The sequence below is a fragment of the Triturus cristatus genome, chromosome 3_2 (assembly GCF_964204655.1).
Source record: "Triturus cristatus chromosome 3_2, aTriCri1.1, whole genome shotgun sequence".
Lineage (NCBI taxonomy): Eukaryota > Metazoa > Chordata > Amphibia > Caudata > Salamandridae > Triturus > Triturus cristatus.
The window spans coordinates 361,675,637-361,819,815 of NC_140584.1; positions in this window are offsets into that span (position 1 = coordinate 361,675,637).

The following is a 144,179-nucleotide window of genomic DNA, read 5'->3' on the forward strand; positions in this document are numbered from 1 at the left end:
TAAGGGACCCCCAGACAGAGAGTCAGGGATCAAAGATTCAAGGATCAGAACAAAGATAAGTCTTGTACATTTAGGCCTCTCTGCAACCCGACAATCAGCAGCGCACCCTCTCTCTCTGCACTCAAGATTCGTCTCGGCGATTCTCTCCAGACCCCACCCCTAAATCACCTATTCTTTATACCCTTTCTAAACGTGTCCATCCCACTAAAGTTGGTAAATTCACTCATTCAAGCTGCAGGATTGGTTTAAATTGTGGGGTGGATGGTCACCCTACCATTAAGTCATGTTTCTTTGTCTAACCCATTCTAAAAAATTATTTCCCACATATTCAGTATACATCCCTGTTCTCTACATAATCAACAAAAGAACACAGGGTATAGGGCAATAATCACTGCACCTATCAAAATCAGGTATAAAATAATAATCCTAATCTCAGGGTGCCACGGACCTGAGGCTCAATATCCCTATGCCTCCAAGGGAAATTCCCACAATTTAGAATACAACACAATGGTCCAGCACCCCACTCAAAGTAAACAATAATCAAGCTCAACAAAATTGAGATCCATTCAGCAGGTCTTTGTATAGAGGTTCTTTATTCTGAAAAGCTTCTTAAAAAGCACATGACCGTAGCCAACGCGTTTCGTCCCTAAGGACTTCTTCAGGGCAGATATAGTATCAGTACATTTTTCTAAAAGTTCCTCAGGATAGTGCTGGCGATCAATTACTCTCTCTTCTAACAACCACCTAGTACCTAAGTAATTTCAAATATCGTTCTCCCTACAAGTAGGGGATCCAATTCAAGTCAATGCTCACCACGAGTGTTAGCGGCGTAAGCCAGTCACAATTATTAGTACGGAATCTGTCTGTTCCCGTCACTGCACATCCGTTTATAAGGATAGTATTGCAGAGTCGGTCAGCACTCGTCCTGCAGTTCTTCCCTGTGCTATCGTGAGGGCAAAGTTTCAAATCGAGGACAAATGTTATACAATTAACATCTCGTGGTTTCTTTCTCACGACAACACCGGAATTGGCCGTACGTGAAGCGTCATGTCCTTCACCGAGCCATGCTCTTTCAGCTTACTCAGCACTCTGGCCATCCAGTCACATGATTTGTACTTGCTGCAAGTTTTTTTCATTACATTTCGGCTAACTTAACACAAAATAGTGACTCGTCCATTTACTAAAAGAACAGAAAGCAGACATTTATTAATAATGTGATAATGAAATCTTCACTGTTAACCACCCACCTTTCTTCTAACCCATGTTGGCAGTTATCCTAGCATAACAAAAGCAGAAAAGCAGAGTTAATTATTAGGACAAAGCAACACATCTCATGCTTTTTATTATGTATCCAGGCCGTATGTCATGCAATACATTCGTAACACGTTCTACACACAATATTATTACAATCTCAGTTATTTACGTACTGATAAAATTATTTTCATGCATATTTTAAAGCAACTTCCCCATTGTGTGGTGTGTAAATGTACATTTATCTTACTTACTACATAAAATTAGTACCTGTTATAGGGGTACACAATACGAACCGGTTTCTTTTTGCCAATCCCCGCTCCATCACTAACATGGACCCAAAATGGCAAATGTTATTCACAAAGATGCAGTACCCGTCCGCTATGACGTTAAAGCTTTTCCAGAGTGCATTGTGCTCTAAATGACATTATGGAACAGATCCAGAAGTCTAGCTGTTTTTCGGTTCTTAACTTCTCCTACTAATTAGCTAACTGTACTCATTTCAAAGAGATTAAATCACTCCCTGTTAATGCGGTCCCAGAAATTCAAGCTGGCATTTTTCAGGGTCTGCACTGAACCCATTCTTAAAAAATAAGGACCTCATTTATGGAGAATTGGCGTAGGGCAGCGCCATAAGTCTTCTTCCTGCGCTGCCCTGCGCCAATGTGAAATTGCAGGAATGCACTGTATTTCTCAAATGCGGTGCATTCCTGTCTTTTCTCTCTGCGCTGGTGCAGAATTTGCTGCCTAGCACCAATGTAGGCACCCTTGCACCATGGTGTAAGGGTGCCTCCGTTGCAGGCAGGATTGTTTATGTGCAGGCAGGAACACCTTCCTGCGCAAAAACAATCCTGAGAGGCATTTTCCTCTTACTATTGCTCCTCCTTAACGTCTACTCTGGGGAAGCATAAGATTTAGGCGCTTCCCCAGGTTTACGTTATTAAGTAAATCTAGGGCAGTATCAAAATCCATGGGTGTTGTGTGGGAAAGCCCACCAAAAGGCCCATTTAAGGCCTTCTTGACACAGAGTAAGGCAAGGCAGAACTTGCACTGCTTTGTTTTAGTCAATATCTATGAGGCCATGCAAAGCCATGCAGAGTGGCTTTGCATCGCCTCATAGATATTATTGAGAGGCTTGTGATGCTGGAGGATCATAAATAGTGACACTCTGGCAATGCAAGCCTCTCATAAATAAGCCCTTTGGTCCTCTCTTTAGATGTTGTGCAAATTCCTTTTGAGGCAGAGCAGCAGATGTACCTGCAGTGATACAGTCCATGTTGATGAACTGTATCTAGTTCTCTGGAACTAAAGCATGCATTTAATAGACCGTTGTAGTTGCAAAAGACACACAATGTCCCATTGTCAGAATGTCACTAAATGAAAATTTAGATTACAGATTTGGGTTTGGCAGGTTATAATCATTCGAAATTTGCTTATGATTTTTTTTCTCCAAACCTTCGATCAGTACTAAGAGTACTGTAATGTTTTTTCATGTGTAAGAACAATGGCTCTCCAACCAACAGGCAGCATGTGGCCATCAGGCTACCTTGAGCAGAATGATAAGGTTGGAACTGGAGTAAGCATCCCGCCTTCAATAACTGTCCTTCAGCAGCAAAAATACTGGAGCTTTATATTCAGCTAGGAATTAATATCTTAACAGGCTTGATTGACAGCCTAGGTGCACAGTGGTGTGAGCTGGTTTTTTTCCAAGGCACATGCTCCTCTAGTCAGTTTAGCAGATTCCAGGACACCAACATGCCTCAATAAAAATTTATGGACACATTCCAAGGTTTTTTAACGCACAGACAGAAAGAAAAGTGCCTCGATGCATCTCAACAGCACTATGAAATTCTGTGTTCGACTGCATCGGAGTATTGAACAGCCTATGATTAAAAGCGTGAAGTACTTTTCAAAGGCGGAGATGTCACATCCCTATTGACTGAGGCCTCTATTCACCTGGAACCCTTCTCCAGAGTTTTCCATTCAAAACACTGCTTGCACCATCTGTTTACCAGCATACCCCAGGGCCCGCTCTCTGTCCCGGCCGCCTGAGTATAGGAGCACTGGACATAGCCACAACAACAAAATGCTCCCATTTGTTAGGAAGAGGGGAAATAAAGGATAAACAGGGATGGTGTAGGCATCACTTACTCTCAACGCACCTAAAAACAAAAAGATTAACCTGACCTCGTGAAATATAACTGGTGCTTTTGTAAAGTGCTCTAATACCTGAGGGTCAGTCAAGTTCACACTCTAAAGAATGCCCCTAAAAAATAATCTGACCTTGTGTAATGTAACTGAAGCTCATGTAAAGTGTTCCAACACCTTCGGGTCGCTTGAGTTCAAATTACATAAACAAGCATCAGAGAAAATGTGTTGTGAGTTGCCCAAGCCTTGCCTTTAACTGTGCTGTAAGTTTGGGCTGCTGAAGGTCCGGTGACCAAGGCTCGGTAAAGCAACAAGCAGCGAAGCGGGATGGTTTGTAGGAGAGACTCACACTTTGAAGACAAAGAAAATTAAGGAGTCGATTTTGAAAAAAGCGTCTGGCATTTCATCTCGGTATTTGAACGGGACGAGGAGATTAAGTAATGGGCATTGAAGCTGAACCACCAAAGACGGGTAAAAGTGACACAAGTAGGAATCAAAGGAAAAAATAGTCCCCCACATGAAAACATAAGCACAGAAGCATAATGTTAACAGTAATTGGGCAATGCTTTTTATGAAGAAACCAAACACAAAAAAGAGGCACAAAGTGGAAGGATTAAACACTAGCAAGCAAGCATTTTTGAATGACAATCGAAGGGATGAATAAAAAGGCAATGGGTGGGCTGCATGCCCACAGAGTAAATGCAGCATGTCTCAGGCTCTACATACACATTAGGGTTTTGAATCAAAGAATTGAGGGAGCAGGCAGAGCAGTTATTCTTTATCTATCCCTCAATAAATACTGTGTGAATCATGTGCATAAGGCTTCAGATATCACAAATGTAAGTTCAGTGCAAGTTGAAACTTCAACCAAGCTCTGTGCAGTTTTATTGATCTGTGCATTCAATCATGCACTTATTTGAGACACTGCTTCACCACTATTTAGGCAACTGCTTTACTTTTTAAGTTCAGAGAAGTTTTATTAGCAAAAGTAAAACTGCCAACATACAATATACAATTTTAAACTCTTGTCATTCCAATTGAAAAATGCAAAGACACAGTTATCGGAAATGGACTCATAAGAAAAAGGAGACAATATTATAGGTCATACGAAGTGCGGGATTTCAAAGTTTGAAGAAGTGAATAGAGTAGAGAAAGAAAAGCCTAGAAATGTTAAGGGGAGTTAAGGGGGTTTTAGAACTTCTTGATGGGAAGGTTGCAACTGAAGAGATCGCTTGGCATTCATATCAAGATATAATGTGACAGGTGCCCATAAATTCAAACGTTTCGTTACCATATGTAAAGGGTATACAAAAGCTGTGTCCAACCTATGATTATGGCAAACATTGTACCACCATGCCCAATAAGAAATTTTTGTAAAATCTTTCCAATTTGCAGTGGTTTGTTGAAATGCAACCGCTAATAACAGATCAATAATCTTAACATCAAGCACAATATTCTCCCAACAGGGTGCAAGGCTTCCTAAAAATACATTAGTAAAAGAAAAAGGAAATTTAGTACCATAGAACAAATTAATTTGAGACCAAACGTGTTTCCAAAAATAATGCACAGTTGGACAAGAGAAGATCATGTGAAATAAGTCAGCATTTGGAGAAGTACTTGTCCAGCAAACATCAGGTACATTCGTAATACGCTTATGTAAAACATTAGGTGTCAATAAAAGCCTGTTATTAACAAAAAATAGCGTTTGTGTGATATTGGCTGCTCTAGACGATTTGCAAATTTTAGTCCATATCTTATTCCATAAGGTTACTGGCCAGGATAACATAAAATCTTTTTCCCAAATCTCTTCTACTTTAGATTTCTGCCTAATGGTATCCATACCTTGTAAATACCTATATATCACGGAAGCATGAGGAGAGGTTTTTAATAATGTGAGCAGTTGCGGGGAAGAACTTGAATTGGTGGAGTGGAGAGGAACATCAGAAGCTTGATTATATGTATCCATCACAGCTTTTTTAAGTAGGTTATATTTATAAATAAACGAGGCAGGCAATTTGAATGTCTGACTGAGTAAGTCAAAGGGCAAAAAATTGGAATGTGCAAATAGCTGGTGGACCCAAATTAAACCTTTGTTTCTCCAAGATTTCCAATAAAATGGTTTATTGCGAATCAACAAGTTCTTGTTGTGCCAGATTGAGGAGTTAAGGAAAGAATCTATAGCATTACGAGTGGGGAGAGAAACCGACTCCAAGAGTTTAGAAGTAAATTTAAGTATGGGAGTAGATAGGGTCTGTGGCTTCCGTGAAAAGGAGAGGTATTCAGCAAAATAATAGGGGGATAAGAAAAGACGCTCAATTTTAGTCCAGAGAGGACAATCCTCTATAGACTCTGACAGCCAAAGAGAGGCCTGGCGTAAAAGGAAAGCTTTCTGATATGCCTGAAAATCAGGAAAATTAACTCCACCTTCTATTTTAGGACGGGTTAATTTGAATAGAGACATGCGAGATTTCTTATTATTCCATAAGATAGAAGAGAGAATAGAATTGATCTTCTTAAAGAATTTGACAGGAATAGGGACTGGAATATTGGAAATAGTATACAAGCTTATAGGGGACAGCATCATCTTTACAATATCCAAACGGCCCCACCAGGATAAGTATAAAGGATGCCATTTAGTGGATAAATCTGAAATTTTTTGGATGCATTTAGTCATACAGAGTGCTACTGTATCCGAAATAGTGGGGGCAATATGCAATCCCTGGTATTTAATGTGTTTAGGTTGCCATTGAAAAGAAGAGGCACTGAAATCTGCCTTAAAAGTAAACTTGGTTAAGGGAAGAATCTCACATTTATCATTATTCAACTTGTAACCGGAAATAAGGGAAAAAACTCGCACTTCTTCTAAAAAGGCAGGGATGGAGTCAGTCGGTTGCGACATAAAAAGCAAAATATCATCCGCATAAGCTGCGAGTTTAATGTGGGAGTTGGGTGTCTGAAAACCATAAAGATTTGGATTTTGACGCAATTTAGAGAGAAAGGGTTCCAAGGCCAAATTAAAGAGGAAAGGGGAAAGAGGACAACCTTGGCGAACCCCTCTACCCAAATCAAAGAAGGAAGAAATTAAGCCATTGGCGCATACCGCTGCACGAGGGTTAGAATAGAGAAGGGAAATCAAGAAAATAAATTTAGGACCAAAACCAAACCACTTGAGGGTATGAAATAGGTAGGCCCATTCAACCCTATCAAATGCTTTCTCAGCATCCAACGCTATTGCCGCAAGTGGTTGTTTTAAATGGGAGGATTTAGACAAGACATTAAAGAGAAGACGTGTATTATCATTTATAAATCGACCCTTAACGAACCCAGATTGTTCCTTTTCTAACAGGTCTGGTAAGTGGGAATCTAGTCGTATACCTAAAGCTTTGGAGAAAATGTTATAGTCAATATTAACCAAGGATATCGGCCTATAATTATTACAGTGTTTAGAATCTTTGCCTTCCTTAGGAATAAGGCATATGTGTGCTTCTGAGAAGGAACCTGAGGAATTACCCACTGAGCTAAAAGAATGTATTAAGGAATGAACTTTGGGCATGAGGTGTTTAGAAAAGTGGAGGTAAAATTCAACAGTGAAGCCATCAGGGCCAGGCGCTTTGTCTTGAAGTGCCTTTAATATTCTTGTTGTGATAAATCTAACTCCAGAGAGGATAAGTCCGAAAGAGTCTTTTTATGGTTTTGGATGGTAGAGAAAAATTGTGACAAGGAGTGGTCCGTGGGTTGTGTTTCAGAAGTATATAGTGACTTATAAAAAAAGGAGAATTTGTCTAGAATTTCTACATCTTTAGATTTTAAGTTCAATTATGCATCATAAATTGTTTTTCCCCCCCATAATATTTTGCACTGGATTTAAATAAATACAAGGAGGCATCTTCAGTGGACTTCCTATTAAATTGTATTTTAGCATTGACGAGAGCTGTCAAACATTCCTTCGAATGCGAAGTGTAAAAAGAGTGCTCCAGTCTCTTAATATCCTGAAGAAGATCTTTAGAGAATTTACAAGCCTTTTTCCGCTTCTTAGCAAAAAACCAATAACAAAATCTCTTGCAGAAGCTTTAAAAGCGTCCCATATAGTTGAAAAAGGCATGGAAGGGGTCTGGTTTATCCCCAAAAACTCGTCAAAAAAATTAATAAAGGAGGCAGTAAAATTGGGATCCAAAAGGAGAGCATTGTTAAAACGCCACCTCCTAGGGCCCGTAAACTTAGGTAAAATATCCAGACCCAATGAGACCGGTGCATGATCAGAGAGCAAGATGGGGCCAATTTCTGCATGCGTGAGAGTTTGTGAAATGGAATGAGAAACAAAAATGTAATCAATTCGTGATTGGGTATGATGAGAGGGAGAATAAAAAGTATACTCTCTAGTGTCCGGGTTGCACAGACGCCAGGCATCTATGAGTTTATACTGAGTAATAGTGTGGACCAAGGACTTATGAGGTTTGTTGGGAACAAAAGAGACTTTGGAATTCCTATCAATGAATGGATCAAAAGGTTGATTGCATTCCCCGGCTAGAATGAAATTATCTTCCATGCAATGAGAGATTTGTTGAGCCAAGTTAGACCAAAAGAGGGGTTCGCCACACGTGGAGGCATAAACGTTAAAAAGAGAGACTGGAACACCCTTCAATGACAGTTTAACATTCAACCATCTACCAACATCATCTGATTCTTGGGATATAAGTGTAAATGAGAGAGATTTACGGCATAATACCATGACACCATTACGTTTGCCATCACCTGGAGAATAAAAAACTTCACCCACCCAACCTTTTTTTAATTTCAGGGATTCAACATCAGAGAGATGTGTCTCTTGTAAAAATGCGATATCAGCCCCTAACTTAGCCAAGTGTGCTAAAACTCTTTGTCTCTTGATGGGAGAATTTAATCCCCTAACATTCCAGGTAACCAATTTCAATGACATGGATTATCAGACACAAAATGAGCATGTCCAGAAAAACAAGAGTCCAAGTTGTTATAACAGTAATAAGGAAAGTACGTAAAAATGAGAAGGGAGAGAGTAATGGAAGCAAAGAGAAAGGAACGAGAAATACAGAAGTCAAGAAACAAAAGCTCAAAGTGAAGGTGTGAGATAACTGTATTATGATAAGATACAAACAAATAAGTAGGAATGAGAAGAACAGAAGGAAGCAAAGGGAAAGACGACAAGAGGAGTAGAAAAGAAAAATGATAACACCCATGAATGTTGACAAAAGAATACCAAGAAAGGGAAGAAGAAGAGAAGCTGAGGAAGATGAGAGCGAAGAAAAGGGGGGTATAAGGGTAACATACCTACACAAAAGGGAATCAGGGAAACAACACGGAAGGAGGGATAGAGCCACATGGAGCAAACGGAACATCCGGGTGCAGCTAACGGGGGACCAAGAGGGAGACCACGCCGGAATGGTGACAGACCTGTGAAGGCGAAGGACAGTAAAAGTTAAGACAACCAAAGGGAGCGCACTGTGAACATATGAAACCAGGATAACGTATGCAACGAGCAAGCTCAACTCGCAATATAAAAATGCAAACAACAAGAATAACTAAATTATCAAACACCATAAATCACAGAAAGAGAAGAATAGAGACTAGAAGGTATGCAAATGGTGCAATTAAGGAAGAAAAACATAGTACACATAGTACACAGAAAGAAAAAGAAAACTTGAGCGGTTATGCATCCAAAAAGCAAGACAATATGCAACTACAACACTTAAAAAGAGTCAAGTGAATTGCGAAGAAGAGGATCCCGCAGAATCCATGGCGCTGGGTCCGCAGGAATTGATGAAGCTCTGTAATCGCATTGGATCTTCATACGATGTTGTTCTGTTGTTGTAAGTGACCTTGAAGAGACAGGGATGAAAGAGACCATAACGAGCCCCCATCGACCTCAGAGCTGGTCTCATATCAAGGAAGGCCTTACGTCTAGTGGCGGTGGCTTTAGCATAATCCTGAGCGAAGAATAAGGTAGGACCAGACCAAGTGATCCTTTGAGCGGATCTGGCCGCTGATATGACCTTTAACAGATCTGTATACTCCAAAAAATAAAGAATGACTCCTCTAGGCCGCTGCGTCGATGAAGAGTTGGAAGGAGGCCTGCCCAATCTATGAGCTCTTTGTATGTTGAGAGATGTGTCCTCTGCTAGATGTAACAACTTGGGAAGGAAAGATTTAAAAAAGGTAAGAGGATCTGACCCTTCAATTCCTTCCGCCAAAATGCGCAGATTATTCCTCCTATTGCGATTTTCAAGGTCCTCAACCTGGCGTTGAAGCATAGATTCTTGTGACTGAAGCTGAGAAACATTCGCATCTGTAGCTCTGAAAGACGACACACTCTGCTCAACTGCCGTGACTCTTATGTCAAGTTGAGGCCAATTATCTGCAAGAGTTTGTAGCTTGGTATTCGTTTCCTCCACAAAGGGTCGGAGGGCCCTAATTTCTTCCAACAATAACTCCAGAGAGACAGGTGAAGAAGATTTAGGAGGAGAGGGCGGATTTTGTTTCAGCCGCTTAGTGATGGATTTGCCAGGAGGTGCCGTAGAGGGATCCATAGCAATCTCAGAAGCGTGAGACAACAAAGAGTCCTCCAACTTTGAAAACGTGGAGAAAATCTTGGAGTTTTTAATGAAAGTTTGCTTTGGATGTTGAAATTTAGACAAAGTACCTTTCAGTCTGCCCATAAATCAGAGCCTTGCCTCAAGCGTCCAACAAGAGGTGGAAAAGGTCAAAACTGTAGGTGAGATAGGAAGAAAAAGTCGTAGGAAAAATCAATCAACAACCGAGGCATTGTCTGTAAAAAATAAACACCCAACCACTGCATGGTAGTAATGAAACTTCAGGAGTAAAACACAAGAACTTTCGAAAATGAGAAAGAAAGTATGTCAACAAATCAACGGAAGCTCCATTGCTGAGGGGGGGCCTGCTCATTATCTCTGTGAGGAGTTCGTGAGGAGAGACAAAATGGCCACCGTAGAAAAAAGAACTTTCTATTCAGAAAGAAAAGCCAGCAAGAACTTGTGAGCAGGCAGCACTTCCTGCGGTCATGGGCACCAGCAGGAGGGATTCCAAGATGAAGTCAATGCGTGGGAGAAAGTTGAAATGATTATAAGCAGAAAACGTTGCACATTTCTAAAGCGCCGCTAAAAACAAAAAAAAACACAAAATGGCGGCCGCTACCGCAACAGCGTGTCTCAACAGAAGGAGACCGCATCTTCAAATAATATTTGATACCGCGTTGCATGCGGAGCCAGAGGGGGCACAAAACGCTCACCAGGACATCAGACGCCCTCCATGCCCCATAAATTCCATGAACGACGGCAAGAAAGCGTGGAATCGCCCAGTCGCACCACGGAGCCTCAGCCGGACGCCACCGTGCTCGTCGGGCTCCAAGCCACGCCCCCCGCAACTGCTTCACTTGGATTCCAATTTCACCATGTCACCATTCAGGACATATTCCCCACAATCAGCTCTGAAGCTCAATCTACTGCCACACAACCTTAAGTGCCTGAAAGAACTTTGCAATGGGTGATTATGACTGGCTGCCACCATTTGCTGTTTACTGGTTTGGCGAGTTTGCCATCCCTTCTAGTTGGTCTGACAATAAATCATCTATGAGAATTTCTATGCAGCCTTCTCCCAAGGAGTTTCCAAATGGAGTAACCTGTTAAATGACTTGCTAATTATTCAGATTTAACTAAGTTCTATTATGAAATATGACAATCCTTTGCTGCTTTTTGAGTGTCAACCTCTTTCTTCGCTAGCTGTAACATCTATGGCACCACGATTACTCCTCTGAAGTCAAACTTAAATGTCAAATGTTTTATTATAACTACCAAATATTCTTTAAGGTCCAGGAAGGTCTGGGGTATACAATAAGTGCCATTCTTATCCTATCTAGTAGCCAGTGACTGAAGAATGTCCTGTAGCCAATCTTGGCAAAGTTCTCACTAAAACTCAATCTCCTCTAGAAGCACTTCCTTTCCCAACATACTGAAGACCTTCCCTTACTAACTAGCTCGAGCCAAGATTTCCCCAGTCTTATTCCATCTTTTGCTGCCTGGTAGCCTATATCTGAAACACCATATTGAAATGAGGGTATCCCTCCACTCCCTATGTTGGAACTAGTTTATCCTCCTGCAGAGGCACAGATAATGTCTGAGGAGGTTCTGAGAATCAATGGGACCCCTCATGTGGTATCTCCTCTTCAGGGAATAGCTGTTGTAGCAGCCCTTTGATTTGCCATCAGATGCTGCCCCCCGCAGATGACGCACAGCTGCTAAGTAGTCACTGCTAACATCACCTCAGCCTCCCTGCTTGCATCGCAGCTGTATAGTCTTCCAATGGGCATGTAATTTGGCCCTCTTCTAGGATGTTGATTACACACTCTATAAAGTGGAACTACCAGGCAAATCTGTTTTTATAAATGTTCTATTTCAACTGCTAAATCAATCTAGTTTGTTCGGAAAATCTCCTCAGCCCCAAATGTTATGCCTGCTATTTTTGCTTCTTTAATGATTTTTAAGGATTCTGTTCTGTCGGTTTCGACCTTGCGCTCAGCTTATGGTTGCAGTCAACGTGTTGACTATTTTAATTTGAAGACAATCGTCACTATGACTCATCTGGAGGAGCAGAAAGCAGGCTGTGATCAATCTGCCACCAAAATCATCACAATTCGTTATTCACTTCTGTAGTTTGGAGGTTGGTGATTTAATTTCCTTTGTGAAGAACAGCAAGCCATCTGTTTCAACAGCTGATATTCTTCCAGGTAGACTGCATGAGGACATTGTAATGCTAGAACATACGCTTGTGACATCCCTGATAAGTGCACCCTTATCCTCCAGCATTTAAGAAGTCATGTGTAAAAAATCATTCTTTGTAGCTAGATCATTTTTCTTACTATAGACTGATTTCATTTTAGTTCACCCTCCACTTGTAGTGTAACCACATGTTCTACTTTTAGGGGAAATTAGACTTTCTGAGTGGCCGCCTTTTATTGCTGTCTGCAACCTCAGTAAGTAACCCACACTGCTTCCCACTTCCCTATTTAGAGCTACAATGTGGAAAAGGAATATTCACTGCTCGATTAGCCAAGATGGCAGAAATGCAACAAGGACAGACACTTCAGAATGGCAAGGCAAGGGTGGAGTGAGACAACATAGTTTCTGCAGGACTAGGGTGGTGGTGGTGGGTGGAGTATAAGTACCATTGAACACATGCACTAAAGGTGGCATCCATTTTTTTGGGGGTTGTTTTGTAAACTGTATAGCACTTTCCTGCCACTTCAGTGCACTAGCCCAATAGACTTACTTTGAACAGGTGAAACCAGGAGCGGCTGGTATTGAGAAAAAGAGGCGGGCCGGGGGCCGGGGAGGGAAGTAACGGGGGACAACAGAAATAAAGAAATTGTACAAAAGAGGAGGGGGACAATGGATACGAAAAAATAAAACTTCCCTTCTGCCCTCCAGCATGGTGTCTTGCTTTTCTGCTCCTCTCCGCAGCTGCAGGCAGGCCCAGGCTCCCAGCCTGCCCTGCGGCCAATCTGCAGCTGCTCCCACATGAGAGCAACTTCAGGATTGGCCTGAACACCAATGATGTGCGCTCCAGGACAGACTGGGAGTTTGTGGCTGTTCTCTCCAACCCCAGCAATGCAGCTGGAGTTGGAGAGGGTCACTGCGCATGTGGGTTTTGGCCGGCCTAAGACTGCCTGCCAAGAGCCACATGCTTAGTGTAGGTAGATCCACCACTCCCCTCCAGCCGATCGTAACCCTGGCCCTGCCCTGCGCCCTGCCCTGCGCCCTACCCCAAGCTAAATAAAACAATAATAAAACAGGTTATTGACCCGTTTTATTATCGTTTTATTATTTGTGCATTTAAAGAGCTGGCGGGGGGGGGGTTGACGCTCCTCCACCATAGTGGAGGAGGCGCTGCTCGGTGAAACACTGAAGCATTGGACTGAACGGTTCAGCATTCTGTGATTGATATGGTAGTGAGCTGTTTTGTATATAAGACTCCACAAAACTGCACAGCATGCAGGTGCTCTGATGATTAACTGGGTTAATGCCCAAAACACTGTTCATTGTTTTTTTTTTTATGGCTCAGAAAGACAAAAGGCTGGTTTGAATTTGCGTGGATTTTATCCAATCACGCAGCATACACTTGTCTCACTGAGTTAACCTACTCGTAGCTATTTGTCATGACCTTACCCTGGGTATCTCTTGACACATATATTGGCAACCCGTACCTAATGGAAGATTGTGTTCAAGAACCAGGTAGAGCTGTAAGCGCAAATGCTATTATTCAAGCATAGCCACCGCATCAACAGCACAGAGCAGAGTGTCTTACTCCAGCAGCTGTAGATTCCCTCTACAAATATATGCTCCATCTAATGGCAGAACACATGATTGTTATTAGTATTATTATTATTATAATATTTATTATTATAATTTATGTTATTGTTATGCTGTTGTTGTTATTAGCATTATTAGTAGTAATGATTTTATTACGATTTTGATCATTATCTGTTATTATGGCTATGTTACACAAAAGTGTTGCAACATCTACCAAGGAGTATATATTTGCACACAAAAAAACCTAGGTGTATTACTAGGTGACTTGGTGACATACATTGTACCTGTTCTCAATTAAATTGTAATTGCCACGCAAACCATTATTAATGGCGTTTTCTCATTACTGAAATCTGTTATGGGTGGTTATATTTTGAGGAAAAAAATGTCTTTTTTTTGTTTGTGGTTGTAAATGTTTCCCTTTGAAGTCCCCAGGCATTCTGCATTCCCTGTCCAGGCTCCAGACTAACTTCAGGGGGTATGCAGTCCTTTGTGTGGAGGAAGGATACAGCCTAATTAAGTGTACGAAGGCCTGTGCTCAGCTCTGCCCTCCCATCCTGCCAGTGATGGCCCATCCAGGCACATATATTGTCTCTATTGTATATGGTTGTCTAGGAGGAATAAACAAAGCCCAACTGTCAGCTACACCCAGACAATATTACCCAGAGACAGGCAACATGTACTAAATGGATAAGTCAGTAAAAAATTGATCTGTGCTCTGAAATAAAATGCAGAACAACTACTCACAATTCTTTGTGTCATCTTCTACACTTATTTGTGTGAAGGTAGTGATGCAAACACAATCACATACATCTCAATCACCGGCAATGCCGATCCATCGTTATTCCAACTGTTAGAAATTGGGTTACTGGTTGAGGCTGGTGAAACCCTTCTGAAGCATCAACCACACTTCTTCTCAAGTTGAAGTCACAAGCAAATGCTAAATTAACCTGTGCTCAACCCTCAGGTAGCTTGGCACAGAGCAGCCAGGCTTAACTCAGAGGCATGTGCAACACTTCAAACAGTACCATAGTGAAAACACACCATAAAAGGATCCCAAAACATATTTAGAAAAATAGATAATTGTTAATAAACAGAATGACCAAAGCAAAAAAACCCAATCAGTAGAACAGGAGATGTTACATTTTAAAGATTTCAGTAAAAATAGTGCCAAAAAGCACAAAGCACCAACCGTAGATATCTGTTCGCAACAGACAGGGAAAAAGTCATAAGTGCAGGCCGACCACAATGGAATCCGGGCCAGCTGCATGGACCCAATTAGGCCCCCTGAGTACCTTACATCTTGATTTTGCGGAGTGTTGCAAGGATTTGCGTTAAACATGCACCACGCAGATGGGGCACAGCATCGGTCCTAAGGAGCTGTGAGGCTACGATGCACAGTCTGACGTTGTTGTCAAGGCTAGCGTCGATGAGAGAGGCTAGGCCCGGCACTGAGGATGCATTGTGCAGTGGCAGCTTGGATGAGGTGACGAGCTGCGATGCAGGTCTTTGCGATTGTTCCAATTCACGCATCAGCGGGGATGTGTTGGTTCTGCTCAGGGTTTCAATGCACTGCCAAGGAGATGCATCAGGTCAGCTGAATCCCCTTAGGCAGACAAGCATTTTTGCCCACTTCCAAGGGTCCAGGACTGGGGTGGTGCTGGAGCGGGTAGTACAAAATTTTGAATACCTCCCCCATCCTGCATGAAAATACTAATTGAATAATCTATTAATTATAATATTAATAAATGATTTTGCATGAATATTAAACCAACATTACTAATATCCAAAATTACACGTGGGATTGCACATTGCATGGCGAAATAACCTTATGACTAAAATCCGTACGCATACTAACAGTAGTATATGTAATAAATGGAATATTGCATGATATATGTTGCTTTTGTAATGTCTTTGTGATGTTGCCGAGAGGAGGACCAAAAGGGTGAATATAAATGCTTTAAATGTTGCTATACACTAGATAAATACAAGCACATAGAGGGATTAGTAAGGGGTTAACATTAGATTTATTATTTCCATCCATTAATTACTCTTTTGTGTTTGTTTTGCTTAAGTTGGCGTTTGGGCCTAAATCCCAAAATGGCCGCTGACGTGACACGACGAAGTGACCACTGTCCCACGAGGCATGGAGCGAAGTGCGCAGAAGCGACAAAGTCTTCTAGACCTCGACATGAACCCTAAACGTGGTGTACCCAAACAAGGTCACTGTGGGATGACGGCCAAGACGAAAGACAATGGACTTCCACAACAAACTAGTATGGACTGACTTTAGACGAACCCATGACATCACCCCGTGAACTGTAAAAAATTTGCTAACTTCAGCATCGGACGATCTCAACCGACCAATCATGACTGTATTAAAATAACGAAATGTATCTTCTTGCTTCCATTTTCTTATAAAAATGCGCGGTAGAATAGAGAGGGTCTCATGCTGACAATTATTCTACTTGACCGAATGCGACCGCTCTTTCTGATGACAACAACAACGGCGACTTAGGGTGACTGCTGTGTTCCCTGAATCCTAGATGGTCCGGACGCTGCCCAAATTCCTGAAGACTGCGAACTTTTCCTAAATTCTATTGGCACTGACAGATGCTTGCACGTCTCTGGTCTTTACCGATCTTTTGAGACTGTAGCATGCTGAGCAAAGAGCTTTGAACTTTTAGACGAATGACGACAGATCTGAGTATGCAGACTTAATGACTTAGAGGACTTCGGATAGCCATATTAGGTAAATATGATGTTCTGCGATTTGCTTTCCAAATGCAAACATAACTTTTCATGAGATTTTTGATAAATAGATATTGATTAACAAGAATTGAGTTTGTGGTTTATTAAGAAGGAGCAGATCTGAATCTTGAAATGTGTTTTAGCTGGTTCTAGATCACCATCAACCAATCCAACTATTTGGTCCATTGACCACTTGGATGGAGTGCCTTGATGTTCAGGATTGAGATCTGTAGGTGGAAGGGTATTGATGTATATTTTGTAAATTAACTTTTCTTTCCCTATAGGCTATAAGGTGTTCCCCCACATGTCGAGCGCCTGAACCGCTCCTTCCTCCAACTGTGTGCAGACCGGTGAATGGTTAGTGTGAGTGTTGGTGTTATGGACCCCAGCAGTGACTGCATGTGTGAATGAGTTAGTGTGACATCTGGTCTGCTGAAGGGAGGATATCGGTACGGGTTTGCTTTCCCCATTACCAGGGTTTCCGCGCTCCATCAGTGCCACCACTTGACATGGTAGACTCAAATATGGCAGAGTCCTGGTGTAGGTACAGGGTTGTAGGAAACCTATTGTGTCTCTGAGACATCAGATCAAGAGGCCATCCAACTATCCCTTGGAGTCACTCTGGAGCTTTGGGTTCCGGGATGCAGGTCTAGTCTTTCTCACTCAGGCAAGAGGGCGGCAGGCAGTAGGTCAGCACAGCAGCGCAGTAGTATTTCAGAGCAGAAGTGCAGCAGAGTGGCAGTCCTTTTGGCAGCACAGTAGTCTTTCTTCTTGGCAGAGTATCCACAGGACCAGAAGTGTACTGAAGGGTTTGGTGTCTGAGGTCCAGTATTTATACCCAGTTGTGCCTTTGAAGTGAGGGCAAAGCTTCTTGAGGTTTCGCTTTGAAGTCCCCAGGCATCCTGCCACCCCTGACCTGGCTCTAGACTAACAACAGGGGGTATGCAGGCTTTTGTTTGGAGGCAGGATACAGCCTATTCAAGTCTAAGTATGGCTTTCCTCAGATTTGCCCTCCCATCCGGCCAGTGATGGCTCATTCAGGCCCACCTAAGCTCTCTATTGTGTGCAGCTAACTAGGAAGAATAAACAAAGCCCACATGTCAGCTACACCTAGTCATGTGACCCAGAGACAGACTAAAGGCACTAATGGCAAAGGCAGGAAAATGTCTACTTTCTAAAAGTTAGATATGTAAGGGGTGGGCCCTTAACAAAGCTAGAATGGGCCGATAAATACTAAACACACATAAACTTCTAACTGCCACTAGTTTAAGCAGACTAAGACCAAACTACCTAATAGGATGATCAACATCATTTATTAATTCATATTTGTTCATTATTCTTCAATAATAAAACATACCAGAATGCCGGTGATGTATTTTCTACCAAACATTCATAAGCAATTAATGGACCCTCCAGGAAAACCCATAGTTTCTGGCTGTGACTCATTACTTGAGCCCATTTCCAAATATATGGATATTTTCCTGAAACCGTTTCTCCAACAAGTGCCTTCGTACTTGCGAGACACAATGGATTTCATCAACAAGATTGAGGGGCTTCATTTTGAGTCTAGAGATCATTTGCTGGTCTCCTTTGACGTGGTATCCTTGTACACCCAAATTCCACAGGAAGAACCCCTTGAAGCCCTTGAAACATACCTGGAAACTCGGGAACATCCACAGCGGGTACCCACAGAGTTCATTCTCAAGCTTGCATCACTGGCACTAAAAAAGAACTACTTTAAGTTTGATGATAAATTCTGCATTCAAACCAAAGGGACTGCTATGGGTTGTCCCTTTGCTCCTGAGATGGCAGTTCTCTATATGGCCCGATTTGAAGAGAAATTTGTTATGACAACAATCCCTTCAAACAACATCTTTTGAAGTGGTACAGTTATATTGATGACATCTGGTGCCTGTGGGATGGCACGGAATCAGGTTTAATGGACTTTTTTGATTGGCTCAATACAAGACATTCTGACATCAAGTTCACTGTTACTAAGAGCAAGACTTCCCTCACATTCCTTTAGTAAGTAAGTAAGTACATTTTATTATGCTTGATTAATTAAAACCGTTGCATACATTAATACATTTTAAAATAAAATATCTAGCTCTCATACAATAAAAACTCTATGAGTAAAAAGTCTTTAAAAGAAGGACTCAAGTTATTATTTGCTTCTGCTCCGTCCTCTTTTAATTCTGTTGATATTGTTCCAAACAGTGGCTATTCTAATGAAAGTTAATTCTTGGCCAATACTGGCAGGTTTTTTAATCTTTTTGCGGTTATATCAAGAAATTTAGTTAGCCGGCAGTTTAGCTGTGTTATCTCAGGATTAAAGCACATCATTACCGCTTGTCGGCAGGACCTAACTCCATACTGTCTGGATGTTGGTTTTAACAAGGTTATCCTTATGTCTCTTAGGCTGCTACAGATACATATAATGTGGATAACATCCTCAATTCCACAGCCACATAAACGGCAGAGCTGGTCTCCTCTACTTTTCGCCCAAGGAGGTAAGAATTGATTGAAGGGCCTGACCCCCAATCGAAGTTTTAGGAATTTTTCCTTGCTGGTGATTTTTATTCCCGTTGTCAAGTAGGATTGGGGTTTTAGTGCGTTATATCTATTCAATACTATCCAGCCATGAGCTTGTTTGGCTAGTGAATTTTTGTCCTCTATGATAGATAATAGTCGAGTTACCTTTGTTACCACTTGTTTGAAAACAAAATGATTCGTTGAGATGTTCCACAAGTCTGTTAGGCCTAAAAGTTTGATGGATTCCTGCAGGTATTCTCTTGCTGGAGATTTTTCGGGGCGTGACAATTCTTTCCAGAGTTGGTTGTTCAGGGATCCTTCTTCATCACTTTTAATTTTATGCTAGCATTTCACATATGCCCCTCTTCTTTCCATTGTCTGTTTTTGAAGCCCATATTCCAACCGTATTTGAGCTGAGGAAATATTTCTAGGAAGCTGGAAAAATCGCTCGGTAGGAGTTGGATATTATGTTATCTAGGATAGTTGTGTCTTTACCTTTCATCGATTCGCTCCCATAGGTTATTATGGGCTGAAGTTTAGATCGCAGGACCCTTAACATAGGTTCAGCGTCAGGTCTGGTAGAAACTTCTTGAATGGTTTTATAGCTAGATAGGTCATTACCCCCTTTCTCTGCAGAGATGCCATTTGTGGTTTAAATGAATTGTTTTGGTCTAATGTTACCCCCAGGCCTTTGTAATTTGTGGCTTGGTCTAAGTGGCGACCGTCCAGGAACCAATTAAGGCGTTTCTTCTTGTGGTAGTTTACTGCCATCATTTTTGTTTTATTGAAGTTTATTTTGTATTGAAATACTGTGAGTCGCATTCAAGAGATGCTGATGTCCAATAGGGGGCCGACTTATCAAAACTAGGTCATCGGCATATAACAAGTTTGACAATGTCAAGTTCCTTAGTTTTGGTGTTCAGCTCCCCCGGGAGATCCGCTAAAAAAAGGTTAAAAAGCAATAGGGTTAGGACACACCCTTGTTTTAGCCCTTTTGAGGTAGGTATTTTTTTTATATATGAGAACCAGCACCTGGCTTTATCCTGACCCAAGTGTTAGTGTGCAAGTTCCTGAGTTGGTATTCCTTGATGTAGAAGTAAGATCCATAAATGAGGAACTAAGAACAACTTTACATCGTAAACCCACTGACCGTAACACGATCCTTCTCTACATTAGCTCATAACCTCGGGCCTTACGAGACAATTTGCCGTATGGCCAGCTTCTAAGCATAAGAAGAAATTGTTCATGGATGGAGGATTTTGAGATACATGAGACAGCCTTGTGTGAACAACTAAGAGAAAGAGGCTACCCCAAAACACTGCTCAAGCATGCAAAACGGAGAGCTTGGTATACACCATGTGAATGCCTCTTCTCGAAGAAGTTCAAGGGGCCTATGACCAAAATGGTGTGTGTCCACTTTTAGCTCACACACGAACAAATTTCGACAGATTCTCTTGAAAAATTGGCATTTACTCCAAGATCTGGAATGCCCTTTTGAAAGACCTCTGTTCTCCATGCGGAAAGACACCAGCCTTGGACAACAGCAGGTGAGAGCTAAATCCACATTCTCGACAAAGAAACATGATTTACGTGCTCACTGCAATCTAAAACCAATTGAGGGCCACCACAAGTGTGGTAATTGCGCATCATGTGAAATCACGAGTGAAGGGTCTTTATTTGAGTACAATACAATTAAATGGACCCATAAATCTTTTTCAAATTGTAAAACAAAAAATGAAATCTATGGAATTACTTGTCCACTTTATATCGGAAAAACGAGCCAAGAGATCCTACTTCAAATAGTCCAGCATCGCTCCAGAATTCGTATGAAAGTACCTGACGCCCCTCTGGTTGGGCATTTTGTAAAACCCAACCACAGTTACAAAGACATTAAATGGACAGTTCTTTGGGTTGTGAAACAGTCCCAACGAGGTGAAGACTTAGAAAACGTCTTACTCCAAAAAGAAATGCCAAAAGGAGAAAGGACCAAATACACCTTGGTTTCAATTAATCCAAGTTACTTTTTTATATTTCTCAAATATATAAGGAAATAAATATAAACAATTGTGCGTAGACAAAGAAACTAAAGCGAATCATTAAACCAGCACATATCATTGTATATAGTCTCGGTCTACTCTGTATATATTTTCAAAACGGTCGACTTTAAAATGTTTGGAAACCAATTACAAATGTCACAAATTTGTCACCCATGTTTTATGTTCTAGTCTCACTGGGGACACCATGCACAATTGTTTATATTTATATTTATTTCTGTATATATGAGAAATATAAAAAAAGTAACTTGGATTAATTGATACCAAGGTGTATTTGGTCCTTTCTCCTTTTGGCATTACTCTAACCCTTCCCATTGCGATTGCGCACATTCTTACCAGGATAACGTTTATGCCACATTATTCCATGAGAAACACTGTTTCTGACAATAATTGAACTACCTTGGTTCCATGTGAGTAGGGTCCCCTTGTTCCTTTACTTTACTCCAAAAAGAAGCCTACCTCATTCTCAAGTTTAATAGCACAGTAACTGGCCTTAATGAAATGTCAGAGATTTCAAGGGCGTAATTTACAGAAATTCGCTGAACACCTGCAACATTTTGAATTTCTCTAGAACACACTGATTTTAATCCTCTGTGTTCAGAATCAAGCACGATTTGTCCATCGCTCTATTAAGGGACTACAAGACCCAAGATACCTTGTTGAACTTCTACTTGGAACACTAACATGGAATAGGAAGTCCATTCCAACTTGTTTAAGTATAGCCGTGCTTAAGGCGCCCTGTAATCTAATGGTGACCGAGATGTACACTCGCAGTAGGTGGCTGAAGCACAAGTGAGTCATCAGAATGAATACTGTTACAATAATTTGGTTCATGCTTAAACTTACAGATAATTCACGTGGAAGTGCCCGCCGCGCTTTGAAAACAACGAAGCGTTCTTTTTCGTCAATTGGGTTTCATGAATGCTCGTTGATTAACAACATATTCAGCAGCAAGTAAGTTTGACTCCGAACTTGTTAAATACTGAGAAAGCGTAAAGCCCGAAATCACGGTAAACTATTGAGTTTCCCTTCCCTTCTTAGAAACAACGCTTATTTGCTCAAGGCAATTGAACCTGTCTGTAAGATGAACTAAGAGAGCACTTCCAGAAGCAAGTTGATTTCACTTGAATTGCAACAATCACTAAACGAGTACACTATATAAGATTTGAGGATCGTTCGTAACTGAGTGTTTCTTTGACACTTTCAGGGAATCACGCTCACAACTTGCTGCACGAATTTCAAAACCTAGTAATCAGGCACATTCTATACTGATTGTCTTTAGTAGTGGTTATAGATAGATGAAAGGGAGGGCAAAATGTTTTCTAACGCAAGTATGCATTTTTCTTTTCTGTTCATTGATTTGCAGAATCCAGTCCCAGCCCTGAAGAGAATCCCGTGTAATAAAGTGGGATTTGAAACGCGTTGGCATAAATTAACATAAGGGGACAAAGTTTAATATAAAAATCTATAGCAACAGGGAAAATAATGTACCAAAAATGTATATCCTCTTTTGCTTGAAATGTTTATTCCCCTTTGGTTTGTAACCTGTGGTTGCTCCTTTGACATTGTTGGATCAGGTTACTTTCTGCACTGTTTTTTAGTTTTTTACTGACTGGAATCTCATCATAACTGGTTGCTAATTGTTTGTTGTCCCAAACTTGCTTTGATGTTATGCAATTTTCGAAGTGTATTGTTTTCTGTCTTTCCTGAATATATATAAAACAAATGAAGAATAATGAACAAATTTGAATTCATAAATGATGTTGACCATCTTATTAGGTAGTTTGGTCTTAGTCTGCTTAAACTAGTGGCAGCTTACTAAACAGCCAGCTAGAGGTTTCTGTTTGTTTAGTACTTTCTAAAAGTGGCATTTTCAAAATTGTAATTTAAAAGCCGACTTTATCATAAGTTATAATTTTTCATTACAATTCCAAAGACATCAAACATGAACTGGTTACTTGCTGCCATTTGGAAATTACAGCTTATTAAATGTAATAGGGTTACACCAATAATACCCTAAGGGAGAGATATGTCTGTCGGTATCTATCTATCTATCTATCTATCTATCTGACTGTCTGTCTGTCTGTCTGTCTGTCTGTCTGTCTGTCTATCTATCTATCTATCTATCTATCTATCTATCTATCTATCTATCATAATGCCTGTGCATTCATAGTTAGGTCAGCTTTTTCCATAGGAAAGATATATATTGTTTTCTTAATAAATTTGGCACAGTTCAGCAAATCGGCATGAAAGTTTCCAAAAGCAAAGTACATCCCATTCCACAAGAAAAAGGGGTATCTTAAAACATCAATTTCACATTTTAGTTCCCATAAGAAAGTTTGCTCTCTGACACAGGAAAAACAGCTGCACATAATTAAACCAAATTTGGAACAAATTTAGGGGCATATTCACAAGCCCATATCGCCTCCACAACGTCACTTTCAGCACACATGGAAAAAGCAAAATGTCATGGTATGTTTATGTACCGGAAGGTGTCCCTTCCTGCACATAAACAAACCATTTTTTTAAATTCCGTTTTGTACCTTGCATGTGTGCTACACACCTTCCTGTACATAAACAAACCTCCCTGCTTGCAGACACCCTTGCACTCTGGTTGCAAGGGTGCCTGCGTTAGCGCTAAATTATGAAACTTAGTGCCATCGCAGGGGGAAAAGCAAGGCTATACCATATTCTTGTGAATATGATGCAGGCTTGCGTTTCTGAAGTGGCGGAGAGAGGTGTTAAGCCAAGAAGGCTAACGCCTCTCTCCACCACTTCCTTGTGAATATCCCCCTTAGAGTTTTACTCCCTGCGTGTGCTTTTCATTATTTGCTGTAAATCAGTTCAGTAGTTAAGGAGAAATGTACATTTAAAGAGGTGATCGCGGTGGGCATGAAGAGGTTAACCTCCAACAACAAATGTTAGTGATATCTGCTGGAGAGTTGGTGTCCAGATTTGCTATGATGGTCAATTTAAAGAGGATTGGTCAACCTTGCTTGGCTGGCCACAACATGAACAATATGCTATTGCAGCCATTACAGAACTTTGGGGCATTGTCCCAGATGAAGTACATTTTAGTGAAAGCCTGTTCTAAGGGTTACAAAGGAAATCCCACCCCTTTAATTGGCTGGCCACAACGTTATGTGGTAACCATTTTAGGAGTTGGGGTCATTAGCGCCATTGACATACATTGTAGGGAAAATCTGCTTTTGAGGGTCACAAAAAAGAACACATGTGAAGGATAACAACAATTTTTGTCACAATATAAAGTGTTTATTGGTCAAAATAGATTTAGGAACGGTGGTGCTATCAAAGGTGATTTTACTATTTGAAGACTGCTAATCCTCTGCTAGGATCTGATGAACGAGAAAACAGTTTTCACTCAGGATATTCTTATGGAGGTTCTGAAAGGTGCTCTAGAAGCTAAAATGTGAAAATAATTTTTATAAGCTCACACTATCTTTCTCAGTCATGTGAGAATAAAGTATGACATTCTGAGTAAACATGTACTTCCAACACCAGCAGCAGCCTGTCAGTTGATTCCCAAGAGTTATGCTGCATTTTCACCAGTGTTACACTGAACAAGTTTGCTAAAATTCTGTGTTTATGACAAAGTAGATTACCAAGGTGACGGGTTTCCTTTTGTCATTGAAATTATGGTTAGTGCTCTCGAATCAAAATCAGTACATATTTTCTCTGAGTTCTCAATTACCTCCCTCATCCATGTCAGAGTGAAACTTTCTATTGACCAACTGCAGCTTCACCGCAGAGTTCTAATGGGAAACTATAGTACTTATATTTTGTATTCAAGACAAAAGTTAGCCACCATAAAATGTCATTTTGTTAGAATAAGAGTTGTTGAATTTAAAGCCCTTCCTCCTGAGAAGCGGGCTGAAATAAATAAGCATTGAGATGGGTCATTATTTGCAAAACCTTAGCTCAACCCTGGGTAGTTGTGGCTTCAATCAGTCAAGCTTCGTCAAATGGTAAAGTGCAAATCATTTAGAAGTACCACAACAGTTGAACAGGAAAGAAACACAACACAAAGAAAACTCTGTCACCAAGTCATAGAAATAGCTCTTATGTTTATGAATTTTAGACATAAAAATGAACACATCCCAAAAGAGGTTTCAGGAGATACAAATTATTAAGCAAATAATAAATCACTGCTTTTCATTCAAATCATAAATAAGCATTGGCAACTGCTTACGTTAAAAGCTTTTGAAAACTTTTGTAAAGGTATGTTCGAATTTTGTGGACCAGTTTGGGCAACCAACTCTGGCAGGGAGTGAGTCATAGGGGTCAATGAAAGTTGACAGAACCTTGCAGTCAAAGCTGTCTCCAGTACAGATCCCGGCTGTATGGGAAAACTGTCATAGGCATCAACGGCATGGTCCTGATGCAAGGGATACAGGGTGCTGAAGATGCTGATGTTGCTGAACTGGTGATGGAAGTCTTCTTGAGCCACCCTTTGGTCAACAAACACAGTGGGCTAATTTTGCCACAGAGGTCGAAGTCCCTTAAAGTTTGTTTGAAGTCCAGCCAAAAACCAGATGCCACTGGTCGACTGGTCTCTGGTTAGAGTGAAATCAGTAGTTCCCTTTAACTGAGGCTAGTGTCTGTCATGAGCAACCAAACTGCACTTCGACAAAACTGCACAACAAACTCAGGTGCAAATTTTGAGTATCAGGACTCTATCTCTCAGGATGTGCTCCGGCTGTCAGTGGCTGTCAAGCAAACATGGCTACAAACTTGCCAAGGCAGGCTTCTTCAGCTTTTGAGGCCCTGTAGCTGTAAAAGGAAGTCAGCCAACTGATTCTTGGGGTCAATTCTTCTGTCTAGGGCTTGGGGACAACTTTTAATCGAGCAGGGCACCATTGACACAGTCCTCTCTTTTTTAGTCCAAGGATCAACAGGTGCAGTCCTGTCTTTGGTGCAGTCTCTCTTTGACATGTCCAGGGAACAGCAGGGCAGTCCTCCGGTCCTCTGTGTAGTGCAGACATGATCTGAAGTCTGGGTGCCAAGGGTGCCACTTTTATGCCTAGAACGTGCCATCAGGGGATGCAGTGGCTACTTGACAATAGGTTACCAGGTCCCATTTCGCCCGATGACAACTTCATGCCAAGTGTGGCATCTAGCTGTCCCAAAATGCAATATTCTGCTCACTACAAAGATAGCAGAACCTCTCTTGGTTAAGTGAGTGGAGTTCTGTAGCCCACCTTAGAGATGTGGCTACATAAAAACTACACACTCAGGGGAAAACTAGTTTGGAACTTGTATCCCCCTCTCTGTCCCCAAAGCCACCCTTTCTACTGGAAAAAAGGAACAGCCCGTCTCGTGTCTCGTCTCGGGAGCCTCCAAAATGCTATATTCCAGGGGTGTCTCCTCAGTTGCATCTTGCAACTGGTCCTCATGTCCCTGCAGGATGTGTTTTATCTGTAGGTATCAAAGAAACTGATTCCCAGTTAAGTGATATTGTTCTTGCAATTTGGGGAATGGTATCATTTTGTTATCCCGCCAGAGCTCCCCCACCTTGGAAATGCCCAATAATTCCCATTTCATGTGTCCCTCAACCACCCTCAGCATTAAGTTATCTTTCCAACTTATTGCCCGGGTTGCTCTTTTCCATGTCCTAATGATTGTGGCTGTTGGATTAGGGAGGGGGTCTGTCTCCCCGCGTATAACATCCCAGGTCCTTGACCCTTCTGTCTGCTAGCAGGGAGGGCTCCTTTTGGGTTGCAAAGAGCCAGTCATTAATGACCAATAGTTGGAATGCCCAGTGATAAAGCCGTAAGTTCAATAAGGTTATACCATCTTCCCACAGCTTCCTGGACTCCATGGAAATGGAGATCTTGTGCATCTCTCTGTTCCATAACAGCAATGGAGTCACCTTGTAAACCATAAAAAAAATGAGCGGGAATCTCCAAGGCGGTATTTTGCAGGAAAAAAAAGGAATTTGGGAAAGTGAATCATTTCATGGAAGGTTGGCCTACCCAACAGAGGCAAATTTTGCTAGAGACTCACGTCTCTCCTTTATTCATCCAGCAACCTGTCAAGTCTTTTACTGAAAAACAGTGCTTTGTCAGTGGTTAAGTAAATCCCTAAGTATGTGAAACCAGTACTTTCCCACTGGATGGGATAGGGCCACTCGGCTGAAGGTCTCCAAACTGTCAATAGAAACACCAATGACTTGTTCCAGTTGATGCGAACACACAAATTGTAACTTAATTTTTCTTGAATATCTAGGATCCTTGGAATTGTCGGGACCAGATCAGCCAGGCATAGCAGAATGTCATCAGCATAAAAAGGCAAACTGTCCTCCCAATCCGGGTCCCATCTCAAACCTCAAACCAGTGTGTCTTCCTGAATCTACATTGCCAGTGGTTCAATTGCCAATGCAATTAGCAGGGGTGACACCTCTGTCTCATACCCTTACTCATGTGGAATTCATTCAAAATCAAGACATTTATTCGATCCTGGGTGATTGAGTCTTTATAGAGCAATTAAACCCATTTCAGGAATGATAATCCAAACCCCATTTTACTGAGGACAACTTCAATGAGTCAAACACTTTTTTAGGGTTTAGAGCCAGCAGAATGCCTGGTTTCTTAATGTGTTCTTTGCATGCCTGGCAGCCGAATAGGCGATGAAGATTGTGCCTCGTCACTCAGTAAAGCATAAAGCCAGATTAGTTGGGGGCCACAAGGGACTCAATTATCGGCAACATGCAATTCACTACTAACTCCACTAGCACTTTCGTTTCTGCATTGAGCAGCGAGATCAGTTTATACGATGCACAGTTCTCTGGTGGTTTTACTTTCTTCTGGAAAAGAACAATAGTGGCCTAACATAAATCCCCTGAGAAGACTCCCTTCTCTCTGGTGTAGCTGAACATGCCTTTTAAAGGCCAGACAAAAATACATGAGAGTACACATTTTAAAAAAGTAGGGTTCAGCCCACTTGGCCCTGGGGACTTTCACCCCTTCATCTGGGATAAGGCCTATGAGATCTCGCAGTCCTTAAAGTCGGCCTCTAGGGACCTCCGTGCATCCTCAATGAGTATTGGGACTGGGATGTCTCTAACAAAACTCTCCAGGTCACTGATGTCTGATTTGGTATGTAATCAGTATGGTCCTCCTAAATATCTAGCAAAGGTCTTCGGGATATCGTCTGACCTCTCAACTAGGACCCTGTCTTCCCTTAAAATGTTATTTATCCACCTCTGTCCCTAATCACAGCGTGTCAACCAGGCCAGTAGTTTCCCTGCCTTATTGCCCACCTCATAGAGCCTCTCATGCTGTATGTGATACTTCAACTTCTCCTGTTGGGCCATTGATCTTTACACCTCCCATGCAATTTCTATACAGTGAGCTTGATCCGATGTGGGGGAGGTCACATAATCCATCTCAAAGTGTATCCATCTCCAAGTGTAAAAGCCTAGATTACACTTCCTGGAATCCATTTTCATGCTCTTTAATTTTCCTGGTTACATGGGGGATCAAGTATCCACATATTACTGCCTTGTATGCCTTCCATAGGACCATCCCGATCTCAACTGGCCCCTTGCTATTGTTAAAGTAATGGTCAGTAGCTTTCTACAGCCAACTTCTTTGTGCTCCAGTCCATCAACTCTCAAGGATTTAGCCTCCATCTCACCTGCCTAAAACTGGAATAAAGAGTTGTGGCTAAGGCGGAGTGATCTGATATGCCTCCTGGCAGGTATCTGATCTCATGGAGTTAGAAGAATACAAGTATTGTCGCAACCCCATGTGCACCACCCTCCACAGGTCTGCCATCTGCATTGCCTCCAGGAATGCACACAGGCGCATATCGGATTTAGGCACTCTACCCGACCGGGGCGCTTACAGTCAAGTTGAGTTCTCCTCCCACTAATAATAGTGCATCTGGGGTTTTCCATATCACTTCCCCCAGCCTTTGTACGCCGATTGTCTGGTGGGAGATACCACAAGGCTATTGCCAAATTTACACTATTTGAACAACCACTGACTGCTGCATGGCACCCATCTGTTGTATCTCAGATTTTGGTGATCTTCAAGATAATGGATTTGGAGACTAGTATCTCTATACCACAGGAGCCTGCAGAAATTTCAGCATGAGCCAATAGCCGAAAGCTACATCAATGAGAAACCTGCATTTGCTGCCCACCAGGTGAGTTTCCTGGAACAAGATCATGTCTGAGTCATGTCGGGTCAAATGTTTCAGCACAATCTTCCATTTCACTCTATTTGTTGCCTAGGCCATTAACATTCCATGAAAGTATGCAGAGGGTCAAGTCATCAACCCCAAGGTGTGTGTTAGTGTCTGCCATTTGTATGTCAGATGTGTGCCCTCGTCCACTCTCTGTCACAGGTGCTGTCTCCAATGCCTGAAACTGTAAGCCTCAACCCCTCTTCCCCCCACCCTAGGCCCTCATGTGGCAAGTTTAAAACTAACCCGTCCCCAATGTCCGAGGTGTCTATCACTCATCCATGTAAAACATCTGTGTTGAAATGGCAAAAATGGAATTAACTTCATACTGTCAGTGGTGGGGCACGGCCTCACGGAGGGCCAATGTTACAAACTATATATGAACATTTAAATTCCCAGTGAATATTCTTAGCTGACTGAGGTAAGTGTCCAGCGAGACATCATGTTTGCATTAAATAATCACTTCTGATGTCATTGAGGTTACCACTGCAGGGGCCAGGTTGTCCCTCTCGCCACCAGAGCTCGACTTATCCCCTCTGATTTCTCAATGCCTCTTTCCAAGGCTACCTACCTATTGACCATAACCAGGGCCGGCAGGTATATCTCTGCCACCACCTTGGCTCTCTCAGAGTCTGCCTGATCTCTTGTGGGGACTGCTGCTGATTGTCAATGCTTCCTACATTTTGATCTCTGACCCCATCTAGTGATTTCTATTGTGACATGCAGGTGTTGACGGCCCACATTCTTCCAACCAGTCTCATACCTTAGGTGCAATGTGAAAAAGTGTTAGTCATTGTGGTCAATGATCCGTGATTTCACAGGGAAAAATGAAGCTGATTTCAATCTCAGCTGCCTCAGATGTTATTTAACTGGAATGAAAGTGGCTTGTTGTTGTTGAACTGTCATGGTGCAATCTGGGTAAATGTTCACAGATCCCCAGGTCCAGTTGCAGCAGGTTGTGGGTGTGCACCACCTGTAGGCTATGGTTCCTGTCTCAGAAGTTGAGCTGTCTTGCCACAATAACACCCTATGGACTCGCTCCACCTTGAGCAATTTGGAGGTCTTGCCTTCCAGGATCGTCGATACCAAACAGTCGTCGAGGAACAATTACATGCTCGGTCCCTCCATTAGAGTAGAGTTTTCTCTCTGTTGTATCATTTTCAACCCCTTGGATTGGAGAACTTTCAGGCTCAGGTTCGCAGAGAACAAGCCACCCACACCACTATCAGGCAGCCCCCCACCTAAGTCGGGGTGAGTCAGACGTCTTCTTCACCAGTCCTATGCGGTGCCATGGCCTTTCAAATACACAGTGGGCCTCACTGGGGAAGCCCCCATGGGTTCGGGCACAGCCTACCACCCAGAAGCCAGGCACACCTCCAGGAGGCCAGTCCCAGGCACAGAGGAAAGCCAGCCCGGGGCAGTCCACCATAGACTTCCCAGAGAGGGTCACAAGTGCCCCGGCTGCCTCCCCTCCTCCTGCATGCGCTGGCAAAGTGGGAGCTGTCAGGCTCTGAGCCAATGTTTATCAGGTGCCTCCCTGTTTCCGGGCACCTGTGCTACTTCCTTTATTACAGTGGGGTGCCCCCCTTTCACTCGACCATTCGGTTTCTCCCTCCTGTTGCCAGGGCAGCTCGTGGCAAGGCGTTTAGTGGCATTCAGTCTACCGTCACCAGTGCCTGTCCAGTCGCCCAGCCCTCAGACAGGCCGTGTCCCACCAGCCGATCGTTTTAGGCTCTGCTAGAGGCAGTAGCACCCAGTAGTCAGGCAGTCTCCAGGGGGAAGCCCTCCAAGCCTGACAGTTGAGGCTCCACTAGCACCCCTGGGGTAGTCACCTACCTGCAGCTGGAAGCCACGATAGTCACATGCCCGATGGGGGCTGCCATCTTGGGGGCACGCGGTCAAGCCCAAATCCTCTCACACAGGGCTTTAGCTGCTTCCACACCAATCACCTCCTCTGGGTGAGAACTGGGTTTAGGCAACCCTAGCCCTCACATAAGAATGATGGTCTGCCCTAGGATCGACAGGATAATCGCCTCAATAGGCCGCGATCGCTGGAGAACGGAATTACGCATCAGACTGCATGCGTCCCTGGCCACACCCCCGCGTTGTTTTGGTTTGATTGCATGTCAGCTGTTGAGTCAACTAATTTGCAACATGCTAAGTGCAAGATAGTGGTGAGATTGCTGAGGGAAATCGTGATAATTTGTCTGAAGAATAATGTAATATTTAAGGCTAAGCATGTAGCTGGTGGAATTATTAATGCTGCAGACACTTTGTCACATTTTCTGGTGCAGAATTTCAGACGCTGTCATCCGGGGAAGCGGAAGAAACTACTTCATTCCCCAATCATCTCTGGAAACTTGGTGCACTATACTACCAGACTTTGTTTCAGCCAGTCTAGACCCGAAACCAAGAAAACCTGTGAAGGTGTCTTCCAACTTCTATTTAGGGTTCTTAAATGGGTCCTGAGATGTTGATATGTTGATATATTCTCACTACTGTCAGGTCACTTTTCTGAAGCACCTGCAGGAGATGGGGAGGTTCTCAGCTGACACCAAGAGACATATTATTGCATTGGCTTTCATTGCAAAAGTTGCTGGTGCACAGGATTATGCCAACTTGTTTTACATCTAGAGGGAATTTAAGGGCTGTGAGAGGTTTGGAGGCAAAAGATGAAATGCTATAAGGCTCACAGACATTTACATGTCAGTCAAAAGTTTGAATCGTCTTCCAGCTGTCTGTACCTCTTCGTGGGAGGCTGTTCCTTTTACAGTAGCTTTCTGTCTGGCCCTTTTGTGATGCTAGGCAGTTCTAAATGTGACTTGGCTGGGGGCTGCACATTATCAATGGCACATTTGTAGGTGATTCCATATCTGTCTGCCTCCCTAACTCTAGAACCGCCTGAGGGTGGGTGACCACCAGTAGTGGCCGAAGAAACAATTGATGGACGGAATGCTGGACAATGCAAACATTCACCTCCATTCACAAGGATCTAGGTTAAATCCATCATTCTTTTTCTCACCACACCACACCAGTTTGAACCAGTGGCGGCCGCCTTAAAGAAAAAGGTGGGGGAGGGGGAGCATGGGGGGAGCATGGGATGGGAAGTGCGGGGGAGGGAGTTTAATAATAAGAATTTTAAAAAAAGGAAAATTTACCTGCAGCTGCCGGCCGCCTCCCACGTCTCGCCTCCGTCTTCTTGGTCCCAGCAGACCCTGGGACTATGTCACAGACTCCCTGTGCAATCCTCGCGCTGCTCTAATCCTATGAGAGTAGCATGGGGATTGGCCTGATCCTGCTTAAAAGATGCTCCGCTCAGATAGGGGGTCTGTGGGGTTTCTCCAGCTGTTCAATGCAGCCGGGTTGGAGAAACCTGAGTGCACATGTGCGTTTGGCCAGCCTGAGACGGGCGGCCAAACACACATGGGCACTTAGAAGTGTACATAGCACTCCTCCTACCCCCCTTTCATTCCTATGTTCAGTAGTTACTTTTAAAATTGATAACTTCAGGTGGTGAGCGCTCAAGGTTGGGCTCAAGGATGCAGTGTTTTGCAATCAGCGGCCTCCGTAGAGGACTTTTCCCGAAAGGTAATGGGTATGACTCTGGGCAGTAGGCTTTTGCAGCCTATCCCTGTAAGCTTGCATGTTAGGAAAATGCTCTGGCATAGCATAGCAGGAGGGATCTTCTTTGAAATTTGATAGTGCACATTTCTGAATTGGCCCGCAAGGTTCCTTTGGAAATGATCGCTTACTCCCATATTATTACTGAAAGAGTCTGGCGGTATGAGTCTTCTGTGAAAGGCCTTAATAGGTCTGCAAAACATCTGAGCAGCTGCTTGTCTAAGTTTATTAATATCAGCCATTTAAAGTCTATTCCCAATGGATGCTTGAGAGGTGAACAGTTCTTTCGTGGCGAGGGAGTTCATATTTCTCAACTGTGCAATGAGTTATTAGTGGATTCTTAAATTTTCTTTGCAGAACCGTAAATAACCACATGTGAGGGGAGAATGAATGTTCTGTGAACCATGGCCAGCCTGTGCTGGAGTAGACTCATGACTTGCATGGATACAAGTAGACACCTAGGCATCCTACATCAAGTTTCATCCTCGTTATTGGTTATATTTACTCCATGTGTCAGCTTTGGAGCCCTGTCAGTGCAACACTTATGTGGATGTTTCTAGCCCTTGCCTTGTGGTACTCTATTGTATTACCCAGGGAGAGGAGGGAGATGGACTTGAGCCAGGGAGACCAAGTTATGCCCTCGTTGTCCAAGAACAACTCTCAGAAGTGTGCTGGAGAGTACCAACAAGGATGGCTCTGACATAGTTCCATATCTGCATCAGAGTTGGCCTTGGTGCTCAGTAGGGGAGGTGAGAGATTACATAATTTTGTCAGGCCCCTTGCTTTGATCAAGGTGCTGGGCTATGCAGAGCAAGGAAGACCTTCTTCCGGGTAATCCATGACCCTACCCAACTAACTCAAATGAAGGTTATTATTTAACAGCAAGAAGGCCTACATTGTCTACATGAAATTGTACATACCTTATGCTCAATCTGTCTTTTCCTGAAGTATAATAACAAAATTTGGATAGCGATGTTCTTGCAATAAGTACGACCCAAGATATTTTCTCCAACCATAAATTTCAGTCGCAGGTCATATTATTATGTGGTCCTTGCCCCGCGGCACTCCCCACTGGATAGGTCTCCTTCTATGTTGATGCTGCAAGTGGAATGTAAAAGTCAGGAGTGTAGGAGAGGTGGAAGTTACAAAAAAGATCCGAGAGAGACAAAAATTATTTCGAGAGGAGGATGTCATAATTACGAAGCAACAAAGAAGAAATATTTATTCTAATCTGTGAGTGCTGCCTCTGTTGTGGGTCTAAAGTGCTATTGTAATGAGTTACATCATAAAGCACGCAACACTTTGCCTGGGGCTTTCAATGAACTAGAGCACTGATACTCATTGTACGGCCCGGGGGCCACATGCGGCCTTTCTTGAGGCCCTCCTTGTGAGCATTACATTGCAATGTGAAGCCTGAACCAGTGAAAGCAGCCACTTTCATGGCAAAGTGCTTCCCTGTTTTATGATCGAAATGTAAACATACAGTTCATTACATAGGAGTGGCACTTTAGAAATGTACAGAAGAGGAAATTAACAAATTTCTAAGGCAGTTTAGCATATCATATTGGCATTTAAAAAAATACATTATTTACCTATAGAAGAAGAGGAAATAACAAAATATACATAAATGCATGCGTTAAGTAGATTTCAGAAGAGGGCATACCTTTTCTGTTTTTGATCTTACTTTGCATCTATAACAGCTTTCCCACTCCTCTCCCCAACCAATGCGGCCCCTGGTCAAACTCTAAAACTTTACCTGTGGCCCCTCAGTACATATTTGTGAGTACCCCTGAACTAGAGGTACGAGGTCTGAGGGACGAGCACATTACTGTTGCTGTGCCTTGGAGAGAACCGTGGTCATTTGGTCTCTGCAAAATAGTGACTCAAGAAATGTGTTTATCCAGAAAGTGAGAGGGAACGGTGTGTGAAGGGGAAGAAGCAGCAGGCACTACATGATGTCCTCTCCCACTTATAAAAGAATTAAGCCGAACTTCTTTTAGCTACTGTGATGAGTTGAACCCCTGCTATTCCTAATCAGTGCATTGGCAATCTTGTGTGAGCTCTAACTTAATAGGCATTTAAGTAATTTATTTGTGTGTGTTGTTCTACATCAGCCCTATTTAACCCAAATAAAAGCCACAACGGTCCAACAGATGTGAAGGGGTAAAATGCACACACCTTGGTGCATCTGGCTCCTCAAAGACGGACAGAGGAAGCTCTAAAGACACGCTGCAGGATGCACAGTCCTCTGCTCACGAGATGGATGTGTTTCTCATTGCAGGCACCCTCAGTAAGAAGGGATGCTCCGCTCTCTGCCTCGGGCAATTCCCTTCTCCATTTCAGTCAGTGACCTCCTGTCTTTAAACAGTTTATGGGTATTGATCCAGCCCAGCTCCTGCCGCATCTCACACCTCTTTAAGGCCCCCCTCAGGGCTCGATTTTACTGTCACTTAACTGCCACGTAACTCACAGATTCACAGTTTGAAGAAGTAACTCATCAGCTGAGCGTCTCTTTTAAAATTTGTGGAGCAGGTATATTACTGTCTAATAAAACTCAGCTCATCAGCAGCTGCCTCTCCCTGCTGCCGGTGGTGGGGGCAGAGGGGGGCACTTAATATAGAGGACAAACAGGCCTGGGAGCCATGGTCCCAGGAGCTGGCTTGAACGAGCCCGTTGCATGAGCAGCTCTTGTAAAGCCACGGCGGCCTTTTCTTTGTGTATGCTCTTCATGTTTTTTATCCCGGCGTCGCTGTTACGGTTTGTTGCTTCTTGTAGTCTACGCCGATCTTCCAAAAGAAGATATTTGGGGCATATTTATCAATGTGTTGCATCGCCCTTGAAAGATGCAAGTGGGATGCAAGGGTGATGCAACACTAAAGTAAGATGTATCAAGCATCACAAGGGACCTTGTGAGACCCTGCATGGCTTGATAAATCTGAAGTAACACAATGCAGCGTAAATAACTTTGTTGCGTTACTCTGCCCCAGGGAAGCGTTCTGTGGGTTGAGCTTGGGGGGTCCCACGCATCCACCCATGGATTTTGGTGCATTCCCAGATTTACCAACACTGTTAAACCTGGAAATGTGTTAAAATGCTACGACTCCCCAGGTGAGGCCTAACGAGGAGAAATATCTTTATTTCTCCTCATTTCCTCTTTCTATGTGTGCTGCATTCTGCAGCACACATAGAAAGAGAAAAATGCCTCAGATGATTGTTTTTGTGCAGGAAGGTGTCCCTTTCAGCACAAAAACAATCCTGTTAACATTGCAGTTGATGCTAGGCAGCCAAGAGTACTCCAGCATATGGGAAAGACATGAATGTGCTGTATGATGTTAGATACTCCACATTCCTGCCCTTTCTCTTTCACGCAGCTAAGCAAGGTGGCTTGCTGGATTGCGCTGCATGAACATTTGCTTAATGTGCCCCATAGTATGTTATTTGAGTTTGAACGATTGTATAGCATTGAAGCAAAGACAAATTGCTATTGTTAAACCAACAGAAAATCTCTGTGTTTATAAATAGTATTTAACTCACAAATAGAAATGGCTGTTGTTCTTTGTAGCTGACAAATGGTCTGATTGAGCCAGTATTGACTTTAAAAAAAATCGTATGTTGATTTCTTGAAATATAATATATAACATGGCAAGAAGGGGCTCCAAAATTCCAGCACTCGAGTAGGACTTGAATGTTGTCAGTAGCTGCAATGAGGGGTCTTGTTGCTGTGGTTGCTGCAGAATTCAGATTGGGAGGAGTTGAGTAGGAGTTTTCATTACAGATGTGAGGAAGGTTTTTGGTTGATGGCTTTTTTTAATACTGTGACCAGGAACAGGAGCAGGGAGATCAGTCTGGAGTTGTTGAGTTTGCTGAGATCTGCTGATGGTTTCTTTAGTGGGGCATTGACTTCTGCATATTTCCAGTGCTCAGGAAGGTGACTGTGGCAACGAGGTGTTGAACAAGGTGGTGAGTACAGGGTTGATTCTAACTTCGCTTATGTCGAGGATGTGGTGAGGACATGGGTCAGTTGGAGACCCTGAGTGGACCAAGTTCATGATGGAGGTGGTGTCCTGTGGGGCAAGCTGGCTCCATTCAGTTAGTCGGATGTCTGTGGTAGTAGCAGGGTCATTGCTTGAAGATGTCAGTGCCCTTGGAGTGGGGTTTGGCATTTCTATAGATGTTGGCGATCTTGCCATGGAAGAAGTTTGCAAGGCTGTTGAGCTCAGTGATGGTGTACCTGCAGAGGGCAAGAGGGCCAATGGTCATAAAGCAGGGTGTGGTCCAGCTGTGGATGGGAAAGATGGCCTTACCTTTGGCAAACCTTTGGTGCAGCAGTGGTATGCCTGCTGCAAGTGTCCACTGCATGGCCATGCTACGGCCTGCATTAAGTAGGTTCTGTTGGTGGGAAGAATGGTGAGTAGGAAAACCCAGTCAGCGGTGGTGTTACTGGATCAGGCAGGAACAAGCAGGAACTGGAGGCCACAGGCAAGTGGCATGCTGGACTAGCACACCTAACACCAGTGGTTTGCAAAGGTGAGGTCTAGATTGCATGATGCAAAACTGGTATAGTGCAATTTTTCATCATCATTGCAAGTGCATCTGCAGCAACAGACTGTTGAAAAGAAACTGCAGTTTTTGTATCAGTGAGTCAATTGCATTGTAATGTTTGCACCAAACAAAACAAAGGTGGGTACGAAATTGCACTGCACCAATTTCCCACATATATTCTAGTGCCATTGGACACACTTCTTCAGATTTACTCAAATTTGTCCTGGTGAAGGGCAATTTTACATACAATCTAAACCTGCCATATAGACTATAAATGACATTTACACTGGCTGACGTGCAAATAATGCAACTGCAAGGTCAGTCAGAGCATATGTAAGTGCAAAACCACCTTGTGCTATTGTTTTGTTACCTGGCTCCCAGGTAAGACTACCATGAAACGATCCGGCAATTCTTATCACATGCCGGGCAAGATCTGCAAAGGACTGACTCTGCCTTACCTTAATCCCCTTCAGGAGTAATAGTTATTTGCACAATCTACAGATTTCCCTATAGGTCAGTGCAATGGGGTGTACTTCTAAACAAAGAATAATATAGACGCATGATTTACACATGATGGTAATACATTGGTGCCGCCATGTCAAGGCTTTTGAGAGGCAAAACAGTAAATCCCCATGTTGTCTGGATGAGCACAGACAGTGGTAGAGCAACAACATTAGCACTAAAGCTCAGAGGCTCCAATAGAAGCTCCCTACCTGTTACCTACTGTGTATGGAATTCTAGCCCCTACTTAGCAAGTAACTTGTTATTTATTCCACAACAAGGAAAGAGCCTCTCCTTTAAGATACCCCCTCCTTTCTGCAGGTTACATCAAGGTCATTTTCAAATGGGCCTGCTAATCTACTCTCTGATTCTTGGACAAGCAAGTGAGCTTTTAGGTGCCAATTAAACATTTAACCTGTCAGCGAGGGAAGGAGAGGGAAGGGGAGAGATGTCTCCAGTTTCTTTGCAGCCTGTCACACGCGTGGAGTGCTAATACAGGCTAATTTTCATCCACTGGGCTTTCACCCTTTACTCATCCACTGAATGCCTCTGACAGCATTATGAGAGAAGCTGAGATATGACCTCTTTGATGTTGCCTTAAATATTAAGGTATGCAATATAAAAGATGTTTATTGACAAGAGAAGCTTCTCGTTGTTTCTACTGTCCAGACAGTTTTGGTAGAAATAACCAGACAGCATGCAGACAAGGCGCAGCCTGTTCTGCAGGAAAATACCATGATATTCCGATAGTACATTAGGATTTGAACAGAGTCACTGACATGCCATGCAGTGTAACTGTTCCTGCCCTCTACTAACCTTTCTATGGCATTGGACTGTGAGATATACTTTTAGTTTTCCTATATGTATTTTCTTCCTATGGCTTATACCAGATATTGCAATTTAGCAAATGCACATTGTCGTGCTTATAGAGGAAATAATATAATGTCAAGTTTATTTGTAGGGTACTACTCCCGGCAGAGGGGTAGTTTCATAGCACTACAAAGAAGTACTTGAAGAATTGATCTATGGTGTTAGTAAGATGTGAGAGTAGCCATGTTTTGATGACGTTAGTCTGAGTCAGCTGATTTCAAGGTCTCTGGGGTTAGTTGGGAGCACCACACTCATGTCGTCATATTGGGCTAAGTATGTCTGCCTGTTTTAGCATAGCTTCTTCTTAAAACAGGGGTAATTCAATGCTCATGCATACCTGGAGTCATTGCAGACATTTCAGGGTGTTGGTGACATGATCTAGTATGCTTGTTGCGTGTGCCGTTTGGGCTTTGTTGTCGATTTGTTGTGTATCTGTGTGTGGCATCATCTAAAAGGCCTAGGCATAACCAGTATGATACTGAAATAGAAAACAGCTGAGCCTCAGTTGTTGTTTTGTGGTGATGGTTGGCAGAGACTTTGGGTGGAACCAAAACATCTGTACAACCTTCTTAATTTGAGGGATCTTTCAAAATGTGACCAACTTGTCCGACATGGACCTGAGGAAAGAGAGAGTGGAGTGGCACTTCTTCTGGGATCAAGCTGGCAGATCTGGCTTTGAATATCTTCACCCCAGGCTTGTTCACGGTTAGTTTAGGAAACTCTGGCACCTGTATGAATCAACTTCTTGTAGGCTAGTGATGTGTACAGTGGGAGAATTGATTGTCAGTTTGATGTGATGTCAAGGTAGATGTGGAACTTTGTCATGAGAGCAAATTGTTGTCATTAAAGATTAAGGATGCATTGTAAGCTGAAGTGAGGGAGATCACCAAACCCTGGGATATGGCATGGGAGATTTGTGGCAGGGAGATGTAAGCAGAGATATCCACAATCCAGGACCAATTGGCTAAGAATAATTATATCTACGCATGGGTAAGGTCTTTCACAACATGTAATGATTATTGCAGGAGAATGGCATGGCCAACTGGGTTAAAAGCAGCTGTCCGGTGTAATCGTATTAGCGCTCTCTCGCCTCCAGAATCTAGCAGCTGCATGAGACGATCCACTACAGGGAGAAACCAACATGAGCAGGTGAAAGTTTTTTTTATTGCAGTGCAGTCCCCCAGCTGGATGGCAAATCCATCTCTTCTCTAAATTTAGCTGGGAATCCGAAACTTCAAATTAGCATGAAATTACTTTGCTTCATTGGATCTACAGAGAGCATTTCTGAACATGGAAACTTCTGTGCAGGCTTGATACACATTCAAAGATAAAGAGAGGTTAAGGCCGCCCGGGAGCTTTCACTAACCTGTTTGTAGACTGCCAATTGTTTGTAGATGTCCTTAATCCCAACAGCAATATATAGTTCGTTTAAACTGTTTTTAGAATTGAAGGAATAGAATATTGCATTTAAATGTATTGGCTATCAATACTAATTTGAGAAATATCCATGCTAATTCTTTCAAAAGGTTTATGAGTAATCTAGGCCTGTAGATTACTTTTTATAACGCAGGTCTTTCCAGTGGGGCTGATCCAGTGGTTGAAATATGACAAAGACATATTTTTGGTAAACAAATTATTAACTGTTTTTATTTTTCTGCTTGTGGTGAAGGATTTGTGCCTGTTTTTCTAAAGAGAGTAACTGTTTTTTATTTTTTATTTTTTTTATTGAGCAGAGCATTGAGTACATGATATACATAAAAATTATTCTTAAAACCATTAATCCAATAACTTCTACATTTCATGACAACATTTTTTAAAAAAGAATGTGACTATAGCAGCTAGTAGCATCAACAATGATTCCATCAAAATGACAATGTGCAAAAACCTGCAATAAAGTGCAAAAAAAAAGTGCTAATGCATCTAAAGTGCGACAACAGAGAAAATTACTAGTGCTTCTAAAATAAAACAACAGTAAGTGCTGGTCTACCTAACCACGATAATCACAAGGTCATATCATCCATATTGAGTGTTAATTTCCCTCCTTCAGTTTTTCGAGATTATCAAAAAACTTCCAATTCTTTACAAAACTTTTTATAGCTCCCACCCGTCTGGTATAAGCTTCTTCAAAATTCCGTGTCCTTTTCATTTTACTAAACCATTTTAAATCAGAGGAAACATCACTAGATTTCCAATTCTGCAGTAACTTTTTATTCTTGATCACATTTTGGGCAAATTTCATAGGGATGTTCTGATGCAGAATGTGAATTGAAATTGAGTTTGGAGTTGTAGAATGAATGTTTTAACTGATCTACACACCCACCAGCTGTATATTGTTTAGATTTATATCCGGGAGGAATTTTTTCTTCTGACATTTTCATAAAGCCATATCCAGTGCCCTCAACTGGACCCATCATAGGCAAATGATGATGTGCATGTCCCACATTCAGTGCTCAAGAGTTTCTAAGGTAATCATGTTACGACTGGTTATCGAAACACCAAATTGTCAACTGTCATAGAGCTACAAACCTCTGTTGTGTATTCCCATTGCTCCCTTTTTTCTTGAATAGGCAACTTCTGAAAATATTTAAATCTACTGTCTCTAAATGCCCACCAAAATGTCTTATTTAGACTGCCACATGAGCTTACCCATTGTATATTGAACCAGTTCTTTTGGCTGTTGTGGAGGCTTCAAAGTCTAGGCTTATTGTTCCAATTGTAGCAAGTTGCTAAAGAGACAAAGAAAAGGGGGCTGGCTCAGAATCTAATGTGGACAAACAGGAGTTAAAGTCTCCATAGACTTGTTTGGCCCTTTTCTGGACACCAGGCTGAGTTCCAAATTTGTGAGGGAATGAGTCCATTGGTCCAGACAATGAAGAAAACAATTGTTGACATCAGTAGATTCATGGGTCATGCGAGATATCCTGGTCAGAGATCATTCCACACAGCTTTGCATGGGGCCACATCTGAAACTGCCGTTGAGCAGTAGCGGTCCGTGGAGGGAGTTCGGTGGAGCAGTGAGGCGGGGCGGGGGAGGGGCAGGGTGGGGAAATGTAAACACCGGAATATGGATGAACGGCGGTAAGTACACATTTAAATAAATAAAACGAATTCCTTTGTGCGCGCTGCATCGCAAAATGCGATGCAGCGTGCCCAACGAAATTCGTTTTATTTATTTATATGTGTACTTACCTCCATTCATCCATATTCCGGTGTTTACATTTGCCCCCCTGCCCCTCCCCCGCCCCGCCTCACTGCCCCACCGAACTCCCTCCACGGACCGCTACTGGCATTGAGTATGTTTACAGCACAGCGGGACTGTGGTTTCATAAGGCACAAAAGTCCGAGCCTACTGTGCCTGCCTCTGTGCCTTGTCGGACTTATGGAGTGATCCAAAGGATTTTGATGCGCAAAAACACAGGAAGGGGAGTAAATGGAGCGCTTCATGTGAGTTCCTGGGGAGTTCCTTACAGCAGGATGTCTGTAAGAAAGTGACGGTGCCCCGATTGTCCCACGGGCAGTTGTAAGCCTGAGATATTGGGGAATTATTCCTGGATGGTACGTTCCAGAGGTGGGGCGAACCAAATTGTTATAGCACCTGATAGCTTGTAATCCTGGTGCGCTAATGAGGTGGGTGGTCATTATAGACCCATGATCGCTGAGTGCCCTTGGAATGCATGTAACTGAACCCCATACCTTTACTACTTATAATAAACCTGGAGTGCTATTTATTTGGCTTATTTTATTTACTCCAGCATATTTTCTTTACTCCTATAAATACATTCATTCAACTTTTGGTCTGTGTTTATTAGCATTGGATATCTGCACTGGGTACATTTCTGTTGTTTTATTAGCGTCAATGTGGCTGCACTGACTGGTTTCTCGGCTCTGAGTAAATGGTGTAAAAACACCCATTTTAATACTAGCACTCGTGTTGAGCTTCAGAGCTTGACCCTCCATGCACAATATTTTTTTATGGGTTTAAAAATTCCTTTTCAAATCAAAAGTTTCTTAATTTTGTACTGTTAATTGTATTTCACAGTGAGTTTTGAAGACAAACTCATGAAGTATTACGATACTTCAGGGTCTAGCACTGCGCCCAGACCGATGATTAGTCACTTTTCACACCAGTAAATCCTAGAAGTATATATCGGACAATGGTGTGCTATTGCTTTGTGTCTGAGGAACTCTTTGCCTATTTCAATCTCGAAACCTTCCCCTCCCTTGAGCCTAGTAGGAGTTCTCCTGGTGTCGAATTAGCATTCATTGAACCATAGCCATTTCCTTGCAAACGTTGAGTTGGCTAATATTACAGTCTGAAAATGATCTGCATATGGCGGGCAGCTGCCTAGTCAGCCAAATGGAACACAGACACGTTATTTGGCCCGCCCATTCACGCACATATCACACCATACATATCTTTAGTTCTCTGAAACTCATTTAACTCCTCATTAATAAACACAAACCTTTACGAGGAAGTCATTACGCTCCTACTTGCTATACACAAACAATCACAAGTAATCATACACAACTGATATGGGGAAATCCCAGAAATGTATAAAAAAAAGGGCCGCCTGATTAAGAAAGTTCTCTGGCTGCATCCCCGGTGGTGGCTGGCATCAACAAGAAGGGTGGGGGAGGGGTGGAGAGGGGTGTGGTGTTTAACGGATATAACACTTAGCTTACTCAGCAGGATGCTTCGTTGACCAACGAGGGTTCTGCGCTCACAAGCATGAGAGCAGCACCCTGATTGGAGGGAGCAGTCTCACTCCGTGCCCCACAGCGCTCTGGAGGCATGCACCTCCTCTAAACCAACTGTCTTGAGACAGCTGGGTTAGAGATGTTTAAAGTGTGCATATGTGTCTGGCTGTCGCAAAATGGCCAGTCAAAAAGACATCTGCACTTTAAACAGTGCAGCCTCCTCCTTCCTGCTGTCACTCAGCAGCGGCCCCACCCCTGTCCTGATGCGCTTTTCAGGACGGGGGATAAAACATAAAATGGTAATATATCACCATTTTAATTTTCATCTCTGGGGTGTTTAAGTGGGGCATCGTTCTTCCACTCCAATGAAGGAGCCGCCCCTGGCATCCAAATGATGGAATGTGCTATACAAATTTTGTAAACTTAAAAAAACAATACCAGAGCAAAGAGTTTCAAAGAACACTGCTCAGTCAGTACTAAACTGCACCGCTGGACCATTGGCAGCAGAAAGCAGGGGCTGCCTGACGAATATGGGTAGCCTTTGAAGGCAATCCATTCATTTAAGTGATGGATGTAAAATGCACATGCTGTATGTAAAACACGCCAATGTCAAGGATAGGACACAAGGCCTTCATCGAGTTATTTGATCATGTCTCCCTCCTATTTTCTCAATCGAAGCTGCAGCCTGGCATAATGAAAGTAATTGGGAAATTATTGGAAGACGCGGGGACAGATGGATAAAGGTAAGCGCGCCTGCAGGTTTCAAACACTCAGCGGTGTCCCTCCACTTCCAGCTGCCTCTCCCACTGTCTCAGGCTGTATTATGTTTCACACCTCAACAGGGGATATCCCTGCACAGCCACTCTCTAATGATCCTCAGCCGTACATGTGCGGTTCTGAAAACTGTTTCATGAGAACATTTTTTTAAAACATTTTTCTTCGCCTTAGGCAGCTTGATTTTTCTGGTTCTCAACATATATACATTTTTTAAACAAAAAACAGATGAAATTGCTGCCCCTTTCCCAAGATCACTACTATTCAAACGCTTCTCTAGTTAAATTAAAATACATACATTAGCATCAGCAGAGGATTGCGGTCGCGTGAGTTATAGTTGCCTGCACTAACTATAACGGGGGAATTTCATTGGTTTTTTATTAGTAAAATTTCCGCTAACTATAACATGTGTGAAACCTATGGTTTTTTCAGTGAATATATATATATATATATATATATATATATATATATATATATATATATATATATATATATACAGTATATATATAATATGTATATATGTGTGTGTGTGTGTATATATATATATACTGTATTTAGACACTTATTTGCCCATGTCTTCTTCCATACATTTTTAGCTATACATATATTACAAATATTTTTTTTTCATAAAGACACATATGTCATCAGCAGAAGATTGCGGTCGCGTGAGTTATAGTTGCCTGCACTAACTATAACGGGGGAATTTCATTGGTTTTTTATCAGTAAAATTTCCGCTAACTATAACATGTGTGAAACCTATGGTTTTTTCAGTGAATTTGCAAGGTTTTTTAAATGCTAATTCCTAACTATAACGTGTGTGAAACCTATGGTTTTTTCAGTGAATTTGTACGGTTTTTTAAATGCTAAGTTACTTTACGCCATTCGTGGCGTGCGCGCCCACTTAACGCAGTTCGTTCCGTGCGCGCACGGTGCGCTTCGCGCACCGTACGCGCACAGTGAGCACGCGGTGCGCTTCGCGCACCGCGCGCCCACTTTACGCAGTTAGTGCCATGCACGCACGGTGGGCACGCGGTGCGATGACAAAGCAAGAAAGCACGTCAACAAATCTGTTTCTGCTTTCCTCCGTGACTATGGTATGGGTGCCATTTACCACAACAACTTGCGTTATGACATGCAAGACATTTATAGAGGAGATGGTGTGCACTTCAATGATGAAGGGAACAGAGTCTTCCTCTTGAACCTTAGACTCTGCATCGGTACTTACTTGTAGGTACCACTAAAAAATCATTTCATAAACACAACGGCTCTTTTTAGAGCCCCCTAATATCTAAACACTTAAATCTGATTTTCATTTTTTTTTTTTTTTTTTTTCTACCGTACGCTTACCGTAAGCTTACCGTACGCGTACCCCGTGATTTTTTTTAAAATCAATAAATGTTTTCTTTGTACTTTACAGTCCTTCTTTGACCCCCTCACAAATGTAAGGGGGTCTGTAACTCTCCTCATTGCCCCCTTTTCTTGTTTTCACTCTTTTTTTTCTGAGTGAAATACACAAAATGGCGGCCGCCGCTTCCTGGTTTCGGCCGATTCGAATGTTTACTAAGACCTAAGAGCCAATCAGAATCGCGCTCGCGCACGCCACCGTACGCTTACGGTAAGCGTACGGTAAGCGTACCGTAAGCGGGCTCAGATATATATATTGATTTAAAGGCTATTTTCTCAGAATCTACTGAACAGATTTACACCAAACCTACAAAAGGCACTTCCTTGACCTAGGGACTACCTCTCTGCCAAATTTCGAGTAATTCTGTTCAGCCGTTCGGGCTGTAGCTCGTTCTAAAGGTCCTATGGAAAAATGCATGGGGAAAACGCGTTTTGGGACCCCCCTTTTATCTCAGCCCCCGCTTGACGGATCCCCCCGAGACTTTCAGGGTAGGAGCGGAGCGTAGCGCCCCACCTATTTTGAGAAATTCGCGAGGATTCATCGACCGGCGCCAAAGTTATTCAAAATAGAATGTTGAGGTTTTCCTATGGAAAAGGGGTCCTAACTATAACTACCTACTGGCGACCGCCAGTAGGTAATATATATATATATATATATATAAGCGGAAGGTTTACAACGCTATATGTCCCTGCTGGCTTTTCAAAGCCATGCCCTCAGCTCATGAATGCAGCATATTGCATTCTCTGCCGTCTTTTAGAGCAGGCCGCACCCAATGCAAATGATATCCACCTATTTGTGAGCAAAAGCTTTGTGATTTTTAGGGGAAAGAAATTTGCTTTAACGTGGGAATGATATATCACTGTCCTTATGTTTGTTTTAGGGCAAATACCCCTAAATGAGACCCATCTTTGTTCCAGATGTCAATATATGCCTGTCCCAGAGCGCTTTTGTAGATATACTTGCCAGTATACCTAGAACCTTTTTGTATTGTGTTAGAGTCTATGGGCTTGATTTAGAGTTTGGTGGACAAACAAGAACTCAAGTACAAACCTCCTGGAGTATCCTCTTCGCCAAACTGATGGCCCACCCCTTCTATCTAGAGTCGAGAGTCGAACTGCCTCTCATGTTTCGAAACCAATGACCCTGCTGGCTCTGCCAAGGGGAATCCCATGCAAACGGGCTGACAGAGTTGGGGGCCTTAGGTATAGGTGTAAGGGTCTGTTCACAAAAGTTTTAGAGCTGCCATTTTTTCTGTTCAGGACGGTCAGTATTTCCTAAAGGTCCCGAACAGAAAAAAAATAAACACGACCCCACACCTTGGGAGAAAACTCCTAGGGTTGCTTTTTTTCAAAAGTAAACTCCCGCTTTGGAAGTTAATTTTGGAAAAATAAAAAGATTGCTGAGCAGCACTCTGAAACATGGTGGCTTGTCAGCAAGCTTTCAGTGCCTTCAGAAGGGTCTCTAAGAGCCCCAAAAATATCTGCAGAGCTGGTAGAGATCTCTAAATATGGTGGGAGGTTGTCCAGCCTCAGTGGTAATTACCTCTGCCATCTGGATAGACAGGGGCCGTCCTCCAAACTCTAAGTGAGGCTCTTTAATCTTTAGAAACATAAACTGGACTCTGCATTGAAAATCTACATAATAAATAGAACAGGAAAGTCTAATGTAGGTCCACGAAGGCTGGATTCATTCTAGATTTTCAAGGTAGACACATAAGATGCATGTGCGTTCAAGGAATCTAAATGGAACATATCTACATTGTCAGCGGTTATTCCAATACTATGGATTGAATCTGGAACATGTGTATGGATGTGGGACAACCCTGTCTTACTTTACCTAGGGGTAATATTACCAGAAGACTCTGTGTCATGAGAGGTGAAACTCTATACTCATAGGCTTTTGCTATGTAAACAAATTACTTCTAGTAGTTGTATTGGTTTCCATCAATTCATCCAGTTGGACTAAACTGCTAGATTGTAGTTGCTTGAATAGAGAAGCTCTCAGCTGCATCATTGGAGCCATGGTGACATGGAGACATCTAGTTAATTTATCAATGGCACTGCTCAGAATTTCTGATGGCCCCTGCAGTTCCTGGATAGCATCATCACAAGTCAGAAACAATGGAAGCAAGAAGGGCAAACCCAGATGGCATGCTTTCAACTGCTATGCCTAGTACTAGTCCTTGCCCAGTTTTGATGTGCACCCTTCCATCCTTCTCTTCGCCAAGAAAATAAAGTCCTTTCCACTTGCACTCTTGTTCCTCAGTGCTCATCCCTATTCATTGCCAAACCAATATAGAAACCCCTCTTTCATATACTACCTCTCTTGTGTGGCCACCTATTTTGTAACTCTCTCTTTTATTCCATACATTATTGCTTTGTAGCTAGATTGACATTCTTTGAATTAAAGCCATATATTTAAAAAGGAAAAGGGAAGTGATACACTATGCATTTGGATTTTGTAAAGGCTTTAAGTAGTTGGATGTGTTAGTGTTAGAAATGAGAGTCTCTAGTTGGCAGTGGCTTGCATCCTGTTCAAGTAGGGACCCTTCTTTTTAGTCAGGATCAGGGGATTACACATCTAAGATAACCCTGCCCAACCCATGGGTAGGTTGGCACAAGCAGTCAGGCGTATCTCAAAGGCAATGTGTAAAGTATTTGTATATAACACACACAGTGAAAACACTACAAATGTACACCATACCAGTTTCTAAAAATAGCATATCTTTATTTAAACCAAACAAGACCAAAACGACAAACATCCAACATACACAACTCAAAATATGACTTTTAACAAGTTTTAAGCAATTCTGTTCATAGAAATCGATGGATGCATGATTTTTACACCAAGTACCTCAAATGCGTCAAAATTCACAAGGCAAATCATGCATGAAGAGAAGCATCAGAAAACACAGCGAGGTGTCAGTTCCGGAGTCCTTGGGGAGGTGATGCAACAGTTCTGTTGCACACAGGAGAAGTGATGCGCCAAGGATGCCCGGTCTAACAGTTCATTTATGAGTTATTGGAAATGTATATCTCAGCACCACAATCTAAATTGCTGTTAGTTCTGACTGAAACAAGCAAAGAGGAGTTTTATTTTTTTTGCTGTTTGACAGGGGGAACAGCCATGACATTGTAGCTGTTACCCCGTATTCCATTACAACGCAAGCGTTACAAAACATACGTTGTTACAACGCATGACTATCACAACGCATTTTATTACCACGCATAGGCCTTCACAACATATTTGCCTTTACAACGAATTTCATTCTAAAGGCATGAATTGTAAAGGGAAATGCATTTCAAATGTAAGTACTAGGTAAGTATGGGTTTTGAGGTGGCATGGGTAATTTTAGAGTTTAGGGTGGGTTTGGGTTTTGGGGTAGCATGGGTCATTTTAGAGTTTAGGGGGTGTTTGGGTTTTGGGGTGGCATGGGTCATTTTTGAGTTTAGGGTGGGTATGGGTTTTGGGGTGGCAAGGGTGATTTTAGGGTTTAGGTGGCTATGGAGTTTGGGTTGGCAAGGGTAATTTTAGGGTTTACGGTGGCTATGGGTTTTGGGGTGGAAAGGGTAATTTCAGGGTTTAGGGTGGCTATGGGGTTTGGGGTGGCAAGGATAATTTAGGGTTTAGGGGGAGTAGGGGTTTTGGGGTGGCAAGGATAATTTTAGGGTGGGTAGAGGTTGAGGGTTTGTAGGATTTTTAGGACATGTGTGTGTATTTATATATATATATATATATATATATATATATATATATATATATATATATATATATATATACATATATATATATATATATGTATATATATATAATTATTATATAAATATATATATAGTTTTAATATCTATGTATATATATATATGTATACAAATTTATATCAAATATCTACATATATATGGTTTTACATATTTCAATACACATCATTGTATGTGGAATATGTAAAACATATATAAAAATAAATACATTAGTTTACTTTTACATATATTTTTATGCATTAAGATGCATGCTATTACTATGAAATTATAAGTATTTTAGAGGGAAATATAAAGCTATATTGTATACATATATAGCGTTTATATGTACCTGTAAAATACTTATATTTTCAATCATAACTTTAACCACGCATGTGCTTTTAGAAAACATGCTTTTACAATAAAATTTGTTATGAAGGCACACGTTGTATAGGTACATGCGTGGTTAAAGTTTGTGTTGTAATGGTAACGCGTTGTAACAACACTTGCATTCTTACAACTTCGTTGTAATGGCATGCGAAGCAACAGCATACGTTGTGGAGTCATACAACCTTTTGACCGGCCTTTTGTGTGGAGTTCAAGCTGTGTTTATATCGTAATCTGAGATCAAGCACTGTGGAATGAGGTTTTCCCTCTGAGCTATGGGATGATAGTGGTACACAGAGTAAATTATGGTTGATGGAGCAAGGGCAGCAACCTTGTATTTAGTGTATTATTTTCTTGCTGGGAATTTATGGGCATTTCCATTTGCAGCGCTTGTTTTAAAACACACTGCTCAAAAGGGAGCTTCACTCCTGCACTAGAAGGTTCATAATCCATGCTGGTTGCTAATCCTGAGTCTCACTATATATACTTTTTGCACTTGTTATAATCACTTTGATAGTCCTAATTATCAATGTTTCTAGCGCTTGAATCAGTGTTGCGACTTCCATTGAAGACTATCAGACAGTGAACGGTCTGCATTACTACTCACCAGAAATGATTATTCCACCTTGACACGAAGAGTTAAAACTTCAAAATACTAAGCAGTCCATCTACCTCACTGAAATCCTTGCAGTGATCTACTATGAAGAAGAAACTGCATTGGTATGAGTTAGATATATTGCCCCTATTTCAACCAAGTTTTCAAAACACTGCACAGCACCAATGCCTAAGTCAGAGGTGTAACAAAAATTTTGGTCCCTGAAGAATCCAGTAATGTGCTCCTAAATTTAAATTTTTCTTGTCTACGTTATTGATAGCACAGTCTGAGTGCTGAGCATTAGCGGCATTTGGAGGTAGGTGCCCTTGGGTAACCAAAGAGAGTTTCTACAACCTTGAGTGATTGAGCACTCAGGTCAGTCAGTGGCATTTTGACTGCAAGCCAAAATTCTCAGCCAAATGCTTTCTTAGCTGCCCAAGGTATAAAACCATGCAACCCCTATCCAATGACATGAGATCCACAACCTCTGCAATTACAACTCCACTGGTAAATATTCATACACTCCATTTCACCAGACCATTCTAATTGTTAAAATAAATCCCACAATGAGTCCGAGTCACATGGAGCCTTTCTATCATTACAAGAGTCTTCATTCACAGATATCTACAACCTGGAATAAACAATGGGGATGATGGAGCATATGGTTAGGGTGACCAACAAATTTATTCTTGGAATTGCAGTGGTGACTAATGGAAGTAACATAATCACTTTAAGGGCAAGCATCCATTCTTTCTGAATTCACATTGTGCAAAGGATTTGAAGTGATATAATGTGATTTTCTACATTTTATATGAAACATGATGTTATTGACTCGTTGAGTCATCATAAGTGGTCAGTTTTGAAGGATCTATAACACAAGTACTGGTAGATGGCATATTATAATGCAAAGGAGCTTCTGATAAAAGGAAAAAGTGCATTGTCTTGGGATGTGGCAGCCACAAAAGCATTCATTATAAATGGCTATGGTTGGAAAATATTATTCCAAAAGCAAAGTTGTCTAAATGTGGCAAACTTCTAAACTAAACTTCTCAACGTAACAAACTTGCAACGTTTGCTTCTTTCACAAATCGGTGCTACTGGGCAGCAGTTCATAGAAAAAAGGTATTACAGAAGATTTGTTCTGCAAATTTTCGTAGGGAAAATCCTCCATGAAAGGTATGTTTTGCATTTGTCTTGCCAAAAAGTCTACTCATTGCTCGATTTTACACCTGCTATTAAAAAATACCCTGCCAAATTGACGAACTTTTAAAAAAACAACTTCACAATATAGTGGCCTAACATCACCATTGCAACACACAGCTCCTTTTTTTAAGAAGACAACACCACTTTAAAAAAAATCAAAATGAGCAGGTTTTAGCATGCACAATTACATTTTTTTTAAAGCACAGGGTTTTAGTAAGCAATATCCAAATTTGAAAGCATTCAGAAGAATTTCAAGATAAAGAAAGATAATGTCTTGTACTTACAAACTAAGGCCCAGTTAAACTAAATTCGGTAGCTCAACATTATATAAATGGTAAGAATTAGGCAGTTCCATACTTATGAAGAATTGCCTGTATATTATGTAACCAGCAATGCGCATATAAAAAAATATTCTGTTAGCACAACTCCAAGCATTGCGTCACAGCACAGTGGTGAACATGAAAAGTCTTGTGTGACATTTGCCCTCAAGGTGAAGCCTTCACATCAAGTTTCTCTGGGGTGGTAACCACATAATGGATAGTCATGTAAATGTGTTATACAAGGGACTATGACACAATATTCTGCTTCTTGCCATTGCTTGTACCTTGTTTTATTTAGCAATGGGATTTAACCAGGCCAGGGCGAAAATGTAATTAAAAATTAGTTAATCCAGAAATAACAATCAGAACACAATAAAAGACACCAATACTAGCAGGAAATGGTTTCATATCTTCGAAACCAAAAAATTACAAACAAGTCAAGAACTGTCAAGTACACATACAGATCAGAGGACCATAGTAGAGGGAGAGCAACAACAAGGACACCACACCTCGTCAACCTCATTAAGTCACAATCTACAAACAGATGAATCATTCAATATGATTCAGACAAACCAAACACAAACCCAAACAGCCTCCATTAATAGCAAACCACTGGAAGTAAAAATAAGAAACCTTCAGACCCAACACCAACACCAACACGAATCCCGAACAAATCAGGAAACTAGACACATAAGTCGAGAAGTACAGAAAGACAGAATAATGGTAAATTGAGCAACGCAGGAAGTCGTTAATACAACCCGAGATGACATCAGCACCGAAAACAAAGGAAGGCTTGCGAGTCTTAAATGGTAGAAGAAAAGATGACACTCCTCCGCGATGGACCTATCAGGGTGTCCACTTCCAGTCAATTTTAGACTATACAATTGTAACGCTTGCTTTACCTGCCCATGTGGTGAAATATACGATCAAGTACTCAACCCGAAGTGACCATTCATGTCAGGTACTTGAATTGCAAATAGGCTATCTAAAACATCGCCCTGCTCCCATTGAGATGGGCCAACTGACTACAACTAACCTGAAACGTATTTGATGGTCGGTAGAAACTCTGCCAGAACTAATAATGTTAGCAAAAGAAAACATTGAAACAAAGATCACATCCGGCAGCAACTCAGTAGAGAACTGGTTCACCTTCAGGAACAAATTATTAATTCAAGCACCCAAAATTAATTACACACAGAACAGAAGGTTTACGCCCAATGCAAATATTTCAACCAAGGCCTACTATCTAAGAAAAAAACTGAGAAAGGCGGGGAGGAAAAATAACTAATAAAGATCATCAAGAAGCAGTACAAAAATCAAATCTGGAAGGACCAGAAAGCACAACAGGAGACATTCTGGACAAAGTTACTTTCTTGTGCTAAACAAACAAACAACAGGCTCTTCTGGGAATTAGTAAATGACACAACAAGATCAATAGAAGTAATAAATAATGCCTCTGTAACATAGGCTTGTTGGGTAGTTCATTTAAGTAAAATATTTGAAGATCTGGGAATATTCCCGAAAAGCGTAACAAACAGTAACAGCAAATCTATGGACCCTAAACTTTCTGGGAAGAAACACCCTGGACCACAAGACCTCGGTACCACCCTAGCCCCACCACAAGCCCTGGAAAGTCAACATTACACCGTAGAAGATATCTCCACAATCATAAAACAGGGTTGCAACGACGGGGCCCCAGGCCCAAATGGCATCCCACAGGCCATCTTCAGGGGTGATCCCGACTATTGAGCAAAATCATTAACAGGTCTCTACAACGATATCGGTCTAACAAATACCCTCCCCCCAAGCTGGAAAGGGTCAATCATTAACCCGATCTTCAAGGGAGGTGACAGGGCAGACCCAGCAAATTACAGGCTAATCGCACTTATTGATGTGGAAGCAAAATATTTTGCCTTATTAATCCTGGAGGACTTGGTAGAATGGTCCAACATAAAGGGGCTGATTCCATTCAACCAAACAGGGTTCCGCAAAGGATGTGGCCCAACAACAAATATTTTAGCCCTTGCCACAATAGCTGATAAGTGCAAACGCCTGCATAGACCACTACAACTGTCTTTTATAGATTTCAAAGCTGCTTTAGACTGTGTGAACCGCGATCTGTTATGGAGTAAACTACAGAACCTGGGTCTTCCTGAAACAATGTTACAACCCATTATACAACTGTTTACGTGTACTTGGGTCCATGTGAAAATAGCAAATGGCACAAAATTGTCCAGGAAGATACAAACAGAGATCGGACTGAAACAAGGCTCTATTCTAGCCCCCCATTTATTTAAATTATGGACGATCTCTCACCCCGATTGGATCAGGCAAATACACATCCTCCGCGCCGGGCAACATTGCCCATAATGCACCTCTCATATGCAGATGATATAGTCTTGCTTAATCTAACCAGAATAGGCCTACAGAGAGCACTTAATGAGCTACTAATGTTTGCTAACACCAACGCCTTGGAAATTAACAACACCAAAACAAAAACTATGTCACTCACGTACTGTACGCGACATCAGTATCAATTCAAGCTGGTAGAGACGAGCCTTGGAATAGTCAGTACTTATTAGTACCTGGGGGTATATATTGACAATAGATTACATTTCAATTTCAGAAACAATATCTGGAAAAAAAAGTTAACGGCATTATTCATGCTTTCTGTGTCCTTGGAAAAAACTACATGACCCCTCCTTTAGGCCACTCATAGCAGTGATGGCCGCTAAACTACTGCCTGCAGTAACCTATGCAAGCATAGTGTTAGATGGCAAAGATGGAAAACTTCTAGACTCTCTGCAAACAAAGGCCTATAAAAAAGTCTTTAGTGTACCTCAGACAGCTTCCCCGGCTCAGGTCCGACTGGAATTTGGCCTCATCAAACAGGCGATAGGGAGGAAATATGCCACGACTAAAATTTGGTACAAACTCTGGCAGAACCAATCTAATACCTTAAATGACGCCTTGTGGTGAGCCCAGGAAGACGATCCAAGCTCAAGTTACGGTTAATTCCTGAAAATGGCATTGAATGAAACCGAGACAACCGAACTTTGGACGCAGGACCCTTCCTTCCAAGTCTTCCGTAACAAACAAAGCGGCTAAGCTACAATCATCACTAGAAGACAAATGTACCTTGGCCAAAATATCCCATGCCTGGATAGTTCTTCAATCTTATACATCACTTCGACTGGCGGAATACCTCGGTACAACATATTCGCCCCACTTGAAACGAAAGTTAATGGCAATTAGTATTTCGGGTATTACCAAGCCTGGCTGATCAACCTGCATGGAAGTATAAAGGCGTTAAAACATGCAGCTTATGTGGTGCAGCATGGCAAGATTTTATCCATCTCATGTGTGTCTGCCCCAGCTTAAAATCGAAACGCATATCGCTCCTAAAAAAGGCTTTTAATGAAAGAGGGATCCGAACTTGTAGATCGGCCATCATTAGAGGACTTGGTATAACAGACCCTCAGCTGACCTGTAAAATTATGACATTTGTATTATTTTATGAAAAGAACTATATGGCTGATGGAAACAGGCACTGCCAACCCAGCAATGTTTAGCTCTATTGGAATTTTAAATAGTTAAAAAGTTTTTAATGTTAATATTTGATGAAACCGTAATCCTGACAACAATTTTACGATACAGAATCACAAACTAATTTTAATAGGTCTGATGATAGGGACTTTATTTCCAGCTTTTAGGATAAAATAAGGAACATGCTCTTTTTTTCTTATCTTTTTTATATCTTAAATCATTTATAAGTTGTTAAATTATTGCTACCTTATTTGCATTGTGACATTGTTATGGTTTTAATTAACTTAAACAATAAAGAATTGATTGACTGCCTTTACAATTAAACAGGCAAATGTTCATAAAATTTCTAACAATTTAGGAATATGCAAATTTGCACAATTGTTGCTTAAGTCTGGTTTGTACAGAAACCCCTAGAGATATTTTCTCCTCCAACCGGTCTCCTGCTGCTATCTTGTGAGGGGCAAAGCCTTTCACATTGCACTTAGCCCTGCTTTGCCTCACCTAACCTCCATCTTAACTCATAGTAATCTGGGCCCTACAGTTTAGGACCATCGAATACCTACGATTGATGCACTATACTGGTTAAAAAAAAAAGCAGAACATAAACAATTGCAAAATGTAATCATATTAAATACAGCAAGTCGCACTCATTTATTTGGTATCAGAGAAAATCATGCAAATTATCTGTTTTTAAATACACTTTACTTTTGCTACGACATCATGAAAAAACGGAAAAAAAGAAACCGGAACTGTGGGATGTCTCTTTAGCATCCGCGGTGCTATTTCTACAAGATAATTAGGAAGGAAGAAAAAAAGACGACAAATCAGGTTATCTTCAATGACACGTTAATACAAACTGTAGGGTAGAGCACAGCTATCTGATGACACGATCCTTGTAAAATATTAATAAGCCGAGGATGGATCATGCATTGTGAAATTAATTAAAACACAAAGGCAGCGAGGTGAAGCCTGGTTGAAACCTGCTAGCGATGCCATGAGCAGCATTTTCATGCCTGGAGTGGAAAATATTACTCATCGAAGCCGAGGTTGTACTCAGAGGCTGAGCCCTTCTATTCACAGATTTCATGGGACAATTAATACGTGTTTGTCCTTTAATATACATCAGGTGCTGCCTCTTAGAAAACCACAGGTTTTAGTATTTAACACTTAACCATGTAACATGATTTGTGAATTTCTCTTTGATTCTAATATGCTAATATGCTCTACGGCTAAATCTACAATATCACTGCAAATTAAGAAGCAATTTATTGAGAACCACCACGCCTTTTGTACCTTACCCACATGATAGCGCCAATCCACCATGTCACTGTCCCTACTGAGGACCTGGTTAAATGGAGGATGTATGTATGGAGACACTCGGTGGGTGGGATTAGCTATTCTGTGTGGAAGCTCCACACATATATCCTCCAATTATGAGGTAAAGTGCATGGAAATTGGAATAACTGTTTTGACCCAATTTTCTGACCAGAATTCCACAAGGAATTCCAAGTTCCGGTGACTAGAATCTACACATTTACTGTTTCTTCTGAGGGAGTCCTAAAGTTGAGTGAGGGGACCTGGTTGGGGAATAGTGGGAGGGGGTTCTGGTCAGTAGGAGAGGGAAGGTAAAGCTGTTGCTTGGCAGGGAGGGAGCCATACGTTCTCCCTCGTGCCTTGGAAAGGGGTATGAGGACGTCTGTTCATAAGGCGATTTTACCAGCTTAACATTTTGGCTTGTAAAGCTAGGTCTCACGTTCCCTCACCTGGGAAATCCAGGTGCATGAACACTGTTGCAATTATAATTGATAGGGGCAGATTTCTTCAAAGGAAATTGCTGGCAGGAAGGTAAGCAAGGTGGGGCAAGCAACAACGCAGGACAGGGGCAAGCAACGAGATGGAGCGGGATGGGAGAGGGCAAGCAACCAGACAGAGCTGGGTGGTAGTGGGCAAGAAACAACACAGAGCTTAGCAGAAGGGTGATAGGGAGCAAGGAGCAACATGGAGAGGGGCTGGAGTGTTTGAGGGGGCCAACAATAACACAGAGAGGGACAGGTCAATGGAAGTGGAAAAGCAACAACACCGGGAAGGACGTGAGAGGGCAAACAACAATATGGAGCAGGACAGGACAGTGGAAGGGGCAAAAATGAAGAGCAGGGATGGGGTGCAACCTACTCCACTCACCCCCAAAACAGGGCATTCAGTTGCTGGCGGAAGGGCAAGCAGAAGGGGGCAAGCAACAATGGGAGACTGTGTTGGAGGGAGCAAGCAACAGGATGAAGCTGGTAGGGAGAGAGGGCAAGTCATGGGACAACACAAAGTGGGATGGAAGGGGGCAAACAGCAAGAAATAGAGGGAGTGGATGGTGGAAGGGGACAAGCAACAACATAGAGAGGGAAAGCAGCATAATGGAGAGGGATGGAAGAGTTGAAGGAGGTTAGAAGCACATGGAGGAGAATGCCAGCAAATGCATGCATTCTTATGGAGTGCTTCAAATAAACAAAAACAAGTTGTTCCGAAAGCGCAGGCATTGGAAAAAATCAACTACATGGGCCATGCTCCAGGAGTGGGACAAACACATGAAGACGAAGTGAATCAAGCATGTACTGACCAAAGAGAAGCAAGGAAAGGAGAGTGAGGAAGAAGCCAAGCAAAGATAAGCAATGAGCGGGCTCTATGCACTCTGTTAGGTAATAAAAATGTCTTCTTAAGCAAGACTTATTAAACATTAAGGGAATCTGGGTTCTGTTAACTGCTGTCTGTTCTTCGCACTGCTTTAACCACATCTCCAAAAGTTGAAGATGTCCCTCGTTACACATCTTTTGGGAGTCGGTAACAGTTTGGGACCACAAATATGGTCACAAGGCATTGATAAATTCCCCAGAGAATCGCAAAGTTTCATGACCCCTTTTCCTTTGCAGTTCATTATGGTTCTCGAGTGCACTTTGGAGTCAGAAAGACGTTTGGGGCTTTTATGTATTGCCTCCTTGTTTGCAGCCAAAATTCTCATCATTTTGTGAAACACAGATTTGCAACCACCAAATTCCACAATGCCTTGGACCCAAAGATTGTCAGTTTGAGTTTGGTGGCATCAGGATTCCAAAGACTCAAGGCCCAACAGACTCAGGTGGATCGGCTTCCACCGAAGCACAAGACATCAAACATGAAAAGGACAAAATCTTGAAACACCCTGAAATTTCCTGGCAGAGAAGGTACAGTTGACAAGGTATCAGTCTAGCAAAAACTGGGAGGGAGACAGCAGAGGTGCCTAACCGTAGGAAGCTCCTTGCTGAATCTGCATATAAGGCTTCTTCAAAGTGCCCCTTAAGTTCTTGCAGACATGTCCTAGAGCACTGGTTTTTAAGTGAGGCTCACTGGGAACTGTAATTCACAAGCATCCAGTTCCATAGTTGCTTCAACATTAAGCAGGAGGCACATATGCACTGTTGCACTGTGTTTGCCTATTATTTGAGGTGAGCTGGGTCCTATTGCGGCCCTTCCACTGCCCATAAGGAACAGTCCACAATGAAATTAGAAGTCAGCAGGACATGTTATTTAAAGGTTGCAGTGTTGGATGGACGATCATCACATCCTGACCTCCCTACAAGCAGGTTTTCGTGCCAAAGTTTCCACCATCGACCAACTGTTTAGATTACAGATGGTATTCTGGAAGACGGTGACTTTGGGGGCTGGCAGTTTGTATTTGATCTTTGTAGATCTTCGATCTGCATTTGACCTGGTCCAGAGGGAGAAGCTATGGGCCATTTTGTTGGAGATGGGTGTTCCAGCCTATTTGTGCCAATTATTTAAACGTCTACTTCAGGGCACTTTTGCAAGAGTGAGGTACGGGAAGAATGGGGAGCTTTCGGTCACCTTTCTGGTGGAAAAGGGAGTGAGGCAGGGGTGCGTGTTGGCCCCCACGCTCTTCTCGCTTTTTCTTAATGGGTTGATCAAACATCTTTGGGACGGGCGGATTTTAGATTCTCCCAGCTTGGCAGCCCGAAAGATACCAGCCCTGATGTTTTCTGACGATACCCTTTTGTTATCAAAATCTTCAAAGGGTATTCAGCGAACATTGGAGGCTTTCTGCTCTTTTTGCAGACTAAGAAACCTGGAGATCAACCTGCCCAAAACCCAATTTATGTTTTTTAATTCTAAATTGCCCAACTGTCCCCTTCCCCACATGGATGGCACGGTCCTCAAAAGAGACTCTACTTTTGAATATTTAGGGGTAACACTAAATGACAAGATGGAATGGGGGACCTATATAGCCAAGGCAAATATGAAGCTGGCCCAAGCAGCGGGAGGTATTCTAAAGGTACATAATGAGTGCACATCCAAAATTGTGGGACCTCCAGTAGAAATCTATAAAGCACAAGCAAGAGGTGGGGCGCTCTACGGTGTAGAGCTATGGGGCCACGCCAATGCCTCCTCGCTCTCTATCTCTGAGAATAGTTTCATAAGGCGTCTGCTGAGACTCCCACAGAGCACACCGCTGATCTGCTATGCCTTGACTTAGGTCTGGTCCCCATACATGAAGTTATCCCTAACTGTCCTCTATTGTACTGGAGGAGACTCTGGTCCACATCTGAGCTCTTAAGTTATCAGGAGGAACTTAGTCATCTATTGACGCTAAGGGGTGTGGGAAAAATCCCTTGGTTAAAGCATGTTAAAGATCTATGCCTGGCCCTGGGGAAGGGAGATCTGTGGCTTGCCCCCGCACTTTCCTCTGTTACGACTCCCAAGAGGGCGCTGGTCAAAGCACTCAACTATTTCCGACTGGAACAGATGGCACTAAGACCATCGTTGGGTAGGTTGTCCAGTAGCTTTCTCGAAGTCAAGGACAGGTACCAATTTGAGAAACTCTTGGACGACATTCAGCCCCCACTGGCAAAGAAATTGTATGTCCAATTTAGACATGGCTCCCTCCCAGTGAGGGCAGTAACAAACAAGTGGTCAATGGCTCATTATGCATCTAGCCTATGTCCGGGGTGTGAATACGCCGAAGAGACAGCTCTGCACGTTGTGCTCTTCTGCCCCTCATTCTCCGCGGCTAGAACCAAATGGATCTTACAGTTATGCAAGTCCAGGGGCTTCAGGGATTACAGGGTTGTGTTTAGATTGCTGAAATATGACTCTACCCCGTTGACTGTGTTTGCGACCTCCAGATTTTTGTTCTCTATGTGGTGCTCTAGAGGAGTCAAACTTAAGGAGAAAGCTGCACTAACTGTTTAACTGTCAGTACCCTTCTGCATTTACTAGGGAATTTTAATACCACTCTGAGTGGCCTGTTTTTATCTGTTTTTATTATTTAAAATACTATTTATTGTTCTAGGTGTATTGTTTTATCATGTACACTTTGTATTGCTGCTCATTGGTGATCAATTGGTTGTCTTATGTAATTATGTATTCTTCGCTTTTATGGTTTTTAACCGATGATAAAGCTTTTTGACTGACTGACTGTTATTTAAAATATGATAGGAGAAATTCTCCTAGATCTCAAATCAAAATCGACTTTATTCACATTTGATAAATGCATAAAAGAACAACTATTAAAAAACACAATAAAATATACAGCATAGCTATTTGAAAATATTAAAAGGCAGCATACTGTATGCTAAACAATCTCAAGGAGCAAGGCACATCCATGGGACACAGTAGCATATGTGCTAAAGTATTGCACTTACAAAACACTAAAAATCATTATTCAGTGATTAAAAGGCCGGATAGAACAACCCCTCTAGCAGATGATCACTTTCTAGTCATTAAAACGGAGTATAAAAATCTTGCTATCATAAAACATATGAAAGGAGTTTCCAGTGTGTTTATTACTGTGAGAGCTTGAAAATGCGAGTGTAAGCTCAATTTTCTCAACATTGGAATAATAAATTTACTCATCTCAGTTTTATAAAATAAGCAGAACAATAAAATATGAGAAATGGATTGGGTAGACCGCTCGCCACAATGGCAAGGAGACAATTGATTAAAAGAGTAAACTTTAGAGGGGTAGCCAACTATTAAAGGGAAAATATTAATTCTTAACCTAATCAGTAAGCAACGGTGCATATTGTTAGAAACAAAGGAAAGATAGGATGCATGTCCAGATTCCACCAAAGGCAATGCCTGGTAATTTAGCACCATGGTTTTCAATTGGTTTTGCTGCCATCTACCATGATCACACTTGGCAGTAAAAAGGTCTCTTAGTCGCGATTTAGGAAAAGTCAGGCAGTGAGATGGAGAATCGAACAAGATTGTTAAACCAAGATCTTTGAAAGACCGTTTTACATATGCTAACCAAGGAATACTGGAGGCTCGGTCAAGAGTAACTATATCCCCAAGCACCATTAGATTTAGTTCCTTTTCCAAATGTAAGCCATAGTAAAAGCGGAGCCAATTTGATGGAATCAGTTATAAAGGGGAGACCTATTTCTTTATGAGTAAGAGCCTGGGATTGACATCAATCTTTTTATAAATTTATACTCGACAGCCTGCAGAACATCAGATTTCAGCTCCATAGGAAGCTATGCGTACTGATTTTGCCAGAAAGATTTCCACCATTTCCTTACTCGGTTTCTTTTCTAGGTTAGAGGCAAATTTCACAGCGCTGCTATGCTTTTTTTCATAAGATTCACCCTATTTAACAGCATTGCAGACTACTTTAATTTGGCATCAAAGAGTATACCTAAAATCATACAATTCTCTACTCGTTCCAGGGTTCTCCCATCCATTTGTAATTTCCTAGATCTAAAATACCATCAATGGCTCTTGCTGTGTTGTAAAATTATATCTTACATTTTTTTACTACGTCTTGTTGTACAGAATCAGATTCAGATGGTTGGATCGAGCATTGGAGTTCTGGAGCTTTTCCTTATACTGTCATTGGAAAGATGTTCCTTCATCTTATCCTGTGTTGGGCTTCAGTCCTTCCATTTTCCTCCTGAAGCAGTATTTTTCAAATATCCTTTATCATCTGTCCCTAAAGGTGTCCATTTTTCAATGGGAATGGTACTTCGATCCCTTACTGTCTAATTGAATTACCTCTCTAAGAGTACATGGGTGTTGTTTATTGTAATCTTGAATCCAGCTATTGAAAGGTAGTCACCATTACATTCCCTTAAACTGGAGCATGCTGTTTTTCTCTGGCAGTCTAGGAGCCTTGGAATGCTTGAATGTTTCTTACTGGGCTTCATATACTGGTGAAGTGTTGTGTGGGTGATTAAGTGAAACCAGAATAATAGATGATGATTGGTGAGTTCTAGGGTTTAAGGCAACACAACAGGATGGGAGATATGGGATTTCTCAATGTCCAGTGTGAAATTTCGGAGCAAATTAGGAGGTTCCTGAAACACGTGGCAGCATCAAAGCAAAGCATTAGGGGGTGAGTGTTGAGACAGATCAAGGGTTAACCGTGATGTTGTAGAAAAAGAAATTCTGTTTTGAGAGAGGGGTAGTATAGCATTGGGGCCTTTGGCAGTGATGGAGTTGCATTCCTGCTCAGGGAAGGCCTACGCGACTTGTTGTTGTGGGACCTTCCATATTTCTGTAGGAAACTCCCAGATTTTATAGGTGTAAAGAGGTCAGTTTAGTAGTGGACCTTTCAATCAGTGTTCCTCTCCTCCTTGTGACTGAGGTTCTACTGCAGCTCTCCTTGTAAGCACTGTTATGTAGCATACTGGTGGCCAGTTGTAGTTTGGGCCCCGGATTCATGGTGAAAAGATGGAATCTAGTTCACAGATGGTGTCACTATCATCATCACATCCATCCAAATTCATTTTTGGCCCATCTGACTTTCAAAAAATTCCCTTCTCTTGTGGTTTTCTAGGGAGACAACTCTGCTTCCACTCAGTATGTGATCACCACTGTCTTCTCTTCTTTCTCTTTTCCTAGGCACTTTTGGACACGCTTCACCTTCTTTTCTGGGCAACATAAAATGTGCAACATATAGTCTTCCATCTCATTTTCTCCAAGTTAACATCACATATAACCATCTACCTCTCTGTTCCCAAATCAGAGACCTATTTCTGCTTCTCCCTTTTGTGGATTCTGAGAACAAATGTTCCTTTGTGCAACCTCCCTAATCATCTATTCTAGCCTTTGAGGATATTCTTCATTCTTATTGTCTGATTCGTGTTGGATCGATCCCTATTTCCAGTTGTTTACCCACCTTGGGGCCACCATGTAAATTAACATTTGATGGATTCTATCTCACTACTCTTAAGCAGTTTGTTTCACATGTTTACATGGTCTCCTCCCTAGGAGTCCCACTGCACCCCTCTTGCTTTTTTGATTGAAACAAAGGCAATCACACTGTTTAGGAAATCCAATTTAAAGTTAAAGGCTAAAAAGAAGCGGTCCATTGCACATCATCACAAGAACGAACTAGAACTCGAATTTGCCCAGCAACTTAATCCTTTAACCAAAAGTAAAAGATTAGGTGGCAGGTTCACTTAGACTGTGTCGTGCAATATCACCTCAGCTACTTATTTATCTGTATCCTTTCCATTGGGTGAATGGTTTATCATAGTCTGGGACGGTACCTGAAGGGAATCTATTTAAGAGCGAACCGGACATCTGGGTTCCCTATCTATATGCTCTTTTCAATGCAATTTTGGCAGGAATGCCGTTACCGCCGACATGGGTTGGTGCCGAGATTATACCCATTCATAAAAAGGGCTCCCCTCTTGATCCGGCAAATTATAGGCCGATCAGCCTAATTGACGTGGCCCAGAAGATCTTTGCGCGTATCATATTAGGGAGACTCCAAGCATGGATGGAGGATTCCAACATTTTAACACCACTCCAGGCGGGCTTTAGAGCTAAAATGTCAACAATAGACCAACTGTTTAGATTACAGATGATCCACTGGAAATCCATTATTCTGGAAGGAGGCAGCCTTTATCTCTCATTCGTAGATTTAAAGTCTGCCTTCGATATGGTGGATCGCCGACAGTTGTGGGAGTTGTTAAAAGGGATGGGAGTGCCTCCCTATTTATGCCATTTACTAGAGCGTCTACATAAAGACACCTTCGCTAGAGTTAGGTTCGGCCTAAATGGAGAACTAACTTCCCCGTTCCGAGTTGAGAAGGGAGTTAGGCAGGGATGCGTACTAGCGCCAACCCTCTTCTCTCTTTTCTTAAACGGGCTAGTCGAGGACCTCCTGGCCTTAAGAGATGTAGACGCACCCAGGTTGGCGGGCAGGAAAATACCTGCATTAATGTTCGCAGACGACACCTTGCTCCTGTCCAGGACCCCAATGGGGATGGAAAGAATCCTGGATGGATTCGCCTCATTCTGCAGGAAAAGGAACCTGGTCATCAACGTGAGCAAGACTAAATATATGGTTCTTCATGCGGACACTACAAATCGCCCCATGCCAAAACTGGATGGCCTGCATTTAGAACGGGTGAGCATCTTCGACTACTTGGGCTTAACTCTTAACAATAAAATGAATTGGGGCCCCCAGATTTCAAAAGCAAACTTGAAATATACACAGATAACAGGGGGCATCCTAAAGATGCATAAAGATAACCCACAAAAGCTAATCAGCCCTTTAGTAGAGGTTTACAAGGCCCAGGCGAGAGGGATGGTGGCATATGGTGCTGAACTTTGGGGCCATAATATGGTCCAGATTTTAACTAAGTCAGAAAACCATTTTATGAGACAATTATTGGCATTACCTACGAGTACCCCCACGCAGCCTCTCAAGATGGATCTGGGCATACACCCAATTGCCGACCTGGTAGCCTCACGCCCGGTCATGTACTGGCGCAGACTATGGAGCACTCCCGAACTTGTTCACTTTCGGGAGGAATTGAAATCTATTTTGTTGCTCCCAAAGGCAGGCGCCATCCCGTGGCTAGCCTATGTAAAAAAATCCTTGAGGGAAATTGGGAGAGAAGATCTTTGGCGCACACCTGAGGAGTCATGCTCCATCCTCCCCAAAAAGATTTTGGCTAAAGCCTTGGAGGAACATAACTTGATGCAGGTCCTACGGTCAGAGAATAGAACCAATCTGACCTCGGCATTTCTCGAGGTGAAAAGCGGATATAGTTTTGAGCCCGCATTAGACTTGATTCACCCGCTAACCGCCAAGAAATTATACTTGCAATTTAGACATGGATCACTCCCTCTCTTTTGCAGAACAAACAAGTGGTCTTGTCCTGGGTGCGGTGTTGACGAAGAGACAGAGGTCCACGTCATATTCTTTTATACAGCCTACACAATCCCCCGTAGAAAATGGATCATCCAGCTCGCTAAAAACTTGGGGGTTAGGAATTATAGAGATTTGTTTAGGCTATTGAAGTATGACCCATGCCCTTTATTCGTCACAGCGATAGCTACATTTTTATCTTTAATGTGGTTAATTAGAAGATGCTTAATATTATGATAAGGTATATCTTTGTACCATTTCTTTTTAAATATAGTGATAAATTTGTTGTTCTGGTCTAAGTGTACGCTTATATGCCTTCTTAGCCACACTTTTAACGTTGTATCTTTTTATTATATTTATTGTTTTAAAATATTGTGATGTATGAACTTTTATGGCTGATAGCCGAAATAAAGTTTTCTGACTGACTGACTGAATCCATAACTTAAACAAAAAACTATTTATTTTTCCTGGCTTCAGGTCATTGACACATAACTGTTGGTTTTCAGGATCATCTCTGCCTAAAGAGAAAATTTTATTGATAAAATGCTTCAATTAATCTCTGCCCTCTTTAATTCTTCTTGGTTGGATTTCACTCCTTCCCTTCCCTCTGCAGACTTTGAACAACTGCATGCAAATCAGCATTGGTCCTGCTCCAAAAGGAAGAGTTCAGCCCAAATGTCTTGGCTGCACGCCCATGAACTGGAAAACAAGCAACCTCAGATAGGGTTCACCTTTTTGTGCCTCTCCAGTGGGGTATTGATGAAGTTGTATGGCATTTTAAGTTGGGGCCACATAGTCTGTGTAATAACTCTGGTTATTGATGAGTAGGGTGGAATCCCCACTCAGGCAACAACCACAATCCTTGTCAGGGTGCACCACCAAAGTCACTAACTTAACTTGCACTTAACACTGGAGTAACTTGGCGCAAAGCAATGGAATTGATTTTAACCCATTTCTATTTTGCAAATGTAACCACTGGTAAATCTGCACAGTTTTCTAAACTGCCTTGTTGCCATCTCATTTTTATTTTAAACTGTCCTTTTTTCAGTTCATAAAAAAAACAACTGAACCCACTCTGGAGTCTAGTCAGATTTAAATTATGTACCAGGCGTCCTTGCTTGAGTTGTCTGGGCTTTCGCCATGGCGGGAAAGGTTCCAGTGCGAATCATGATATGAAGTGATCACCACAAGACTGGAAGCGATGAAGACGCTTGATGGACCCAATAAAGAGCGCACAGCCTGGCTCTAATTGTCTTGGCAGGCGCGATCAGCAGCGACTCGACCGCACTAATGGATTGCCCTACATACGGTGGACCACTCTGCCAGCTGGAGCACACACCTAGATGCACTGTGCCAGCTCAGTGATTACAGATTTCACCATGGATACTTTATCTTAGTCTCAATCTTGCAAGGTAGTAATTGGCAGTGCCAGAGGCATTTTTTAGCACTCACCTTCTTCAAATGAATCTGCTTGTTGCTGCAAGTCCTGGTGGAGCTCAGAAATATCTGAAAGTTTCACCAATCACTTCTATAGCTTCAGGCAGACGCTTCACTCCTTTTGATAGTGTGGGTGAGTCATAAATATACACAGCTGGTAGTGTTCTGAGGACACTATCTACTTTTAAGACTAATCTCCACTAATGGAGCGTCAGTGAATATTTCAAGGGTAAACATTAAAAGTGGCCGTTATCTGCGTACATTTATCCCATGTTCTTGATTTTTGGGCATTGTTACAGTGTTATTTTCAAATCTGTCTCCATGTGAAGAACCTAATTGTGAATCCCGTCAACGTGATAAAACATATCTGATACTGGATGTTGTGTTTTGTTGGTGTTCATTCTGTCTATAGAATATTGTCTCAAAGAGGAGGACAGATGTGCTGTTGATATTCACAAATATATATTTTTTGGCCTATTTCTTTTTTTATATATTTAGCTTTTTCTAAAGGTATGTTTATTCTTCATAGCATGCCATTTAACCTATAGGTGAGCAAAGTTTAAATCTCCTGATGAAGTTGTGAAAAGTTGACAACTTTTGAAAAAGTGTTTGCACTTTACCATTTCCAATGTAACCTAAATTATTTGAACAACATATTGTTTGTTGAGTAATATTCGCAAAAGGGAATTTTGCATGCATATTTACTTGAAAAGTAGATTTATTGTTTTTCCTCTCGTACACAAAACTACTTATATGATATTTGATTTTTTTCACTTTGTGAAGTTCATAAAATTGCAGAAGTGGTTTAAAAACATAAATGTACACAGCAAGAGTAAGCTAATTGAGCATCCTGCCAACCTCTGAAAATACCCTGGTGGATTTTGTGTGCGTTTTGTAGGTTGTAAGCCAGCACAGCAACATTTCACCGTATTAATTTGGGTATCAGTAGAGTACTTCCAAACCATTTGGCTACTGATGATATTATGGCAGATGTGTAAATTGTTATTCAACCTGGGCCAAAGCCAACACAATTTTTCACAATATCCGCATGAGATAATTTCACATAGTAATATTCCATATATAAATCCTTTAAGATACCTCCCACATCCTGTTTGTGGTGGGGGGGATTCATGGCAAGAAGGGGCTATTGGACCACAGCCATGGTAGTTGGGCTTGTTTGACTTTGGTGTCCTACTATGGCTCTGCAAACTGGGCCAGGTGCACATTTTCTGCCCTGACTGTCAGGACAGGAAAGGCAGCAGTCAAAGCCTTCTCAGGGAGTAAGTGTGGGGGGCAAGAGCTCAGACCTCAGCAGTCAACCAACACACAAACTAAGGTAATACCAGACCAGTGAATCTTTATTAAAAAAGAAAGTACTTTAATCTTACAGATAAACAAAATATCACACTTCTCAATAGAGGCACAGACACTGGGTTGTAATCTCATCTACGATACACAGCAAGGCACTCCTCTCTCTCTCTAGTGCCAAATCCCCTTTCTGGGAGTTTTAATGTCTAGAGTTCTCAGTACGTCATACAGACATAGACATTAACCAAGTACAACTAGATTCCCTCTTGCTTGCCTCATTGGATAATGCATATTTCATTTCAGTCACTTTTGCCACGAAGAAATAATGCACACAAAGAGTCTACTGATGTTGTGAAGCCACTCACCTGAAACCCAGGCCATTTTCCAGAGTTGATGCTGAGCCTCCCACCCCTCCTGAGAACAATTCTTAGTCTAGGTGCTAAGAAAGCTAGGACCAGCAATTGTTCCTGAAGGGAAGGCGGGAAAACCTGTGAGATCCTGTTTTTCTGCAATTCACCAGTGCCGCTGTCTACACCTTGATCCACCTTGAGTTCAAGTGATCCCTTCTGAATTTCTAGGCTTACCACCTTGATAAGGCCATGTGTCTCTCTGTCAATAGGAAAAGCAAAGTACAACACTGGGTCTACAGTTCACTTACAGCAACATCACAATTGAATTATGAAGTTTGAGACCAAATAATATCAAAAACAGTTCAGGAGATTTTAGGACAAGAACAACCAATCACAAGGTGTAAGAAATAATCTTCTTGATGAGTCCTCACGAATGTTCCTTTACCCCTTTTACTATCTTTCTGACAGAGTTTTTATCCGTAATAGTCTCTAGGCAACACCAAAGGTTAGTCTCCCAGAAATTCAGAGGAGCCTTAAAAATTGGAAAGCCTTTTGCTGTGAGGAACTCTTGTTCCAATGAGAGCTTTAAATAAGTCTTTATAATGCCGTTAAGTCTTTTCTAAACTTGTACACACTGTTTATGTTACAAATGTGGGGGGCGGCACCATGCGCATAGAAGAAAAGCTTAGATCTTACCGATGTTTTCTTTTCTTTCAGGCCACCACATGCTCGCCGGATCCTGGAAGAGGTTTGCAGCTAAGGGTTCTCTGTGTTTTCTTAAGTTTCCAGTTTGTAGACTTATTCCGCCTTGCAGGCTTTCAGGTGAGAGTGTATGAGTATCTTTCCTATCAGGGAATGGCAAAGCCAAGCGAGGCCTAGTGCCTGGTGTGCGGTATTTATAGCTGTGCCCCAATGATGGCCTTCTGGGCATGTGTAAGGACCAGGACTTCGCAAGACTGCGTGCTTTCTCAAGTACGTTCTCAGGGTTTCATTCAGGAGGTTTCATGGTCTTTTATGTGGGGTATGCTTTGTCTGCACAATATGGGGTATGCTCACATTAACTTTAGTGCCTATGTGAATGGTGAGGAAAGGAGATTGAGGCCTTGGAAACAATACAGGGGCTGCAGGAAAACTATTAACCAGGCTGCTTGGAATAGCCGTGGGAGCTGCATAGAGACTATTGACCAGAGTGAATACACAATGAGTACACCCAGAATGAGCATGCACAGTTGATGTAATAACTGTTCGTTGGGCAGATTTGAACTGCATTGCATGCTCAGTCTTTTAATCTTTTCAAAGTTAGGTCCAACTTTACCTGCTCGGGTGAGTTGCATCTCTGGTGGCACTTGCTGGAATGCTCTGCTAGCCTAATCCAATAGCAGGAAATTCAAATGGGTGGAACTGAAGTAGCAGCTTAACTTCGGTCGCTAGCGGGCATATGCTCAGCAGGCCAGTACTTCAGCACTTATCTTTGGCGGCTGTTGTCTCCCATGCTGGTTGTAGATGGGTGCTCAGTCACATCAGTTGTACATTCGGGCTGGAATCATCAGTAGGTAGTAGTCTTTGGAAGTTGCAGCTTCTCAGGCCATTTGCAGAAGGAGATTCCGTTATGGTAGTTGCAGCCACCAGGACTTCGTAGTAGTAGCATTCGGGCCGGATTAGGGCTTTCTCTTCAGCCATGATAGGGATTCCTCCTGATTTCACTACTATATCAGGCAGCAGCATAACAAGTCCTTCTGGCACATGGCTGGGAACCAGGTAACATAATGTTGCTTTTCACTAAAGTGGCTTGGAGCAATTCATAAATGGGAACCATTCAAGAAGACTAGTGGGTCCCACACAATATGGGTCACACCTGGCTACACTCCCACCGGCAATAACATTCTGGGTTCCTTCTTCTGGACATTCTCTCCTCCTGCCAGGTACACTCCATCCTTATCTCAGCAGGCAGACAGACGTTTGTGTGCAAGGCAGACCCTGAGCTCCTCCTGCAAGAATTTCAGTCTTTAAGTAATTTCCCCTCACCTCTAGGAGATGGGCTGTCATGCAGACACACGCCCTGGTCACACAGCAGTCCTTTGAGTACTCTACAGTACCCCCTTCTGTGGTGAAGGCAGTTTAAAACTGAAACAGAGAGGGTTGATTGGGGTCCCACTGTTATATTTCTTTTCTAGAGAGGGTATATGGATACCCTGTCTAAGGGTTAGGAGCCAGTTTGGGTTGGTGCTCTTTCAAATGTAATTGTCTGACTGGTACGCTGGTGGAGACTTTTTGCAAATTGATGGCTCTTACAGCAGGTAGCAACAATGCTGGTTCCAAGCAGGAGTATCCAAAACAAAGGTGCAGTGAATTTTGAGATCTCTGCCACTGACTGTCATCAGCCTTCCTGAAGTTGTAATGAGGAAGAGACAAAATGGCAGGCACTGCCTAGAAACGTACTTATCTTGAACAACCGAAACTGCTGTTCTGCCCTTTTCCCCTACTGCCTACCATATGGCAATGCTCAGGAGGAACTAATCGGCATTCTTTTGCTGACAAGGACCTTATTTAATTCCTAAATATTGCCTTTCTCACTTCATTGTCTGCGTATTCACCCTCCTGTGACAGGAATATAGTCAATACACTACCACTGACTAGGGAAGCTGTATCCACCTTCCACCTTGTGGCAGGCTAAACCACAGGCTATCCTGAATTGTCCCACTGGTCTCAGTACTCATACTACACACAGTGTCCTACTATCACACATGCTACATACCCATTGCACACACACACACTCAATACACAAATGGAATTTCAGCGCAAGAGTCTGGAACTAAAGTATAACTTCACATGATCGGGGCCAGTAGGCAGCACTCCACTCTGACACAGAAAAAGAGTGGCCAGCTAATGATTCACAAAACCTGGGACACTGCCACCACCAGTTCACATGACTAATCTAGATCGTGGGAAGGAGTCCTATGCCAACTGTGAGAGTCATTAAATAGTGCATGCTTGGCACATACCTCCACCCCAGGTCTAGACCTCTCATTACAGCCTTAACCTCTGCTAATATGCTGGAATAGCATAAGTACAGGCCACAGGTCCCATCTCCTGGGAACCATTAGAACAACTGACCATTTGACCGTGAATAAAGCTATGTTCTTCTTAAACAAATAAGCATTAATAACCAATGTCTGGAAGGTCATGTTGTATAATAAAGAACAAGGCTAAACAATTGGAAGGTTTCATATAATAAATCCCACTGATGACATATGGTATGAAACAAAATGGTAATACACCTTTAAACACCTATCTAAAATAAAGAAGCGTTTTTGTACCCAAACTCTTGATGATATGACTTAAAATGAGTAAAGCATTCCATATATCAGTATACCAATGTATGGCTCAAAATATTTATATGAAACATTTGAGCCCTAATAATAAATATGGCTTCTCTTCCGGCGATCTAAAGGAAGATGTTACCTTTATGTTTGTTTGCATCCTTGACTTTGGGAGTACATTCCCACTCCCACCTTTCAGAAAAGCATGGTGAATCTGCAGCCATGGATATTTTTCACTTGAAGTAATTCCCACCTTGCAGGTAGAAGCGATTTCAATTGAAAAACCTCGAAGGCTGTGATCAGAGAATGTGGTGTCTAAAGAAGATATGGCACACGCATTGCATGTTTGGCATCATCAGTATCCTGGACGGGCCACCACGTTTCAGAGCAGACTCTAAGGGTTCCATTAGGATGGCAGGGGGTCTTCAGTCCGCCCGCCACCCTAGCGGTGCTGGGACCGGCTGCCAGTGGTGCGGCAGTCCCGCACCACCAATTAGGATGCGACCGCCACCGTGGCGGTCGCATCCTGCATATACAACATTGTGGCGGGTGGTGATGTGAGCAGCACCCGCTACAATGTTGTAAATGCATGTTGTGCATTGGCTTGCGTGGTGCCTGCCATCTTGTGTATGCCAATGGGGTACCATAGGTACCCCCCCAAGTGCAGTCCCCCACACCCCCACCTCCCCGGGGGGCCCCACAACACAACAGGCCCCCAAAGCGATTCCCGCATGCCTTTCTATGACGGCGTTTCTGCCATGGAAAGGCATGAAACCGCCAACATTCTAATATGGATGCACTCCCACCATATTGTGGGCCTTTTCCACCTGGTAGGCAATCGTGACGATTGCCTACCGGCGACGGATAACAGGCCGTCCGGCGGAATGTTTTAGCTGACAGATCGCCACTGCCGGTTGGGCGGTGGCGATCCGCCCACCATGCTAATGACCCCCTAAGTCTGTTTGCCGTTTCCTGACAAATTAACAAGGGCCCTTGATGAAGGCAAACAGTCCTTTTGTAAAGTTAATTTATGTTTCCATGAGCCGAAGCCAATGCTGTTACTAAAAATGGCAGGTCCAAGGAAACTCAGTCCTGCTTTGTTCGAATGCGCTTTTCTATAGGTGAAAGAAGGTTATGCTATGCATTTTTAGATATCGCATTTTAGTCAACAACTTGGCTTCTAAATGATTTTAATGTTCCGCTTGTTTGTAGGTTTGCCAACATGTTTCTTTCATGAGGTCTGTCCTTTGATAAACTTTGGCCCAGGTGAGTTTGTGTGCATAGTGTAGATGTTTAATTTTTTCATGCGGTGGAGTTCTGTTGGGAGGAGGCCCACCCCTGTTTTATGTTCATTGCTCTGTGGTTGTATCACTCTCTCATCCTATCCATCACCGGCTTCCTATTGATGCTTTTCTATAGTTCAGACAGTGGTCTTTGTTTAGTAGGAGTCGGTATAGAGTTGTTAGTTTGGTCAAGGCTGAACGATTGTTCTTGCTGAAGAGGTGTTGCAGAGGTGTGAGTGACGACTGGATTGCCTTTTATTGTTGTGTTGGTAGGCTTGATGCTTTGTTACATGTAATTTTGTTCTCTGTTGCTGATGGAGCAGGGTTTTGCGAAAATAAAAACCTGCTCGGATTGAACCCTCAGTGACATTTATTAAACAGTGTGCTGTGAAAATTTTTATTAAAGAAAACGAAAATAAGTGGAAATGTACTAATGCATGAAACTAGTTTGCAGACGCTTTTGGTTAAAGGGAAAAATAAAAAGACTAATGCTGCCTTTGTGTAACCCCGGGTGGAGACCTGCTCATAAGAAATGCTCATGCGCGGGCGCGCGCGCATGCACAGTTTTTCCAGAGAACACGATGAAGAGGAGGAGGGCATCCCGGGGACGCCGCAACTCAGGTAAGGTGTTTTGATTTACGTTAAAGTTGTTTTATTTAACTTGTAAGCAATTGTTGATAAGGTGAGTGGGAGGCGGGTGGCATAGTGGAGCTCCACAGAGTTCCACGGAGTTTGTTCTCAACTCTGTGGCCCTGCATGTAGCCCCACTATGCCCGGGGTTACTTTTGTGCATGTTAATAACATTTTGCTAGGAATAACACTGGTTGTGCATGGGATAGTGCAATGCTGGGATTGTGTGCAATGAAATTACATATCATGAAAACAATAAATGTTTGTGTTTGATTTCTGTAGAAAAGCTGGCATGGGCCTACTTTCCTGCATGCCAGTTTGGGGTTAATATCTGGTTGAAAAATAAAAATGACCAAAGAGGGTTTCGAAAGAGAAGAGAGAATGCAAAAGCTGAGCATGACCTTCATAGAGTACAGTGTGACTGCCAAGCTACGGAAAAGAAAGAATGATAACTAGTAGAAGCGAGCAACTTTCTCACGAGATGGCAGAGGCAAACAATGGAAGCGTAACGACTTGATACATGAAAATGTGCCACAGGAAATATGTTCTATGATTGTGTTCAAAGTTGTTTTCTGCTAAGAATCTGTTGTAATGCTGAAAGTTTAAGAAAAAAGAACATTGAATAAAATGGTCATGCTGAGAGTGGTGTGAGAGTACACCCTCATCCCTAGCCAATAAGAAACGGAGTTTGTTCTGATTTTGAAACAAACGTGGGTTGGACATTTAGGCTTTAGGGTATAATTGAAAGTCCCTAATGGGTGTGGTTAGGTCAGCTGGTGTTTAGGTAGTGGGAGATCGTCGCTGTCATCGGTTGGCTGTTTCTAGATAGAGACCTACCTGTTTCCTGATTCCTAACTTAAATCTTTGCCACTCGACTCTTCTTGAGGGGTTTTACTGCCCTTTGGCGAGAGGATAGATTTTCCTGATTCCTACTCGGGTTAGTATAGATAATATCCTGAATTTGCATGTACTTTCGCAAATGTATTTTGTCTCTGAAACTTGGCTCTCTTCGCCTATCCACTCCTTCAAATGCATTGTTTATTTGATATGAGTTTGTTTCTATTCATTGCTTATACATGTTCTCTGTGATGGTCTGTATTTTGCATTGTATAATGGTACTTGATGAGCATTTATTTCACATTATTTTTCGATAGACATTATAAATTACACACTGAGTCTGTTAATATTTAGTAGTATAAGTGGGTACATAATATTGCTATCAACTAATCAACCTCCCAAAGGTTTGTCGCCACAAATGTATACATGTTGTAAGGAGAAATGCAGGTTCTATTGTGTATTTGGTAAGTAGGCTATAAACTTACATCGCACTGAACCCAGCGTGAAGGAATTAATTGGCTAAAGTAAATGGGCCTTTGTTTATGAAAAATTATCAATCCCTGATCGCTGGATCAATTTTGGTAGCAGAGGATGGTTAATTATTGATTAGTTTGGCAATAATTATTGAATATTGATTTATTGGTTATTAATATGAAGATAGTGTCTTTATTTTATGTTGTCTGGAAGTACGGGTACGGAGTTACCTAAGATCCCGGGATGATGTTATTTTAGCCTAAAGTGGCAGGAGAATAGTGTGGAAAGGTATCACACTGCAGAAGTACTTTGTCTGTTATCGTAATATCGAACAGTGAAAGACTGTTGATGTTATTTTAGGGACTTATTCGATCAAAAGAAGATTGTATTAAATAGTGAAAGGTCCACTTCCGAAACTTTGACCTTACATCCCCAAAGGAGTACCAAGACCTCTCTTCCGAAACTTTGGCTAGTATTCCCAGAGGAGTACCAAGTATTCCTTTAACGTGATTGAGAGTAGAGTAGCGCTGGTCGTTATTTTACTAGAAGTGAAAGAATATCTTTTGAATAAAGAAACTATCTCTTTTATTAGGGGAGCAGAAAAAGTAGCCTTATTTTGTGGTGTTTCTAACAAGACATTAGTTGAGAAAACCTAGAAATACATTGCCGTATTATTTTGTAAAGGGAGGGTCAGTAGCAGCAGTAATACTGATGTCACAAAATTCTGTGCTGGCATTGGTCAGGCAGCAGGCGTATAGAGCGCCATGATTGGTTGGTTGCTGTGAGCTGTGCTGGTATTGGTTAGAATGGTAGATACGTAGTGAGCCGTGATTGGTTGGTTGGTGTGAGTCACGTTGGTATTGGACGAGCGCTAGCAAATAGAATAAGCAGAATTACGGAAGGGTTTTGTTTTGTTTGTTGAGATATTTAGCGTAACAGATTTGAAAAATGAAGCTGGTAAAAAGAATACAAGATTTCTTTAAAAAAGACAAACCGATAGTTGCTAGAGAGGGACTTCCTATACCTCCTCCAAGAACACCTGCTTCTTTTATGATGTTGGAACGTGGATATCATACATGTACATGGTTAGAGAATTGGATGAGTTATACGGAAGACGATGGAGTTTTAGCCTTTCCAGAGCATGGTACATTCAACGTAAGGATTGTTGAGAATTTGAGGGGACAAATGAATTCATTAAAACCAAATCCTAGACCTATGCAGAATGAAGCGCTTGAGGAATGGGAACATGAGTCATATAAAAAGGAGAGAGACATAAATGGAATACAATACAGGAATATAATATCAAGGTATTCTGAGGCTAGATGGGATGATCAGATGAAAAGATGGAGGAGAGATGTAAATGCAGATGGATTATATCCAGTAATAGTTGATGAAGATCAGGCTGGAGGCAAAGGTGAAGAGAAAAAGAATAACGTAGAGACTTCAGAACTAGAAATAGACCCGAAGGAAATTGATGAGCTGTTAATGGATGAAATATTATAAAGAGACCTCCACCATATCAGGAAAGTTCACGGGAAACAATTTCAAATGCACCACTAATTTGAATACAAGTTCCTCAGGTTCCACAAGCTCCGGAAGCTCCACAAGTTTCACAGGTTACCCAAGTTCTGGTAGCTTCACAAGTTTCATGAGATACTTGAGTGTTACAGGAGAGTGAGATTGGCAGGTTAAAAAAAAGGCGAGAGAGGAGTTAACTCAGAAAATTAGTCAGATGAGTCTGAATGCAGAAGCATTATCGGTACCAGTAACAATTGGTCCTATAGTTCCACTGTATGGTGAGAGTCAAAATATATCGAGAGTACATGCATGGACAATTCCTGTGAATAATGCTAGGAATGTTAGTGGATCGGAGCAGGTTGAGATGAGTACTTCATTGATTGATCTTCCAGTAAGTGAAAACTTGACTGAAACACCAAAGAGAAGTGTACAGATGGATCCGAGAGAAATAGTGCAGAATGTCAGAGGAACAACTCCAGGGTCAGGGAGTTTAGTGGGTCCTTCACCAGAGGAGTTAGATGACTAGATAAGAGGAATGGAAAAAAATAAGTCACAATCAAGTATAGATGTAGGTAGATTGAGAGTGGATTTGGAAGAAAATATTATTGGTACAATAAGTCCCGAGAAATTGAGTAAGTACCGGGATGAAGAATTGTTATTTTTGTGTAAAAATATAACATGGAAAGCAAAGAATGTAAATGAGAGGTTGGCAGAAGCTGCACAAGAATATGGAGTAGATATAGAGAAGTCTAAAGTTTTGCAGAAACGGTATAGACAGGATTTTACTGATAAAGGTTTGGAGAGTTTGAATACGTCTGGAAAACGATTGCAAATAAAACAATTGATGAATACTTTGAAGAAATGGGGTGATTTAGAACAGTGGAAAAGTAGTTGGGCTAAAAAGCAGGAAGAAATGCTTGCAAGTAAAAATGCGTCCTTATGTCCATTAAGGGAAACAGGACAGGCTGAAATGGTATGCCCAATGAGAGAGGTTCCATGTGGTGGATATGTTCACGTTCCCTGGACAAGGCAGGATATATTATCCTTTATGAATGATTTTCCCAGGTTGAGGGAGAAACCTGATGAGAGGTAGAAACAGGTGGAGAGGTTTGTAAATGTTTCAAAGGTTTTGTTGAAAGATTTAGATGGTTTGTTTGAGATTGTAGTTCCAGTTGGTTTATGGACTGAGTGTAAAATTACTGTTGATTGGCCAAAAGAAGAATATCCTGGAGATGTGAAAACGGGCGCACCTTCAGAAGAAGTGATGAGTAAATATAATCAAGTAATTACTTACTTGGAAAGTAAGATTTCTCCAAAAGAATCAGATTGGGTTAAAATTGACAGGACAACACAGGAACCTAAAGAATCAGTACATGCTTATCATGAGAGGTTGTTACAGGTGTTTAAACAGTATAGTGGTTTTGAGAATATAAGTGACAAAGATATGGGACATTTTGTATATAGGTTTGTTTTTGGAATGAACCCTGAAATTAGTAGCATGATTCAGCAACATTTGATTTGTTGGTAAAATAAAACAGTCGATGAGATTTTGACATATGCTAAATATTGTAGTGATGATACAGAGTCAATGCATAAAAAGCTGAAAGAGAATATGATGTGGGCACAGGTGAAAGTGGCAGAACAGAAAGATGGAAACAATGGTTCTCAAACAGATTTTCAGATGAAAGGACAAAATCAAAATGGTCAGGTACCAAATGGAGGTAGAGGTAGAGGTCAGATGAATAGAGAAGATTTGAAAAAGAAATATCCTTGTCATGCGTGCAGAAAGTTTTGACATTGGAGGAATAAGTGTAAATCTTTGTTAAGAAATAATGGAATGAATCAAAATTTGAATTCGCAGATGCAGAATGAGGTGGTTGTGAATCAAAAACAGCAACAACAGCAGCTGGTAGTTACATCACAGGTACAAGTACAGGTTCCTCAAGCTCCTATGCCAAATAATGTGAATGCTCAAGTACAGAGATACAGTGCGAATGCTGGATTTCACGCAGGTGAACAAGTTGGTAAGAATCAAAATGTACAAGTGGTTTTGCCATATTAGTTGCAATGTTCTGAGAGTGATTCAGACTCATCTCAATGACTGTGCCTGAGGGGTGGGGGGAATGTGCGTGCTTGGCGCATCTCTGGAGGTAGATCAATCAGGTCCTTTTGTGGATGGAAAAGTGGAAGGTAATGATGTTACATTCCTTGTGTACACTGGTGCTACCCGTTCTACTGTGAGAGCAGCAGAAATTCCAAACCTACCCCCTCGGGAGAAACTATCCAAGTTGTGGGAGTTTCAATTAAATATATTAAGACTCCAATAACAAGGCCAATAGAAGTTCATATTGGAAAATTAAGAGATATGCATCGGTTTGTGGTATGTGATACAAGTCTGGTGAACCTTTTAGGCAGGAACTTGCTGTGCAAAATGCATTGCACCATCTATTGTACGCCAGATGGTATTGCTTTTCAAACACCAGATGAGTATGTTGCTTTTAAAATGATGTTAGCGAAGCAAGGGACAGAAGTGAATGATTTATCTTCATTGCTTACAGAAGAGGATTTACCTGCAGAATTAAGACATGCAGTAAGACCTGATGTATGGGATTTTACAGGAAAAGACATTGGTTTGATGAAGGGTCTGCATCCTACACAGGTTACAGTTAAGCCAGGTGCAGTGTATCCAAACACACCTCAGTACCGGGTGAATCCTGAAATTCCAACAGGAGTGATTCCTGTAATTGATCAAACTATTGAACGAGGTAGTCTAAAAGAATTACTAAGTAGTCCTTGTAATTCACCTGTTATGGGGATCAAGAAACCAAGTGGTAAATACAGAATAGTACAAGATTCGTGCAGAATTCATAAGATTGTAGTACCTTGTTGTCCAATAGTGCCAAACCCAGCAGTGATTATTTATCACATTCCTTGTGATACAAAATGGTACACAGTGATTGATCTTTGTCAAGCATTTTCTTGATACCTTTACATCCGGATAGCCAATATATTTTCGCTTTCCAGTTTGGAGACCATGTTTTGGCATGGTGCCAAGTTCCCCAAGGGTATACAGAGAGTCCTTCGATTTTTTATCAGATTTTGACAAAATGTTTGGAGTCATTGATCATGCCAGAAAAGTCAGGCCTATGTGACAGATACAATTGCCTTACTGAACCATTTGGCAGAAGGTGGGCATAAAGTGTCATCAGTTCAATATTTGAGATATAAAATTGAGAAAGGAGTTAGAAAAGTAACGCAAGACCGAATTACTGTGATTTTGCAAATGGGTCCTCCTAAGACACAAAAAGAAGTTCAAATGTTTTTGGGAATGGTTGGATACTCCAGACAGTGGATAAGTGGGTTTTCAATGATTGCAAAACCTTCACAGAGGTTGACACATAAAGATGTGGTTAATCCGATTTAATTGGATGAAGAGTGTATGAAAGCTGTTATTGAATTGGAAGATAGTCTTTGTCGAGCACCTGCATTGGGAATGCCAGATTACACAAAAGATTTTGCATTGTTCTGTTGTGAGAGAGATGAATGTGCACTTTCAGTCCTAACACAAAAACATATAATAGCATGTCATCCAGTGGCATATTTTTCTGCTACTTTGGATTCAGTAGCAGCAGCATTGCCAGGCTGTTTAAAAGCAGTGGCTGCTACATGTTTGAGTCTAGAGCAGAGTGAAGCAATTGTTATGGGACATCCAGTGAAAGTATATGTGCCACATTCTGTTAAGATCCTATTAACAAGGACCAGGACTCAACACATGATGTATAGTCGGCTGACTAGATATGAAAGAGTCATTTTGGGTGCTAAAAATGTGACTGTAACAAGATGCACAACATTGAATCCAGCAACTTTATTGTCGAGTTCAAGTTGTGAAGATGTGAAGGATGAAGCAGACCATGATTGTTTGGATGTGAGAGAATTGTGCACGAAATCAAGTTTGTGCATGGATCTTGTCTAAGAAATAAAAAAAGGTGCATTGAGTGCGGCGTCTGCAGTATGTACAGTGGCTAAGGTTCTTGAAGCATCCTGTCTAAAAGGGATACATTCATCTCAAATGTCTGAGCTAATTGCTCTGACTAGAGCATGTATGATTGGCAAAAATCTGAGAGTAACCATATTCACTGATAGTCAATATGGTTTTGGGGTGGTGCATGATTTTGGGCAATTGTGGATGCAACAAGGATTTTGACTTCTTCAGGATCCCCAATCCGGAACAGTAAAAATGTGAAGGATTTATTGAATGCATTACACATGCCCAAAAAGATTGCTGTGGTTAAACGTTCAGCACACAATTCAGGAAATGACCATGTGACAAATGGAAACAGATAAGCAGACCAAGTGGCTCATTTCTGTACACAAAGTTCAATTTTATCCAACAGAGGGATTGAGAAAAAAGATACAAATTGCCACTTGATGTTTTCTTCTTTGGAAACATGGTAAGAAATTAGACAATTGCAGAAAGAAGCAAGTGAAGAGGAAAAAGAAATTTGGATGAAATCAGTTTGTAAAAAGAGAACAGAAGATGAAGTGTGGGTGTATGATGATGGAAGACCAGTAATGCTGGGTAGTTTACTCTCGCAGATGGAAAGGATGTACCATGGAATTGCACATGTTGGAAGAGATGCTATGATCAGACTCTTCAAGCAGTCATGGTATAATCCAAAGTTTTGGGTCAATGCAGAGTCCATGCCAGAGGTGTATAGTCTGCCAGCAACTAAACCCAGGTAAAAAAGATAGCTGTTAGTCGGGGTCGAGTTGGAAAAGCAGCAGCAGGACCATTTACTAGGCTACAATTAGACTTCATCCAACTTCCCCCTTGTAATGGACTGAAATATGTGTTGGTGATTGTTTGCTTGTTTTCTCACTGGGTAGAAGCATATCCAACAAGAAGGAATGACAGTCTAAGTGTTGCTGCTAAATTGCTTTTAAGGGAGATTATCCACAGATTTGGATTTCCAATCTCTTTAGAAACAGATAGAGGAACTCATTTTAATAATAAGATAATTCGAATGATTTGTGCAGCATTACAAATTGAGCAAAAACGGCACTGTGCATATCGACCTGAAGCATCAGGAGTGGTCGAACATATTAATGGCACTATTAAGTCCAGACTGTCGAAAGTATGTGCGTCTACAACACTGAAATGGCCAGATGATTTAGCCCCGGTATTGATGAGTCTTGGCAGCATTCCTGATAAAAAGACTGGATTAAGTCCTCATGATGTTTTGATGGGGAGAGCAATGAGACAAGCAATTGTACCAGCAAACAAACTGATGAATATTACTGATGATCTAGTGCTTGATTATTGCAAAGGATTGGCTGATCTGGTGCGTTCTGTGTCTCATCAGGTTTGAGAAATTGCAACCACAACACAGCACATGATTTGAGTTCAGGAGAGTGGGTTCTGGTGAGAAAACACATGAGGAAGTCGTGTTTAGAACCAAGATGGCACGGACCATACCAAATAATATTGGTGACAACGACAGTAGTAAAGTGTGGTGGCTTGCCTAATTGGATTAATGCAAGTCATACAAGAAGGTTCCCAAGTCCACTTGAAAGGCAAGAAGAAGAGCAGCAACTGGTAAAGAAAAGAAAAGAACCAGAAGCTGAAGGACATGAAGCTATAGAATCTAATGTGACAGATTCTGAAAAGGCTGAACATGAGGACTACAGGGTTTCAAAAGATTACTGTTGAGAAAGAAAAGGAGAAAGTGATTGATGAAAATCAAGAGCAAGTACAACGAAGAAGAGAACTGAATAAAAGACCACAAGAGTGAAGAAGCAGTTCAAGTTAAAAAAGCAAGAAAAGTTGATGTGTGGCCAAAAGGAGTGAAAAGACTGAAATACACTCTAGAAAAGAAAAAGCCAGATCCAATAGATGAATTATCAAGTCAAACTGAACAAAGTGACTCAGAAGAAGATTTAGTACGTGTTGGACTTGGCCCTTCTGGCAGGTTCACCCCTGAACTTTTTGCTCTTTATTGGTGACTTGGTGTGGTGATTTTTTTTTGGTTTCTGTGCACTTTCCCTGTGTCCCAGGGTAAAGTGCGTGCGTGCTCTGAGTGCATGTGGTGAGATAGGCCTGCCCTCCCATAGGAATGCATGGGGAATGTATGTGTCCCTAGTAGTTCCTGATGCGTGGGGTGTGAAGGCCCGAGTTTGGTATGTGCGGACTCGTGGGAGTGAATGCTGCGCGATGATGTGTGCGGCGTGCATGTACCTAGTGTGGAAGTGCCACTTCTAGAAGTGGGCACTTCTGTGTGCAGTGTGTCTGTCGCGTGATTGGCTGGTCGTGTCATGTGACGGGCTAGGGATTCCCCAGAGTCAGGATGAGTCACCCAGTGGTGAATGGGGAGATCAACAGCTAGATGGGTGGGAGGAGTACACCTGGGTCCTGAATAGGGCAGGGTTTTCCACACACAATGCTGGCCCCGCCCCCTGTGGTGCGACTGACGACCCTAGCCCTGCCAGTGAATAGAGTAAGGGGCTGAGCACATCAAGGGTGCTCCCCAACCAGCTGCGACTGGTTTTCCCCCTCACCCTGAACCCAGAACAAAGGGATTTGGTGTATAAAAAGGGGCTGTGTCCCCTTTCAAAATGTTCTTGTTCTATCTCGAATCTACCAGGGGCGTGCTGCTGCTGGGGCCCAGGGGAAGGCTTGCCTCCCTGGGCCCTGCCCAGCCCCTGGATGCCAGATGGACTTACTGGACCTTTTTCCTTTGCTGGGAGCTGCTGTGCTCCAGTTTCTTGATGCCTCCAGGACTGCTGGGACCTTTGGCTCTTTTTGTTTTATTGCTTTTGCCCAGGGCTTTGCTATAGTCCTCCTGCGCCTGAGCGCTGTATTCTGCTTTTTAAACTGGCCCAGCGGAGGGAGAGCGTGGGCTTCGCAGCGCCGAGCTACAGCCCCTGTCGGAGGGAACCCCCGTGGTAGGGATTCCCCATGATACGAGACCAAGCGGGAGCCCACTCCGCTGGTTATGCTGCCAATTACTTTTTATTAGTTAGCAGGTGCCCACCCTGCTTTATATTCCAATTCCGAGGGAGCCTACCCCTCATAGTGCCTGTTCGATGTTGTAGCGGGAGCCCACCCCGCGTTTCACCGCCGCGGCCGGGGAGAACCGGAAGTCAGGTCGCGGGCTGCCTGACGTGGGGCGGGACTTCCGCTTTCCAAAGGAAGCCCCGCGCCCACGGAGTCCCCCGGAAGCCGGCCCAGAGAGGTGCGTTGATCCCCTCAGCGGAGCTCTCGTGAAGTGAGAGCCCCGCGTTCAGAGGAAGCGGAGCGTTGTATGCTCCATCGTCGGCCCCGCAGGAGTTGAGGCGGGAGCCTACCCCGCCGTGAGAGGCGCGTCCAAGAGAGCCGGTGAGTGAGGGCTCTAAGGGGGTCCGGGCCGCCTTTCGCTCCCGCCGAGGAGGGAGCCGATACCATTCTCAAATGCCTGTAAAGGCACTGAGTGCAAAGTTCTGGGGCGGCCCCGTCTGTTAGCGGGCCGCTCCCATGGGGGCATAGATTTGTTTAGAGCCCAGTGAGGCTCCAACGAGCCGGGCATCCCGTATTTTGAGTCCAGAGGGGACTCCACCGCCAGCTCATATTATTACTTCAGAGCCGGGTGGCTCCAACACGTGGGCAAGTTTGTTTTAAGAGCCTAGAAGGCTCCAACGTTTGGCCCCCCTCATTTCCTTGAGAGCCAGGGAGGCTCTAGCCCAGCATTAGTTGCACAGAGAGCGCCAGTGCGCTCCACAGTACTTTGGGGCAAGCCCCTTGGCTATATTTGCGCACCATTATTTTAGGAGCCCGTGCGTTCCATGGGGACATGTCATTTTCGAGCCTAGGTGGCTCCAACGTTGTGGATATTGTTCCAAGGGCTAGTGAGAGCCCATGCCTTATTTGCCTACCACAGCTGCGCAGCACTTAGTGCCAGCTGCAGCGTTTAGGCCCTGCTTTGTCCCCAGCTGCCCAGCAAGTAGTGGGCAGCTGCTACGTTTAGGTTCTGGTGCGTCCTGGACTCTAATGTGATTGAGGTGTTATTGCGATTCATGCTAATGTGCTTTTGGGTGCTAGGAAATGTATTGTGTATAGCATGTTTTGCGCACCCTGTGTCTGATACCTCTAAATGTGGTTATTTCTGCCTAGAAGGTTGTTTTACCTGCTTAGGTTGATGGTAGGGAGAATGTACTTCCCTGTGCGATGTGCGCCCCTAGTATAGTTATAGCTAGGTGGTTAGGTCTAATGAGTTAGACCAATGAGAATTGCATAATGTGATTTATGCCCCTGTGATAGATACAGGATAGGTTTTATACCTGATGCTAGTGTGATGACGCTGAGGTCATTATTGCGCCAGTAGAGACTGGTTGTGCTCTACAGTTACTTTGTGTTATGTTCTACGTTTACTATTGGTGATTTGTGCTATGTTCTAAGTGCTAATTCCTGACAGTGGTCCATGTGGCCCTGTCCCCTGTATATATAATCCCTTGTAAATTCTGCCCGTGCCTGTTGGCACATTGTAAAGTCTGTGTTTGTATCTAATGTGTTTGGTATAATACAAAGGCTATTTTTATAGAATACCTTGTGTGGAGTTTCCTTTGTGGTGGGCCTTGGGTATTGTTGCTGGGTGCGCGCGCAAACGCTTTACACATCGCCTCAGGGATAAGCCTGACTGCTCGTGCCAAGCTACCAAAGGGGTGAGCAGGGGTTATCTTTGGCGTGTAACTTCCTTGCCCTGACTAGAGTGGTGGTTTCTGCCTGGCTTTGGCGCAAGCCCTAGCCAACCACAAATCCCATTTCTAACAGTACGAAAAACAAAAAGAATAAGAATTCCAAATAAGAAACACACATCCCCAGAATGGACATATGTGGTATTGGAAGAAATTGAAAACACAAGTCAAAATGAAGAAGAAGCTGGTACTGATCAAAGTGATCAAAGCAAACTAAAACCTCCTTAAAAGGAGAACTGTGAAAATTAAAGTGCAACAATTTCGACGAAGATTATTTTGAGAGTTCAAAGAAATTTGAAGAAGAAATAAATATTTTTTTTAAAAATTAAAAAAAGAGGGGGTAAAGAAGAGAGGCCTAAAGTGTAAGGATAAACTACTCTAGATGGTTTTTAGATACGTTTTTCAAGTTTAGAAAATGTTAGGGTTTTTCTTAGATTGTTTTTATATATAGTGTCAAATATGGCAAAGGTAACAGAGACTGCACATCAAAATCATAGTTTTAAATGTAGATGTAGTAATGCTTGCTTATGTAGTGTTTTATTACTAACATTGGTGTGGTCAAGACTGATTGTTATGGTGCTACTCACAAAAATAATTCTAATGATGTGGGAAGTGAGAGAATGGATTCTATTACTAAAGAAAGTTTAAACACTAATATAGAAAAGATAGAAGATTATAGTATTTATCATCATGATAAATCAAATAAGACTGATTGTTACTGGTGACTAATCACAAAAATAATACTAATGATGTGGGAAGTGAGATAATGGATTCTATTCCAAAAGAAAGTTTAAACACTGATATAGAAAAGATAGAAGATGATAGTATTTATCATCATGATAAATCAAATAATGATTTGTCATTAAATGTTTTTACTAAATTGTTGTATGAATATGTTAACACAATGAATGCGAGAGATTGTTATCTGTGTATGCAATTACCTTCTTCTGTCTCAGAGGGGGTGACATATCATCACCTACCTTTAACTTATGGTGTGTCTTGTAGTGTTTTAACCAGTTTGTTCTTTGGGAGGGAAGGATTGGAGTACTATTACTCTAATTTTGATTTAATATTCCCTGAAATTCCTGTTAGGAGAGATTAAAAAATTGTTTATGGTCTTGTTTATGCAATGAATGAATGATGCGCTGCATGCCAGGTACCTGCAGCTATACTTTCACCTGCTACTTTGTTCTCATTTTAATACTCTGTTTTTAATATTGCACTTTCTTATTTACCCCTCGCCGCCTTCCAAGCACTCCTCTCCGGGCCAACTGTGGTTCGCCCGTTGAGTGGAGAGAGGTAGTGCTGACGGGAGCGATCTGGGGCATTTCTGGGTCTTTCCGGGGCGTTCCCGGCTCAGACCGGAAAGGAGGTTGATGGTCTAGTGGCCAAACCTATTTAATCCAATGCTTGGCAAGACGCGCCCGTCCGTCGCCGGGAGCCAAGACCCCTGGCAGTTTATACCTAGATACCTCCCCTAATATTAATCCTAGGCGCACTTATACTAGAGACATATTGCTTTGGATAAGATCAACCCCTTGCGGGTTGCCAACTTACTTTGGCTACATACCAGAAGGGTCTTTTTCATGTAAATTATGCAAGTATCAAGCTACCTCTTCCCTGGATACTAATGACACCCCGAACCCTCCTATTGTCGACACATCTTTCAACATAGATAATGTCCCTCACACTAATCTCCCCCTTGGTTCTACCCTTGACCCACCAAATATTAAAACCTGGAACTGCCTTCTAGCCCATGTAAGGTTCCTCACCAGGCACGCCATCACATATGGGATCTCTTAAACGATAAATACCCAGACATTGGATTTCTCACAGAGACCTGGATTAAACCTTCAGCTATCCCGGCGATCGCTCTGGCTCTCCCACCTGGCTTCCGCATCCAAAGACTCGATAGGCTGGAACAAGCGGGTGGAGGTGTTGCTATAATCCATAAGGACTCTATATCCATTACTATCCTAGACCAGCTCTGCACAGACCTATTTGAATGCCTTATTTTCAGGCTTGATCTCCACCCACAACGTAGTTGGAAAGGAGCCCTTGTATACATACCCCCGGGCCTGCTATATGACTTCAATAGCCGTCTATTAGAATTCATCTCCCCTTATATAATTGCCACCCACGATTTCCTACTTCTAGGGTATTTCAACATTCATAGCGAGGATGTCTTCAATCATGAAGCTATGGTCTGTCTAGAGGACCTGGCCTCTTCAAGTCTCCTTAAAATTAATAATGACCCCACCCATATAGCTGGCCACACCTTAGATCTCATCCTTTCCAACTCCCAGAAAATCTTATGTGGGGATACACTTCCTTTGACCTGGTCCGACCACTCAATGATTAATATTCATCTGACGAGTCCTACTACCTCCCCGACTCCCATATTACACATGGACAAATGGTATAGACCTTGGCATAAAATCAAGGCCAACCACTTTATGTCCCCTTTTCTTACCTGGGACACAGACACTCTTAACTACGATGTAGAACACCAACTATCCCATTTTAATACCATCATCACCAACGTTCTTGATGAGGCAGCAACATTAAAGCCTCTCACCCACCCCCCTAAATCCACTCCTTCTGACTTTTACTCTCCGGCCCTACGCACTGAAAAGAGTTGGTGCAAGAAATTAGAACGGACATGGCGACTCTCTCATAGAGAACAAGATAAATCGAGTTAAAAAACTGCTTTAGCATCCTATCATATAAACATCAAAAATGCGCGCAAAATCCATATTGCTCATCAATTGGAGTGAGCTGAACCCAACTCCAGGACTCTATTTCAAATAGTTAAGTCCTACACCAACCCTAGTGCCTGTGATACTGCGGAATCTCCTTCTCAGTCGCTTTGTAATAGTGTTGCATCTTATCTCACTCAAAAAATAGATACCATATATCAGAATATCATCTCTGCCAATACATTCCCTCCCCTATCACTATAGGGGAGGGAATGTATACCCCGTAGTCTCAGACATCACCACCATCCTCACCCTGATTCCATCCACTGCCACCATCTTTACTGTTATTGACCTCAAGAATGCATTCTTTTCCATCCCCATCCACCCAGACAGCCGCTACCTGTTCGGCTTCACTTTAAAAGCCCGTTCGTACAGATTCTGTAGGGCACCCCAAGGCTACACTGAGAGTCCCAGTATTTACAGCCAGGCCCTCAAGAGGCAACTAGATGCAGTCCAACTACCCGATGGAGTGGCGTTGATACAGTACGTTGATGACATTCTTTTGGCGGCCGACACCACTCCACTTGCCGTCACAGCCACCATTCACCTCCTCCGCTTCCTTGCGGAGAACGGTCACAAGGTCTCCAGAAAGAAATTGCAATTCTGCCAGCCCCAAGTAACGTATCTAGGCCACCTACTATCCAAAGACGGGAGGAAACTTACCCCTGACCGAATTCAAACCATCCTAGAAACCCCTGTTCCCAAAACTCAGAAGCAAGTGCGGTCCCTAGTGGGCCTCACCTCCTTCTGTCGTCAGTGGTTGCCAAATTTCAGTCTTATCGTAAAACCTCTGCTTTCCCTGCTGGCTAAAGATACCCCCTTCCCCCTCCCCTGGACACCCGAATGCCAATCCTCCTTCAAAGAATTACGGGACGCCCTCTGCTCAGCCCCAGTCCTAGGAACCCCAAACTACACTAAACCTTTCTCCCTCTACACCCACGAAAGGGAGGGATGCGCATTGTCTGTCCTAACCCAGTCCATAGGCCCTAAACAACGCCCTTGTGCCTACTTCTCTGCCACTCTCGACCCCGTAGCCAGAGCCTTGCCCGCCTGCCTTCGAGCAGTAGCCGCCGCTGCTGTCTCTATCCGACAAAGTGAGGGGATCGTGCTCTCGAACCCCCTCACTGTATTGGTGCCCCATGCTGTTGATACCCTCCTGAACCAAACCAAAACTCAACACCTGACTAGCGCACGACTGACTGGGTACGAACTGACTCTGCTTGCACCCCACATCACATTGAAACGATGCACCACTCTGAATCCAGCCACTCTACTACCTCTCCCTGACACTGACCCCAATGCGTCCCCTATACATGACTGCGTGACCCTCACCGACGAACAGACCAAGAGTAGGGTTGACCTCCGGGATACTGCCTTCCCGAACCCTGACGGAGAACTGTGGGTGGATGGCTCATGTATCAAGCTCCCCGATGGCACCACCTCAGCTGCCTATGCAGTCACCACGGCCCGAACCGTTGTTGAAACAGCCCGCATCCCCCAGCGATCCGCACAGGCGGCTGAACTAATTGCCCTCACACGAGCCTGCATCCTGGCAGCAGGGACAACCGCAAACATTTACACAGACAGCCAATACGCCTTTGGGGTAGTTCACCACTTCGGGCTCTTATGGAAAGAGAGGGGATTCTTGACCTCGCATGGCACACCCATCCTGCATGGAGATCTAGTCTCTGCCCTGACCGAAGCAATCCTCCTCCCCACACGGATAGCCGTGATCAAATGCCAGGCACACAAGAAGGTGACAGACATTATAGGTCAGGGAAACGCACTAGCTGACATTACTGCCCGAACCACAGCCGAGAATAGGTCCACGACCCGCATGTACGTGACCAGGTCACAAACTGAGAATTGGAAGGATGCTAGGGAAACGATTAGGGATATCCAACTAGCCAGCACACCACACGAATTAACTGATTGGGCCCGGGTAGGATTGAAGGACGATGACGGTTGTTGGCGAACTAAAGACTCGAACAAATGGCTGCTGCCCGACTCATACTTGATCCCCATGCTGACCATGGCACACTCCCCCTCACACATAGGGTCTGCCCCCATGATCGAACTCATCTCCAAAGTCTGGCACAACGACAGAATACCAGACTCAGCCAAACGACTGGTCCAACAATGCCTAGTATGCCTCCAACACAACCCTGGGAAAGGAACTGCTGTACCCCGGGGAGGGTTTGGGGTCCCCAATCACCCCTTTGAGGTCCTACAAATGGACTACGTCCAGCTAGAAAGGTGCCAAGGTTTAAAGTATGTGCTTGTCGTTGTGTGTGCCTTCAGCAAGTGGGTGGAAGCCTACCCAACCCACGACAACACCGCTATGACTACCGCAAAAGTACTACTGAAGGAATTCTTCCCCCGATACGGCCTTTGTCGAATTTTGTGGAGCGACAATGGCCCCCACTTCGTAGCCGAAGTTATCCAACTCATCTTAAAAGGGTTGGGTGTAAAACAGAAGTTCCACGCGGTCTTCCATCCCCAATCTGCAGGCTTGGTTGAGCGACACAATGCCATATTGAAGCTTAAGATAGCAAAAATAGTCGCCACCACAGGGCTAAGATGGCCAGACGCTCTCCCACTAGCATTGCTATCAATGCGTTCCACCCCCACCAAACACCACTTAACCCCCTACGAGGTCGTCTTCGGGCGGCCCATGAACCTTTGGACTGCACCAAAACCATCGTCCATCCACGACGTCCCGGACGTCCTCATGTCTGACTATTTGTATAACCTAACTAAGACGTTGTCTGTTATCCATCAGCAGGTGCTGCACGCCATTCCCGATGTTTCCAGGGGCCCGGGACACGACATCCAACCCGGCGACTTCGTCCTAGTGCGTAACTTCCAGCGCACCAAGAGTCTGGAGCCCCGGTGGACGGGTCCCCTGCAAGTCCTGATCACCACCCGAACAGCTCTTCGAGTGGAGGGGAAACGCAATTGGCTGCATGCACACCACTGCAAGAAGGTATCACCGACCCTGACAACCACGGACAACATCACCGCCCAAGAGGAACTTCTGGACAAAGACCGACCACCCCTGAGCCACTGCCCAGATACAGAGACACTCGAGTTAGTGAGATATCCTGATCCCACTGTGCCATCCAAAGAAGGGTATAACTTGCGACGAAAGGAGAGAACTTCGGCTAAGCAGACCACAAGCTAGGTGGAAATCTCAAGGCAGTAGCCTAGTCACCTCGAAGGCCACCAGAAGAGAAACCAAACAAAGTCTGTGGTTCTGCCCGCTACCGAGTCTCTTGAAGGTGATGGAAGCGCCCAACATGAAGATGATGGAAGCAATGGGACGTCCGAAGATCCACTACAGAAACCCAAAGGCTGACCGAATGCACAGCTTAAAGACTATTGCACTTTTCATTACCCTTCTCTTTTGCCTTCTCCTCATGGTCACCTTCTGGATCATGGAGGAGAGCACACCCGCTCATAAGACATTACTGGCCACCGTTCAACCTACCACCACGAAAGAACATCATCTGATCTCGCTTTCACCCCAACTCCGAGAAAGGCGTAAGGAGTTCTGGAATAACTCTTTTGTACAGTTGCTCCACCAACACAATCTTGCTACCAACGCCACTAATTGCTGGATCTGTGGACTGCTACCACATGCCACTGGACACTCTATCCCTTTCATCCCTTCACCTTTTTCTGTCCATGGCTCCTGCCTCGCCTGGCTAATCCTCCTGCAAGAAAGCTACAAGGACAACGCCACTTCCGGCAGAACCATGTCACACTTCTACCATGGGTTCTGGCTGAACAAAACTGGAAGAACCTCTGCCCTCTTCTGCCCTCTGAGATCGAACACTTCCTTTCACATGGACATCCCTGCCAAAGAACGAGTTGAAATGCAAGTGTTCAACAATCCAGCCAGACCCACCTTCTCTTACCTCCGGAAACGGACGGCCGCCACCCTAACAGTGGCCCTGTCCGTCATCAACATCACTGGGTCTGTATGCCTCGAAGGCCTGGGGGCACAGCTGGTGGGCCACAGCTCCTGCCTCATCACCCGAACATTGGACTCAGTTGACCCACCCTCCTTTGTTGCCTCCCCGAATATGTACTTCATCTGTGGTACTAAGGCCTACACCTGGCTTCCGAAAGGTTGGGGAGGCACCTGCTACATCGCCTTTGTCCTTCCTCCGACGTATGTGGCTCCAGCAAACCATCACCGACAGAAACGGGCCAAAGACATTGTACAGGCCGACTCCACCGGAGCACAGTTCATGGACGCAGTCAAAGGCCTTGTTCCACTCTGGGGTCCAATGGCAAACAGCCGTGCCATCCGCCACTTAACCCAGGCAGTCGAAACGGCAATGAACATTACAGCTGGCGCCCTCGCCAACAACACCGCTGAGCTTCAGGCCGTCCGCCTGGTGGCTCTCCAGAACCGCCTTGTTCTAGACGTGGTTCTGGCAGATCGTGGAGGAGCATGCCGCATCATTGGGTCCAGCTGTTGTACCTACGTACCGGATAACTCACCCTCAGTCTACAAAGCAATTGAACACCTCCACAGACTGTCCGCAGAGGTCCATCAAGAACAAGAAGAATGGTCACTGGGGAGTTGGTTTTGGGACACTATTAAAGGTTGGGGATGGAGGCTGTTTTCATTTATCCTGATACCAATTGTGATACTATGTGGATGTTGCTTGGGGATTCAGTGTCTGCCACCTTTATGTTCGCTTTTTATGAACCGCATCTGCCCTAAGACTTTGGACTTTGAAACTGAGCGGATGAGAGCTCTGAACGAGGTGGAGGTGCGGGGTATTATGGGGATAGATCCAAACTAGGCAAGCTGGCGAGATATGTTAAAAGGGAGGACTGTGGAAATTTAGCGTGCAAACTGAACATCATCTGCGCCATCTTGCCTCTCCCCAGCGCCACGCACAACGAATGCACGGCCGCCATTTTAGGCACCCCACTCTCTCCCCGCTCACTCTCGACCGCCAGCGCTTTCCCCTGGCGCTGCAAGCATCCCCCGCGCGCCGGCCACCCCCGCTCTCTCATACAGGCCATAAACCCTCTCCTTCTGCGCGACCCTGCTACGGAAGCACTCCCAACCGACAACCCATACATGGTCATGCCTCTCCTTTGATAACCCCCTTCCTCTGCGCCCCATTGTCTGAACTGGTCCCAGGCCATCACCTAGCCCTGCGGATGCAGTTTACTGCCCCTACTGTAAGGGAAACACCCCACATCAAAGGGATTACAGTAGATCAAAGCCCCTACCCCCTGAGACCCGGCCAGTTGCACACACCCCCGGGAATTAGCGGAATTCCCTGCTGCGCGATAGCCATCTCCCACTGCGGGTAGGGTGGGAACTTCTACTGTATCTATGTGTGGGATCGGATCTGAGCCGGGGCTTCAGGGGATGTTCTTTCAGGCATCAAGGGAATCTCAAGAATGTACTATGTGTAATAAAGCAATAAACCAGTGTATAAGAGACCAGGTCTCAGAGATGCAGTTAGAGCACCTCGTGACGATACCTTGCTGTCTGATCTGATGTGTTCTGCTCCGACGGAATAAAACCTTGTTTCCTGCCTTCCAGTCTCCGGCGCCTGCCTCTTTCATTGGTAAATTATCGAGTGGTATGAGAGGCGATTACCGCCGGGCAATACTTGAAAGGTTATCGACTGAAACTGCCGCTACCATTTAACATAGCAGTATAAGTAGGTACATATTATTGCCATCAACTAATCAACCTCCTGTTAAATGGTAGCGGCAGTTTCAGTCGATAACCTTTCAAGTATTTGCCCGGCGGTAATCGCCTCTTATACCACTCGATAATTTACCAATGAAAGAGGCAGGCGCCGGAGACTGGAAGGCAGGAAACAAAGTTTTATTCCGTCGGAGCAGAACACATCAGATCAGACAGCAAGGTATCGTCACGAGGTGCTCTAACTGCATCTCTGAGACCTGGTCTCTTATACACTGGTTTATTGCTTTATTACACATAGTACATTCTTGAGATTCCCTTGATGCCTGAAAGAACATCCCCTGAAGCCCCGGCTCAGATCCGATCCCACACATAGTTACAGTAGAGGTTCCCACCCTACCCGCAGTGGGAGATGGCTATCGCGCAGCAGGGAATTCCGCTAATTCCCGGGGGTGTGTGCAACCGGCCGGGTCTCAGGGGGGTAGGGGCTTTGATCTACTGTAATCCCTTTGATGCGGGGTGTTTCTCTTACAGTAGGGGCAATAAACTGCATCCGCAGGGCTAGGTGATGGCCTGGGACCAGTTCGGACAAGGGGGCGCAGAGGAAGGGGGTTATCAAAGGAGAGGCATGACCATGTATGGGATGTCGGTCGGATGTGGTTCCGTAGCAGGGTCGCGCAGAAGGAGAGGGTTTATGGCCTGTATGAGAGAGCAGGGGTGGCCGGCGCGCGGGGGATGCTCGCAGCGCTAGGGGAAAGCGCTGGTGATCGAAAATGAGCGGGGAGAGAGTGGGGTGCCTAAAATGGCGGCCGTGCATTCGCGGTGCGTGGTGCTGGGGAGAGGCAAGATGGCGCAGATAATGTTCAGTTTGCACGCTAAATTTCCACAGTCCTCCCTTTTAACATATCTCGCCAGCTTGCCTGGCCGTCATTTATTCTTCGTTAACCTTCAGCTATAAAATCGTTAATGTCTTTCGTACATTCCTTAAAGATACAGAGTTTTTAGGGCATGAAGGAATAATCTGACACATTTGCTTATAGTTATTTACAGGTGATAAAGTAGGCGAGGAGGTAGTACATACAGAGTTACAGTGTAGTCGTGTACATGGCTGGTGTTGTATGGATGTTACTATACAAAGTTACATTTCCTTAACTTCTCAGTGTACAGTCGGAAGTGATTGATGCAACACCATAAAAACTTGATAAGAAGATAGTTAGTATAAAAAGGTGGTTGGGAGAGGATTTTCGACTTTGACATGAGTTCTTCTTTCCAGTGTCCTTTTTATGAAGAGCTATCACTGGTAAGCTCTCATTGTTGTTCTTCTTTCGTTGGCACTGTTGAGCACCGGCGGTGGAGCTAAGGTCCAGCTCAAATCCAATTTCTCACGTTGCAGGGTGTGATCATTCATTGTTCTCCGACCACAGCCCTGTTCATTAACACAGTTCACCATAGGTACTTTGACACAGGGTACCTGCCTTTTGTTCTTCTGTGGGTAGGTCAGATTCATAATCCATATAAAAGATGGTGAGAGAGAGAAGGGTGTGACGTGCTTCGGGACGCCGAGGGAAGAGGGGGTGGAGTGGGATCAGATCAAAAATGTGGACCAAGGGGAGCAGAATCTTCCAGCACTGGGCCCATCAATCGGGCCCGACGGGTTGAGACTTCAGGCACGCTGGTCGGTGAGCAGGGGGCCTCGATGTAGCCCCTCGCGCTTATCATCCTGAAAATGGTGTCTCGTCCCACGCCCTTTTTGCTTCGTAGCCTCCCCCTTGGTCGATGTCATAGATGTTCCAAGGTCTGCAGCCAGGCTGTGCGTCACGTCCGACCCCTCCCTTCCGATGGCAGCACGTTATCTTTAAATGGGTACTGTTAGAAATGGGATTTCTGGCTGGCTAAGGCTTGCGCCAAAGCCAGGCAGAAACCACCACTCTAGTCAGGGCAAGGAAGTTACACGCCAAAGATAACCCCTGCTCACCCCCTTGGTAGCTTGGCACGAGCAGTCAGGCTTATCTCTGAGGCGATGTGTAAAGCGTTTGCGCGCGCACCCAGCAACAACACCCAAGGCCCACCACAAAGGAAACTCCACACAAGGTATTCTATAAAAATAGCCTTTGTATTATACACAACACATTAGATAAAACCACACACTCTACAATGTGCCAACAGGCACGGGCAGAATTTACAAGGGATTATATATACAGGGGACAGGGCCACCTGGACCACTGTCAGGAATTTGCACTTTTTAGAACATAGGAATAATACTGTAGTACAAAATAACATATGTAGCACACAACCAGTAACTACTGGTAACCAGAAAGTACCACCTACGCAACCCTAACCACCTTAGGACAGTATTGCGCAGGGAATCAGGACCTCACTAGCACCACCTGTACTAGGGAGAAAACAACCACCTAAGTATCACTATACCTGTAGGGGTCTAAGCACATAAACACATGATGCATAACTTTCAGAGGTGTAAAGCAAAGCACATGACGCAAAAACACATTCAGAGGTGCAGAACAGGTACAATGGCGCAAAAACTCACATTAGCCACCACCTGTGGCAGTCCCCAGGCCAACTGGCCTGGTCGGGGCTAGGACGCCCTATGTCCAGAGAAGTTAGGGCACGGCTGCGCCAGCTGCGCCAGCCAAGCGCACAACCAAACGCAGAGGTCACAACCTAAACGTTGCAGCTGCCCACTAAGTGCTGGGCAGCTGGGAAAAGGGACGTGGGCACCACTGTGCCCTCTGAACACGGATCAGTCACGTGGGGCCCCTCTGAGCTCTAAGAAAACACTTGTGGCCCCCTGAGCCTCACAGGCTCTACACAAGAAATGCCCCTGAGCCTCGCAGGCTCTGATCAATAAATGCCCCTGAGCCTCGCAGGCTCTGATCAATAATGCGCTCCTTCGTTGGAGCCTCACGGGGCTCGTGGTCCCCAAGGAGATGCCCCCGGACTTCGGTGGAGCCTCGTGGGCTCTGAAAACAATAGGCCCCAAACAAACGATCTGGGGGACGTTAGAGCCCTCTAGGCTCTTTAACCTCTCCGCCCCCTTCGTTGGAGTCCCTCTCAGGGACTCGCGAGCCTCGCAGGCTCGTAACACACTGTGCCCGGACGTTGGGGCCCCTCTGGGCTCTAAAGTAATAATGCCCCCACGATGGAGTCCCTTCCGTTGGAGTCCCGCTCGGGGGACTCGAAAGAAGAATGCGCCCACGTTGGAGCTACCCGGAGCTCTAGGGGAAAGGTGGGGGCGACGTTGGAGCGGCCCGCTGCCTTCCGGGGCCGCTCTACGGACTAAGAAATGCCCCCGTAGCGTTTGGAGCCTTCACGGCTCTGAACTAAATGGCCCCCGTTCGGTGGAGTCCTCCTCAGGGACTCGAGGAGAGAGATGCCCTCGCTGGGGCGGCCCGCTATCAGACGGGGCCGCCCGAGAACTGCGCTGTTCCGTGCCTTCACTGGCACTTTGCACAAATACCGGCTCCCTCCTGCGGCCCTCACTCACCTTCGGACTTCCGCGGGTCACCCGGGGCTCTCCCTCGCTCTCGGGAGCCCCGGGGGGAGACACCAGCTTCTTCCGCTTCCCGGCTTCGGACGCGGCTTCGTCGTCGAGGCCCCGATCACGTGGGCCACACCCCCTCCCGCTGGACCAATCCCAGCGCGGCAGGGGGATGACGCGGCCGGGACTCCGGGCTGCGGCGGTGATCTTGTTGTCGCGGTGATGCGGGGTGGGCACCCGCTATGGGGGGGGTCACCAAGACCGACGCGCAAAAAGCCCCTGGCGGGGTGGGCACCCGCTAGGGGTAGTAATCCTTCAATAAAGCGGGGTGGGCACCCGCTAACACGCTCAGAAATGTCCCTGGCAGGGTGGGCACCTGCCAGTGGACGTGGGGATCGGCAAGGACCGGGCAAACGCCGGGTGGGCACCGGCTTCCAAAAGCAAAGCGCTCCTGAGCGCTAAAGGCCAACAAAAAGCGCTCCCAGGCGCTTAGGGGTGAAAATGAAAGCGCTCCCAGCGCTTAACGGAGGAAGCCACACTCAGTCCAGCAAAGTCCTTCCCTGCAGGCAGCAGGGCAGGGGTGGGGGCAAGGCTGGACCCAGAGCCAGCTCACTGGGCCTCCAGGCAGGGAGGTAGTCCAGGTGGCGGTCCTCTGGTCCAGCAGCAGCAGCAGCCCCCCCTCAGGTAAGATCCTGGCAGAGAACAGTTTCTGTGGGGACACAGCCCCATTTTTATACATGCAAACCCTTTGTTCTGGGGTCAGGGTGAGGGGGAAAACCAGTCGCAGCTGGTTGGGGAGCACCCTTGATGTGCTCAGCCCCTCACTCTATTCACTGGAAGGGCTAGGGTCGTCAGTCGCACCACAGGGGGCGGGGCCAGCATTGTGTTTGGAAAACCCTGTCCTATTCAGGACCCAGGTGGACTCCTCCCACCCATCTAGCTGCTGATCTCCCCATTCACCACTGGGTGACTCATCCTGACACTGGGGAATCCCTAGCCCGTCACATGACACGACCAGCCAATCACGCGACAGACACACTGCACACAGAAGTGCCCACTTCTAGAAGTGGCACTTCCACACTAGGTACATGCACGCCGCACACATCATCGCGCAGCATTCACTCCCCCGAGTCCGCACATACCAAACTCGGGCCTGCACACCCCACGCATCAGGAACTACTAGGGACACATACATTCCCCATGCATTCCTATGGGAGGGCAGGCCTATCTCACCACATGCACTCAGAGCACGCACGCACTTTACCCTGTGACACAGGGAAAGTGCGCAGAGACCAAACAATCACCATACCAAGTCACCAATAAAAAGCCAAAAAGTCCAGGGGTGAACCTGCCAGAAGGGCCAAGTCCAACACAACCCCCTTCCAGCCAAAACGCAGGGCAGACCAATCACCACCGTGATGGACTTCCCTGCTTGGGGCGATAGAACACGGACGCGGGCCCGCAACTGCATGGACACCCTCCGGTTCTACGCCACGGTGAACCCATGGAATTCTTTTTAACACCACTGTCTGGACCAACTGGGCTACCCCACTGGTACTCCCAAGCTGTCCGCGGCCAAGACCAGGCCCTAGGCCACCCAGGTGCCACTGGTCTTTGCCTAACCACAGAGTGGGGGGTAGTAACCCCTGGCACATAGCGGCCATTCTCCACTCTTCCTCTCTGAAAGACAGGACTAGACTGCCACTGGTTCTCCAGCCTAGGGTCTACACCCTCAGGCGGACCAGGAGTCTCAGGGAAGGCTCTCCTCCCCCTACCTCTTCTCCTAGGGTTCCTCCTCCTCTGGCGAGGGGTACACCTAGAACGCCATTCCAACCCAGGGTTTAACCCCTCAGGTTGTACCGGGGGCAGAGGTGGGCTCTCCCACCCTCTGCACCCCCTTCCAGAACCCTGCTCCCTACCAACTGGGGCGGTACCTCTGGAAGAAGAACTGGTCGGGACGCTGATTACAGACGACCCACCCTTCAGGTCAGGCTGATCCCGAACCTGGCCTTCCAACCTCCGGCCTAGAACCTTTGGTGGAATAATTGCCTGGCACTCCAGGACTTCTGGGGATTTCCACTCCATCCCCCTGAGGCTATCAAAGGATACATATGTCGAGCGACTGTCTGTCTGGTGCTGATCTCCCGTCCCCTGTCCACCTGACAGTGCGCGGAGATCCCCCAGAACAGAAGTGGTGCCACCCTGGTCACTACACGGGATCCTAGCCCAACTGGGTAGTCCCTGACCCACAGGCTCTTCCACTGGGGAACTCATCCCCCAATCACTCCTCACACTGGACTCCTGTACCCTCCCTACCGGAGCGGTACTGCCAGACTCTAGAACCACAGGAGCCCTGGTTACAGGTGCTCCAGGTCCTCTACTCACCAGGAGATCTCCCTCAAATGGGCTAACAGGACAGCCTAGGTCCCCAACTTGGTGTTCCCTCATGGAACCATCCAAGTCCTGAGGCAGGGTTTCGTACGTCAGGGGACCCTCGGTCACCCTCTCACTCCTGCTCCACTGAGCCAGGCAGTGAGCCCCTACACCCTCCTCGCTATCCTGGGACCTAGCTGGGCTACACTGAGCCTCTTCCACCACGCTGGGCTGGAAGATACCTGACCCACTACTTTTGGAGTCACTCCCTAATGACTCTAGAGAACCTCTAGCCCTTTCCCAGCGCTCTGCCTCATCCGCAAGGTCAAATGGCTCAGCCAATCCACACCCCAACAGGTGTTGGCGCAACCCTGGCACACAACAACTGAGCAGGTGTTCTTTGAGAACCAGATTACACAGTATATCAAAATCACTTGCTGTGGAAATCCAATCAAACATTGCCTCCTCACATCCATCCACAAACTCCTCCCAAGTCTGGTGAGACAGTTTCCTACTGCCCCTGAATTTCAACCTTAACTCCTCCTCCTGGGGAACAGGTACCAGACTGGGGGAACTGGGACTGGGATTTCCTACACTGGAATCTACATCGCTACTACCACTGGACTCAACCCTCCCTGGGGAGCCCAGAAAATTAAAACTGCGCGCAGGGGATAGTCTACCCTCCAGAGCTACTTTGCCTCTGGTGGAGGCCCTCTCAGCCTCCTCTACCCTCTCCCGCGCCAAGACCCACTCAGTCTCTCGCTGTTGCTTCCTGGCCTCCAGCTGCGCCATCGCCTGAGCATGCTCTAACCTGAGCTTCTCTAACGCCAGCTGGTGCTCCCTTTCTTTCCTCCTATCTTCCCACTCCTCTGGGGACAGGGAAAGGGATGAGGCGCTGCCTCCTACGCTGGACCCAGCACGGGACGCCCTACCTATGGGGTCCTCACTCTCTACTGGCGTCCAGGTATTGTCATCCTCTACCTCCTCTTCTGACTCTTCCTCTGTACAGTACCTTTCTAACTCCTGCCTCTGGCGCCAAGCTAGCTCATAGGGATCACAAGCAGGCTCCATTCTGGCGGACGTTATGGTAACAATTATACAGGGAACCTAGGGGTCTGAGTTTCACACAGGAGCACACAATTCACAAAAATATTCAGCAAGCTCTCTAACCCAGAGAACTCACACTCACTTGCCTAGTGCCACACACCATTCATCCACACACACAACCCTCCCCTCGGACTGGTAAGGCAGTTTCTACCACCCCTGATTCCTCAACCTGACCACCACGTGACACAGGTACCAACTCTGGGCGCAGGGCGGGGGACAAATGTACAGGACACTATTACGCTGCCACCACTGGATCCCACCCTCTGGTGAATCCAGAAACACAATGCACTAAGGGGGATGATCTACCCTCCCGAGCTAGGGACACCTAACTCACAGTGCACAAAACCACATTTCTAAAGAAATGACAATTAAAAACAAACTTAGAACAATAATCCCTATACCATGTGATTTATCTAAATGCAGAGTTTTGTAGTGCGGCCAGTTGCCGCTGCGGTACAGCGCAAACGCAAGTCCAAATCCCACCGCTGATCACCAATGTTAGAAATGGGATTTCTGGCTGGCTAAGGCTTGCGCCAAAGCCAGGCAGAAACCACCACTCTAGTCAGGGCAAGGAAGTTACACGCCAAAGATAACCCCTGCTCACCCCCTTGGTAGCTTGGCACGAGCAGTCAGGCTTATCTCTGAGGCGATGTGTAAAGCGTTTGCGCGCGCACCCAGCAACAACACCCAAGGCCCACCACAAAGGAAACTCCACACAAGGTATTCTATAAAAATAGCCTTTGTATTATACACAACACATTAGATAAAACCACACACTCTACAATGTGCCAACAGGCACGGGCAGAATTTACAAGGGATTATATATACAGGGGACAGGGCCACCTGGACCACTGTCAGGAATTTGCACTTTTTAGAACATAGGAATAATACTGTAGTACAAAATAACATATGTAGCACACAACCAGTAACTACTGGTAACCAGAAAGTACCACCTACGCAACCCTAACCACCTTAGGACAGTATTGCGCAGGGAATCAGGACCTCACTAGCACCACCTGTACTAGGGAGAAAACAACCACCTAAGTATCACTATACCTGTAGGGGTCTAAGCACATAAACACATGATGCATAACTTTCAGAGGTGTAAAGCAAAGCACATGACGCAAAAACACATTCAGAGGTGCAGAACAGGTACAATGGCGCAAAAACTCACATTAGCCACCACCTGTGGCAGTCCCCAGGCCAACTGGCCTGGTCGGGGCTAGGACGCCCTATGTCCAGAGAAGTTAGGGCACGGCTGCGCCAGCTGCGCCAGCCAAGCGCACAACCAAACGCAGAGGTCACAACCTAAACGTTGCAGCTGCCCACTAAGTGCTGGGCAGCTGGGAAAAGGGACGTGGGCACCACTGTGCCCTCTGAACACGGATCAGTCACGTGGGGCCCCTCTGAGCTCTAAGAAAACACTTGTGGCCCCCTGAGCCTCACAGGCTCTACACAAGAAATGCCCCTGAGCCTCGCAGGCTCTGATCAATAAATGCCCCTGAGCCTCGCAGGCTCTGATCAATAATGCGCTCCTTCGTTGGAGCCTCACGGGGCTCGTGGTCCCCAAGGAGATGCCCCCGGACTTCGGTGGAGCCTCGTGGGCTCTGAAAACAATAGGCCCCAAACAAACGATCTGGGGGACGTTAGAGCCCTCTAGGCTCTTTAACCTCTCCGCCCCCTTCGTTGGAGTCCCTCTCAGGGACTCGCGAGCCTCGCAGGCTCGTAACACACTGTGCCCGGACGTTGGGGCCCCTCTGGGCTCTAAAGTAATAATGCCCCCACGATGGAGTCCCTTCCGTTGGAGTCCCGCTCGGGGGACTCGAAAGAAGAATGCGCCCACGTTGGAGCTACCCGGAGCTCTAGGGGAAAGGTGGGGGCGACGTTGGAGCGGCCCGCTGCCTTCCGGGGCCGCTCTACGGACTAAGAAATGCCCCCGTAGCGTTTGGAGCCTTCACGGCTCTGAACTAAATGGCCCCCGTTCGGTGGAGTCCTCCTCAGGGACTCGAGGAGAGAGATGCCCTCGCTGGGGCGGTCCGCTATCAGACGGGGCCGCCCGAGAACTGCGCTGTTCCGTGCCTTCACTGGCACTTTGCACAAATACCGGCTCCCTCCTGCGGCCCTCACTCACCTTCGGACTTCCGCGGGTCACCCGGGGCTCTCCCTCGCTCTCGGGAGCCCCGGGGGGAGACACCAGCTTCTTCCGCTTCCCGGCTTCGGACGCGGCTTCGTCGTCGAGGCCCCGATCACGTGGGCCACACCCCCTCCCGCTGGACCAATCCCAGCGCGGCAGGGGGATGACGCGGCCGGGACTCCGGGCTGCGGCGGTGATCTTGTTGTCGCGGTGATGCGGGGTGGGCACCCGCTATGGGGGGGGTCACCAAGACCGACGCGCAAAAAGCCCCTGGCGGGGTGGGCACCCGCTAGGGGTAGTAATCCTTCAATAAAGCGGGGTGGGCACCCGCTAACACGCTCAGAAATGTCCCTGGCAGGGTGGGCACCTGCCAGTGGACGTGGGGATCGGCAAGGACCGGGCAAACGCCGGGTGGGCACCGGCTTCCAAAAGCAAAGCGCTCCTGAGCGCTAAAGGCCAACAAAAAGCGCTCCCAGGCGCTTAGGGGTGAAAATGAAAGCGCTCCCAGCGCTTAACGGAGGAAGCCACACTCAGTCCAGCAAAGTCCTTCCCTGCAGGCAGCAGGGCAGGGGTGGGGGCAAGGCTGGACCCAGAGCCAGCTCACTGGGCCTCCAGGCAGGGAGGTAGTCCAGGTGGCGGTCCTCTGGTCCAGCAGCAGCAGCAGCCCCCCCTCAGGTAAGATCCTGGCAGAGAACAGTTTCTGTGGGGACACAGCCCCATTTTTATACATGCAAACCCTTTGTTCTGGGGTCAGGGTGAGGGGGAAAACCAGTCGCAGCTGGTTGGGGAGCACCCTTGATGTGCTCAGCCCCTCACTCTATTCACTGGAAGGGCTAGGGTCGTCAGTCGCACCACAGGGGGCGGGGCCAGCATTGTGTTTGGAAAACCCTGTCCTATTCAGGACCCAGGTGGACTCCTCCCACCCATCTAGCTGCTGATCTCCCCATTCACCACTGGGTGACTCATCCTGACACTGGGGAATCCCTAGCCCGTCACATGACACGACCAGCCAATCACGCGACAGACACACTGCACACAGAAGTGCCCACTTCTAGAAGTGGCACTTCCACACTAGGTACATGCACGCCGCACACATCATCGCGCAGCATTCACTCCCCCGAGTCCGCACATACCAAACTCGGGCCTGCACACCCCACGCATCAGGAACTACTAGGGACACATACATTCCCCATGCATTCCTATGGGAGGGCAGGCCTATCTCACCACATGCACTCAGAGCACGCACGCACTTTACCCTGTGACACAGGGAAAGTGCGCAGAGACCAAACAATCACCATACCAAGTCACCAATAAAAAGCCAAAAAGTCCAGGGGTGAACCTGCCAGAAGGGCCAAGTCCAACAGGTACAAGAAACAAAAGTCTTAGAGAGTTGGCAGGGAAGACATTTACATACTTCATCCTCTCTCCCAACCACCGAGTAGTTGCGGACATGTTTTTATCGGTTGCTGCATGGTTGGTGTCCTTTAACTCTGATGTTAGTGTGTGCGTTACTAATCTATTAATCATTGCTGTGGTGCAAGTTTCTGTGGGTGTCTCTGTCCATCGTCTGGCCCCCTAGGTGCCGATTCCTGCGCCCGATACTGGTTGCCGGAAGCCTGTCATCTGTCAACCTTCTAGTCTATTAAAAAATTCGAACCGGCTTCTCCGGCAGAGGCTCGTTCGTCTCAACACAAGTTTTGTTAATATATATTTCCTTCCGAGGACTGCTAAGTTTATGAAAAGAAATTGCGAGGTGCTACTGTCACGGGTTCATGAGTATCCATTTCGGGGAGGAACATAGGCTAAGCATTATTTTTGCTGGCGACAATAGGTAATCCTTTAACAGTTTAGGCGATGTATTATTAGTGAGGCGGCTAATATAGGGCTGGGGTTATCTTGGGAGGACGGAGATGGTGTCCCTTAAAAACAAAAACCACTGACATATAGTCCCCGTGTTGAGGGTCAGATTGGGGGACATCAGTCGTCTTACCTGTCCTTTCTTTCTCAGCCGATTAGGCTCAACATTTGCAAAAAGGAGAGGTAGTAACGTGGTAAAGTATGGTCGTTTTGTTTCTGTCAATTTGTTCGAACACCACCGTGTTCAGGCCAATTATACACTTACCGAAAAGGTATGTGTCGTTAATTTATTCAAGAAGAAAGAGGGCAAGAAAGAGCCTTTTTGTGAGGGAGGGGGAGAGAGAGAGAGAGAGAGAGAGAGAGAGGGAGAGAGAGAGGGAGAGAGAGAGAGAGAGAGAGAGAGAGAGACGTGTGCATCAAGTAGGCTATTTGGCATACATACGACACAAAACGAGAGAGAGAGAGAGAGAGAGAGAGAGAGAGAGACATGGGTAAGATAATAGGCCACTTGGTGCACACACAACATGGAGGAGTATGGGTTTGTTCCATGGAAGAAAACACAGGCGGGGAAAAGACATAAATTCGGTGATCACGTGAACACAAATGCCGGGTAGGGTGTGACGGTACATGTATGCAAGACGGAGACTCAGGGCTACGTTGAGTATGGGGACCTCTCCTTTCCTGTCCTCTTTTTCTATGTTGCGTACTTTCAGTATTTTGTAGTTCATCCTAGGGGGTGTCGGACCCTTTATTCTCCTCCCTTTGATCGGTGGACGAGCGCTTCAATCATACAGTGACGCTCTCTTCAAGTGACCCAAATATAAAATGCATACACATTCATGCCGTATAATCGTAGTACACACGCACAATCATATCATACATTTTTTCATGTTCCTAATGGTGGTCTGTAACTTTACGCACTATCTCACAACGTTTGCCTATGTTTTTCCCTGATGTTGAACTCGGTGCGGTCCATGTCCACTCCACTCTTCAGTCGGAACTTCGTTGTGACCTATAGAGGGGAAAAAAGAGGGGAGGGGATGTGCAGTATTCAAAGTACCCCAGCGCGCGCAGACACGAAAAAGTTCTACTTACCACATACCAAGCTAGTCGCAGGAATGGGTGATACCACAGACCTATTATTCTCTTTGTCCGAGACAAAGATGCTCTAATTTATTTCATTTCCTAAATTCGTGTTCCCTTGTCATATATGCATTTCTCAATCGGTCGTGTATTAGGGTGCAAGATACCATACCTTGCGTTCGGCATATACCCTGAGCTATGGTTGACCATGGTTTAACAACTCTTGGAAAAGATAGGTGTGATGGGTACAAATTCCGTTAATCAAACAGATTCAGGCAAATGGGGACTGCATTATCTGTTTTCTATTGCTTGGGGGTAACAATCATTTATTCAAATGAAGAAATCTCTATCAACCTATGTGATTAGTCATGGCACTGATTCCGTAATTCTTTCAAGAGACCCTTTATTTAAAACAAGATGCCGCCCCTCCCCGACCATCATGTGTGGAAGCATCGCATATATATATATATATCTATCTGTTTAATACAAATGTCACGTGACTGGGACGCCACAAGGGTGTGTAGGCCTCTCCTACATCGGCGCCATCTTGGGGCGAGGTCGGGCCAGAGTACAGTCTAAGTCTTTCCATGAATTAGTTGTTGGACCAGAATCCCTTTCAGCAGTTCGAGAACTTTCGTTATCGTCAATTTTGCGTCAGCATGGCGTCACTGCGACCCCGTAGAAATGCCATGGTTCGTTCTTGGGGCGGGGCAGGAGGCGGGTTCTTCCGCCGACGCTTCGAACCAGTCTTTCTCACTGCACCAAGCGGGGGCAAGGTGGCTGCCGTCCGGGGCAAAGAGCAATGGCGGCGATTTGTCCTTACCGGAAGTCCGCGGGAGTCGAGTGTCAAATGACTCCAGCCGATTCTGCAAGGCTGAGGGGAGCATCTTGTCAAGGGTGGGGCCCATGCCCAAGCAGACAAGCTTTCGAGTCCAGAATTGTCTCACGGTGGGCTTTAGGCCTGGATCCGGAGGAGTCGACCGCCGGAGTTCAAGGGCCGCAGTAGCAGCAGCTCTTCGGTACAGTCACCGGAGAGGAGCCAGCAGCAGTAACAGCGGCAGTTCGGATGGTACTGCCACCGGGGTGATTCCAGTAGCAGTGACGACAGCAGTTTGGATGGTATCACCACCGGGGTGGGTCCCCGATTACCTTGCTGCGGGGGCCCACTCCTCACGTCGGGTGCTAGCGGCAGTCCTGGTGAACCCGGTGCTTGGGTGGTCGCCTGGCGGCCGCGTGCAGGGGCGCCGGCTCAGCCGAACGGCGAATGAAGTAGCAGGGCGCAACTCAGCTGGCTGACGTGTGAAAGATGCGGTTGGGGTGCCCTCGTCTGCTGGCGAGCCTCCACCTGGGGAGGCGGGGGAGGCCCGTCCGCGTCGCCTCCCTCCGCCAGGGCGTCAGCCCTTAAAAGAAGAGGAGAATGGGAAGGTCCGCACAGCGTGCCAGGGTGCAATTCAGCAGACCGATGAAAAAGATGGTTGGGTGCAGCTTAGCTGGCCGGCGAGTCAAAGACGGTTGGGTGCAGCTTAGCTGGCCGGCGAGTCAAAGACGGTTGGGGTGCCCTCATCTGCTGGCGAGCCTCCACCTGGGGAGGTGGGGGAGGTCCGTCCGCGTCGCTTCCCCCCGCCAGGGCACCCCTCCGTTATTGGAGGAAGAAGAGAATGGGAAGATCCGCACAGCGTGCCAGGGTGAAATTCAGCAGGCCGATGAAAAAGATGGTTGGGGTGCCTGGCGAGCCTCCACCTGGGGAGGTGGGGGAGGCCCGTCTGCGTCGCCTCCCCCCGCCAGGGCATCAGCCCTCATTAAAGAAAGAAGAGAAAGCGGAAAGGCCCGCACAGCGTGGCGGGCTTCGCCTTGGGGTTGCCAGAACTTCGGCGCTTCGTATAGCCTCCGGCCTATTCGCACAGTCGTCCGCCACTGAGGTCGATGGATTTTTGCATGGCTTTTATAGCCCAAAGCCGACTAAAAGAACCGCCCAAAACAGGCCAATGTTGCAATTTCGAGGAAGGAGAGGCGAGGACGGTGTCACGTGGACGTTAAGGCTTTGGGATGGAGGTTGCAGCAGACTGTCATGTAAATAGTTGTTTTAAAACGTGTTTTAACCTGTTTACCCTGTTGGTGTGTTTGTTATATCCTATAAGTTATTAAAATGTTATAACTATACTACTTCGTTGGAGTGTTTGTACATATTTGCAATCTGATGACGAGCACAAGGAGGTTACTGTGCAATCGGAAAAATAACATAGCCCAATTGTGCGCGATCTAGCCCTAGTTTGGTGACGTCGATGGTGGGTGTCAGCAGGCTTACGTTTGTGCGGGATTTTGTCATGCTTATTGGGCGGGGTGGGCAGTAGGGCAGACATGTTTAGGCAGCGAGAGTAATGGAGTCGGGCCACCTCGTGGTCGTCTTGACCGTGAGCTTGACTCCTTCCCTTGGTTTCATATGTCTCACAAAGGGCTAACTCCTAGCGTTACTTTAGTTTTTGTAAGGTCAAAAAGGATCCTACCAGTGCCTTTATTATCTTGTCGATTCCTGTTCGTTCATCCTTCGCTAGCCGATTCATTCTGGTGGACTCTTTCTTTCTCATCTCTGGGTCGTCTAACGTTATAGCCGACGTTGTGTTCAGCACAGGAGGCTCGGCCGGCGCGGAGGCCGTGAGGACCGAGGCCCCTGTACTGCTTTCGCTCGTGTTCGGGGGTTGCGGGTGTTGCACTACTGACTGGGAGGGTGCATATGGAGGGGGCATGTAAATGATTGGGGGACCTAACAGTAATTCATCATTCGTTCGCTGCTTGGAGGACAACTCAGGGTAGAGCAAAGAAGGGGTCCTAACAGCGTACTGGCCTGAGGTTTCGGGCTCCTGTCTTAGTTTAGTTTCCCTTCTCTCCTTTATGTCTTCTTCTAACTTTCTAGCGGCAAGGTGAGCTGCCTTTCGTAATTCCTTTTCTGCTTTTACTTCTTCCCTCTTTTTCCGTTGCGTTGCTTCTTTGCGCCACATGCCAATACTGTCAAGCATAGTAGGCGTCGTCTTATTGCTACGCAGAGCTATTTCTAGCGCTTCTATCTTATGGTCGTCGAAGGATCCCATCAGTGGCCACTGACTCTCGGGGTCCTTCTTAGTATATTTATGCCATAGCTTGGTATAAGCTACGGCGACTAGTCCATATTTAGTGAGCATGTCCTTATTAGGGGTGCCCTCCAGTGGAGCCGGATGGTTCCCCTCTAATAAGCGGTCCGGGCAGAACCAACTACCAATCAGTGGGGAGAAGATAGGCATGACGGGTTTCAACGGGGACAAAAGTCAGCACTACCTATCTTTTCACTGCTTGCAAAGACTAGACAGAATATCTCTATTCTTCGTTATTTGCAAGCAGAGAATACCTCCAAAGAACCAATATCGAACAACTAGTGTTCGGACAATCAATCAATCAATCAATCAATGGGAGATAAAGATAGGCATGACGGGTTTCAACGGGGACAAAAGTCAGCATTACCTACCCTTCACTATTTGCAAAGACTAGACAGAATATTCCTATTCTACGTTATTTGCAAACAGAGAATATCTCAAAAAAAGCACTATTCTCCAAAACAATCAATGTTCGGACAATCAATCAATGGGGAGATAAAGATAGGCACGACGGGTTTCAACGGGGACAAAAGTCTGCGTTACCTACCCTTCACTATCTGCAAAGGGAGAGAGAGAGAGAGAGAGTATTTCTACTCCTCCCCGTTTGTAGACAGCGAATATCTCAAAAAGAACAATCAATGAGCAATACTAGTATTTCCAAAGCATCAAACAATCAATCAATTATTTCTCAATTTGTCGTGTATCACGACCTTACCCGGACCGCGTGGACAGTTTCTCGTCTTCCGCCTCCAGCGCCCGATCGTCCTCTACTCTCCGTATTTGCCGCGGCACTCCTGATGGTTCCCAGTCAGGACCGTAGATCACTCGAGAGAGGTCTGCTCGGAACCAGTGAAGTTCGGATGATCGGCTGCCAGACGAGGGTCTATTGGGCAGGAGCTCTCCCGATCGTTGCAGTCATTCACTCTGTCGTCGGGACCTCTCCCACTGGATCCACGTGTCGCTGATGGGCCCCACGTTTGGGACGCCAATTGTTAAATGGTAGCGGCAGTTTCAGTCGATAACCTTTCAAGTATTTGCCCGGCGGTAATCGCCTCTTATACCACTCGATAATTTACCAATGAAAGAGGCAGGCGCCGGAGACTGGAAGGCAGGAAACAAAGTTTTATTCCGTCGGAGCAGAACACATCAGATCAGACAGCAAGGTATCGTCACGAGGTGCTCTAACTGCATCTCTGAGACCTGGTCTCTTATACACTGGTTTATTGCTTTATTACACATAGTACATTCTTGAGATTCCCTTGATGCCTGAAAGAACATCCCCTGAAGCCCCGGCTCAGATCCGATCCCACACATAGTTACAGTAGAGGTTCCCACCCTACCCGCAGTGGGAGATGGCTATCGCGCAGCAGGGAATTCCGCTAATTCCCGGGGGTGTGTGCAACCGGCCGGGTCTCAGGGGGGTAGGGGCTTTGATCTACTGTAATCCCTTTGATGCGGGGTGTTTCTCTTACAGTAGGGGCAATAAACTGCATCCGCAGGGCTAGGTGATGGCCTGGGACCAGTTCGGACAAGGGGGCGCAGAGGAAGGGGGTTATCAAAGGAGAGGCATGACCATGTATGGGATGTCGGTCGGATGTGGTTCCGTAGCAGGGTCGCGCAGAAGGAGAGGGTTTATGGCCTGTATGAGAGAGCAGGGGTGGCCGGCGCGCGGGGGATGCTCGCAGCGCTAGGGGAAAGCGCTGGTGATCGAAAATGAGCGGGGAGAGAGTGGGGTGCCTAAAATGGCGGCCGTGCATTCGCGGTGCGTGGTGCTGGGGAGAGGCAAGATGGCGCAGATAATGTTCAGTTTGCACGCTAAATTTCCACACTCCCAAAGGATCGTCGCCACAAATTCATACATGTTGCTAGGAGAACTGCAGTTTCTATTGTGTATTTGGTAAGTAGAGTATACACTTACATCACACTGAACCCAGAGTGAAGGGATTAAATGGGTAAAGTAAATGGGCCTTTGTTTGTGATTGCTGGATCACTTATTTTGTCTGTTCTATATGACGTTGGACATTATGATGGTGGGGCAGTTGTGCAGTGTTCTCAAATGGTGAATGAATGATGTTCATTGTGTTCCAGAGATAAAGGTTATGGTATAGTATGTTACATGACTGTTTACAGCAAACAGTTGGCAATTACTTGATCTCTTTGCATTCTTGTTACAGAGACAGGGTCAATGGTGTGGGTGTGCCCAGGGGATGCCTCTGTGCTCACGGGCAGTCCTGGTTGGGTCTATTACACGAGGTGTGGCTCAGAGGGATAGGGTTTACTCCCTGCTTGTGATCTACGGGGAGACTGGATATTGCCAGCTTAACCCAGTGCAAGTGATTAGGTGTATGTGTTGCCTCTGTGGAATGCTTCATGGTGGAGGTTTGGGTCTTTAGATCCTTCACATAGCCAATTTCAGTTGTGGTAGAATTGCTCTTCATATTAGTGTTTTCAGCAGCCTTCTGAAGAATGTGTGTGTTCTACAACTGGGTGTTCTTTATCAGACTTTGCGTCTGTGGAAGTAATGGCAATTCTCAGGGACCCATCTGCCCTTAAATGTGAGTATATCTGTAGTCATAAGTTTTTCGATGGCTCGAGGTTGATTCTAATGTTTTTATGTTGAACAAGCCTACTAATTAGCCGACTTATTGATCTAATCAGTAAACTAATCAGTTTTAAGATGTAGCTCCCGCAGCCTCAAGGCACTTTTTGTATAGGGAAAATAGGCATGCCACAGATTCATTAAAACGTTTTTAGGTCTCGCCTGGCGTTAGCAGCGCGCATGCGCTGGACTCGCCATGTGAGGGCCTTTTGGAATCAATACGGATTCCATGTGCACGTGTATGGACGACAAAAGATGTGGACGCGTATGTACAGGAGATGTCAATGCGTACGGGTAGCGGAGTTTCAGCACAATGAGCGCATGGTGCGATTTCGCTTTCCCTCCCTCCCCCGTCTTAACCATGCTTGTGGAAATCCCGTTCTTCTTCCAGTCAGCCCTTGCTCACATAGGGCATGATGGTCCTGGTGGTCACTTCTATTTTATTTTACTTTCATGGCATCCAGTGGACTTTTATTTTCAATATTGTTCACCCTTCAGTAGGCTTTGCAATGTTCTTTACAAACTCGTATGAAATTGCAGTCTTTCAGCCTCGCCCAAAGCTTCCACTTTTACCAGTCATAATTCGCAAAGCCAAAACGGACTGAATGTGACCGGTCTGTCAGCGGCGGCAGGCCATGCCCAAAACATAAATTGTAGCGCCGAGAGGTCCAAACTCGCGTAGTGTGGCGCTCTTTGTTTCAATGCAGTGGTGCGAAATCTCACAGCAGGACCACGCCGTTTAACAATGTAGAATTCGACCCATGCTGAATAATGCCTTTTTGAGACCCTGCAGACCAGCTCTCTTATTTTTACACCATTTGCATTCAACTGAAGTTGGTTTCGCAGGTTGCATCTTTTGTGTCTTAGGCTATAAGTATCAAATCAAAGCAATAATGAAAGAATGACATTTTAAAATTAATGACTGATTTTTTTGTGTCCAGTGCTTGCTCATATTCATTTGGGTATATTTTAGATGATTTGTTTATTGTTGTACTGCATCTATTATAGTTTTTGTAACCAAAATAAAGATTTTATTGATTGGCAAGATAGCAAAAGACAAACACCTCAGAGACAGTATTGCCTGGATTCTTGAAGTTGCAAAAAAATAAAAAACATTGAAAATGCAATAGGTCTCGCCTTTGATTAAGTTAAAGCTATTTGCTTTGCTAATGGCATTGTAAAGCAAAGCAAATGGCTTTAACTTAATGAAAGGCGAGACCTATTGCATTTTTAATGCTTGTTTTAAATGTGGGTAGGTTTGCTTCATAGGAGATCAGCATAGGTAGAGAGCATTTCATAGCATTAACTCTTAGAGTACAAAACACCCTCTTTTGTTCGTACTGCAACTTTATTGGTGGATCAGGAGTTGGTTTGCATCAATGAGCACAGGGAGATTTCAGGGGTGTCATGGGGCATTTTTAGGTCTCGCTGAGCCAAAGGCTCGAAGAGACATTTTGTATGTGGGATTTTCAAAGTGCTACCCACAGTCTTTTGGCTGGCCTAAACCTTGAGTGCACGATCACATGCACGTGCACAGCTGCTCCCACTCCCCCCTCCCTTCTCTATAGCTTTCTTTCACTTTAGCCGCTTTGACCCTTGCATTCCCCCCTCCCTTCTCACCCAGCCTTTTGATGCTCTGCTCGATTACTTTCACTTTCGCCGCTTTGATGTTTGATTTTTATTGCCTTTGTTTATGTGACGGAGATCCATTGTATTTGGCAGAACATTTCTGGGGCCGTATTGCATGAAATACACCAGGTGGCGCTAACGTGTTTTACAGAGCACCATACAGCATTTTGTTCTGCGTTAAAAAGCAGACGCTTTAGGAGCGGAAAGGAGCTATCCCTTTTACTTGTATTAAAATGTATTTTTAAAGGTGTCTCAAAGGATCCTGAACATAGTTTATACTAGCATGCTCTAATACTGTCCGGATTTCACTCCTGATTGCACTGGCCTTCCAGGTCCTAAGACTCAGACTCATGATTTTACTGTTATTTCAAAAACAATCTAACATTTGTTTTGTTTTAGGTATTACCTTAGTAAAGCATACCTATGTGATCTTACTCTCCTTGGTCAGTGTTTTATTATGGATGACAAGATGTTTTCTCATTAGGACTCGCACCATAAGCCTCTTTCATTCCAAACATCTGGAAACGCATTCGTCTCTGTAACTATATAGTAATGGCTTTCAGTTACAGCTGGCGGAAATTATGCTACACACCTATTTATTGCCTTCACCAAACGATTCTGCTTTCACTGGTGTGACCATAAATTGCCAAAATATTTTACTGATGCTTTCGGCAGTGTCTCCACTTCTGTCTGATCACTCCTCAAATGACACCTTCCTTAATCCCACCCACAAGCAAGGTAAGCCACTCAATTTTATGCTAATTTCAAACACTTTAGCCAAATCTAAACCCATCATCGCTCCATCTGACATCACACATTTCACATGCAAATCAGTTCGCCTCCTTGTAGATCGCTCTCTCATGTACCCATCTGCTGTAGAAAACAGGACCCCACTGCTCTCACTGCTTTCCACGTGATCTTCATAAAGACCTCACTTCAGTCTTGCACTACAGCTCATACAACTGCTTCATTATCCACCTTGTACCAAAGATAGGCCTCAGCCATGAATTACACTTGAAATAAGAGCGCATAACAGTAAATGAGGGCAGCAGTACATAAATGGCGAAAGCACATATTCACTGCTAACTTCTTGGTTAATAAGCAAGCCCTTCATACACTGCATAATGATCTAGGAGGTGTCAAATCTATCTATTTCCAGGACCGCATTACCTCACCATCCACAAGCGCTCTGAGCAAACCTTCAGCTCTTTACTCTCTCCATCATCTTCAATTATCAGTATTCTATTGTTCATCCTTACCTGCTCATGACTTCACCCTGCTACATCTGCTTCAAGATTAACACTATAATTAGTCCATAGTGCTCAAGTCCTCACTCGCCTCAACTCTGCGCAGTTACATTATTACGATTTAACACAACATCCTCCTAACAAACGTTTCCTCTTATGAAAGTAGCTAATCCACCCTGTGCCCCCCCCGTAACCATTTCGTCCTCCCTTCATCAAATCTTTGCCTCTTTCATCCAACAGTTTCCCCTGCATTTCCCTTCGCACTGACTGCCTGTCCTGTAACCGACTACTCAACCCTCTCCTGTGTTCGGGACCCTTCATTCCACTATCCTATCCTCTCCTCTGTTCTTGTCTATGCTCATACTCTTAGATCGTTCTGCCTCTCCTTTGATATTGCTGGTCACCCCACACTTTTCTCAATGAGCGCACAGGGCATTAGCTGGGTACCAGCCCTTATGCTCCTCAATAAGCAGCAGCAATCGTTGCAGTTTCACCAAGGTGAGTTTAGTAAAAGTTTATTTTACTACTTTCGACAACTGGTGCCTTTCGCAAACAGAAAAGGTAATGACAATGTATGGCACATTACAAGATGGCATGTTTTAATACTAGGGCTTCTGATTATATGCATAACGTTTGATCTAGCAGACATGATTGAACATATGGTGAGACCCTTAAATGAAGGCTTAGGGCTCAAATCACAAAGAGACTAATATGTAATACATTACGTGTCTCTTCACTCATGGCAGAATCTCCGCACTGCACTCACTGCAGTGCGCTGGACAGAGAGGCTGCCCAGAGTGCAGAGACTCCACACTTGTACCTTTACTACACGTAAGTCCCATTGCAAATCAGACCCTTAACCTCTACTTCTTTGTGATTTTTAAAATAAAGAGAGGGAAGCATTTATAGAGAAAATGGAATACCCGTGTCTCTATTTACAATGCAGTTATTGGTTGTTTTTAACTTTCAAGAAAATAACACATTTGTTCTTAAACGACATCCATATCTTAAATCACACATTTTATGATTTTGACATTTGGAATTTCATGTCATACCCTTCACTTGTGCCCATTCCCGACTTCTTATACCCTTGTTATCTAGCAGTGCTTTCAACACCACAGGCCATCAAATTCTGGACGGAACGGCCCTAAACGGTTTCGCCCATACCTCTATAATCACATTCAAATGCTAACAAGGATTGGCATAGCCAATAGGTCTTGCCTTTGGGACCGTTAAAGTGTTTCGTTATCCAGCACAATATCCTTGGTGCAGTAACATTAACTGTTGCATGGCTAAACACTTATAAGGTCCCAAAGGCGAGACCTATTGGCTATGCCAATGCTTGTTATCTTTACAGTCACTTAAATGTCCTTGTGAGTGACGCAAGGGCCTCTAAGGTAACTCAGGGACTTGCATTAGTCACTTTGTGGTTTGATGGTGTTAGTGGTGGAGTAGTCCCACAGCTTCTTTCTAGATCACTTGGAATGTTGGTGTTTTTTTGTAGTGTTTACAACTAATGCTGCACTGTCCTACCTCGAGTCAGGTGGCTATCTATTTTTCGCTGGCTTGTGAAGGATATCATTTCAAGGTCACAAGGGGATGTGTGACTCAATTTCCTAGAATAAAAGGAAATCCTGGTGGCTTGTGTGATGATCTATGCAAACACTATTAGTCATCACATTGTATCCTTCAGTGAGCATGTGTTCATTTCATGAAAACAAAATGAACACTGATAATATTTCAGTTTGGCTAAAGCACTGTTTCAGTGCGCACAGCTGCACAACATACATCTTGCTAAATCCCTCATGGTTTCCCAGTCTTCTCCAGCACACATGTCTACACTTCCATTTTGTCTCTCTGAAACCTTCCACGAGCTCTTAAATGTAAGGTTTTCTTAGTTATTTCCTTTCTGCTACGCCCTAGCTGTAGTAGCCCTTTGCATACTGCCCAAAGGTTATATTTCAACTCTGCTTTACAATATCTCTGTAATTTGAAACTTTACATAAAATATTCCAAGACTGGTGTTTGAATAATAAACATGTATTGGCTACAAAATTTGGTCTCACCTTTCGGACCTATTGGCTTTGCCAATGCCTTTTAGCTATCCTGCACAGCATTGGCAAGTTGCTAAGCAGCTTGGCAAAAAGCTAAAATAAAAACCAGGCACGTGATGCAGCTGTGTCATTTTGTAGGCGCAGGCCTGCTCTATCACGCATACGAGCCTACAAAATGATGCAGCCCCTTTTAAAAAAACAAAACATTTATGATCTGAGATAGATTGGTAAATTACAAAAAACAAAGAAGTAAAAGTTACACAAAAGGTCTTTTAAGGCAGACAACCCGACAGTAATTTTCTGCATGACCTTCTCCCTCGAGCCCCCAATAAAAGACCACCGGTGAGGGGAGGAGGGACCAACGGAGCGCAGGAAGGTAGGAGAGGAAGCAGATAGGGGAAAGAAAAACAGCAAAAAAGCAGCACTTGAGGGAGAAGCATATGAGCGAGAAAGCAACACAAAGGGAAGCACTCAAGGACAAACACTACACTGAGGATGGCGGGTGAGAAGCACACGGGTGAAGGAGAGCAACATGGAACGTGGAGGGGTAGAAGCTACATACATGAGGGAGATTTCTGAAAAACATATGCATTCTAATGGAGTCCTTAATCAAAAAGAAAAATGTAGTTCCTGAAAAGTGAGCAGTTGAAGGACATACATAAAGAGACTGTGTTCCTGGGGATGGGCAAGCCCCACAAAGTAGTGAATAAAAAAAAAAAACCTAACAATAAAGCCAACAAATGGTAAGCAATGAGAAGAATCTAAGTCCACTGTAAATTCACAATAGGTCTTTCACAACCAGACTGCTTGGTAGGCTCCACCCAAAAAGTATCATAGAATATTTTGGGAAGGGTTGTTTTTTCCCCAAATATTCTTTTGAGAGATCTCTTTATCCAGGTCAGTCTACTTTATTCTAGTGCTTATGGTCCTGAATTGATAGCGGCATGAACAGGAATTCAAGTAACAGAATGCAAAGAAAAGCCTGAACAGGATGTGCGCATCACAGAGAATCTGCAAACTTGATACTTATTCTGCAATGCATCTAATTCGCATGTTTGATGTGTGCAATAATTCACGCGCTTTTGGAAAGTACCCTTCGAGGATCCACTGGTCACAGTGGGGATAATGTTTCCCTGTAAAACAAAATAGTGCATTTTTCTTCAACCACCTCCAATTCCTTATTTTTTGTTGATCTCCATCATCAATGCTGCTAATCAACATTCCCTGGGCTGGTGGCTTACAAACCAGGGATCATAAAAGTGGGTATCCCTCTCAGAATTGTAGATTAATCACTCACAATGTAATGTAATTAATTACCATGCTCATTATGCACTCTATGTAAATAAGCCTTATGCATATCTGCTGAAAATGTGTCATGAGTGCGACCCTTTGGGGCACCGTGAATTCGTTTAGGTTGTGCATGTGACATAACCATAGACACAACCAGTGACATCACTAAAGCCCTAACACTGCAGTTCATTCTTTGGCGACAGACCATCCAGTTGTTAGCTATGAGATGAGTTTTGCGTCAGATTTGCACCAAGGTGTTGCAGTTCACTCGGAGGATGCGCAATTTAATCTGCAGAGCGCCTTGCACAGGTGGCGGGAGATTAGCGTGTGTAGAAATGTTTCTAATGTGCCTTGCAGGCCTCGGTTATAGCAGAGCCGCTTATCCACAGATTGTCGAACTCTAAACCCAGCGCTAAAAGGAATTAAGTGTAATTATCATTATCGTTAAGTTATGCAAAGAATGAATCCATGTAATCAATAATTGGACCACATTAGAATATGACATCCTAATCAGATGAACTTGTCGTGTGAATGAGATTACATAATGCGCGGGTATATTAGAGATGCGCTTTGATTGAAATACCCACTTATCCAGACTGCCTACAGCCACAAAAAAAAACGAATCTGCATGGGTTGGTGACTTGCAAATGACTTGTATCATGCCTGCCATTCTCTGCTTCCCTGTGCGTCCCGACAAAGACTTCTGTGAGAAGGGACAGGGCTGTCTGTCCCTAGGGAATACAAAGGCATCTGAAGGCTCAGTTGCAAAACCAGCTAAAATATGTTTAGGCTAAAGGTAATGTTTGTTGACATTGGTGGCCCGTATTTGAGGATTATCATGAAGTGTAATTGAAAGTGGTGCAAACCTTGTGGGCAAGATCACATAAGATTTAGCACTAGGGCAAAAACAGAGCAAAACCGAACAGACATGGAATAACTGAAGAGATCTGCCACATGCCCTAAGGAAACAGAGGACTTTAATGGAGTCCAGCACCGCAGGTCCCAACAAGCTACATACCATGACTACTTCACGACATCTTACAATGAAAATCAGATACGGAATGATAGTGACAAAGTCCCATCCCAGCAGATCTCCTTCCTTTCTCCCTGAAACCTATGCCTGCTCAGGATCATACACTTGAAATAAATTATTGCAAGATGGAAAATGCATTGCAGTAAACAGGTAAGCTGAGTATGATCTTAAGAAATACCATAAAGTCACCTACAGAGTTGCTCAAAGCTGCCAACTGCGCTCCTATCTTTCACATTTCCTCAACCATCACATTGCTAAGCGCTGCATCCTATAGCACGATAACTTCACCTCATTGGTCCTCACACATGATAACAAACACTTCCACATAAGGTCAAAACAAAAACAACACACTTCTAACCACATACTCTCCAAAGTATTGCATGCTACCAATTTAGACATAAACGTAGCATCCAACATAGGGGTATAAGTATCATATAAATGTTGCAATACAATTCAAATAGAGTTTTCAATATTTCGATGCTTATATATTATTTTATGTTTATTTGTACAGCGTGCTAATCTCCTGTGAGAGTACCCAGGCACATTGCAGGTGGGTAATCGTCTGTCTCCTTGGTAAATTCAATCGCAGAGCCAGGTCTTCAGCTTCTTGCAGAACTCGAGAAGCGATGAGGAGGCTCTGATGTGATGTGGGAGATTATTCCATGTTTGGGGGAGCTGGAAGAGAAAGAGCGGCTTTCAGTGTTGGTTTTGTGGCTGTGGAGAATGTGTGCAAGTGAGAGTTCGGCTGAATGGAGGTGCCTGGTAGGTAGGAGGAGGTGTACACGACTGCTGAGGTACGGATTCCAGTGCAGGTTTCTCGATTTACCGCATGCCGCCAGTTGGCAGTTTGCCTCGTTCTCTCAGCAGAAGCAGTGGCAGCGGTTACGGCGGGAGCAGGTCGCAGTGGGAGTACCAAGTTGGTGCGATCTGCGTTTTCCAGTAGGCTGCAGCAGGTCGCGGCTCCGACTCCAGGTTCCGGGCACCCGGCCCCGCCCCCCGGACCTCAGGCTCTGCGGTTCCAGCACCTCAGCCTGCTGGCAGATGGCAGACGCTTGAGGCTTGATTGAAGGAAGGCATCAGAGCTGGCGGACGACGCAAGGTTCGAGGCTGGGGAGAGGCAGGCGACGGACCTCAAGGCTGGTGGCATTGGAGAAATCGGCTCAGTGTTGAGGAAGCCTTCCTTTCTTCCCTCGCCTAACCTCGCGGTTATTCTCACTTGGGCACCTGGGCAGATGTTCAAATAAGACAAATCAGCAGCGGCCCCGATTTCCCTGCCCCTGGTACTTCCAAACACTGCCCCTCTGGTATTTTTTCTGCACTCTTTCTGCCACTTGCTGCCACTGTCTACGCTTGGACCCAGTTGCTGAGCCACGCCGTGTCATACTACCTGTGAAGGATACGGGGAAGAGCACGCATAGCTCCACTGGAAAGTGTAGGGCAGGGCATAGGGAGCTTCTCCTTGGACCTTCTTAGACCCCCTTCAGAGGCCCTAACACGCTTTGCTTGCCACCTGGAAGCCACTGACCCCTTGATCTTTTTCAACCCTCCAACACATCAGCTGCCATAAAAATTATGGAAATGGAGCGGAAACCCTGCTCCTGGCTCTGATCCAGGGAATAGGAAGTTTTAATCAACTCTGCCTCAGCCCCCAACTCTGCCTCAGCTCCGCCCCAGCAAACCAGCCAGTAAGCCAGCCTCATCTGCAGGCACTCCAGGGCAGGGGAATCATGAGATCGGGCAGAGTGAGGAAAGCCCCAGTGAGAGCCAAGTTGAATCCTCAACCTCAATCTAAACCCAAGGCGCCAAAACGGAAGAACGAGGACAGGAGTGAGCTTATGGCCAGTAGTCCAGCCAGTCCAGACGGCCCTAGCCCTTGCCCAGACAGCCCCAAGGTAAAGCGCGATAAACCCGACAGAGCGAATAAACAATTTGTCGTCCTACATGATCTTTAACCCTCTTAACAGTCCCCCACACAGTGTGTCAACTAGCAACAATCTTCAACGCCAGGAAGAAAGCGAACCACCAACCAAAATCCAAGCGAGAAAGGAACATCAACAGGTGAGGTTGCTATAGCCAACACAAGGCTTGCCCCCGAGGATCAGACTCCAGTTGGCATTAAAGGGTCACCACTAAGGAGAATCCTTTGTTCCTACCAGCCTAAGCTCTATACTAAATTTTCCTTCTTGAAAGACCCTGGCACAGCAATCTTCTCCAAGAGTGGGGTCATAGAAGGGCTGCAAGCTCCTCTCTTACCCATATCAATTGGCAGTCTTGCCCGAGCTCAAGTTTCCCAATCAACAAAAATGCATACTACAGCACTAATTCACTTTAATTTCAGCCCAACGATAACCACCAACGAAAGTTACCAAGATGGAGCACACAGCCAAATTAGGAATTTACCTTTTGGCGGACCTGACCAAACGGAACTCCTAACAACAATGCCAACTGTCGAACCAACTGTCCCCAGAGACGAACCTAAAGGCAAAGTTATAGGGAAAACTCGGGAGGAAGATCTGCTCCCCTGGCACAGTCAAAAAGTAACGCAACTGGGAGATGAATTGAATAAACCACCCACAAACAAGGAGCACGTTTTCGACCGACTGGTCTTCCACGTTGCTCTCGAGAAGCTAAGGGCAACAAATGAGGGCCCCTCAGATCCGACGTCTTTAATATTTCATCATCAAGGCGGGATAGCATCAGGACCGGATTCCACGTTCTCATCGCCCACCCCGTAAGTCGCTGAGACTGACCCTGGCTTAGTTACCATATCAACATTGCTGCAAGAAGAGCCTGACACTGGCTTAGATACCTTAACAGCATTGCTGCAAGACGAGCCTGACACGGGACCGACCAACAGGCCCCGTCTAGTACTCTCACAACCAGCAACCCAGTACGAGGCAAACATAATAATAGAAAACGCACTACAACCAAAAGGCTATCATCCAGAATCTTTGTCACCTCCCTGCACGGATAACATTAAGCCCTTGGCAGCTTCATCGATACCTGGCAATCTTAACAGAAAACCTCAACCAGTACAAAGCCAGCTGCTCCCAAAGGAAGACTCCCATTCATTAAATATAAAAAATGCTGATATGTCTTTCTTCGACTCCCCAGAGTGGGAGGAACTAGTTGCCTCCTACAGCCATAAACCTACAATCCAACTTAACACAAGAAGCTCTGAACAAAGCAATACTGGGAACACAAACAACAATAAAAAATTAATTTGGGGATCCTTACTAAGTACAATGCAATACTCAACAGCGGCACTGCAATACCAATCCCACAAACTGGACCTCCAGCTAACAGTCTTGCGAACTCTTGCCGATTTTACTACAGGGATTGACAGAAAGTTAGCCGATTTGAATGGATTAATAAAGAGAGGGCAAGAAGCGGCCTTTAAAACACAATCACTGCAACAAGAATGTTCTTGCACCCCGATAGTAGATAAATTGTTAATGCTTCCGACGATACTGGGTGACTAACTGACCATCTTGAAACCAACTGCTACAACTCATGAAGCAGCCAGCAATCCGAACCTCACGGGGTTAGCTCAGTACCAATCACACAACCAACAGTGACAACTCGGGAAACTGCTAGCAACTTGAATCTCAATGAGGGAAGCTCGACATCGATCACACAATCAATAGAGACAACATTACCAAATAGCAAGCTGTTATCAGGAGAAAGCAGTGACAAGCACAATATTAAAAAAGGATCAACAGAAAATAAACAAAATCCGCCCTAAAAAATAGGCCGTAAGCAAAAAAGGAAAGGAAGTAACAGGAAATCCACTACCCAGGGCCAACACCTGATCATTCAGCCTCAGCCAAGACTAGCCACAAACAATCCCGAAAGTGATGGACCAAAATCTCCAGCTCAGGAAGCACCACAGGAGGAAGTGACAAATACTATAACACTTCTTCCACAATACAGGTCACAAGGTCGCGTGGACATATTGAACAGACGGAATGTATTACGGCTATTACACTCCGTTGCAACCCTAGCAGATATCACTACCTCGGACTTACAGTCAATTGCATTTTTGCCTAACAATTGTAGTCAAAGCTCTGAAGCAACCAACACCAGATGGAGAACTCTTGATATAGCAGGAAGAATTTTAAGGGAAAGAAATACATTTTTAAATTGGGGGATAATCCTGAAGTCAGTACCAAAGCCACCTTATCCAACACCTTTTCTAATGAACGAAAGAAACAGCCCATGCCAGTCCACCTCCTCAGTCCTGAAAGGAGCAAGGAGCAGATCGCCAGGGAAAATGACAGATGCCAGCCTGACAATTGCGCTGCTACCAACTCAAGGACAATCCGCCCCAACACACACTCCAACAAATAACAACTGGGCATGCACACAGCGGCTAATAACATCAGTGAGCACAAATTGACAACAGACAACTGCAACTCTCACCCCTTCAACAGAGCGGGAAGGCACCACCATATGCATCTGGAATATTAATGGCTTAGCCCCCAAAGTGGGCAATGAACAGACTTTAAACTACTTGAAATCTTTTGACATAATTCTGCTCCAGGAGACCTGGGATGACAAACCCTTTGAACTGCAAGGTTATACCTCTTACCTATTCCCGGCAACCAAGGGCTCAGTATTTGGCCGCCGTTCGGGGGGCTTACTGCTTTTAGCCTCCATTACTGAAATAGGAAAGATCGTTCCAATAAAAATTCACTTAACACCCCCAAGCCGTATGCAGGGCGCTTAAGCTTAATCAGTACAAACAGGACATAATAATAATAAATGTCTACTTACATCCCAAACAGAAAATAAGAACAGCAAAAGAGCTACCTATAGAATTAAATAGAGTAATGGACGAGCAATCCTCTGATCTCATCATCCTAGCAGGAGACTTTAACATGCACCTCCTAGGGCTCACTCAAGATGACGACCCCAAGCAAGACCTCACAGGAGCATGGGGAATCCCGACGCAAGGAAAAATACAGTCCATTAAGCCATCAAAAAGCACAGACAAACTGCTCCGGGAACTGGAGCACTTAAACTTGAGAGCCCTAAATGGTCGCTTCAAGGAGGACAACCCACCTGCAGCCATGTTTCACTCTGCAACAGTTTTCTCTCATCTTGATTTCACTTTTACAACTCTTACAATGTTTAACAAAATTGCCACCTTCAAAATTGGAAACAACGAACTAAGTGATCATATGCCACAAGAGTTAAGCCTTTTGGCAACTACAAGTAATACACTAGACAAAAGAAAAACCATTGTACTGGATGAAACTAGCAATCTCAAAAGAATAAAGTGCAACCTCAATAACATCGAGGAAATATCACTTAAAGCTAAAGATTTGTATAACCAATTAGACGATAGGGCAACCGATCCCCAGGAACTCTGGGAAAAGTTTGTCACATCTCTTGGAGAGGCATTTACCAACAGGCAGAGCAACGAGACGAAGAAAGTCTCAGCCAGTACAGCCAAGATGAAAAAAAGCCCAAACTCAAAAGAACTTAATCACTCCATAAACCAAACCTTAAAATTACTTTGCAAGTCTCCAAACAACCTCAGTTTATAAAGCACTCTATCTGCAAACTAAAAACAAAAGTAAAAAGAAAAAGATGGGCAAACAAAAGAGCAATGGAAAATGAATTATGGGCGAAACTTCTTTTTGATGCCAACCAGAAAAATAGTGCTAAATACTGGCAGAGTGTCAATAAACTACAGCGACCCAATCATCATGGCATAGATTCCAATATTGCAGAAACTACACGGGCTGATTATCTCTTCAAACATTTTAACAACTTGAACAAAAATCCGCCAGCCAGGCCCGTTCAATCAAGAAAAAATCTCCCTCAACAACCTTACAACGGAAGCGCCAAATCGATATTGCCTACATGAAGAGGCCAGCAGAAAACCAATGTTGATGCAGAAGGAGCCGCACTTGTTATCAGCCCTAACTTGCCCACTAACTTCAGCCGAAGAGCAGAACAGTCTAGCAGTATCGGCAATACGAAAACAAATAGCGAGAGGCAGACGGGCAGGGGCCCCTGGCTCTAATGGCATCCCTCCAATGCTGTACAAATCTGACCCCGAATTCTAGAGCAAAGCACTAGTCCCAGTCTACAGACACGCCTTAGGGACTACCATAATTCCAGAGTCATGGCTAGGCTCAATTATTAGCCCAATATATAAACAGGGAGACAGGTCCGATCCAAACAACTATCGATTAATAGCCCTCACAGACACCGAGGCAAAGTACTATGTGGGGATTATCTTAAATGAACTGACCTGTTGGGCCTCCATGAACTGTATCATCCCAGCAACATAAACAGGCTTCCACAAAGGGCAAGGTACCATTACAAACATCATGGCCCTAATCATGCTTATGGACTCTGCAAAGCTGGGGAAAGTACCCCTTATATCTCTGCTTCATAGATTACTCTGCAGCTTTTGATCACATAGACCGCAATAGGCTCTGGCGTAAACTGGACAGCTGGGGGATACCATCCATCCTCCTAGATCAACTCAGGCTTTTGCATACCAATACGTGGTTAAGAATAAAGGGGCATATGCATCAACCAAACTAATACCGATTCCTTAATAGCGAAAAATAAGGAATCGCCATTAAGGAATCGGTAATTGGCATGCATCAACAGATTCGGTAAAATTTAGCGATTCCTTAAAAATCGCTAAATTTACCGATTCCTTAATAGCGGGGCACGCAAACGGCCCCACTAGCAAATTGCGAGTTCGGTAATACCGATTTGGCTAATAGCGAGTTCGGTAATACCGAATTAGCAATTACCGAATCGGTAATAGCGAAATCGCAAATTGCCGCGTCGCACCGGGAACAGGCTGATGACATCACCAACCAGGAAATACTGCTGCCCCACCCACATAGCCTCGACAGAGGAGCAGACAGGAGCTGGAAAGAAGGACAGGCTGTGCAGAGTGAGGCCACACAGATTCTGCCAGTCACAGCACACATCCATCATGTCGCAGGAAGTGCCATCCAGCGCTGAATCTGCACGCAAGCGCAAGAAGAAGTTTTCAGACAGGGAGCTGGAGTACCTCATCGAGGGAGTGGCCAGCAAACACGACCGCCTCTTTGGCAAGCTGTCCCTCAAGGTGCCTGAGTCCGAGAAGCGGCGCATCTGGCAGCGCATCCGTGAGAGGATCAATGCGGTTGGCGTCACTAGCCGCAGCATCGACGATCTCAAAAAACGGTGGTATGACCTCCGGAAGCGCGCAAAAGAGAGGATTGCTGAGAGGCTCCGGGAGGCAAGAAGGACTGGAGGCGGAACAAGCACTGCACCATCCAACACAGCCCTGGAGGACCTTGTGGAAGGGACGATAGAGCGGGAAGCCGTCGTGGGGGTGATCCAGATGGACACGTCCGGCGCAGCCACAAGTGCCCAAGGTAAGATGCATGCCTGTGCCACACCCAGCATAGCGTAAATCCATACCCATGCCCCCAGCCCAATCTCACTGTGTCTGCAGCTCTGGCACAGACAGTTCCACACATGACACTACTGCATCTTGGGAGTTGTAGTCTAGTCAGCCCAGAGTGCAGGCACAGGCGTAAATCCTCACACAACACATATGTTGTACATGGCTGTAGACTGTTCATTTGTTGGACCACAGAGGGACATTGATGGGTACAACACTATGTAGGTGTAATCATCCCACTAATCATGCACTGTTTCACACACAGATGCATCACCTGGGGACTCTGACGACAGCGACCAGCTGATCATCTCTGAGACACCCGTGGAGTCAGACCAGGAGACTGTGCAGGATGCGCACGCACCGCCAACACCTGCCACCCCACCAGCACCACCTCCACCAGCGCCACAATCATCGGCACCAGCACCAGTGCCACAAGCCAAGGCACCTGCGCCACAAGCCAAGGCACCACCACCTGCGCCACAAGCAACGGCACCAGCAAGCCAGCCTGCAGCCAGTGCAGCCACAATACCGCAGAGGCACAGGCACCAAGTTGCGCCCTTGCAGGAGATGGCAACCCCCCCCCCTCAATTGGCACCCACGCAGCGCACATCCACACCACCTGCTGCACCACATGGAGGCTCAAGACACGCACGGCGTCACAGGGCCCGTCGCAGTTCCGTCTCCTCAGCTGACCAGGATGTCCCAACAACCTCTGCAATTGAGGAGAGGATGCTGCGCACACAGAACCTGCAGGGAAGACATGTGGCTAGCATCAGCTGCAACATCGTGCGCCTAGCGAGGGAGATGCGCGCCATGACTGCAGCAGTCACCGACATGGGCTCCGCGGTCAGGGACATGGGCACGGCGGTCAGGGACCAGACCACTGCGGTTGCTGATGGCAATGCTCAGCTCAGGGAGGAGGTACGTGAGCTCACCCGTGCCATCAGGGAGGGCCATGAGTCCCAGAGGAGGAGTAACCGGCAGCTAATGTTGCGTTCTGCCGCCGCTACCAAGGCCATACAACGGCACAGCAACTGCACCGCTGTGTTGGCACGCCGCACAGTCTCCCTGCAGGTGGACCTTGGGCACTTCTGCGGTGATGTTGCCAAGTCACTGAGACACATCACCACTGCTGTGGAACAACTTCAGAGCAGCACATGCAGTGCTGCAGCATTGGGAGGGGATGACACCAGTGAGGCTGCCTCCAGTGTCAGCAGCGTGTCACTGGCAGAGGCCAGCACCAGGCGCCGAAGTTCGCGTGCCTCCACGGGGACAGGCCGTGGTGAGGGTATGGATGCACCTGAGCGGAGGCTTGGTGTACGTGGCAAGCGGCACTAGAAATTTGTACATGCTGCAGGTCCATGGTGGAGCAACCATGGCCATCCAATTATTCTGTTTGCACAGGCCTGACTTTAAGGAACCTTTTATTTACATTTATGCAATCGGAGCATGATTCACAATGCTAGTTCTGTTGCACAATCCTCAGTGCTACTGTGCATTAAACAGTTGCACCCAACACCAACTTGTAATGTCTCTTTTTACCCAGGGTCAAAAATGATTTTGCGTTATGTCTGTCCGCCTCCTATGGCCCTCTGCTGTGTTTGGGATGTGTGCCGGTCGTCGTTGGGCGGGTGGTTGGTCAGCCTGGGGGTCGTCATCCCTGTCCACCTCCATGGGTATCCCCCTTCTGGTGGCAATGTTGTGCAGCATTGCACATACAGCAATTATTCGACAGCATGTGTCTGGTTGGTATAGCATTGCGCCGCCAGTCTTGTGGAGGATACGGAAGCGGCTCTTGAGAATCCCAAAAGTCCGCTCTATCACATTCCTCGTGCTGATGTGTGCAGCGTTGTAGCGATGTTCCTGCGGGGTTGCTGGATTTAGGTATGGGGTTAGTATGTATTCCCGCAGGGCGTAAGCACTGTCACCTAGAAGATGGAAGCATAGACTTAGCATTGGTGATGTACATACATGTGTGGTGTTGGTGTGGGGAAGCGTAGTTCTACTTACCTAACAGGAGTCCCTCTCCAAATTCGCCATTGAGTAGTCGCCTGTGCATTCCACTGTTGCGGAAGATGTATGAGTCGTGTGTGCTCCCTGGGAATTGTGCCACTAGGTCCGTTATGATGTTGTTGGCATCGCACACAACCTGCACGTTGATCGAGTGGTATGACTTGCGGTTCCTGAAAAGGTACTCATTTGCTGACGGAGGGCATATGGGGATATGCGTGCAGTCGATGCATCCAATCACATGTGGAAATTGTGCCACCTGGTAGAATGCCTGTTTTGTGCGGTCCAACTGCTGTGGGGTTGTGGGGAAGCTGATGTGTCTGTGGAGCATTGTCAGCATGGCATCTAGGAATTTTTGGAAGAAGCGTGACAGTGCGCTTTGCGAAACACCTCCGGCAACCGCAACTACCCCCTGGAAACTCCCAGAGGCCAGTAGGTGCAGGCTGCATAGTACCTGAACGTGCGCAGGGATTGCATTTGTCCGGTGGGTCTGGTGCTGCAGTAATGGTTCCAGGTCTGCAATCAGGCGCATGATCATAGCGCGATTGAGGCGATATTTCTGGTACACCTCGTCCTCATTCTGGCCGAGCAGGGTTATGCGCAGTCTGAACACTCTCTCCTGTACCCTTCTCCTGCGCTGTCCTGCTGCATTGATCCGCATCCTCCTTGCAAGCACGTAGAGGGCAGCCATTTTGGGTGAGCCAACAGGGTATCCTGGGCCAAATTTAAGGGTTTAGTGATTGCCTCAATCATTTGCACATGTTGGTTTTTTTTTTTTTTTTTCTTTTTTTTTTTTTGTGACTTTACCTCCAGGTTTTGATTCCCCTTATTTAGCTCTGGCAAAATAGCGATTTTTGGGATTTTCGGTATTAGCGAGTTTTCTTGCATTGGGGTGCGATTCGTTATTTGCTATTGGCAATTTCCGGGAGCAAATAGTGATTTCGGTAATTGCGGATTCGGTATTTAGCGATTCGGTAAATTAGCATTTTTGGTATTAGCGATTCGGTATGTTCGAGGTTATTTATTTAGCGATTCGTTATTTGCTCGGGTTTTGGGTTGATGCATTGGGATTGGGTATTTTTAACACAATACCGGGAGCTATTACCGAATCGGTATTTTACCGACTGGATTTTGGCTTGATGCATAAGGGTGTATGTTAGGTGTAGGGTCGCACCTCTCAAGAAGAATCCCCACCAACAAGGGTTTAAAACAAGGATGCGTACTAGCACGGCTACTATTTAACCTCTTTTTGGCGGATATACCCACGGTACTGGATAACTGTTCATCGCATGCACCAAAGCTAGGTAACATGAAAATAACGAACCTGTTGTACGCTGATGACCTAGTCCTGATTAGTCGGACTCCCATCGGCCTTCAGCATCTCCTGAATGTCACCCCAACATTTTCTGAACAAAAATCTTTGACAATAAACTTTAAAAAAACGAAAATCATGATAGTAAACCCTCATAAGAAGATAAACCCCAGCTGGATCCCGAAAGGTAATCGTTTAAACCGTGTAACAAGCTACAACTATTTGGGCATCCTTTTAGATCAACACAACTCCTTCAAGCCACAAAAATGGAATCCCTACGAAGGAAGGGAACTATGACCTACCTAGCACTCAAACCACTGAAGAAGCTGATGCCTGACCTAACATTAGATCCATTTTTAAAGGTCCTGAAAGCTAAATTACAGCCCACAATCACCTATGGGAGTGAATCATTGAGAGGGATAGACGCAACAACTCTAGATAGTATAATAGTGACCTCCTATCGAGCGATTTTTCAGCTCCCTAAATACGTCTTTCCAGCTCGAATAAGGCTGGAATTTGCTCTCCAAAACCAGGCGATAGAACGAAGGGGAGCCTACGCTAAATGCTGGCACAAGATCAAAACAGCCGAAGAGGGGACTTTGAATAACCACCTCTGAGTGGAAAATCACCAGCAAACAAATATCTCCAAGAATCCATCAAGATCCTAGGCCTGACAGACCTTTGGAATTGCCCAATGACTTATTCAGTCTTTAAAAATATTGTTACAAAGACGACAAGACTAATTTCAGCCATGGAGGACAAGAAAACATTATCAATGAGAGCCCATGGTTGGGTTATGCTAAACAATTTTGACACCCTCAAACCACAACCCTACCTCAAGACAGGAACTAAGATGGCGACAAAGAAAAACAAATTAAATTGTGATTGGGAGTCGGCTCAATCACCCCGTTTTTGCCGGCCTGGGAAAAAAGAGGAGGAGACCGACCATGCCGCTTGGGTGCCTGTGGCACGGAAAACCTTATTCACATTATTTGCATTTGCAGCAAACTAAAGAACATAAGGCATACCCTATTAAATCCATCATTTAACCAGCACAGAGTCAGGTCATGTAGACAGGCGGTAATGCTGTGCTTCATTCCAACTTTGGTTCAGCTAAACTGCCGCCTCACAAAATCTTTAGATCTCACTACACTGAGACTGAAAAACGTAAAATCATTGGCCGCGAACTCTGCTCCACAAGATGGTTCATCAAGTTTTCTGGTAATCTGGGCCTTTGTAATCATTTTCCTAATGTTCTCTGGAAGATCTTTTGCATCATCATCAGGGGGTAGAAGCAGGAGGAGGACACTGCACTTACCTGGGCTGTCATGTCAAGCTTGTTATCTAGGATGATTCCTACATTTCTGGCATGGTTGGTGGGGTTAGGTGTGGGGACAAAGTCTGATGGCTGCCAGATAAAGTCCCAAGCAGAGTTTTTCCTTCTGAAGACCAACACCAGTTTTGTCTGTGCTGAGTTTGAGGCAGTTGGATCTCATCCATGTGGCTACTAAGGTTAAGCAGCTGGCAAAGTTGTTTTTTGCATTGGCTGTCTTGCTCCACAGGGAAAGTGTCAATTGGGTATCATCTGCTTCAGAAAATATCTTGATGTTGTGTGATCTGAGGAGGTCAGCTAGTGGGATCATGTAGATGTTGATTAAGAATGGGGCTCCACAAAGGTTTCTGGCTTACAACGTATAGTATGGCAGGCTGAGTTTTTGAGTTCTGCTTGTTTTGAAGGAGCAGATCCAGTCCTTGGATTCCCTTTTCATATAGTCTCCTGATCAGGGTGAAGTGGGAGACTGTGTAGAAGGCTGTTGAGAGAACCAGTAGTATGAGAGGCGCTTTTGTCCATGGTCTAGGATCATCCTGATGTTGTCTGTTGCTGCGATGGGGGCCATCTCAGTGCTGTGGTTGGGCCGGAAACCTGACTTTCTGTCATCTAGGAGCTGGTGAGTGATGAGGTAGTGAGCGAGTTGCTTGTTGGTGGCTTTCTCCATGACCATGGCTGGGCAGAGTAGAGGGGAGATCGAGCAGTAGTCTGCCAGTAGCGTGGGGTCAACTGAAGGTTTCTTTAGCAGTGCATTGACCGTTGCATGCTTCCAGAAGATTGCAGCTGTGATAGAGTTGCTCTGGATGTGGGTGAGGACTTTGCTGATTGAGGGGGTGCCCATGTTGTAGATGCGGTGGTGGTAAGTATTCATTGGTGCCACAAGCGTATGCTCCTCAGGATGTTGGCTGTTTTTTCAGTGGTGATTATTTCCCAGATAATCAGGAAGTTTCACTGGTTATTTGTGGGGAGACTGGTGGTGAGGGTAAAGGGTTGTTTGAGGGTCTACGTTGTTGTAGATGGTTTTGAGTTTGCTTCTGAAGAATTTTAAGAGTTTGTGGCATACTTTTGTGAGGGGGTGATGCTGCATGTGGTGGAAGCTGGTGAGGTGAAGTCTTTAATGATCACAAAGATTTCTTTACATCTCTTCGAGCTGTTGTCTATGCTCTTTGCTAAGGCCTTCTTTATTTCTCTGATCTGCTGCTGGTAGCATCTCAGGCCTGCTTTGTCAGTCTCCTTGTCATTTTCACAGTGGTTCATTCTCCATCTTCTTTCCAGTTGTTTGCAGTGTTGTTTGGGTGCACAGAGTTTTTCAGTGTACTAATTAGCCAGATACCTCTTGGTGTAGTGTGTTTTGGGAGAGGGGGCACTGGGAGGGGTGTAGAGAGTTAGCACATTTTGTGATCCACTCATGGAGCTGCTTGATGTTGCTGTTCAGGTCGTATATTGGTTTGCTAGTTCTGGCACAGGTTGTCAGGCAAGTTGGATTTCAAAATGCTACTCCAACTATGTCTGGGCAGGTTTGTGGTGGTGGGGTTTGATTGGCGAGAGATGCTGATTTGGGAATGGATGATGGTGTGATCAGTCCAGGTGAGAGATGTGAATGTGGTGATTTCGATGCAATTGACAGTAGTGAAAACTGGGATGATATTGTGACCAGAGGAGCGTTGGGGTCTGGTGCAATGTTGTGTCAGTCTGAGGTTTATTAAGCTTTTAAAGAGTGTGGTGGAAATGGTGTTGTTCCTCTCTTCCATGTGAAAGTTCAAGTCTTCTAGTAGGATGTAGTCTTTGGAATTGATGGTAATGGGAGGGCAACAAAGTCTATGATGTTGGTGAAAGTAGCTTGTGGTTCCGGTGGTTTGTAGACAAGGGTTCAGTTCAGGGTGTAGGTTGCTGAGATTCGTGGTTTGAAATGTAGGTGCTCCATGTAGGGGGTTGTATTTTCTGAGGTTGCCTGTCTGATATGTCTCGAGCAAGTGCAACACCTCAAGAAGTTTCATGACACATTTCCCATTCCTAATCGGGGACCCAGATGATGTCATAAATCCCCTTTGTGATCTCAACTGCCTGAAATTGTGGAAAACACCAAAGCCATAATGACTATCAGGAAAGATGGTAACTTTTAATTGGTCTGAGATACAACAAGCTCTAGTAATGGCAACCAATTCAGACAGGCAGAAGTTACAACGCGGAGCAAGGAGGCTACCTCTACTCCTTGAACGGTACAGACTGCGTAGGAAGGTCTCAAATTTTCCCCATCATCTCTCAAGCAAGAGCCATTCACAAACAGCATATAATTAGGATCTGCAAGGGGTTTATCTTTGATATCAAGTCTTGGCTTGGCGCATAATCTTTTGACATCGAGCCAGTCTTGCTGAATCCCCCCCCACCAGTTTCAGATTCAGGCAGGGGTAACAACGTGGCAGGATGTAGACTACAAAATGTTTTCAAAGGATTTTCTCAGGAGCCAGTAAAACCTGCCCAGATAGCTATTGGTCAAATGTTGAGTCTTGGTTTGGTTAAGCAATATTTCCACAGAGCGAGGAACCATGACTCTAAGAGAATATTCCTTGGCTGTGTTCTCACTCTGCTTGATACTGAAATTGACCATTGCAATCGCTTTAAGGCAGCTGAGCAGTCCTGTGGCTACAGGGTAAATGTTGCAGAGAAGTAAGTGACTAGTCTTCGGTAATCAACATGCATTTGAGTAAGCACTGAGAGAGCATAGCCCTCTCGCTCATTGCAAAATAACACTAGTTCTTAACTGTAATCTGATATTCCCAGAGTTGGAGTTCAACAGAGATTTTCTTTCAACTTTAGGAAGGCGTTTGTGCTTTTGTTATCCCATGTTACTGCATCAGACACATCCTGCGTGTCAACCTCCGTAGAGGTTTGGCTACGCGGGAAAAGTCAGGTATGCACTAATGACAGTAGCCCACCATTCCCAAAAACATCCTGACTTCTATCTGCGTGGCAGGAGGGTTTGTTTTCAATATGGCAGAGTTTCTATCTTACAACACCTTCCTTGCCCCCTTCTCAATGCGATATCTTAGGTACATGACATATTTCTCACAATACTGTAGTTTATACGAGGAGGACACCTTGTGTATATTCTCAGCCAGATGATTTGACAGGGCAATGGTGTCTTGTTTGCATTCTTTCCGCGAGATTTACACTGTCAACAGATCATCGATGTACTCTAGAAGGACTGAGCTAAACTGTAACCTTAGAGGCTCTAGATTATTTTTCAAGATTCGGTTAAAGATTGAAGAGCTTTTTACATACCCTGTGGAACTCAGCACCATGACAAAAGTCTAATTTGGAATCATACCATTAAGAGAAACGAGACATTAGGTTTCTGCAGGCCATAATAAGGAAATTACATGGGATGCCCATAAAATGTCTTGCTGTGTCATGGTCTCAAACACTGGGGAAATTCCAGCCACAGTCTCAGGTGTGAGATTGGATTGTGGGGTTCGGGAGTGCTCAGTATTTGATTCCAGGGGCCCAGCTTATTGCAATAATGACATGGATTAGACTGTTTCAACGTCACCACATCTATTCCAGTACTCGGGTCATTCAGAACACCGAAAACTCTGCCTTGTAGAACACCATTTCCAAATTGAATCATCTGTCCTCTGCCCAGATATCCAACTCCTTGCATTACGCCACCATTTCCCACATATGGTCCATTCTGGAATCCTTTCTGTGCAAGCTTAGTTTGGACCATCATAAACTTTTACTTCAGGCTTTTCTGTTTCTTTTCTTGCTCATCAATGAAATCCTTCACATATTGAAGTATCTTATCCAAAGGCTTACTTTGCCAAAAATCATGATATGCTGAATATGCAAGCTAATCTCCGGACACAATCCAAGAATGAACTGCAATACAAAATTACTCATGTCTCCCCTCTCTGAGTTATACGCACCAATATCCTGTTGGAGCACCTGAAACAATCACTCCTAATAAGCATGCACTGACTCCTTGGCATCCTGAGTAGTTTGATTACATTTCAACCATTCAATCTCTTTTGCATAACTTTTCCTTTCAAAAAATGAATCACCTGGTTGTACTTCTCCATCACTAAAGGAGTTGGCACATTTGTCATGGCCACTCTCTGAGGTTCAGCATTTTCCCACTGTATTAACGCTTTACATTCAGCCCACAAATCACTAGGAACCACAATGTTGAAAAAGGTGTTCAAATCTTCCCACAGAACTTTCAACATTTTCACAAATCTGTCAAACTGAGTGTACCGCAAGTCAGGTTTCTCCCTCAATTTTGGCAACTGATTTATAAATGTAGCAAGATCACCTGGACTCCAGGACACAAGAACTTATCCCCTTTATGTGCCTCCCTTAAAGGGAAACGTCTTGGCCATAGCACCATCTGGGGGTGTTGGGGGTATTGTGTTCACCCCCCAACTATCCTCCTTTCTTTCCTGTGTCTCGTTTTTCGTGACCCATCTGTCTCTTACTTCATCAAGGCTACTTCACTTCTTAACACTGTCAACCAATTTCCTGATAGGTGTCTTCAAACCAGAAGTCCTCATGTTCACAATTGTCTTTTCATCTACATATGTTCTAAAGCTCCTCTGAGCCCAGGCCTCTTGGAGATATCAATGTCATTAGCATTTGCCAATATGGTCAATTTGCTTTGTATTTGTATTGCATGACAAGTGATCTCCTTAATCAGATATATAAGCTCATGTTCTTGATACTTAATTATAAACTTTGAGTACAAATTTCTAAGAATGGGTGGCCAACTCTGCTCCGCAAACGGAGGTCTTAGAGTTTGACCACTCTGCGCTCCGTTTGAAGGGCAGAGTTCAGCAAAAAAACTCTGCCAACCGCCGGTGGGGCGGAGTTTACCAGTGCGCTTCCTGAATCACAGCGGACATGTTGCGCATAAGTGAAAAATTAAACTTCATAATGACGTCACCCTCCTGCTGATCAAGCCCGTGTGACCTACCACATCTTCCATTTTGCCACACACAGCCAATCAGTGCCTTGTTTCCATCTAGCAGGCCGCAGCTAATGGAACAGCACAGCAGTGAGACAGTGGAAAGTTCAGCAGCAGAATAGGATATCGAAAAGGGAAGAGGAAAAAGGAAATTTTATAGAAGGCAAGCCAATAATTTCCAAACCTTAAATTAATAGATCACTCAACCAGGAGTGTTTAACTGTTCCTTAAATGTAGTGAATTAAGCCTCGGTGAGCGAGGGGAGAGATTTTCACATGCTGAACTTCAGTAAAATCACAGAAGATGGGATTGTTATCATTAATTGAGTCTATCAGAAGCCATATTTGACGGTACTCGATCAGCAGAGCGCTCAACTATATTGACGAAAGCACTATTGTTAGCATTTATTCACTTTGCCTGCTTCAGGCTCAGTTGAAAATTTGTTTAAAAAATGTTACAATAAATTGAGTATTTCAAGGTGTTTTTAGTCCTTGTTTTGCACGGAAAGTCTGTGTCCTTAGGGGTGACCGTTGGAGCTATACACTCTGCCCGAGCATGGAACTCTGCAAAATTTGGTGGAGTTTTCTGGTAACTCCGCGTAATTCCACAGAGTAAAACTCTGGGTACTCTGCCCAGGCCTGCAAATTTTCCATAAGGAGTTTGTCCAATTCCACAATCAACCTGGGGACATCTAGGGGTCTTAAGTTCAACGGAATCATTTGGGTCACCCTCGGTCTCTTCTCTATCTCCACTGGCTGGGGACACTCTAGGCATTCAGGTATAGCTCGTAGATTGAGGAAACCTGCAGTGCTTTGAGTTATAGGGATTGTTAACACTAGGGTTTGGTCTGAACCTACCTCTACTGTAATCTAAACAGGTTAGGGTTCTAAAGGACTACTTGCGAATTCTGTGCCTAGGGCACAGTATTGGCAGCAGGCATTCTAGGAGTAGTTTCCGAAACAATAGGTATTGGGGCTATGTTTATTGAGACAATTACGGTGGCAACCGTGAATGTATGGGTCATATAACACGGGGCATCGGTCCTGGAATAAGCATGACTGGGGCAGTTGCAACAGAAACTGCCACAATAGTAGCTGTTGGAGTGGGAACAGTCACAACTGGGGGTTTCAGAGGTGGCACATAAAAAATATATATATATCTTTCATTTGTACTACACGGCAGATGTACTGCTGTTCAACATGGCGAAAAACGTTGACAAAGCCAATATGTTGCATCGCACAGACAGTGAGAGGGAGGGTGGCAGGAAGCAAGTAAGCAGACACAGACAACAAGAGGGGCAGTAAGTTTGGTAGCAAGTAGAAGTGGACAACTGGAGGGAAAGTGGCAACAGGAAGGGAGCAAGCAGGCGATGTAAAGATTCATGACTTAGTGGTTTATCAATGTCTCAGGAAATCAGTTTTGTGTGTCAAAGGATATGTACCTTTTTAAAAAGTGACTTTTAAACAAATGGAGTGGGAAAGGTGACATTTACATAATGTACATCTGTCTAGCACGTTGTACCCCTCAATGAGTCCCCAGTCTCTGGGGTTGTCGAGTGGGAGGCTACTTTTTAGGTCTCGCCTGAGCCAGCGTTTTAGCGCTGCTCTCGCGAGAGCTTTTGTAAAAGGGGGATCTGGAAGTGCAAACTAGTGCTTTTCAGGCCTCCAAATACAGTGCATGTGCGCCGGGCGCGCGCACCATTTGGCAGCCTGAAAGCACTAGTTTTCACTTTCAAATCCCCCGTTTACAAAAGCTCATTTTGCGGCCGCTTTGATGTTCTCAGTGAGCCGCGCGGCCACTGAGAACATCAAAGCCGCCGCGAAAGTGCTCACCATTTGCCACCCCCTCCCTTATCCCACTTCCTGCTTGTTTCACAATGGCGACAGCTTGTTACAAGTGGAGGTTGGGGACAGAAAACACCTTGCCACCCCCTCTCTTTTACAAGTTTTACAGAAAACACCTCCCCCCGCGCACCACTCTCTTCCGAATTTTCATCTAAAGCAACTGGTAAATAAATGGGGGCACCCTTTATTCCACTGACTACCTACATATGACCGCTTGTCTTGCTGCCTTTAAAAGGCTCAAATCCCTCCAATTACCTGATCCGCAACTTGTAGTCACCTGTGACGCCCCTTGTCCCCTAGGCGTACCGCATTGCAGCATCACAGCACGTCGCAGGCAGTAACAAGCAGCCAGCCTTTCGTTGCCACCACCACCCAAGTAGATGCACAGGGATGTAAGACCTTACAAGTGAGCAACATTCAGAGAGGTCCTTTACCAGACGCATGAAACCAGGGTGGAACCCTACACATGTTCCCGCTGACTATAACGAACTCACACCAGCGAGGCAATACTTTACCTGTTAGAACCCTAATCTGCGATTTTAAACACACAGAATTCACACGCATACGAACCACAGAACTTCGAGCACTTTGTTTCCCAGTCTGAATTTGTATATTTCACGTTTTTAGGAAATTATTTGCACTGCAGCCCTGCATTCTGTGGCCCCCACCCACCCGAAAGTACAAAAATAATCCACACACATATATCATGTAAAAGTGCACATTCCTGCAGTCTCGGTGCAGGTCTGCAGTCTTTCACATAGTTTCACAGCCCAGCGAAGCACCGCCCAGGCCCCGCCCCCAAATACTGTAGAATTTTGAAAACTTCGACGGAGAGCAGGGGGAGAAGGGGGCTGTGCAGTTGGGATCTTGTATGGAATTAGTGCCGCCTTGTTCCTCAATTTGCTGCCCGTATGACCCCCAGACTTTCTGGCGTCAGGAACTATCTTGTGACAAAGGAAAATGGGGGGTGGCGGAAATTAATTGCACTTTTCAGGCTGCGGTTTCAATGGACACAAGCATTTGCAATGCAATAGGTCTCGCATTTATACAAGTTTGAGCTATTGGCATTGTAAATGACAATGCTTTTTATTTAAGTTTGGTTTTTTTTAAACTTAAATAAAAGGCACTGTCATTTACAATGCCAATAGCTCAAACTCGTATAAATGCGAGACCTATTGCATTGCAAATGCTTGTTCATTGTTGCACATGGTTGGTAAAGCGATAGCACTAACACAGCATCAGATGCAGTTTGAGTACTATACCTATACTCCTTGTTCTTGTGTTAAAAAAGTTTGGTGTTGTTTCTTACCCAAAAGTCATGAAGTGCCTGCAACTGATACAGATCATTGATCAGTTCATTTTCTCATTAATCACTTTAAACTGGCTGTGTTAAAAGCTTGTCTCCTAGGTGTTGAGAGAAAGGGTGAGATGGGGAGACAATTGTGAACCTCTGCAACTTTCAGGATGGTTCCTGCATGCTTCATGCCCATTATGGTGCCACTTCAAGTCCTATCCCACATAATGTTTGTCAGGGCCAGACTGGTCGTAGCAGGCATCCAGCATTTTCCCGGTGTGCCAGAAGGGTTGGGGCCGGTTTTGGAGCGGTGCAGCCATCATTGTTACTGGGGGCCGGTTTGGCAGCAGCTCTGCAATATAGGCCCCTGCTACAAGAGCAGCAGCAGTGCTTCCCAACAAACCCACCGCCCCGGGGCCAGTGTGACTTAATTGGCAGGGCTGGTTTGCGTTCTCAGTCTGGCCGTGATGTTTGTGCTAGTCCCTCTCTGGTGGATTCTCTATCATGTTGCATTTTTCACTCATTTTCACAATCATTGTGTTCCTCCTTCTCACCCTCTCTCTCCTTTTTCCCATCATCACCATCTGACTGTCCCTCTTCCCATCATTCCACTCCCCAATTCCTTTCACGAAGGCCCTCCCATCCACTCTCTGATCCCAATGATGCTATCTCTGTTTTCTTACTGTTCTGCTACCAATTATGGAGATCTTCTACCTCTGTATCCTACTAAATATCTTGTTGACCCACCCCAGGTCACTACCCAGGATAGTGCCCATCACACCCCTCTGAACAAATATTCTAGACCTCGTACTTCTGCTATAACTGAACACCCCATCATCCTGCTGCACCCTGCCCAGAACCGGTCGCATTCATTGGACCATTCCCACAATGCTCCAACCTCTTCATTTTGGTGTCCCCCTCATTCCACTCCTTTTTTATACTGCCAGATACAAATAACTGAAGTTCTCATTAGTTGAATGAAAAGCTAGAGTAACTTTCATCAAAACGATCATGTTGCCATATGAAAGTATTGCTTTCCCAACCTTCATAAATGGATGGTGAGCTACTTCCTTAGACTTAAACTTGACAACACGGAATTTATTTAGCTTCACTGTCAGCACAAGTCTATACACAATGGGTCTCTGAATTTGAAGCAACAGATTTCACACCTCCTCTTACCTCCAAGGTGAAATTCCTTAGCTTTTGGTCATATCTCTCCAACACTGAGAACACTATAAAATGAGCAAGAGCCACTCTATTTTACCTGAAAACAATTAAATCCTATGCTCCAACCCTAAGACTTTTGCCTGGTTATCCATTCTTTTGTCATATCACGACATAACTTTGGAAACTCCATTAAGACAGGTGTTAACAAATCCACCTACTCACCCCTTAACACATTGATCATTTCCACTGCCAGAAACCAAATTTAGCGTATTAAGCTAATCTATTGTGAACTATCTTGTCTCCCTGCTGAAGCACGGAATCAAATTAACAATTCCCACACCACGTTCAAAGCCATCCATCAGTAAAATCTAACCTACCTATCACCTTCCTTAAAAATCTTTAGAGCCTGCAAACCTTAAGTCCAAAAAAGCTTTCAGGCTTGAATCCAAGAAGTCCAGAATATACCTTGTTTCAACCCTATCGTTCTCAGGAACATCCCCATCGACTAGGAACTCTTTCCCTGAAGACCTTTGTCAAAACACGCGCTTTCTACAGTTCCATAAAACAATTAATAAACCACCTGTTTAAGCTTCACCTTGATACATAAATGCTAAACTGTATATTTTTCTTCCTCTCTCTTCTTTCTCCACTCCTGTATCCTCTTTTGCCCCCATTTTTTGCCCTCCTTCCCTGCCTTTTGCCTTAGCAAACTCTTTCTCACATGTCTTACCCATCGCCTAACTTCCCTCATCCCTCCTTTCCTCCTTCTCTTTCTGTTATCCCCAACCATTCACAATACCTGTTCTTTCATTTTCTCGTTGGCCTATGTTATACAGTCTTCTGTTTGTCATTTCTTTGTTCGCTCCCTCCATCGTCTCAATCCTCAAAAACACTCAACCAATGTTTCTACTCATATAAACTTCACCTTCAAGTGGGCTCAGTATGTCCATCTGTTCTAGTAATCTGTTCTAACATTCTCCTTCCATTTGGATAACATTTTTATGTAACAACGTATTGTTCTGTGTTTCTCCACTTTCATTGCTCTGCATTGTTGGTTTTACTTGGAAAGGAGTCTGCCATCCATATTGGGTTGTGCTGCACTATTTAAAATTGTGAAATAAATAAAGTAAGAAATTTGATCATCTAGATCATCGGTCAGCATCCTAAAAGGATTCTGCAAAACTGTTTCGGAAGCCCACACTAAGAATGACAAATGGTGCAGCACTCCTTCACCCGAATGCCTATAATATTTTCAGAATGGTAAAGCACTGAATGAGCAATTATTTACTGGCAATGCAAAGAAGTGACAAAGTAGACAAGTGCTACCTGAAGAACATAAATGAAGGGATAATATTTCTATACCCTCTTTCACAGAAAATAAATTAATGCACTGAGGTCTCTGGTGCCTGCAAACATCTATCATCATATTATTCAAGCAGTGAGATTTTCAATTTTATTTTGAACTTAGTTAAAAATGTTAAGAACTCAGGGGCATATTATCAAGAAACGGCGTTAAAATTATCACCGCTTTAGCGGCAGAAAACTGCCGCTAAAGCAGCGATAAACGGCTTGATAATATGGCCTTGAGAATTTCCATAGAAGCCCAAGTTCTGGTATCAACATGGGCTTCTATTGTAATTCTCTACGGCATATTATCAAGCCCATTTTCCGCCGCTTTAGAGGCAGTTTTCTGCCGCCAAAGCGGCGATAATTTTTACGCCGTGCTTGATAATATGCCCCTCAGTTTATACAAAAGGGAGTTTTATCTGTGACCTCTTAAAAATGGATCATCCTGCCTTAAGCCTTGGAGGCAAAAAGTCAATGGTCTGTGGATCGTTTTATCAAAGGAAATCACAATTCTCTCTTCCTAAAGAATCAAGGGGCATATTATCAAGAAACGGCGTTAAAATTATCGCCGCTTTAGCGGCAGAAAACTGCCACTAAAGCGGCGATAAAGGCCTTGATAATATGCCCTGGAGAATTCTCATAGAAGCCCATGTTCTGGTGTCAACATGGGCTTCTATTGGAATTCTCACGGGCATATTATCAAGCCCATTATCGCCGCTTTAGCAGCAGTTTTCTCCCGCCAAAGCGGTGATAATTTTAACGCCGTGCTTGATGATATGCCCGCAAGCATTTTACCTTTGTGGCCATACCATGGATATGCTTGTAAACAATGCAGATGTCAATTCTTGGCATCTACATTTTGAGCCATTTAGGTTTCCTTCATGCTGTGTAGACATCACCTCATTTCCTTCATCCTAATGGTACTCTGACTGCAGCAGTTTGTGTTATTTATTCAGTCGTTTCCTTATTATTTTCAGGTTTAGAGAGTTTCCATAATCTACTACTGCACCCTGTACCATGGATAACATTCCAGATGGAATAAAGCACAAAACATTCCTCTCTGTACTTCAAATGGAGCATATTCTTTTCAGTGGATGTACAAGTGAGAGAAAATATAGAAGAACTTTGCAGCAATGTGAAACATTCAATCAAATTGTATCTGTTTAATTTCCTTTTATCTAGTCCCCGAAAAAGAGAGATAAAAAGGAACAAAAGAACTCATATTCACAGGTACCCAAACTTGAACCATTATATCAACATTTCTTCTTTGTCTTGCTGTCACTTATTTTACTCCAGTATTTTCAAATATTTCTTAACTACTATTAGTGACTTCTGTGAGTTGCTTATGGATTTTAGCTCGCATTTTGAAAGAGCCCAATCCAAGCTTAGTTTCAAATCAAAAGTGGCCCCATTTCCTGCTTGGTCTTGGCATGTTGCCCGTAATGGTAATGCTCTTGAAGAATTGACCATAGATAACAAGAGCAGATTAAAAACGTTCACTACCAACCATGTAAATAGTAAATCCGATCAATGACATTTATAAACGAATTTTTACTTGTCATTGGTTCACTAGGTTAATAATTCGAATTTTTTGTGAAAGGCAACATTGATATGACTCGTTTGCAGAACATTAGATGATGCAGCAAAATTCAAAGATATGATAGTAAATTCTAGGTAATGCCAATTCAACATATGCTCTTGGTATTCTGTGAATTTGGACCTCTAATGGCGTGGGCATCACAGCTCTTGAGAGGAAACAAAGGCAAGAACTGGAAATACGTGATCTGGCTTGGAACTTAAAATGTTTGCCAATATTTTGGGATGGGTTTGTGCAGATTTCCCCAGGGGAAAAAAAGGTTAGAACATGAAGAATGTGTGCTTACTCTTCATATTTTTCTGTTTGCTGCTTAACTATAAATCAGATGGACACCCTTTGAAGTTCTTTCAGTCAATGATATATATTTATAATTGGTGTTGTGTAGGACAGAAGATTATGTGCATTTTCAGTTGTTATGTTTGTGAACAATATATTTCACAATTTGGAATGTGTTCTGTCTGAAAATGCATTCTTTATTCTTATATCTGCCCAAGAATGATCAAGGGCACTTCACGTGTATTTTCTTCTATATAGAGAACTATTTAATATATTTAATAGGAAAGGGACTACTAATGAAACATGAAGAATATTTAGATCAAATCTTAGTGATCCATAAATTGTAAATGAAAATGTAACATACATTTTTCATTCAATTTTCGTATTTTGTCAGATGATTTTCTATATTTCTAACAATTGAGACCCTAAGATTGCTTCAGATAGTGAGTGAGGACAAGAGTGTGGATACATGGAATTAAATACAGAATAAGAGAAACAAAGGTGAAAAGGAGAAAGAAAGCAGAGTTCTCTAGAGTAGACAGGAAAAATTAAGAAAGATGCAGAAATGAGGGACGTCACTAATCAGATGATGAGGATACTACAAAAGCGATAAACTAAAAAAGG